Source organism: Enhydra lutris, unplaced genomic scaffold (genome assembly GCF_002288905.1).
Source record: "Enhydra lutris kenyoni isolate GAN:26980312 unplaced genomic scaffold, ASM228890v2 scaffoldscaffold24, whole genome shotgun sequence".
NCBI classification, from domain to species: domain Eukaryota; kingdom Metazoa; phylum Chordata; class Mammalia; order Carnivora; family Mustelidae; genus Enhydra; species Enhydra lutris.
The window spans coordinates 19,103,522-19,245,379 of NW_019154108.1; the positions used below are offsets into that span (position 1 = coordinate 19,103,522).

General features: G+C 46.1%; 4 protein-coding genes across 9 annotated transcripts in view; 3 read left to right on the forward strand and 1 right to left on the reverse strand.

The window, feature by feature from the left end:
- Positions 1 to 21,356, forward strand: part of LOC111150738 (laminin subunit gamma 1) — a 124,061-nt gene extending 102,705 nt beyond the window's left edge. Inside the window, exons 14-28 of the mRNA XM_022508312.1 lie at positions 1,238 to 1,483; positions 1,968 to 2,121; positions 2,734 to 2,876; positions 3,812 to 3,990; positions 5,123 to 5,279; positions 8,987 to 9,192; positions 9,616 to 9,695; positions 11,507 to 11,644; positions 12,176 to 12,320; positions 13,376 to 13,525; positions 13,779 to 13,893; positions 14,896 to 15,095; positions 16,425 to 16,583; positions 19,299 to 19,398; positions 20,999 to 21,356. Of these exons, the coding sequence (XP_022364020.1) occupies positions 1,238 to 1,483; positions 1,968 to 2,121; positions 2,734 to 2,876; positions 3,812 to 3,990; positions 5,123 to 5,279; positions 8,987 to 9,192; positions 9,616 to 9,695; positions 11,507 to 11,644; positions 12,176 to 12,320; positions 13,376 to 13,525; positions 13,779 to 13,893; positions 14,896 to 15,095; positions 16,425 to 16,583; positions 19,299 to 19,398; positions 20,999 to 21,255 (2,429 nt within the window). The 3' untranslated portion in view covers positions 21,256 to 21,356. The remainder of the gene's footprint in view (positions 1 to 1,237; positions 1,484 to 1,967; positions 2,122 to 2,733; positions 2,877 to 3,811; positions 3,991 to 5,122; positions 5,280 to 8,986; positions 9,193 to 9,615; positions 9,696 to 11,506; positions 11,645 to 12,175; positions 12,321 to 13,375; positions 13,526 to 13,778; positions 13,894 to 14,895; positions 15,096 to 16,424; positions 16,584 to 19,298; positions 19,399 to 20,998) is intronic.
- Positions 21,357 to 22,940: 1,584 nt separating this feature from the next.
- LOC111150739 lies at positions 22,941 to 24,001 on the forward strand. Its single transcript, XM_022508314.1, has one exon. It carries the CDS (start codon positions 22,999 to 23,001, stop codon positions 23,437 to 23,439), a length of 441 nt encoding a protein of 146 aa, XP_022364022.1. The 5' UTR covers positions 22,941 to 22,998; the 3' UTR covers positions 23,440 to 24,001.
- A 25,926-nt stretch (positions 24,002 to 49,927) lies between these two features.
- On the forward strand, positions 49,928 to 113,139 carry LOC111150870 (laminin subunit gamma 2). Of its 4 annotated transcripts, none has more exons than XM_022508527.1 (26): positions 49,928 to 50,075; positions 55,822 to 55,964; positions 56,076 to 56,147; positions 56,761 to 56,971; positions 74,701 to 74,889; positions 83,652 to 83,787; positions 87,091 to 87,189; positions 89,841 to 89,977; positions 90,967 to 91,089; positions 91,918 to 92,107; positions 93,155 to 93,267; positions 94,251 to 94,469; positions 95,090 to 95,272; positions 96,438 to 96,683; positions 98,775 to 98,920; positions 99,980 to 100,136; positions 100,399 to 100,604; positions 101,681 to 101,760; positions 102,859 to 103,005; positions 103,702 to 103,846; positions 104,558 to 104,707; positions 105,255 to 105,369; positions 106,563 to 106,762; positions 108,452 to 108,610; positions 108,703 to 108,802; positions 111,876 to 113,139. In XM_022508527.1, exons 4-26 carry the CDS (start codon positions 56,893 to 56,895, stop codon positions 112,127 to 112,129), a joined length of 3,573 nt encoding a protein of 1,190 aa, XP_022364235.1. In that variant the 5' UTR covers positions 49,928 to 50,075; positions 55,822 to 55,964; positions 56,076 to 56,147; positions 56,761 to 56,892; the 3' UTR covers positions 112,130 to 113,139. The 4 variants fall into 4 exon arrangements, with proteins under 4 accessions (XP_022364235.1, XP_022364234.1, XP_022364236.1 ...); XM_022508526.1 differs by having other exon boundaries at positions 55,825 to 55,964; XM_022508528.1 differs by lacking the exon at positions 56,076 to 56,147 and having other exon boundaries at positions 55,825 to 55,964.
- Positions 113,140 to 116,664: 3,525 nt separating this feature from the next.
- Positions 116,665 to 141,858, reverse strand: part of LOC111150726 (nicotinamide nucleotide adenylyltransferase 2) — a 192,718-nt gene continuing 167,524 nt past the window's right edge. For all 3 annotated transcript variants that reach the window (XM_022508290.1, XM_022508288.1, XM_022508291.1), the window contains 5 exons: positions 140,814 to 140,858; positions 136,595 to 136,671; positions 124,023 to 124,124; positions 123,796 to 123,863; positions 116,665 to 120,720 (listed from right to left, as the gene is read on the reverse strand). In XM_022508290.1, the coding sequence (XP_022363998.1) occupies positions 120,618 to 120,720; positions 123,796 to 123,863; positions 124,023 to 124,124; positions 136,595 to 136,671; positions 140,814 to 140,858 (395 nt within the window). In that variant the 3' untranslated portion in view covers positions 116,665 to 120,617. The remainder of the gene's footprint in view (positions 120,721 to 123,795; positions 123,864 to 124,022; positions 124,125 to 136,594; positions 136,672 to 140,813; positions 140,859 to 141,858) is intronic.

Here is a 141,858-nt window from a genome sequence, read left to right on the forward strand (position 1 = left end):
TCCGTTGTCATCCCAGGTATCTCTTCTCTACAGAGCTTTCTCTAACCACCCAGTGAAGTAGCCCTTAACCCCGTCACTATGTCATGTTGCTCTGTTTTGTTTAATTTGTTATGATTATCCTCATCCAAAATAATCTTTTTATTTAGGTATCCGTGGATTGCTTTCCCCCAACTATAGTGTAAACTTCGACAAGAGATCTTGTCTACCTTGTTCACCACATCATCCCGACAATTGAGAACAGCATTTATGTGTAAGAGATGCTCAGCGAATGTTCATTAAATGAGCAAATGAGCAAACTTTTATTTCTCCAGAAGCTTAAGTTAATTCATTCCCTGTCAGCTACAAAGATATTAAGATTCCAGCTTGAGGGGCGCCTGGGTGGCTCAGCAGGTTAAAGCCTCTGCCTTCGGCTCAGGTCATGGTCTCAGGGTCCTGGGATCGAGCCCCGCATCAGGCTCTCTGCTCGGTGGGGAGCCTGCTTCCCCCTCTCTCTCTGCCTGCCTCTCTGCCTACTTGTAATCTCTGTCTGTCAAATAAATAAAATCTTAAAAAAAAAAAGATTCCACCTTGAGCTAATAATGATGGGAAAGTAGAAAAGGAAGGAGGAGGAGCAGTGAGTATGCTGGAAAGAGTCCTGGATTCTAGCTGTTTGATTGTGGGCAAGTTACTTAATCTCTCTGATCCCTTTGCTATAATAGAAGCTGGAGGCAAATGGCAGTCTCTGAGTTCTCTTCTAAGATACTCTGATTCTGTACTAGTTGGCAGAGCTCAACGAAGGATTAGCCCATGTCTTGTCTTTTTTAGGGAGTTGTCCTGCTTGCTCTGTTGTATAGGAAAGTGATGGTACTGAGGGGCACTTCATCTCTTTTAATATCATAAACCAAAACAAACATATGAATGCGCTGTCCCTTGGGCCTGAGCCCGACTCATTTACAAAGCACTTTGAATGCACGATGATAGCTAGTCCTCAGGACAGGTGAAGTGCAGTAGGCAGAGCAGGTGCTGTCTTTCTGATGGCAAAATGGTGATGTGCCCAGAGGCACTCCACTGGTCTGGCACCAAGCCAGGACTGCAGCCCCGGTCCGCTGCTCTCCTGGGCTGGTGCCCTGTCCACTGTGTCATGTTGTCCCCCACCTGATGGTTCACCTGCGCACTTGGTAACCAGACTGCTTGTGCGCAGTAGCACCAGGAACGTCTGAGGCCTTTCTTGCATAACAGCAGATTGTCTCATGTGCAGGTAAAAGGTGCGAGCTCTGTGACGACGGCTACTTTGGAGACCCTCTGGGGAGAAACGGCCCTGTGAGGCTTTGCCGCCTCTGTCAGTGCAATGACAACATCGACCCCAATGCCGTTGGCAATTGCAATCGCTTGACAGGAGAGTGCCTGAAATGCATCTATAACACCGCTGGCTTCTACTGTGACCGCTGCAAAGATGGGTTTTTTGGAAATCCCCTGGCTCCCAACCCAGCAGACAAATGCAAAGGTAATCTAGCCATCGGCCAGGTTCTGTTACAGTCGTACTCATTTATTCTGAGAATTCATCTTGCGGTTGGTTTAGATATTTACGGATGCTTGGTCTAAGGCAGCACTGTTCAGCAGAAACGTAGTATCAACCTCTCGTATAATTGAAGTTTTCTTGTAAACACATCAAAATAAAGAGAAACAGATGAAGTTGTCTTTAAATCCTGTATTTTATTTACTCTACCATAATATCATTTCAATGAGTCATCCACTAAAAACTATGGAGAGCCACGTTCTGTGTCCTGCGTACCAGCTCATCAGAATCCAGCGTGTGTTTCCCATTCACAGCCCCTCTCGAGACCGGCCACGTCGCAAGCCCTCGGTAGCCATGGGCGACTCGTGGCTGCTGCGCTGATCAGCTGAAATCAGAACAATCTGTGCTGCTTACATTTTAGTATTTCTGTCGGGTGACTTGCATCTCTTGCTGTCTCCGTCTCTCCCCCCAGCCTGTGCGTGCAATCGCTACGGAACCGCGTCGCAGCAGGGCGGCTGCAGCCCCGTCACGGGCCAGTGCGAGTGTCTGCCCCACGTGACCGGCCGGGACTGTGGCGCCTGCGAGCCCGGCTTCTACAACCTGCAGAGCGGGCGCGGCTGTGAGAGGTGAGACGCCGGCTGCCGTTGCGGGAAGGACGCTGTGCTTTTTTTTTGTTGTTTTTTTTTTCCATTGTGAGAGATGGGTTTTTATGAGTTACCCGTAACGGTAGCCTCGATTTTGTTCAGGAATTATTTGAGTGCCTCACTTGAGAGGCAGTACTGGACAGTGGTACTGGAGCTACTGGGAGGGCGGAGTGGAGTGAAGCTGCCCTAGAGGTGTCAGAGTCACCCAGGCGACCTTTCAGACATGACACCTTCTGAGGCGCTGTCTGAGATGCTCAGGGTCAGGCTCTCGGGGGCCTGCAGCCTGGGAGTTTCTATTTTCAAAGTTCCTGGTCAGCCCCGAGGGGGTGCCAGGTTGGAGAGCCCCTTTGTAATGGTTTTAGGAGTGGACTAACCCTGTTTGTGGGTGAGGTTAGAAAGAGAGGTTCTGAGTAGAACTCATGGAAATTGCTCGAACCTCGGGTGCTTAATGACCCTTACCATTTTGTTTTAATAGCCCTTTAGATTCTGTTTTCTGGTACAAATCACATCAGTTCTGCACTGAGCGGGGGTGGGAGGAAGGTTTGCTTAGAGTCTGTTTTTCTCACGGGAGAAACATCACGTGTTCATTTGCAGGTGCGACTGCCATGCATTGGGTTCCACCAATGGACAGTGTGACGTCCGCACCGGCCAGTGCGAGTGCCAGCCCGGCATCGCAGGCCAGCACTGTGAGCGCTGCGAGCTCAACCACTTCGGCTTTGGGCCCGAAGGCTGCAAACGTAAGGAGCTGGGAGCGTAGAGCTCTGAGTCTTTCCTGATTCCAGTTAGGACCATGGACGTCGACAGTCAGGGCTGTACCTAAGTCCTCACAGAGGCTTGAGGCTGTGAAAAGCCTCCTTTCCTGAAGCCGGGGCTTGAGAGCTTCTCTCGTTCCTTGGCAGGCACCTTACTTACATCTTCTTGTGTCCCATTTCTGATTCTTTTTCCAGTCTTTTGTCTTCCCAAGGAAGGTCTTCCTTTGATCACCGGGCTTTCCCACTGTGCTTCACAAAAAGCACATTCTTAGAGCAGATAATGAGACAGGGAGACTCTGCTCACAGCTCACTTGTTGGCTGGCTTACCAGTCGCTTCCCACCCTTGGGGCCCTCTTGGTGCGCTTGCATCTACACATCTGCTTCTCCTTGGCGTAAACACTTGCCTGGAATGAAGCCTCGGAACCGTTTGGTGTTTTGCTTTCTGAATTCCTTCATTTCTCCTGTGGAATGTAGCATAAATCATTGACCCAGTTCCGAGAACAAAGCGAGTAAACAAACTATAAAATAATGCAAAATACATATTAGCATTTGGGTTTTCTAGTTCCTTAATGAGAGAAATATTAAACAGCAGAGACATGGAGGTAGAGAAGAATTCTTGAAATGCATGAAATGGCACCGATGAGTTTAATAGTCTAATGTCTGTAAGTACTCAGTGACGGGAAATGTGTCCCTTCCGAGGGATGCTGCACTTTGTACTTTAAAACTCGTTTTGCTTAAAAATTTCTGTTCTCTCTACTGAGCGACTTAACCATTTGAATTCTCGTAATTTGACCTGTTTTTCAAAAACATACCTACGTATGATGAGAGTACCATCAGCTTACTCATGTCAATCTGAGTTAAAAGACAATGCATTCTCCCTTCCTTTCTCTATCATAGACTCTTTTTACTTTATTCTGCAGCCTGTGACTGTCATCCCGAGGGATCTCTTTCACTCCAGTGCAAAGACAATGGTCGCTGTGAATGTAAACAGGGTTTTGTGGGAAATCGCTGTGACCAGTGTGAAGAGAACTATTTCTACAATCGGTCTTGGCCTGGCTGCCAGGAGTGTCCAGCCTGTTACCGGCTGGTAAAGGATAAGGTAAGCTGTCAACAGGGCAGTTGCTCGTTCATTCATTCATCATTCATTCATTCATTCATTCAGTAGACCTTGAATGGGTGCTTCCTGTGTACTGAGCACTAGAGAACAAAGGATGAATAAGATTGGCATGGCCCCTGTCCTGAAAGACTTATGTTCCAGTTGGGAGACAAATAATAAAAATTAAATAAAGAAATAGTAACTAAGATAAGCGCCAGAAAGAACACAAACAGAGAATAACTGGGAGAACGACTTTATATAAGTCCTCTCTGAGGACATTTATTTAAGGTGAGATCTTAAGAATAAGAAGGAACAAGCCTAATGAGAAGTGATGGGTAGGCTGTTTCAGGCAGAGGGAATGTGGGGTACAAGGACCTCAAAGGTGGAGGGTGTCTGGAGCCTCCTGAGTGAGGAGGGAGTGGTTTGTGATAAGACCAGAGAGGTTGGTAAGACAGCTCATGTCACACCATGTCAACCACAGGAAGGGATGTAGATTTTATTCCATATCCAGCAGGAATGCACAGAGCAGTTTTAAGCTAGGAAATCCAGTTTATATTTTAAGAAGAATGCTCTGACTGTTATGTGAAGAATGATGGTTAGGAGTAGGGCAAAAGGGCAAGCCTGGATTGAACTGGGTAAGTATGTGTGTTTGGGGGGCAGGGTATTAGAGGGGGGCAAGGATAGAGAAAGAGAATCACCAAGGATGCATCTTGGGTTTTTTGCTTAAGGTACATGGAGGCATTGTTTATTGAAATGGAGATGACTCAGGGGAAGAAGATTTAAGAGAAGAAAGTCAAGAGTATAGTTTTGGATGTTGAGTTGAGATACCCATCAGAGCTGAGTGGAGGTATCAGGAGAGCAATCTAAAATGCAAGGGAGAAGTGAGAACTGGAGAATCCTCAACAGGTAGTGTTTCATGTCAAAGGAATGGGCTTGATAGTTTTTCTCTTGAAGCCAGAGAAATTAAAACTACCCATGTTACCTGTTTAAAAGTAGATAACATGTGGAGTGTATAGACCTACGTATTTATAGGGTGAGCGCCCCTTTGATGATCATTCCTGCGGGAAGTACCGCTGAGTTCTTCAGGAATATTTGCATGTGCTGCCTTTCCCTTTTCTACCTTGATTATGTTCAGGTCGCTGATCATCGAGTGAAACTCCAGGAATTAGAGAATCTCATAGCAAACCTTGGAACTGGGGAAGAGGCGGTGACAGATCAAGCCTTTGAGGACAGACTGAAGGAAGCAGAGAGAGAAGTTATGGACCTCCTTCGAGAGGCCCAGGATGTCAAAGGTATACATGTTAACCAGTAGGTAACTCCTGCCAGATGGCCCAGTCTTTAGACATGGCTCCTAGTTCAAGGTTATTTAGTATGGCTTTATAAAATTCTTCCTCAATTTTTAAACTATTTGTAGAATCTGAATTTTTTTAAAACAATATGTGAAAATACAAGAACTTGTTTTAAGATACAGTAAGCAAAAATAATTCTCCCAACACATCAGAAACTATTAAATGCTGAAATTCCAGGTGTTAAATCTGTTCCATTACAAAGTGTTTTCAAACAGTTTTTAAAAATCAAGAAAGGTATGTGTTTTGGGCGTGCGTTATTTTAGTTGAAAATTTGAAGTTGGATTCTTCTGTCAGTCTACTGAGTGAGAATTTATCTTCTACACTGCTTTATTTCCTTAGAAAGGACCCTCATAAGGAAAAATTGTAGTCTTCAAGTCAATACTAAATACATAACACCTGGTATTTATGAAAGATTAGAAGTTAGTGCCTACTTATGAAATTTTCTGTTTAATAAGTGAACAGATGTGCTAGTAACATCATGTAAAAGCATATATTTTATATTATGTGCCTATTTAATGTCCTTTGAAATTATGTTGCTCCCCCATATATTATCCGATGAGACTGATGATAAGCAGAGGGATTGGCTTAAGATTTAGAAAACAGTTTATTTTAAAATACCTTATTAACTTCAAAGGAACTTGAATTTGTAAAACTTTGCAAGTAGGAAAAAGTTATTTTAAATTATTTACTTGTTTTTGAATCACTTTTTTAAAATCACTTTTTTTAAAAGATATATTTGTTTATTTGAGAGCGAGTGACCAAGAGCCAGCGAACAGGGGGAGGGGCAGAGGGGGAGAGAGAAAGAGAATCTCCAGCAGACTCCCTGCCGAGTGCAGAGGCTGATGAGGGGCTCGATCATGACCCAGATCATGACCTGAACCAGTCGAGTTGGATACAACCAATGGAGCCACACTTAAATATTTTTTTTTTTTTAAGATTTTATTTATTTATTTGACAGAGAAAGATCACAAGTAGGCAGAGAGGCAGTCGGGGGGTGGGGGGGAAACAGGCTCCCCGCTGAGCAAAGAGCCCAATGTGGGGCTCGATCCCAGGACCCTGAGATCATGACCTGAGCCGAAGGCAGCAGCTTAACCCACTGAGCCACTCAGGTGCCCCTAATATTTTATTTTTATTACTTACTCTGAATTAAGCTTTTTTTCCTAAATTTGGACAAATCCTTTTCTACACTTATGAGTGCCTACCAGGCATTGTGCTGAACACCAATAATGAAAAGATAAATAATACTGTGCTCCTTCTAGCGAAGTACTTGCTATCTGGCTGAGGTCACTTTTGGGGGGGGTGGGGCTTTCCATCACCGAGATGAAAGTGTTCACAGACACTCACAGCAAATGTTCATTAACATTAGGATACTTGGGACCACAATGACTGACCTTTTTATTGAGTTTATGAATCTACCCATTTGGAGTTAGGTCTTCCTGTCAGAGTATAGTCAACAAAAATTAAGTATATTCCTTATTTCTTATTGTAGATATCCCTAATATTTATATAATTTTGGTTTTATAAAATTATTGAAGTAAAGAAGGGAGTAATGAGATGCATCTGGTTTTGGCCAGTTTGTTTAATTTTTATATGAGCGTCCAGAAATTGTTTTCTAAGGTAAATTTTTAGAAAATGAAAAATAAAATGAGAGGTTAATAGTTCATGTTAACTTCAGTTATGTGTTTGTTTTTTTGTGTTGTTGTTAACATTTTAAGTATTAAACATAGATTAAGAAGAATTTAAATGTTTCCTGTTCTGTATAAACACTAGTGGTTTTTTTAGGATGTTCATTTGTTGACAAAAACTTGCGACACACATTTTTCCATTAATGTATTCTCTTGTAATAACAAATTCACGTGTGTCCTGCCATATACATTGAAGCATTGAATATGGGGTTATCTTTAAGTGCTGCTGAGTCCATCTGAGAGCTGGGGTCCAGCACACAGCTCTGGTGCCCACACCAGGAGCACACGGGAACAGTCCAGAGGCCGGAAAGGGAGGTCAGCCAGCACCATTCCACATCTTGGCCAGCCCCAGCTACATCTAGCCTCCTCCGGCCATAATGACCATTTGCTTTCCTCTACCCAGGCAGGTGATTCCATTGGACAGAAGCTTTCACGAAAGCCATGAATGTCATACCTCCCCTTGAGCCACTTGAAAGGCAGGAACATAACAGGATGCTGCTTCTCCTAGCTCGGGGAGCCACCATAGTGAGATGAGGGTTAAAGTCTTCTCCCACTAAGACTTGATTCGTGGAGCTCCTGGCTGACCTTTCTCACTTGGGTTCAAACTAGCCAAGAATAAGAATATCTCCACAATGATTTATCCTTTCAAACTACCCCTGAGTACTTATTTGTAGTTTAAACTTGTGTTTATTCTACAGCTTTAAAAGGAGATTATATGATGCAATTAGGTTTTGCAATTTGAAGTCATTCAAAGTGATCCTACCAGTTAGGTTATCTGTTCTCTTTTCAGTTCCTGATGTTTCTCTAAAAAGCTGGCCAGAGAGATTGGTATCTGTTACATTCCTGAAGGTCTAAAGGAAAGGGTCTTTTATAATTGCAGTGGCTGCTTATGCTTCCTGACTCTAAATGATTTTCTACGATTTCAACATTTTTTGGTCTTTTGTTATTTTCTTAAAAATCTTTAGATTATCAAAAGAATTGTCTGATCATTCAAGCAAGGCCACTGTGTACAGTTAGGCGAGTTTCACACTGCACCAACTTAGCACGTGTATTTGGTGGCCCTGCTTATCAGATGCTAGTTCCCAAACCTGTATTCAACTTTATTGATCTTAACTTTGACCTCTCATCTTTCTCACATTCCTTGAAAACTTTAAATGCCAATTCTGAGCATTTTGCTGAAATAAGAACTGATCAGTTTTGGATAGGACTTCATGGTTCTTGTATATTCATATACCCTCATGACATGTGAGAATTTTAACGATCACAGAACCATATTTACACGGGTATACATTTATCTTTTTATTTTTTTATTAAGACCCTGGTATGAGATTTAAGCTGAATGGGCACAATCAATAAAGAACAATTTGAAGAACTATTCAAAAGCAGAACTCTGTACAAAAGAAATTACCTGCCTCTGCCAGGGGGTTGGACGGGACAGCAAGAATCTGTATTTAGTTTAAAATACAAAATGAATTTAATTCGCCTTCACTTTTATTTGCCTTCACTTTAATTTGCCTTTACTTCAACATTGGTTTGAACCTAGCTTTTTCCCTAGTTTAGTAAAATGTCCAGCTGTCAGGGCTGATAATGCTTTCAGTAACATTGTATTTTTATGATTAAATCTGGCATGTGCTGGAACATCAAAGCTTTCCTTCCTCAGACATTTCTTGAGTGTCTCCTCTTTGCCAGTCACCGTGTAAGACTGGGGATGTAGTGATGAGTAAGGAAGAGAAGCTCATAGTCCAGTGGGACAGACAGGCACACAACTGGAGGCAGTACGATAAATTCAACAGTGGGGGTACTATTGGGCACAGTGAGGACTAACCAGTTCTGCTGATGGGCTTAGGGAAAGCTTATCAGAAAGATCTGTGTTCGGAAAAATAAAGTCGTGCCTCGGATTTCATGTGAAATAGGTACCCCCCGCTTCAGATCATTTATGGATTTTCTTCTGCACTGCCATTGCAGATGTGGACCAGAATTTGATGGACCGCCTCCAGAGAGTGAATAACACCTTATCCAGCCAAATTAGCCGTTTACAGAACATCCGCAATACCATTGAAGAGACTGGAAACCTGGCTGAGCAAGCCCGTGCCAGGGTGGAGAGCACAGAGCAGCTGATTGAAATCGCGACCCAAGAACTTGAGAAAGCAAAGATTGCTGTTGCCAATGTGGTGAGTGGGAAGGTCTGAGGCTGGGGCACAGGAGTCCCCTGGTAATTTGTAGCAAGTCTTACTGTCAACTGAATGGTTCAGCGAAACTGATTCTTTGTGTCTTTTTGGCTCTAAGCATGGAGCCAGAAAGCCACGTTGCTCAAAGTTGTCATTAAATAGTTTATCATGAACGGGATAAAAACCAAAGAACATCTGGGTCCTTTCTCTAGCTTTGTTCCTTCTATGGCACTAGTCAATTTAAACTTCCGTTCTCCTTTGGTGAAAATAGAAATCATAATCTGTAGTCAAGGATGCTGATCTTAATGAAAAATCTTTGAATTAATTGAGACATCCTTTTTACTAATAGAAATTTGGTTTTGACACTTGCTTTATTAAATTTAAATAGTTCAGTCCTTTAAGATTAGTGCTTCTTTTCCAATTCAGTCAATCACTCAGCCGGAGTCTACAGGGGACCCAAACAACATGACTCTTTTGGCAGAAGAGGCACGAAAGCTTGCTGAACGGTAAGCTCCAGATCCCTGTGTCTTAATGGTTAAATTATAACTGTCCTTACAGTGTGGACGTGTTGTCCCCTCCTTCACCCACAGACACTTTTCACATAACCCACTTTTGCAAAGTTGGCTCTTTTCTGGAATGTTATTGGCTGTGTGTACTCTTGCCTCTCCTTTGAAATTAGAATATTGACTTTGAATATTTGAACATGATGCTTTGGAGGGAAATTATATTTACACATCTCAAAGAAAACTATAACATTTTTAGATTTTTTAATTTCAAAACCTTAAAGTGATAACTAAGAAGCACAGTTGAATTTAGTTATTTTTTTAGTTTTTAAAATTAATTTTTAACAAAAACATTTAACTCCCAGATTTTAATAGAGAACACTTACTAACCCATAGTACCTTTGGAAAATCAGCCCAAGAAAACAGACCATTTCACTCTTCCTTTTTTTTGAGACTTTTTTAAATTATTAAGTTTAAGATAGTTCCTTAGGAAAAACTCTGAAGTTGTAGGAGAGTATGAAATTGAAAAAAAATTGTTGAAGTAGTTGCTAGAATGTAGACTTCATGAAGGGCAGGTGTTTTTGTGTGTCTCATTCACTGCTAAAGTTCCGATACCTAAAACGACGTCTGGGACATAGTAAGTACGCAGTCACTGTTTGTTGAATGAATTGCAGAGCAGCTAGTAGACCTCATGGGTAAGCCCGACATTAGAATTTTAGCCTCATTATTCAGAGCAATTACTTTGGCTTCTTGCTTTAACCGTGTGCTCTCTTTCTGTTCTTTGTAAATGTAAATGTGTTAGCTGTGTCATTTATTTCATAGAACATTGATGATTTCATAGCTGGATCTTCTGATTAAAAGAAGATAGCTGAAAACATATGGAGAATTCCCAAGGAAATTAGGTCTTGAAAATAAAATTATTCTGGTGTCTTTCATACAGGAATTTTGAAAGAAACCTTAGCCTACCAAAAAGGAATGGCCATATATGGGAGTGTGACACTGTAATATGAAGTTTTAGAGCTCTACTATGAAGTTTTAGCCGTTCCACAGCTGAAATCTGCATTATTTGGCTGGATTCCCTGTTGACATGTTGCTTTCCACTTGGTGTTGGGTTACTTTTCCTTGCCAGTAATTGGGTTCCATACGAGAAGTCTGAGCAGTTGGAGGCTGTTTCAAGACTATGTAGTAACTGAACCAGAGTAGGGATCAAACATTAGGTCTGGGACTCTGTTTAAGTCTAGATGAGTTCTTGCCAGCATACATGGTTTCACAGATCAATTATTCTTTTTTTTTTTTTTTAAGATTTTATTTATTTATTTGACAGAGAGAGATTACAAGTAGACAGAGAGGCAGGCAGAGAGAGAGAGAGAGAGAGAGAGAGAGAGAGGGAAGCAGGCTCCCTGCTGAGCAGAGAGCCCGATGCGGGACTCGATCCCAGGACCCTGAGATCATGACCTGAGCCGAAGGCAGCAGCTTAACCCACTGAGCCACCCAGGCGCCCCCAGATCAATTATTCTTAAAGGATTTTATTTAGAAGCAATTTTTGGAAGAAATGTAGACATTTGCCCCTATAAACTTTATAGGAAAATGTCATTTGGAAAATACCATTTTCTCAGATTGTAGAATGCTGTTGTAAACTTAGCCCCACTGAAATGGTTGCAGAGTTCCCAATTTATAAGAATTTTTCAATATTTATAGGGCTCTGTCCATATTAGTAAATGTATATATAACAAGGTGAGCATTACCTGAATTCTGCTTTTTTCCCTATTAAGTCATTCTGTTTCACAGTTTATTTTTTCTTTTACATTATACAGCCATAAACAAGAAGCCGATGACATCGTACGTGTGGCGAAGACAGCTAATGATACATCAACTGAGGCCTATAATCTGCTTCTGAGAACGCTGGCGGGAGAAAACCAAACAGCACTTGAGATTGAAGAACTTAATAGAAAGTGAGTGTTGTTTCAAAGTGGCTTATGGCCCTTCAGTTGTGCTTGCAAGTAGAACCAGTTCGATGAAAAATTAAATGCCGATGGATTCAGAGAGCATATCCGTGCAGGAAGATCTCTTTTGTTAATGTTACTTTTGAAACGGTGCAGTGGTTGGAGCAGGGGCTGTAGAGCCGCAGAGGTTTTATTTGTTCCAATTTCTGTAACCACAGAGAAAGGTAACAAGACTAGCTGTGATACTTAAATTTCTGCATCAAGGAAAAAAGAAGAAAGTATCCTAGAGTCCGTAGAGAAAATATACTTGAGCTACAAGTATTTAAAAGGTGTCCAAAAAAAGAAAGAGGTGGTAAAAACCATGTGGTATAAATAGAAGTGAACAGATGAAATCTAAAGTTAAGCTGTGTTGGTATTAAATAATAGCATTTTCTTTGACGTTTCGGAAATTCTGTTGCAGGGATCTGAACCCGAATGAGTGTGGTTAAGGTTAAGATGCCAAAAGCAACTAAGTTTTTCGTTAAATCTTTTGCTCCTTAGGTATGAACAAGCAAAGAACATGTCACAGGATCTGGAGAAGCAAGCTGCCCGGGTACACGAGGAGGCCAAAAGGGCTGGAGATAAGGCGGTGGAGATCTATGCCAGCGTTGCCCAGCTGACACCCGTGGACTCGGAAGCCCTGGAGGTATGGGCTGGATGACCTGCATGCACAGGGGTTGGCTGCCACTGCCGTCACCCATCCAGAGCACGCGGCCTCAGCCTCCCCCGCCCACACACACACCCCATACCCCCCTACATCCCCAGTCTGGGTAAGAGCTATTCTGACTGCCCTACCACTGTCACTGTCCCAGACCTCCTCTGTCCTCCAGCTGACTCACTGATAGTGTCAAGTTCTGCCTCAGGTATGTTCACTTACTGAGGTCAAGAATCCCGTGATTATAGAGATAGCAAGGACTACTTCAGTGATAGGAATAATCACTCCTAAGTCTTTAATATAAATCCAAATTATTATATATTTGTGTTTATTAGAACAGAGTACACCCAGACCCTTACGCCCAGGCACACTTTGGTTGAGGACAAGAGAGAAATAAAAGAAAGTGGTTTAAATGAAAGAACTACATCAGGATGCTATTAGGCAGCTAAAGAATCACTAGGGGTTATGGTAGGATTTTATTACATCTGTACTCGACTCCTGAATCCTCATTCCAGGCCCTGTATAAATGCTCGATTTTTCACATTGAATTTGAAATTTAATAGTTTACTTTTTATGTTGGAGGCATTGACGTGGTTTTCTTACCGTCAGGCTTGCGTTCGTTCTCTTCAGACAAGTACATACAGTCTGATCTCGCATGTTTGAAGTTTGAGAACAAGCAAAACTAATTGGTGATAAAAGCCAGACCAGGGGCAGCTGCATTGTTGAAAAGATAGGTGTGGAAATTAACTGGAAAGAGATACAAGGGAATTCCCTGGGGTGGAAATATCCTGTGTCTTGTTTGGGGTGTTGGTTACACAGGTCAATATATTTGTCAAAACTCCTCTCACTAAGTGCTCTGCATTTTACTGTGTGTAGAGTATACGTCAATTAAAAAAAAAAAAAAAAAAAGTCCATAAAATCTTGACCTGTGCTGTTCTTTTAAAGATATCTCTGAGTGTTAAGCGTTAAACACAGTTACTAAGCCTACCTTTTCATCAGGGTCATTGTTTTGTCTACAAGGTCACAACCTTACTTGCTTTTTACAGAGTGAGGCAAATAAAATCAAGAAGGAAGCGGAGGATCTAGACCGTCTAATTGACCAGAAATTAAAAGATTATGAGGACCTCAGAGAGGACATGAGAGGGAAGGAACTTGAAGTCAAGAAGCTTCTGGAGAAAGGAAAGACTGAACAGCAGGTTGGTCTGATTTGCAGGCGGCTTCATCCCTTGAGGCCAGCTCTGGAACTGTGCCAGCGTGAGCTGTGTCCGTGACGTGACCCGGCACAGGGGCCGCCAGCCCTCAGGAATTCAGGGACAGAACTTGTGTGGGGAGCCCTGGCCCAGCTGCCCCGTGCTGGCAGGTGGCAAGGTGGGAGGTGCCTGGTCTGGTAGGAGGAAGAAGGGAGTCACCTTGGAGGGTGTGTCCTCTGATCCTGCCATGTGTTTGCAGACTGCGGACCAGCTCCTAGCCCGGGCAGATGCCGCCAAGGCTCTTGCAGAAGAAGCTGCTAAAAAGGGACGAAATACGTTACAAGAAGCCAATGACATCCTCAACAACCTGAAGGGTATGAAAGACTCACAGAGTAGCGTCAGTTTCTATGTTTTCTTCACTGAGGCGATTTCCTTTTTTTTTTTTTTTTTTTTTTTAATTTTTACCATGAGATTCTCAAAATATACACCATATGAAAGGGGAGAGTATAACAGATCCCCTAAATCTATCATCCAATTCAACAGTGAATGATTTTTACTACATTAACTCATTAACTTCATCCCCCAACCTCCACCCTACTTTTTTTTATACTGAGGGATTTCAAAGAAATATCCAAGAGCTCGTGTCATTTTACCCCTTTGTACCTCAGTATGAAAATAAAACCAAAAACAAGGAAATTTTCTGATATTAGAATAACTCGTGTTATCAAGATATGCCTGTTTAGCTGGTTCGTGTTGGTAAACGGAGATTATTTTTAATTTTCTCTTTGTGCCTTCTGTCCTCATCCAAAAGAAAAAAGAAATGTGCTCAATTCACTGGCAGGTCCTGGACTTGTCTCTGCTAAAATGGCCCGTAGGGTCTATAAACATGGAAGCTTTCCAAGATAAGGCTATATGGGCTCTGGTTTCAGTGGGATTGGGTGAGGATCCCTGACCCACCTCGTACTTCTGTGACTCCTTGGGGGGAAATTATCTCCCTCTTTAATCTTCAGTTCTCATGTGTAAAAATGATACAGGGCCTGCCTCACAGGCATAGAAAAAAGCTCTTTACTCAGTAGCTAACACATTTAGTGAACACTAAATAAACTGCAGCTTTTAATACTGGTTGCCGTGCAGTAACGGCAGACTTACTGCTTTGCACGAAAATAAACTTCATTCTAGAAACGTGTTCTTCATAGGAATCTATGAAGCTGGGCACTTCGTCGTTTAAGGCCGTCTGTGCTGTTTTTCATTTTTCTCTCCTGACGGTCATTGTTCGTAAAACAGAATCCCGTTGCGGCTCCCTAAAAGGTTCCCTTCTGGCTGGCTGAGGCTGAGAGTCTAGTTCACATGCGTTCCCTGAACTTGCTTTATTTTAGATTTCGATCAACGAGTGAACGATAACAAGACTGCTGCCGAGGAGGCTTTAAGGAGAATCCCTGCCATCAACCAGACGATAATGGAAGCCAACGAAAAGACGAGGGAGGCCCAGCTGGCGCTGGGCAATGCTGCCGCGGACGCCACTGAGGCCAAGAGCAAGGCCCACGAGGCGGAGAGGATCGCCAGCGCCGTCCAGAAGGTGTGCGCTTCGCCCTTCTCCCCAGCAGTCTCTGTCCCTGTGTTTCTCTAGTCCTCTTCTGGTTTCTTTCCAGATCCCTAAAAGCCCTTGCAGGCTTCTTCCTCAACTCCAGTAAGATTATCTTAAACTGTCTTTGTTCATTTTTTACTGGGAAGTTAGAGTAGTTAAGTACGTTGACCGAAGAGGGAGAGTCATTGAAATCATTGGAAGGGCCCTTGAACATTTCTGCTGTTGTCTCAGCGGCAGGGTCTACGTGGTGAGGAGGGGGATGGCTTCATGGGCCCATGGCGTGCCCTGCATGAAAAAATCACACTCTTCTCAAATAAACGCAGTTCTTTGACACGGACAGCTGACTTTTTTTTCAATCTTGTGTAGAGTTCCAGGTCAGTAAAACTCTCAGGCCCCTCTTTCGAGCATATTTTATATCTGAGCCCTACCTTATTTAGCTGCCACTGCTAGGATTCTTTCTACTCATCTCTTTTTTTCCCTTTTTTTTTTAAGGTTTTATTTATTTATTGGAGAGGGAGACAGAGCATGAGTGGGGAAGGGGCAGAGGGAGAAGCAGACTCCCCACTGAGCATGGATTCTGACATAAGGCTCCATCCCAGGACCCTGAGATTGTGACCTCAGCCAAAGTCCTGTGCTTTAACCAGCTGAGCCACCCAAGTGTCGTCCCCTTTCTACGATCATCTTAAGGAATAATTTCTTTAAGCTGGCTTTTTCTTATTTAAAGGAATAAATCTGTTTATTTTATTTAAAGGAGAGATTGGAACAGATTCTCAAAATAATGTGTTTGAGAATCACGTACATTTTTTAGTTTGCTTAGAACAAGTTGGTTTTAGGATTAATTATATTTTATAAAATACTCGTACATCAGGATCACGGTCTTTTTGTATCTTGTGATGAACAGCCAAGTAGAACGAGGCTACTGCATTTGAACTGAAAATGTATCCAAGTCAAAGGGTCTAACCAGTATGATGTGCTGGGAAGTGTACACCATGTAAGTGTTCTATTTGCTAGCCATGTGACCTCAACTAAAAACAGCAGTGATAGAACAAGAAATATTAAGGACAAACAAGAGGAAAGAAATGGAAGTGTTTTATAAAATATAAAGTGCTGTTTTGTTAGGCGGTAACGCTAGCTTTTCTTTCCTTCCTGTTGTTTGGAACCCAAATAAATGGTACTCTAAATCAGCATATAGTGTAATTTCCTGCCCTGTTCTTTCTGGGTTATATTTTCGAACCATTGTACAGATTATAAAAGGTGTGGGAATGTAGCTTAGAAAGAGGAAAGCTTTTCTTCATTAGTAGTTCTTTATTGTGTGCCTAGAACGCTACGAGCACCAAGGCGGAAGCCGAAAGGACTTTTGCAGAAGTTACAGACCTGGATAACGAAGTGAACACTATGTTGAAACAACTACAGGAAGCAGAAAAGGAGCTAAAGAAAAAACAGGAGGACGCTGACCAGGATATGATGATGGCAGGGATGGTAAGCAGTTTGGGCCTGTTTGCTCGTGGGCAGAAAGTGGAGGGTGTCTAATGACAAGGGTCTCTCCGTCTTGTTAAGAAGAGTCTCTTTCATATTGACTTCTGTTTTTCATTGTGTTTTCTGGCCAAGAATCGGGTTCGTAACTTACATAGAAGACAAAGAATTTGGATCTCTTGTGCGGTTATTGCACAATTGTCCTGTCCCAAAGCTTCTCTCCATTAAAAGCAAAACATTCCTTTTTACACATTGAAGTTTTAGGACATTGAAAAGTATGTAGTTGTGTTTTTGGATGGGTGATTCACACATGGTATAAAATCAGAAAGAAATAAAAAGGAATACAATGAGAAGTTAATTTCCTTCCTACTCTTGTTATCCCAGCAACTTACTTTCTCGAGACAAAGACCAGTTTCTTGTGTTTCATTTTTGATGATGACAAAAACATACCAAACTTATATCTAATTTAATTTTTTTTATTTTTTTATTTATTTATTTTTTTTACCTTTTGTGATGATGTATATACATAACACTGTTGGTGACAAAATTGACTGAGGAATGCATGGCCCAAGAAAGAACAAGGGTGTGTTTTTCAGTTGTATGCTCTATTTTTTTTTTTTTTTAAGATTTTATTTATTTATTTGACAGAGAGAGATCACAAGTAGACGGAGAGGCAGGCAGAGAGAGAGAGAGAGAGAGAGAGAGAGAGAGAAGCAGGCTCCCTGCTGAGCAGAGAGCCCGATGCGGGACTCGATCCCAGGACCCTGAGATCATGACCTGAGCCGAAGGCAGCGGCTTAACCCACTGAGCCACCCAGGCGCCCCTGTATGCTCTATTTTGCTTTCAAAGTGGAAACATAACTTTGCAGTTCAGTCTGATTACAGTCACCGTAATGAACTTGTTTAATTGTGCACTAGCAGCCCAAGCAAGGGACCCTTTTCCCACTCTTGTGGAAAAACAGGCCTTTTACTCTGGCTGATTTTCGCCTTGGGACAGGAAGGAGAAATACTAACCCTGTTGATCTAGGTAGAGAAGACTCTAGGAAAGCGGTAACAGGAAGCACCCTCGTGCAAACACTCTATTTTAGTTCACTTTTGGGGTTTTGTTTTGGACGGTCTCAATTTTCTATAGCAAGGGATGGTTCAGAAAGAAATTCCCATATAGGAAAAAATACCCATTTCTCGTATGTGCTGAGGGTCTCTGCATTTCATGTTTGTTTGTTTTTTTTAAGATTTTATTTATTTATTTGACAGAGATCAAGTAGGCAGAGAGGCAGGCGGGGGGCGGGGGGAGCAGGCTCCCTGCTGAGCACAGAGCCCGACGTAGGCCTCGATCCCTGAGATCCTGACCTGAGATCATGACCTGAGCCAAAGGCAGAGGCTTAACTTTCTGAGCCACCCAGGTGCCCCTGCATTTCATTTTTAATATGGTTTTTAATATGGTGGGTTTAGAGCCTGTGGAAAGGAGGAAAAGGCTATGTTCTTGATGAGCTTTGGAAAAGAGGGTATGGATTCCGCTCAGAGGGTGGAAGAGCATCCATCTTTGTTCTTTCTGGTAAATAACTTCTGATGAACACAAAGCAGCCTCACGCACCCTGTCCCATTTGTATGGACGTCAGTCCTAAAGGCATGGCACCGAGCCCGTGTTGTTTGAGTCTGTCACATCACCTTTTTCGTCAAAAGAGTAAAGGCTGATGGTTGTCCTGGAAGAGGAAGCTGGAGCCCGCAGGTTGCACGCGGTAGCATCGCTCTCTGCTGCCCATGGCGAAGTCACTCAGCCTCTCCCAGGATGCGCAGAACAGCCTGTCAGGGCTCAGTGAGACTGGCTGTGACTTCTGTGGAGGTCCAGCGTTCATTGGGGAAGTTTTTTTTTTCCCCTCACACATTTCCTTTTTTTAAAATCTTACATTGTTTCTATCCAAAAATGCTGCAGTGTCTTGAGCCAAAAACTGGGGAAAACAATTCTGTGGTGGGGAGCTCAAAGCCGCTCACTTCTATCCTGAGTGGATTTATTTGTGAGAGCATCTGTTTTCTGATATTCAGACACTTCCTCTTCCATTGTCATTTCCTGTGACTCATACACAGGGTATTTGTTCAGGTTTTATGGAATTTTCCCAAATACATTTACCTTTGGTTGATTTACAAAATGTAAACTATGTATCATCCCGGTTTGTGCGTATGTGAGTATGCACTCACAGGGGGAGGGGTGCTACAGAAGGTGTCCCTTGATTACGAAATTTTGTTGAGAATAGGAATTTCCAATAATCAAGTCTCTAAGAGTGTCCTGAAGGACATGTTTTGGTTCTAAAACGTACTTTTTATGCTTGTCCTTAAAAATCCCTTGTTTCTGCTTGATGAATTTGGTCACGAATCCACTTCCATGTGTTCTTGATTGAGAAAGTGAGAAAAGTAGATGATATTGGCCTTTTTGAAATATACAGTCAGTGTAGGTATGCAGACTACCTACTTGTGGTTGTTCTGTGAATTAACAATAGCAACATTTCACCATGAAGATATACCGAAAGACACCCCCCCCCTCAAAAAAAAAAGCCAAAACAAAAGCAAACCTCATACAATGAGAGACTGTAATTTCACGAGTCAGGAAAGAGGAAGCCTGTGAAAATTGGACTTGCTGGCTGATTGGGGGGAAAAAAATCTCAGGAACTTGAGCACGCACCTTCAGAACTGTTGGCATCTATCATCTGTCCTTTTCCCGGTACAGGCTTCTCAGGCTGCTCAGGAAGCCGAGATCAATGCCAGAAAGGCCAAAAATTCCGTTACCAGCCTCCTCCACCTGATCAATGAGCTCCTGGAGCAGCTGGGTAAGTGGCTGTAGAGTCGTTGTGGGTGGCCTCGGGATTCTTTGTGCTGCTGCTGGGTCTGATACACTCAACACAAAAGCAGACGCTACAACATGACCATTGTGTGAACTGAGTCAGGGCTCAAGGTTGTATTAATTCAGCAAGAACTTACGAGGTCCTTCCATGGCATGTGACCTGAGTCCTGCAATCTGACCACAGTCCAGGGACTCCGAGGTGGCTCACTTGCCGCCGATGTTTAGGATAGAGGAGCGGTGACTGTTCTTAGCTCGTCCTGCTGGCAGGGCGTCTTTCCGGGGTTTGAAGTCAAGGATTTCAGTGGGAGAGTGGGAGAGCACTTTAAACTGGAAATGACTTCCCTGCCTGGAATTCTGCTCATTTGCTCATTAAAAGGAGAATCTGATGAGGTGACAGCTTGTCAAAAAGAGAATAAGCTTGATTTTTTAAGGAAACGCAAGGATGCTGAAATGCTCTTTTAATCCAGTGTGATGGGGAGCAGGCTTTGTCACAAGACAGATTTTGTCGCAGCCTCCATTACAAAGTGGTGACACTCCAGCCCATACAGCTTCACGGCAAGGCATTCTGCTTTAGCCTTGAAGGTTTGGTCAGTGTTTTGTTTGGGGTTTTTTGTTTGGTTGGTTGGTTGGTTTGTTTTGTTTTGTTTGGAGCGTGGGAGAGGGTGTATTTTTTATCTGTCTCAAATATCAAGAATAATCAATTATGTGCTGTCAGATGGGTTTTAAAATGAAAGGAGCTAGAAGATACAGCTTTTTGTGCCAGAAAGAGCTGAATTTCAAAGTTAGTTGGCTTGGGTTGGAGTCTTTATTTCCTAGGCTTGTAAACTGTGCAAACTTGGGCAAATTACTGAACATCTGAGAATCACTGGCGGAATATGGTCTTGTGAGAGTTTAGTCAAGTACAGTATGCATAAAGTCTTGAGCACTGTATGGCCATCTGCTTTCATTAATTATGGAAACAATCCTTTCCAGGAGAACCTCCTTTTCTTGCTAATTTTAAAGCGAAGCTTTTGCTGGAATTGTTTCAACATTTTCATCCCTGGCCATTTTCCATAGGAGGGCTCCAAATAGTGTCTAACTCCTAAAGGCAGGACAGAACTCCCCGGAATTAACTCAGACTCCCTGGAAGCTAAAGAGCCAAGGGCTTAGCATTCTAGCTTGAAGATTTTTATGTTCAGTAGATGGCATTGAAATGACATACAGTTTACATATATGAACATGAAAATGGTATTATGTTACCAGATGACCTTCAGACCCACAGGTGAGGCTTAAGACCTCAAGCACAGCAGCTGTGTATTTAGACAACATTTCACAAAAACTGTTTACTCAGACAAAACATCCAGCCCAGTATCCATTATATGCTCTGACCTGTCCTTGCTAAGTTAGGTCCGCATTTGTACATGCTCTGCATTGTTCATGCCCTTGCGTGACACAAACAGTCTACAAGTCCCCTTTGCAGGCCACCATGGCATAGTGGCAGCTGCTGGCTCCATTTATATGAAAGACTAGTGGAAGTGCTTGCGGAGTGATGTGGTAATTCTTACTGAAAGCATCTGTTTCCTCCTGTGTCCTTTCTGACTCTACAGGGCAGCTGGACACGGTGGACCTGAACAAGCTCAATGAGATCGAAGGCACCTTGAACAAAGCCAAAGATGAAATGAGAGTCAGTGATCTCGACCGGAAAGTGTCTGATCTGGAGAACGAGGCCAGGAAGCAAGAGGCCGCCATCATGGACTATAACAGAGATATCGAGGAGATCATGAAGGACATTCGCAACCTGGAAGACATCAAGAAGACCTTACCGTCTGGCTGCTTCAACACCCCGTCCATTGAAAAGCCCTAGGGCCATCTTTCAGGGCTGGAAGGTAGCACCCCGCAACCGGGGAGCTCTCGTGAGGCCACAGAGTGCCTTAACACAAAGATTACATTTTTTTCAGACCCCCACTTCTCTGCTGCTCTCCACCACTGTCCTTTTGAACCAGGAAAATTCACAAAGCTTAAAGAGAAGCAAGTCAGACATCACGAATCGGGAACAAAGGGTTTTATCTGATAGTCTCTCTTCCACAGAAGGCGCTTCCTTACCCACACTTTCCCTTCTGAGTCGCATGAGGACGTGGCGTCTTACGTTATCATATGGTGGTGTAAACACTTCGTGGGAACCATTGTCTGCCGGGGCTGAGCAAGTAGCCCTCCCTTTTCTCCCTGATACCAACAGAACCTCCTCAGTCTTAGTACTCTTGTTTCTATGAAGGAAAAGTTTGGCTACAAGTAGTAGCGTTGTGATGGCCAGTATATCCAATCTATCGATAAAGAAAGTGCACCTACATCTACTACCCCTCCTCCTTTTACGCAAAAGGAAATAAACATCCTGTGCCAAAGGTATTGGTTACTTAGAATGTCAAGAGCCATCGTCAGTTGTTTTAGCTCTTTTGAGTATAGGACACTGAGCCATCCACGGGTAAGGATGCAATTGTTCCTGACAGTCTCCGGGAGAATGAGGCTGCGGAAGTAGGCGGAACGTCTTCTCATATGTTAATAGTTGACTAGGAAAGATACACTTTTTTCAGATCTTTGGGCAGCTGATAAATCTGGATGGGGCAGCTTGCACTCACCAATAGACATCTTCTGATATTCCTAGCAATGGAATTTATACAGAAGAAATAGGGATATGATAACCACTAAGTTTTGTTTTTGTTTTTGTTTTCCCAAAATCAAACTAATTCCTAGAGTTTTTTTTTTTAGTGTATTGGTCTTGGAACTAGTGCTGGTATCCGGTAGAGCAGTTGGTCCCTAAGATCTTGACAAACCAACAAGAAACAAGCCGCCTTATCCTGGTCTTTCCTAGCAAAGGGATAAAACTGAGATGCAGCTTGTACGGTCAGGATCCCGTATATCCATTTTTCTTCCATTGGGGAGAGATGACACTTTTGACCCTTATCCTCAATTATCTTCTGATGTTCCCATCTTCTAGGATCGCGCTACACACCTAGTCTGCCGACTCCTGGTGGCAAACCCTTGCACTCAGTCTTCCACACAGCTGCCAGCACCATCTAGTTCCTGCACTTTGTGACCCAGACCCACTCGACACCTTCCCTCTCGGTGCAGAGGGAGGCCCCGTAGGTGGAGTTGCCTAGCTGGCTTCTTGGCTTCGGATCCTCAGGTCTGTGGTTCTCTCTCAAGACCACGGCGTGAAGATTCTCCTGCCACACAACCCCTTCCTCCTCCCAACCCACCTTCGAGAAACATATATAGCCTTTAACACTATGCAACTTTGTACTTTGCGTAGCGGGGGGAAAGAAACTATTATCTGACACACTGGTGCTATTAATTATTTCAAATTTATATTTTTGTGTGAATGTTTTTTTTTTGTTTATCATGATTATAGAGTAAGGAATTTATGTAAATATACTTGGTCCTATTTCTAGAATGGCACTGTCTGTTCACTTCTTCACCCCATTCTTCCCCATCACTGGCACAGCGTGTCTGTAGACCTCCTTCCCTTCCATCTGCGGGTCTTCGCTCGGCGTCTGTCCCCCGCACTCGGCCCTTCGCCTCGCGTCCGCGACATGTTCATTTTCTAGCGCGAATGCCGACCCGCTTTCCCTCCACCCACGGCCGCTCCGCGGGGTGCCTCCCACCCTCCTCCCGGGACCCGAAACTGCGGCCTGATGTTCCCAGGCCCGCTCCCGCGCAGGCCGTGGCGGGATGTGAGCGCATTTTGCTGAATGGCATCTCCAGCATCAATGTGGGTCTAACCGGGAAGGAGCTGCAGAGGCCCTTTCCCATGGTGGGAGCTGGACGGGCCCGTTTGAGGGGGGAGTGTGTGACCGCTGAGCGCTCAGAGGGCCTCAGGGATGGTGGACAGACAGGTGGAGTGGGAGCGGCCGAGTGTCCAGGTTCACCCCTTGCCGCCTCCTGGCGTACCAGAGTCGGCTCCAAAGGCTTTGACTTGGGACACCCTGGCTTTCTCTCAGCTGCTTTGCTCAGGCCTCTTCTGTTGCCAGGTTTTCACATCAGCATCTCCTAGCTGGTTCCTCGTGTTAAGTGGCCACCTCCTAACAGAGACATTCTGTTCAAGGTTGCGGGACAAGGACCGTAGATCAACTGCCAGGACAGTTTCCCTCTAGCCCGGGGGTCAGCCTCACACCAGTCAGTCTTAGGCTGCAGTGAAGTTTGGAGTGTTTTGTTTTGTTGCTTTTCTCCTCCATCTGTGTAGTATATTTTTAAACAGAATTTTATTTTTAAAATAAAATCTCTTTATAAGACAATACCTGCATTACACTCCTGCAATATACATTATTTTATTGTATAGTTCTAGTTACCTGTATTTTATGTAATGAAACCGACAGGGTGGCTGCTGCAGAGTGCTGCGTGTCGTGGCGGGGGGCGGGGCGTCCAGCTGTGCCCTGGAATTCTTCCTTGTAACCCCAACAGTGGCCCTTTGGTATGTGCCTTCACTCTAGCTGTTTGCCTTAATCTCTACAGTCTCGCTCTCCAGGGTGGTGAATAAAATGCAACACTTGGCATTTTTTTATGTTAAAAAAAAAAACAACAGTATTTTATTTATAATAAAATCTGAATATTTGTAACCCTTTATATTTGGTGTGGCCTGAGTGTGGTACTGAGGACAGAGGATGTTTTGAAAGGTATGATGAAGAGAAAGCTGCTCATAATACCTTCTTTGGGTGACTTATTTAACACACGCACACACACACACATATATATATATATATTTTTTTTTTTTTTTTTCTTTTCCCTTCTCAGATGGGGCTACTTTGGTATGGTCCAGAGGCAGCCAGACTTTTTTCTGTAAAGAGCTAGACTGTACATACTGTAGGCTTCGCAGGCCCTGTAGTCTCTGTTACACCGACTTCGCTCCTGCAGCACAACAGCCCAGACGATGTGTAAACCAACGAGTGTGGCTGCGGTCCAACACGGCTGTTTACAAAGACGGGCGCGGGCCCGAGGGCTGCCATGTACCCGACCCCTTGGGGTGTGATTAATGCCGGCTTAGTGATACCTGAAGACTATTTTAAAATCACCTGGGCTTCTTCAAGTAGCAGCTGTCTTTCTACCTTTACGCCCATAACATCAGCTAAAGGGGGTCTCTTCAGGTGATGAAAACCACTCTCCGTGTAAGAGAATAGACGTAAGTGACATGCTGAGCCCGCAGGCCCATGAGCTCATCGTGCCTCTCCCCACCCAGAGGGTTAGGGTTAGGGTTAGGCTGGAGTGACCTGAGGCCAGGTGAAGCGTTGCGGATACAGAGACCGCTTCGGTTTCCTCCTCGGTGCTCGGTTCATGGCCATGAGTCCCTGCGGATGACCCGCCACCTTCCTGGTCTTCTAACTCCTTGTGACCATGATGATACCTGGGAAAAACCGGAGCCCCCCTCGATTGGACTTGCTCGGAGAGAGCTTTAGAGGGCACCAGTTCCTAGCTTTCACACATACCCTGTTCTTAAGCCGTCTGTAGGACCTGATTCCCACGCAAAGACATCTTTCTAGTTAAAGTGGTGAGTGAGATTTTAAAAATTTGCTCCTATTCCTTTTGTTAGTTTAGGGTCAGCAGTTTCTCCAAAGTTGGTATCGGCATAATCTGGTTCAAAATATCCCCAAAGGTTTACTCCTTAAAGTAAGTCCCCTGATAAATCTGAATTCACCAGCCCCACATCACCAAGCTCAAAATGGAATGGCTGCAGAAGACTTCTGCACCCAGAAGAACCACCAAGTAGAAAGGCAGATGGTACCTGCTTCGTAGGGGGAGGAAGAACCCATCCCAAGGAAAACTCACATCTCCCCAGGGGACCAGAAACAAGACAGTTGTACATAGCAGGTAATTTTGACTGTTCACACTAAGCAGGGTTAAATGAAGGAGATAATTAATCACTGGACTGAAAAATAAGAAACTTCATAGTCAGTAATCTATCAGAGGCTCCAGAAGCATGGAAACCTGGTTTCAGAAGTTACCAGCTAGAGTGCCTTATATTTGTACTGAGTGCCCCAAGAGGAATAGATCTGCTCTGCACAAATGACATTATAAACAGAAATTAATTATATGTGGGGCGCCTGGGTGGCTCAGTCAGACACTTTTGGCTCAGGTCATGGTCTCAGGGTCCTGGGATTGAGCCCCACTTCAGGCTCCCTGCTCAGTGGGGGGTCTGCTTCTCCCCTCTCCCTCTGCCCCCACCTACTCGTACTCTCTCTCAGCTAGGTGAATAAAATCTTTTCTAAAAAAATTATGATATGCTTAAGAAAAGGAAATATTTAACAGAAGTCAAATATAAAAAGTTCCTGGTTGGGAATTCAAATAAGAGAAACCTCAACATTTCCAATGTTGTTGTAACATGTCTTTTCTTTAACTCTTCTGCCTGCCAATGGTTTTCTTTCTCCTTTCTGTTATAGGAGAGCCTGGGGTCAAGGTGTCCCTTGCTCTGTTGACATTGGTCAGTCCTTCCTTATGTCCACCCACCCCCAACCCCAAGCCTTGTATTGGCTTCTGGCATTGCCACGTCTTTATTGATCAGGTGTCTCTCACCGACCTTTCCCCCCAGCCTCCCTACTACTCCCCAAGATCCAGGTCTGTGTATTTCTGTCCACATACAGGAAGTGGGCCCTGGGTTTTCTAAATGGTCTAAAGGTAAAATCAACCTTTCTCATTTGCCTATTCTCTCATTTCTGCTACTTTTCCCCTGCATGAGCAGAAACGGGGTTTATGGATGCTTGTCAATGCCCTTTGTCCCCTCCTTTCAGTATCATTCTGCTCTCCCAGTACTCCCACCGAAGAAGGGATTTGCAGGAAGATAAGCAAGGGAACAGCGCCCACCACACACAGCCAGCTCTGCCAGTGGCAACCGGCTAACGTGATCCGGGCCGAGAGGCCCTTCGCTTGGCATCCCAGCCTCCGTAGCCACTCCCAGCACTACGTGTGTCAGCCAGTTTCACCCACAGCCCCTCTTGTAGGCATCTCTGTCTCCTGGCCCACGCTATAACATTAGTTCCCTTTCTTTTTCCCTAACTCCTGGGAATGGGCCTGGTAAGTTTCAACAGCTTGGTAAGTGTTTCATCCTGTTTGCATGTGTGCCTCAGAGAGCCTCCTAATGCAGGCCATGCAGGGATTGCTTGTGATGAATTCAGTGCAGTTTGTATCTAGTTCTATAACAAGTTGACCATCAGGCCCTTGATCAAAGACATAACCCTCAGATACAGCATTGTTCCCATGAGTATGGCCATTTCAGGGATCCTCTGTGAAAGGTGCCTGGTCATGTCTTTGAGGACAGCCTATCCTCCCACAATCCTTTTTCACCATGGCTAGTAGCAAAAAATTCTACTTGAACTTCAGATTGTTTCTTTTGAGCTCATGGTGTCTGCACTTGTACTGGGATCCTTCGTCAGGTCAGTAACTAAATGCAATCATCGGGGCGCCTGGGCGGCTCAGCCAGCTAAGCATCTGACTCTTGATTTTGGTTCAGGTCACGATCCCAGGGTCCTGCTGGGATCAAGGCCCCCATGGGGCTCTGCGCTCAGTGCGGAGTCTGCTTGTCCCTCTCCCTCTTCTCCTCCCCAACTCACTTTCTCTCTCTCTAAAATAAAATCTTTTAAAAATAAATAAATTCAATCATCAAATTGTGTGCCATAGCAACTAGTGTTAAGAATTTCTAATGCAGGGGAGACTGGGTGGCCCAGTTGGTTAAGGACCTGCCTTAGGTTCAGGTCATGATCTCAGGGTCCTGGGATCGAGCCCCATGTCAGGCTCCCTGCTTGGTTCTCCCTCTCCCTCTGTGTTGTCGCTCTCTTGCTCTTTCTTAAAAATAAATTAAAAGGGGCGCCTGGGTGGCTCAATGGGTTAAGGCCTCTGCCTTCGGCCCAGGTCATGATCCCAGGGTCCTGGGATCGAGCCCCGCATCAGGCTCTCTGCTCAGCAGGGAGCCTGCTTCCTCCTCTCTCTCTGCCTGCCTCTCTGCCTACTTGTGATTTCTGTCTGTCAAATAAATAAATAAAATCTTTAAAAAAAATAAAATGAAGATTAAGAGATATTTTTAAAAATAAATTAAAAAAAAATATATATATATATATAATTTTTTTTAAAGAAAAGATTTCTACTGCAACTTCTTTCTGAATATTCTGCACTTTGCCTTCCAGGATGTAGAATCCGATTTTCCCACTCTGTCCGTTGACCCCAGCCCTTCTTTGCATGGGCGTTTCCTTCCGCATGAGCATGGTTCCCAAGTTGAGGTTAGTACCAAGTAAGCTCGAGTCCAGCCATGAGCAGAAATGTCTGGGGGAAGATGTGCTGTCCTGGTGTGGATTACATGTTCCTGGGTTGCTGAGCAAGCGTCCAGATAAAGGCTCGGGAGAAGCAACTGTGATTTCAGTGATTACATGTCTACAGGGTCAGAGAAGATTGTGTTGCAACTTGCTCGTTCCTCTTGGCTCAGACAGTCTGCTGTCTGCGCTGTCTCGCTCGGAGTGATACGGAGGCTCAGACCTGGCCAGAGAGATGGGTTTTGCCACACAGATTTCAGACAGGTTGCCCTCCTTACATTTTTGAAGGACTGGGGAGGGACTCACACTATTAAGATATCTTGCACTGTACACTATGTTTTGAAAGATGCCTTCATGATTATTTCCTTTCATTTGCCCTTGATTTGATGAGGGTCTTCATTTGACCAACGAGGAAATGCAACCATGGTTTGCTGCCCCATCACCCTAACCACCGTTTTAGCCTGTTGTTCAATTCTCTCATAACTTTGATCCATTTTCTTTTTAAGAACCTCTCTTAGTACATGTACTTTATAATTAGGTTCTTCAAATCCCTTCTTTGGAGAGATCAAGGCAGGATTTAAATATATTAGTAACTTGCCCCATATTAAGGAACCAGTCAGTGGCAGAATTATTACTTGCAATGCAATTGACTTTCAGCATCTGGGCCTATATGCCCCACACAGCTCACACCCCTCTCTCGTTGCCTGTGGCTTTCCCCTCTCTTTCTCTTCTCTTACTTAGCCTCAGGGATAAGGAGCATAGAGCTGGCTCCCCTAGCTTCCTCTAATGTTAACATCTGATATAACCATGGTACATTTTTCAAAACTAAGAAACTACTCTTGGTAGAAGACTTAACTATGGTCTTTTGCCTGCTTTTAAAGAAGCTTCTTTTTCCAGACTCCATTTTTAAAGTAATACTGAATTTTAAAGCAAAATGAAAAATATTCAGCATTAAATACCCAAGCTGTGGGGCAACAGGAGTGTGGATAGTTGATTTTACTTTCATAATATGATCCAAGACTGCCCGGTGTGTAACATGTTCATAATTAACTGCAAGGAATGTCATTAAACAACTTGCTAAAATGTCCTGAAATTTTCAAAAGAGAATTTTTTAAAGCTCCATCAGAATTAATGTCATTCATAACAATATGCCACAAATTGAAGTATTTATTAGAAAAAGAAAATTTATTTATAAAGATTACATTTAAAATTTTTTATTGCATCATTTCAGACCTAGAAACATTGTAAGGGTAGCATAAAAAGTTCTTCAACACTCTTTCCTCAGGTTCCTCAAATGTTCATATTTTATTACATTTGCTTTTTCTCTGCTCTCACTCGTGCTCTATGTGGAAAGAAAGAACTGTTTTAAGTTGCAGATATGATGCCCTTTTACCCATAAACACGTCAATGTATATTTCCTAAAGACAGGGAACTTTCTTACGTAACTGCAGCACTATTGTCAAAATCAGGATATTACTGGGGCGCCGGGTGGCTCAGTGGATTAAGCCGCTGCCTTCGGCTCAGGTCATGATCCCAGGGTCCTGGGATCGAGCCCCGCATCGGGCTTTCTGCTCAGCATGGAGCCTGCTTCCCCCTCTCTCTCTCTGCCTGACTCTCTGCTACTTGTGATCTCTCTCTCTGTCAAATAAATAAATAAAATCTCTAAAAAAAAAAAAAATCAGGATATTACCATCGATACAATATGATTATCTTATCCACAGCCATTATTCAGACTGCATCATTGTGGTAGGCAGAATAATGGCGCCTCAAAGAAGTCCACATCCTAATCCCCAGAACCGGTGAATGTGTTAGATTGCATGGCAGAGGGGAATTAAGGTTTCTGATGTAATTAAGGTAGTGAATCAGACAATCTTAAAACAGATTCTCCTGGGTTATCTGGGTAAGCCAATAGAATCATAAGGATTCTTATAATTAGAGGAGGGAGGCAGAAAAAGAGGTTGGAGTGATGCAATGAGATGGGGACTCAGCCTACCTTTTGGGGCTTAAAGATGGAGGAGGAGGCAGGAGCCAGGGGATGTGGGCAACCTTGAAAAGGTGCAAGAGGCAAGGGAAGAGATTCTCCCCTCGGGCCTCCAGACAGGGAACACTGCCCTGCTGACGCTCCGAGCTTGAACCCAGGAAGATCCCCATCAGACTTCTAACCTACCGAAATAGAAGACAACAAAACTGCATCATTTTAAGCCACTAAATTTGGGATAATTTGTTGTGCAGCCATAGAAAACTAATACACCATTTGTCCCAGTAACGTCTTTTTAAAAAAGAAAAAATCTGAAACTCTGTGTTCGGTTGTCATGTCTCTTTTATTTCCTTTACTCTGGAGCAGTTCCTGAGTCTTCCTTTGTATTTCCGGATGTTGACTTTAAAAAAAAAAAAATTGTTCTTTTGTAGCATGTTCTTCAGTCTGGTTCCTTTGATGTTTTCTCTTGATTGGATTCAGGTTGTGCACTTTGACAGCGAGATCACTTTGGAAGTGATGCTGAATTCTCTTCAATGCATTCTATTGGGAGGCACAGAAGTCATTGCTGGCGATGTTCACTCTGCCAGCTGATTGCCGTGGTGCGGTCCCCATTTCTCCACTGCAAAGTTACTCTGTAACCCTTTGTGATTAATAAGTATCTTAATAAGGACATACTTTGAGATTCTATAAATATCCTGTTGCTCTTTACACTCTGCCCCACTAGTTTTAGCATCTGTTGGTGAGGCTGCCGGAGGGAGATTTTCTAATTCCATCGTTCTTTCTATATTTATTAGTTGGCATTATACTGAGAGGTAGTTTCTCCTCCCCACTTTTTATGTCAGATCTTCATATTAGATTTATAGATTCCTCTTTTATTTAATGAGTTACAATAGGCTGTTCTCAATATTTATTTTGATCCTTAAATGTCCCTTATTTGGCTGGTCAGAACAGCTCAAAGCTGACCCCTGTGACCTTTTGATAATTTCCCTCATTCTTTGAGCATTATCTTACTTTTGGCCCATCAAGACATTTCAGGCTCATTTTGTCTTTCCTCTGCCATAATCCTGGAACCAGCCACCTCTCCAAGGAGCAAAATCAGGTTTCATTAATTTCCCAAATGCCAAGATCCAACAATGAAAATGGGTCATACAAATTGATGAAAAACTCTCAAGAATGATGCTGAATTTTGAGCAAATTGTTTATTAGGCTACTTGGCTTTGGGGAACATGGCCTATTCTCTCCCATGGACGATTGCCTATTTTATGCATTATTGACAAATATTTTTGGAGCGCTCATTGTTCCTGCAGCCGACCTGGTACCGGTACGCATGCGTTTTATGCTGTGACAAAGGCAATCTTCCCTACTTTGAGAAATCTGTTTAAGTAAGGGAAGCAGCAAAAAACAAAACATAAAAAATAGTAAAAAAAAAAAAAAAAAAGTAGAGGAAGGCATCTCTCTTTAAATAGGAGTATGTGAGCGTGTTGCCTAGGAACATTACCTATTAATGTTAGTACACTGATTTATTCATTAAAGTAAATGAATGCTCAAGACTGTTCTTTTTGCTAAGCCTGTAAAGGACAAATTATATTTGTATGATCTAGATTTGTATATTTGGCTGTGTTGAAGAGAATCTGATGTGGGAGATGGGCTCGGGGACATTGATCCAGATATGAAAATGCAGACAGCAAATTTAGTGATAGACAGTTGAGTGGTTGTGTTTTCCTCCCGTCCATTGCTCTCTGTGTATTGAAGATGTTTTGGAACCCCAGCACTGTAGTCTCTGATCACAGGGAGAACTCTTGCATTCCACATGCTCTGTTTTGTATGTTCCAGTTTTTGATTGATTATGGCGGGCTATCATCTCATAAGACGAATGACATAGCAAATTATTTCATTATTTCAAACTCTCACCGTTTATTGAGGCTCTACAGAAGTGCCCAGTTATTAATCAGAGCCCAAACTAGAAAGATCTTGCCATGTTGAGATCAAAAAGAGTAGTTACAAACTATTGATAGTCAATTGGTATCTTTTTTTTTTTTTTTCAGGTTTAAGTCATCCAACATGGATTTTATTGTATACATCATCTGCCACAAAATATTCTTCCCTGGTTTGATATTTCTTTTGTTCAAAAAATTTTAAAATTAACATATAGTGTATTATTAGCCCCAGGGGTACAGGTCTGTGAATAGTTTACACACTTCACAGCACTCACCATAGCACATACCCTCCCCAGTGTCCATCACCCAACCACCCTCTCAGTCTATCAGTATCTTACTAAATTCTTTTTTTTTTTTTTTTTAAAGATTTTATTTATTTATTTGACAGAGAGATCACAAGCAGGCAGAGAGGCAGGCAGAGAGAGAGGAGGAAGCAGGCTCCCCTAGAGAGCAGAGAGCCCGATGCGGGGCTCGATCCCAGGACTCTGAGATCATGACCCGAGCCGAAGGCAGCGGCTTAACCCACTGAGCCACCCAGGCGCCCCAGTATCTTACTAAATTCTAAGGCATGGCTGGCAAAAACTATTGTGGACTCTTCTGTGCTTTTGTGTTGAGTTTGGTGAGGGTTGAATATGTAATAAAATGAAGCTTGTATTCCCATAGGATTGTGGACTCAGGAGTGCTTCTAGAGCAGCTGTACTCAAAGTGAGGTCCTAGAGCCGGCAACATCTGCCTCGCCTGTTCACTTCTTAGAAATGCACATTCTTGACACGACCTCAGACCTACTGAATCAGAAATTCAGGGGCGGAGGGGAGAGAGGGTAATCTGTGTCTTAACAAGCCCCCTCCGGGGATTCTGATGCTGGCTAGAGAATTAGAGAGTGCTGTGAATTGGTTCTCGGCAATTAGGGCTTATGTGTCTGTGTATTGGACTCCACCAGGCATCATTTTTACGTTCAGCTACCTTTGCTGCGGAGCTCTTTGAGCTGGGAAGAATGTTCAGAATATATGCTAATTACAGTGTTAGAGATGAGCAGTATTAACTCTTTGCTGTGCTTAAAATTTACACCAAGAAACTCTTAAGTATTATATAAACATCAAATTGTTTAATTAATCCAGACTTTCCTCCTATGGAATACCTACTTTTTAAAAAGTAGGTGAAGGGGGTGCCTGGGTGGTTCAGTTGGTTGAGCATCTGCCTTTGGCTCGGGTCATGATCTCGGGATCCTGGGATCGAGGCCCACATCGGGCTCCCTGCTCAGCACAGAGTCTGCTTCTCCCTCTTCGTCTGTCCCTCCTCCAGCTCATGCTCTTTCTCTTTCTGCCTCTCTCTCTCCTCCTCTCTAATAAATAAACAGACAAACAAACAAATAAATAAATATTAAAAGGTGAAGGCTGACAGATCTATTTAAAAAATTTAATGTTAAGTATTTTTGTTTCCAATCAATTTCTGCACTTTTCACAAGATCTTCTAAATAATAATTTCTATCCACTAGATGTGAACAGGCCAAAAGATCATGGGAAAGAATAAACTTTTTATGATTCATAATTATCATCTAATGCTATGAATTTGGCAAGCTTGTTCTGAACGTTTCCATAAGCATGAAATAAAAGAGAGCCAAGTCATTTAACGTGAGAGATGTGTTTGAAATTAGAATAAGCAACAAATATACCTAAAGACATCAGAAGAAGTTCAATTTAAACCTCAGGCCCTACTGAGTGGCCACAATTCATAGACAAGCTAGCTGTGTGCCTTTAGCTAAGTCTCTCAATCTTGCCTATTTTTCCTATAAATGGGGCTGTCACAGCCCTACAGAATTGTTCAAGTCAATGGGTACTTATGTAAAAGAATACAACATTTAGCATAATCAGGTAAACTAAGCTTTTGTGTGTCTGGAAGTTTGTACAACTTGGGGTCTTCTTTTATGTTTCTATTTTTTTTTTTGAACTTTTAAAAATTTAAATTCAATTAATTCACATATAATGTGTTACCGGTTTCAGGGGTACAGGTGTGTGATTCATCAGTGTTCTGTAACAGCCCGTGCTCATTACAACACATGCCCTCCCCAACGTCCATCACCCATTCACCCCATCCTCCGACCCCCATCCCCTCCAGCAACCCTCAGTTTGTTTCCCAAGATTAAGAGTCTCTTATGGTTTGTCTCTCGCTCTCTGGTTTCCTCCTGGGGTCTTCTTTTAAAAAATACAGATCGCAAATGCAAAGAGTGAGTGTGGGCCGGAAAGGGGCCCATGAGCTCCATTCCTTCCACATGGGAGGTCCACCTCCAAGCCGTGACTGTATTTATTTTCAGCCAGGGTAAGGCAGGACAGTTGCTTCCTTTATGTCACTGTCATTGGGTGTGTGCATGACTGTACTTCCCCTCCACGGCAGACACCTCAGCGGCCGTCTGGCCAGGAGAACCTGTTTGGTGTGCTCACTGCATGACGACAGCGGGTGCGGCGCTGAGGGGAGTGCCAGGCTCTGCAGAGCGTGCCCAGAGGCTGCAGAATCAGACTTTTGCCAGAGGAAGAAAGAGAGCCCCGAGGCAGGCATTCACTGGAGCGATGGTGAATGGCTCGACTGGGCAGAGCCTTTCAGATCTTCTTCGTTAAACCTCTTAATCTCAAACCCGGCAGAGGCAAAACTCAGTTTGTTTGTTTTTTGTTTTTAAAGATTTTATTTATTTGACAGAGACAGAGATCACAAGTAGGCAGAGAGGCAGGCAGAGAGAGAGGGGGAAGCAGGCTCCCTGCTGAGCAGATAGCCCGATGCGGGGCTCGATCCCAGGACCCTGAGATCATGACCTGAGCCGAAGGCAGAGGCTTAACCCACTGAGCCACCCAGGCGCCCTCAAAACTTAGTTTTTAAAGATGACTTGTTAAAATAGAATTTCAACCACGTCTGTTCTCAGGAAATTGCGCACGAGAGACAGTCTTGTGGACTGGAGTCATTTTGAGATGCCTTGTGGCCCAAGCCCGCTCTAAGCAGGCACCGCGCTGAACAGAACATAAACTCGGGACAGCAAAGACACAGACCCTGATGTTTCAGCCAGGACTTGATGCTGTTTGCTTTTTATTAAAATGAAACAGACAGTAATGACAACAAAAACACTGCTATTTCAATGCATTGAAAGAGCTGAATTCTTTTTTTTTTTTTAATTCTAGTTAACACAGAGTGTTCTATTAAGTACTTATCAGGATAAGTGTATTCTCACTCCCCTTCACCTGTTTTGCAGTCCCTGCCAAAAGATGTGAACTCTTTCTCGAAAAAAAATTATTTATTTTTTAAATAATCTCTATACCCAACATGGGTCTTGAACTTACAACCCTAAGACCAAGCGTCACATGCTCTACCAGCTAGGCCAGCCAGGCTCTCCGAAGAGCTGAACTCTTCAGCTTACCCTTCTGTGTCTGTACTTCCGGAGCCTGTCAGCTGGTGCAGAGGAACACTGTCCTCTATTTAGGGAGTCCATTTCACTGGGGACTCTGGGGAAACCTGTGGATTTTTGCTCTCTTAAGTGGCACATTGAAGAATATTCAGACCGGAAAACACTGAATAAAGGACTAGAAGACTTCAATGAGTTACTTTAATCAAAGGAAAATGATTTCTGATAGTTATTTAGGACTAAAATAAAACCAAAGCAAGCCTGCCTAGCACACTGAGAGTCCATTCTGTAACTTTCTTAAGGAACCTAGGAGAAAGGCTCACCACCTGTGAATGATTTACACAAATTATCTAGGCCCACGTCAACATCTTCAATAGAGGAACTCTCGTTTTTATTCATATGGGCATCGTTATATTAAGCAAATTTTAATGAGTGTTATTTATTGACTCTTAAGTATCTAAGAAACTTTAGTGACCTTTCTGCACTTGCATACTGAGAACCTCCGTGTGAGGCCCTGCCCAAGGTAGTAGGGATAGGGCAGTGTGAGAAACAACAAAACCCCCTGCTCCTAGGGGACTTATGTTCTAGTTGGGGAGACATAATAATAAACAAAAGATGAATAAAATCTGTAAATATTAGCTAATTGTGTAGTACTTAATATGTTCCAGGTGCGGGTCTAAGAACTTTATAAATGTTATGCCTATAACCTGATGACGTTGGTGCTATTATTATTCCCATTCTGTAGATGAAAAGAAAGCGTAGAGAGATTCTATCTTGACTACTTGCTAAGTAACAAGCCCAGACTCGAACTCAGGCAAACTGACTCGGTCTCAACCACCTGGATCTCAGCCACCACATTATACTGCCTCTATGTGGCACCAGTGTCTGGTGGGGCAGAAAGTTCTACGGAGAAAAACAAAGCAGGGAAGAGGGAAAGAAGGGGTTTAGGGGGTGGGGTGGACCTTGCAATTTGATACAAGATGGTGGAGAAATCCCCACAAATAAGATAGCGTCTGAGTAAACCCAGAACCAAACAGATATCTGGAGAAAGCACATTCTGGGTAGGGACACAAGAGATTGCACAAGTCCCAGAGTGGAACCAGCCATGTGGCTGAGCATGAGTGAGAAGGAGAACAGTGAGGTGATGGGGGGGTGGGGGGAGTGGGACACATCATGTGAGACCCTGACGCCATAACAGACACTTGGGCTTCGACTCAGAAAGAGATGGGGTACCTAGGAGCTTTTGTAATAAGGCAAGGTGAGATCTGAATTATACCATAATAGGAACAGCCTGGCAGTTGTGTTTAGACTAAAGGTGGCCAAAGGCAAAAGGAGGGAGATGAGACAGGAGGCAATCACAATAATCTATGCAAAAGATGAGGGGGTTTGGATTAAGGTGATCACAGTGGAAGTGATGAGAAGTGGTCCAATTCCTATCATGATCTGAAGGTAGAGCGGCAAGATTTGCTGCGAGAAAAAGAGGAGAGTCAAGAATGACTTTATGGTGCTTGGACTGAATGTGCCACTCGTTTTATTTTTTATTCCTTACTCATTTTCAGGCCTTTCCATATAGGGAAGACTGAGGCAGAAGAGGAGGTCTGAGGGCAGAGTATCAGGAGCTCTGGATTACAGCTGGGATGTTAATTACCCAACCAAATGTAGATTTCAATTAGGCCGTTGAACATGATCTTAGGAGTTCAGAGGTGCTGTGCAAGCAGGCTAAAGATAGAAATTTGAAAGTCGGCAGATACACTTAAAGCTATGAGACTAGCTGAGAAAACCAAGGGAGTAAATAGAGACAAAAAAGAGAAGAGGTCTGAGGCCCGAGTGTTGGGTGTCTTCCCCTCCATTAAGAGGGCACTTCTACGTTCCCAAGTAAGAGAGATATACATAATGTCCTGGAAACCAACACAAGTGTTTTAAGGAGAAAGGAATGATCAGTTCTGACCAATGATGCTGACAGATCCCAGAAGACGTAGGCAGAGAATCAGCCGTTGAGTTTTACAACATGGACGTCCTTGTAGACTTCGCATAGGCCATCTCAGTGGAGTAGTGGAGGCGAAGCCCTGATTGCAGTGGTTGGAGAGGTGTCGTGAGATCTAATAGCAGCAGTTTCAAGAGAGACCAGGAGGTGAGAAACTGCGGGGTGCAGGCGTAGACTGCTCTTCTGTTGTCTGTAAGGGAGACATCTCTAAAAGGGAGCAGAGAAAGGGGGCAGAAGCTGAAATGTCACAGTTGAAGGGAGTTTTTGTTTTTTAGGATGAGAAAATTTCAGAAAAGGAAGAAAAAGCAATGATGCAGGGGAGAGAGAGAGTAAAGAATCCTTTTCCAGGGGGTGGAGTGCTCCCCGAGTAGGACAAGGAATGAGCCCTCCTGTGGGTCGTAGGTGGGGTACATACCAGCAGGGAAGGTGGAAAGGAGAGGTCGTTGGATGTGGCAGTGATAGTATGTGGGAGAGCTGCTCTGCCAAGTGCTTCTATTTTCTGAGTCTTAGGAAATAGGTCATTGGCAGAGAGTGACATGAGGGAGAAGGTGTGAGAGGATTGAAGAAAGGGGAAGGTATGAAATAGTCTTCAAGGAGAATTAGGAGAATTGGTGGACTAGGGAAATGAGGTCTGATGACTCAGAAGCCCTTTGATGTTAATGAGCATGAATTCAATCTGTGGTGGTACCTTAAGCCTGGGATTCTAATGGGACCCTGAGGGAGGGAGGTGGGAAGAGGGTGGGAAGCGCCGGGATAGCAAGGAGGGTAGGACAAACACAAAGATGGTAGGTTCCATGGATTGTAGGAGCTGAGGTATTACTGAAGTTGTGACACTGGACAGACTGAGCTTCCCAAACCAGAGGTGGTGATTAGAAATCCGGGGGAGGGAGGGCTTGAAGTTCTGGAAGTCATGCAATTACTTGGAAAGGCGAGATCTAGATGTGATCGCAGGAGTGAGTGGCAGAGTAGGGTGTGTTCTACTAAAGAGTGTATTTGGTTAAGCCGTCACACTTTTCTCACATTTTCAACCGTGTTGCAGTTGAAGCCACCTCAGTAAATTGTCCAAAACTTTATTTGTTTTAGTTTTCAAATGAAATGGAATGAAATCTTTGTTCACTGGCAGCCCACAGGCCATGACTGACCCATGGTGACTCACGGATACCCTGTCTGCAGCCTGCCCACGGGCCCATGTCTAGGACATTCGATGAGACTCCCTGATAGGAAAGGACAGCTTTGTATCCCCGGTAAAGATTAGCATACATACTTGGGGTGGATGAAGTATACTTGAGTAATTTCTGTAAAGCTAATGGTTTAAGAAGGGCTATTTTATTGATTCTAACCAAATAGCAGATTACTGTATTTCCCTTTGTGGTTGCCATGTGCGTTCTGCAAATTGGCCTTCTTCTAAGGACACCCCATGAGGCAAAGAATTTGAAAACCATGTACCCAAAAAACCTACATCAGAACCCTTAATTTGAATGGTCCCCCCCCCCCAGCAACTGAGTTAACTGGGAAAAAAAAAAAAAAGACAAAAACAAAAAAAACTTTAAGAATATAAGCTCAATTATCTCATTGAAAAAAAAATTAAAAAGATGAAGAATTATCCAAAATTTCAAGTGAGGTCAAAGTGTGAGTCAAAATTTGGCTTACACTGTCTGTGTTAACTATAGAGCTGAAGGGTAAAAATAGTAGTTAAGAAAGAACCAGATCCAAACTCTTCAAGAAGGATTGTTCTAGTGGTGCCTGGGTGGTGTTGTCAGTCAGTCAAGCACTGGACTCTCGATTTCGGCTCAGGTCTGTGATCTCAGGGCTGTGGGTTCAAACCCCACGTCCTCCTTCCTCTGCTCTTCTCCCCGGCTCCCAACTTGCTCTCTCTCTCACATAAATAGATAAATAAAATCTTAAAAAAAAAAAAAAATTGTACTAATCATGCATCAGACAATTTGGGTGACACAGAGCAGGCCTCTGACTTGTTAAACGAGGGCATGAATGCCTTAGTCTGGAAAATGAAATGCTATACCTTAGGAAAGTCTGTTAGCAAGGGTTTCATTAGCCAGAAACCATACCCAAACCCCAAATCTTCTTTCCTGAACTTTCTACTTAATCAAGGATTCTCCTTTTGCTGCCTTTATAGGAAGTGGGGGATTAAAGAGGTTCTGAACTGGCCGGGATAATTCATTTTAATAATCTTCATGATGATACATGGGAGCTATTAAAGGGCATTTTTCGTCCGCTCATTTTAATGGTCTGAGATAAACTGAAATGAAATCCTGTCCTTTGGTGCTGGCGAAGGCAGAGCAGAAGAGGATAAGAAAGACAGGACCCAAGAGCTCGGCCACTGGGGGCTGAATGTTTCTACATGCCATGCCATGGGTGGGTTTGCAAAGGGCTTGTCAGAACCCTGGAACAGTGTGACTAGGGTTGTGCCCGGCCTAAGGGGGAGCAAGGAACCCACTCAGCACATTAGAGGCCTCTCTGTCTTGAGGCAAACCTCTGCGAGGGGAGCAAACACTTGCCTATTTCCATAAGCCTATGCTTTGAAAGCAAATTCTGAATTGGTTTCAGAGGAAAAGAATATTCTCTTTAAAAAAAGATATTTTTTTTAATAGCTGAACAGGTTTTGAACATTAAAACGGTTTTTTAATGGCTAAACAGATGTAGAAATATTATGGGCTGATCCAACAGTACTCTTTCCCCATTTTCTTTCAAATGAACAACCCCAGACATCACCTTTTTCGTTTTACAAGAAGTCTTTCTGCAGAAAAGTTCAAGTGGATTTTCAGCTACCCAACCAATTACCTAAATTATCTTAATTCGTAGGCGTGGAATGTATTCTCAAATGGTTTGGTGGTCGTGGTGGTGTGTGTGAGAGAGAGAGAGAGAAGAGAGAGATTTTTAAGAGCATGTTAGTGCTCAATCAATCTAAAGATGTATGTTTTAGGAGAGGCACAGAGCTAGCTTCCTTTCTGAGGAGGGGCAGGATTCATGCCTACAAAAGGAGCCTAATGGCCTGGAACACTAGAAGCACATTCTCAGGACATGCTGAGGTAACCAGTTCAAACTTGCCAAAGGATGCTTTTCCACTTGGCTCACAGCTACTCATTCATATTGGTTTTGACCATCCCACTTGTTTTATTTTTAATTCCCTATTCATTTTCAGGCCCTCCCATATAAGGTTAGCAAGAAATTGCTAATTCCAGAGCTGGCTGGCATTTGTGACACTGAACTAGAAGATTAAGTCAGGTTTTAGAAATCTGTTTTTTCATATTTTCCTCCATGCCCAGATTGACACACTGCAAATATTAATACTTAATTACAGAAAGGGGTAAGTTTTAAACCAATTTGGGGAAAGTTGGCTTTAAATTAATTTTCAGTGGTGCTTGGTAGACACTAAACAACTCTTTCAAGCAAAAATTGGCTTTAAATTAATTTTCAGTGGTGCTTGGTAGACACTAAACAACTCTTTCAAGCAAAAATTAGCCTAGAGGGGGGAAAAAATCTCCCATAGAGAAGAAGTCAAACAACGTATGTAGCTATTCTACCCTCAAGGAGGTGGAGGGTAACTCCCACTCCTTAACTCTGGGCAGCAGGGAGTGACTTCTGAAGAGTACAGTATGGAAAGGGGGTAAAGAGTGACTTTATGGTGGAAAAACCTGGCAAAACTGCCTCAGCCAGGTGACTAAGGTCAATGTCAACAGTGATGTCATGTTGATAGTATGTACCCTTGATAGGATGAAATGAAAATGGCACTTACCTCTGTGGTCTTCCTCCCCAAAACCCATATGCCCAATCTAATCATGAAAAAACATCAGACAAATACCAGTTGAGGGACATTATACAAAAAATGTGACCAGCACTCAAAACTATCAAGGTTATCAAAAAACAGGGACCGTCTGAGAAATTGTCACAGCCAAGAGGAGCCCAAGGAGACATGACAACTAAGTCTAACATGGTGTCCTGGATGGGATCCTGGAATGGGAAAAGGACAGTAGGTAAAAAATAAAAAATAAACTAAGGAAATCTGTAAAACTTAGTTAATACTAATGTATCAATACTGCTTTATTGTGACAAAAACACCATACTAATGTAAGATGTAATCAGAGAAACAGAATATGGGGTATATGGGAATTCTCTGTACTCTATATTTAAGTTTCCTATAAATCTATAGCTTTTCTAAAAATAAAATCTATTAAAAAATTACTTGAATGAAAGGTAAACATGCCTCTCTCACACAGTCTGATGCAAAGTCTCATCACGAATTGGGCAGTCCTGGGCAGTTGGAACCCTGTAAATAGGGACTCCACCGTTCGGACAATGCTGTATAGAGAAGCGTGTTCCCAAGATCCCAGCTTCCCCACTCTGGGTCCTTCCCCCTCATAGAGATAAGCGCTAGTGCTAACCTAGTGCTGTGATAAATATTTAGCTCATTAACCGCCCTTCACCTTCACAGCAGCCAACACTATGAAGTAGGCAGGTGATGTTATTATTATTCTTTTATCCAGTCAGAAAAATGCCTCCTAGACAACAGAAGGCCCAAGATCACCCTCCCTGGGAGGGCGGAGCTGGGATCAAAAAATCCAGACTGTCTGGGCCCCAGGACCAGTGTTCTTGTACCTCTCTCACTGGTGTACTCCTCAATCCCCTTCACACCTTCTTTCCAGGCATTCAGGGGCTCCTACTCTCGTCAACAGGAATTCTCCTTAGTGTGCGAAGGGCCAAATTTATGACGGCCCATGGTATCAGCCTTACTGTGTAGACTCGGTAGAAAGATAATGGAGGCGGGGCAGGTGCCGGGAGCTGGGTGGGAAAGCACCACTCTCTGAAGTAACGCCTGGTTTCTAATTACCGCATTGGCACCGATCCCATACTCACATCCCCAAGGGACTTGCAGTGCTCCTGAATTCCATCCTATAGTCAAGCCCTAAACCAAAGTGTGGTACCCATGTGATATTTTGGAACCAATCCAACCTTCGGGCATTTTCAAGTGGTTTCTCTAATGAGCATCAGTAAACCCACAAGTGTGCCTGAAGCAGGACTTGTGAAGCTGAGCGTACTTTCCCAACCCTGTGTTTCAGAAAGGTTGACTCCCTTTTATTTACAAAATAAGATGAAATTGTATGTGCCAGCCCAAACGAAGAGAAGTGGGCTCTCTTTCATGTTTGAAAAAGATGTACGTAAGACTTTGAGAAAGTAATTTGAAACGGCAGCTTCCCAAACTCTGCCCTTTTCCGTACATTTCCTTAAATGGGTAAAAAGTTCACAATTTAATAAAGACCCTTGGAAAGGCTAGTCGAAGAATAGACCCATTCAGTAACTTCATAAATATAGGGAGCTAAATGTAAAATATTCCATCATGACTTCCTGCTGGAAAAGTCAAAGCTGGTTTAGGTCACTCGGAGGGGAGATAGCTGTTTGTTTTTTTAGTTCATGGTGTGGTGACAAGGCTTCTTTTTTTTCCCTTGGGTTATCTGTTTTCAAATGTTTCAAAGTGGACTTGTTTTGCTCTTATCCTAAGAGAAGTAAACAAGACAAGATCATATATATATGTATAGTCAGAAGGGTCAGATTGTTGTTTTGACAGGAAGACAGGAAATGGCTCACCTGGAAAATCACGATGTGAGCGTGCCCAGGAGTGGCTCTTCCTGTGACTGACCAGGCATCACCAGTTTGAGGGAGATTTCTTCTGGGAGTGCAGCAGGACTCTGGGGAATTCCTCTAACCACTGCCAATGGGTTGAAGTTCTGGCAGAGGGTTTGATGAGTCTGGTTTCACAGAATTAACAAATAATTTGCAGACGATTCAGTAAAACAAAACAAAACAAAACACACTGCCAAGGTTGGAAGACAGATCAATGTAAGGAACTGATCCTAACCAATCTGGAAGAAAAGAATGAGGGTAAGTCAATTACCTCCCAAAACTAAGGCTTTCATTCTGAAGCTGGTGTGTTCGTTTCTTTTTCATCTCTGCTCAGGAAAGAACAGGGAGAAAAAAAATCAACTTAGGTTTACATGTGAGGGACTTATATTGGTCCAGTCGAGTCCAGCTTTTTCTCTTCTGTAGCATCATGATTTAGGGGATTAGAGTCAGCTCCAAAGTGGACTGATGTGATCCCAAGCCAGGGGTTCGCAAACTTTCTCTTAAAAGGCCAGATTGTAAATACTTGAGGATCGACGGACACTATGGTGTCTGTTAGCAACCACAGAACTCTGGTGTGGTGCAGGAGTCGCCATGGATAAAATTGGGGGGAAAGAGTTTGTGTTCTAATAAAACTTCCCAGAAACAGCTGGTGGATAGGATTTGGCCCCCAGCCCTAATTTGCTGACTGCTGGTCTAAGCCAATCAGATTTCCCACCCCTCTTGCCAGTGATTAAGGTACCCAGGCTTAATCCAATCTGCATACACTACTTTCCTGGTGATAGTTAGTGATTGAGAGATAGGCAAAGGGGAAAGGGGAAAGGGAAGGGGAAAGCTTTTAGTTTGAAGTCTGGAGGAGAGGGGTTCGCTCTCTTCCCCCTACTTGAATAAGGAATCATATAGTCCTGATTGTTGCCAGCAACCAGTCTATGACTATGAAGGGACCCAGTCTTCAGGTGAAGTGGACTCAGGATGACGGAAGGGAAAGAACTTGGATCCTTGATGGTATCCCGGGACTACAGGGTGATTTAACCCTGTTTCCCCTCCAACCTTTGGATTTTCCAATTGTGTGAGCTGATAAATTTGCTTATTATAAAGATCACTTTGAGTTGGGGTTTCTGTTACTTGCAGCTGAAAGCATCCTATCTGATGGAAAGTTTTAAAATAAGTTTATGACTTTCAAAGGTTACAAATGCTAAAAAGAGTTAATACCTGTTTCTATAAAATTTCCTTTCCATCATTAAAAATAATGTGAAAAATAGGAAATGAAATAGCTCTTTTTAATTGCCTAGATTGATTAGTGTGGGTCTGCCAGAGGGCAGGAAATGTCATAAATGACACTTAATTTATGGACTATTTGGGTTGGAGGATACTTTCTCTGTGATTCAACCAAGAAGATAGAAGTAAGGGGCACTGAAGACCTGGATGAGGTCACTGAAGACCTTCGCCAAAGACCTTGAACACAAAGTGTCCACTCACACCCTTGGTCTTAAACATGGGTCTCTTCCTTACAGCATCTTCCAGCTCTAATGCACATCGAAAACTGGAATAATGAAGATAACCTAGAACCTTAGGCCTTAATGAAAAGAGTTTATCAAGAACAATAGTAATAAATAACCACCTGTACCATGCAAAAAAAAAGTACTTTTCATAAACAGCATCTTGTTTAGAAGTTTCATATTCCTTATGCCATTCTTATGATAGCTATAGACCATTGTTCTATATTCATTGTAGTCTCTCTTAGTTGTGTGAATGTATAGCTTTGGCGAGTTACCCAATTACTTTTCTAAACAAGGGAACTTAAGTTTTAGGATTGTTTTTCTTCAAAGCAGGTCCAGTCTGTATAGTATTAATGTAGTTAGTCATCTTCCTAACATTGTTGAGGGGTAATTTGGATTAGATAATGTTTCTCATCACATTAATATTTAAACTGAGCTACAGAAAGGTAAAAAGGTAAGTGAATTCAGTGCTGCAAAACTAAGTACTAATCACACATTACTCATTCGTTAAAAAAAGATATTACTGAGGGCATACTGAGAGCCATGCAGTGAGGGTTCAAGACCTTGTTATAGCATAGAGCGAAGGCTGTTCTGGAGCTAACGTTATGGAAGGAGAGACAGATAGTAAGGATGAGTGTATGATGTGGGGTGGAGAGAAGGGGTAAGACACACAAAGCAGAGTCAGGCAGAGATGCCAAGTGGGCAAACGTGGGAGGTGGCATCTGATCGTGGTCATTTTCTTTTCTTTCTTTTTTTCCTAGTATTTTATATATTTATTTGTATGTGAGAGAGAAAGCACAAGTAGGGGGAGCAGCAGGCAGAGGCAGAGGGAGAAGCAGGCTCCTTGATGAGCAAGGAGCCCGTCATGGGACCCAATTTGAAGACCCTAGAATCATGACCTGAGTCAAGGGCAGACAATCAATGGACTGAGCCACCCTGGCGCCCCTGGTCATGGTCATTTTCACCCTCAGGTGGGACTGGCTCCAAGATGGAGCATGCTTCCTTGTTTGAGAAACAGTGGAGGGCTGGTGTGATGGGAGCTGAGACTGATGGGAGCATCGTGTATGACCATAGAGGCCCCATATGGACACTGGGTTTATTCTGAGAAAGATGGCAATTTTTGAGTGTCACAAACCTGCATATTGCCCTACAAACCTAAGTATCGCTGGCAATACCAAGACAGCAAAACTGATGAATCCCTACTCTTTATTAAGCTAATGTAGAGTTGGAACACGTAGTTGAATGGCCATTGATGACACAGAAACAAGGGATTAATTCATTGTTCTTTTCCAGTACAATGGAACAGTACAGCTTGCTGTAGCACTCCACGATCATATCTTTCATTTGGTCCCATCTGCCTAAGGAAGCGTGTTTCTGTAACCCCAGTCTTATCCTTTCCACACAGATTACATAAAGTGGAGTCATATGACTCATGAAGTGCCTACCACCGTGTCTGGCTCAGAGGAGAGGCTCAAAGAAATCCATTGAACAAGTAAGCAAAAGAATGAGCGCAGCAACATATTGTGATAAAGGATTCTCTTTAAAAATTATCTCAATAAAATAAAGTCATCAGACTGTAATATGAAGAGGTTAGTCTAGGGTCACTGGAAAGACAGATTACAAGCACTTCTTTCCTCTTTCTTGTGTCATATTGTTTTCTTTAAAAAGATCTAAGCATAAAATCAAAATCTGCATTGCAATGACAGTTTTTGAGGATAAATTCTATTTGTAGGTGATTACAACACCTGAAGATTTCAAGCGTGTTCTGGGAAAGCAATTTAAAATACTTTTTTTTTTTTTTGGACACTTAACAAATGCTCACTACTTTGCTTCTCATAAATGCCCTTCAAATATAGCAATGTGAATAAGTAGGAAAATGAGAAAAAACACAAAACAAAAAAAGGGAAACTTCCCAAATTTTTGGCACAAGGTGAAATTTAAAGTCAGAGCAAGGAACTGATATCCTATTTCTGGGCATCCAGTTTATGAGATTTTTATTAATATAAAAATGGTATTTGCCAATAGCAATGCAGGGTCAGAAAATGTTAGATAACACATAAGATAAGATACATGCTGGGTAAAAATGTAATAGCAAAACAAAAAATTATTAAGAGTCTGCCTTCAAAAAAATGTTTTCCCATCGGAAGTAATTTTATCTACTCACTAACTTAGTTACAAGTGACCACTGTGAAGGAGGTGCTTAGTGAGATGTCCATTTAAAAAGGAGAGTTGGGGCGCCTGGGTGGTTCAGTTGGTTAAGCATCTGCCTTTGGCTCATGATCCCGGGGTCATGATCCCGGGGTCCTGGGATCTAGCCCTGCATTGGGGAGTCTGTTTCTCCCTCTCCCTCTGCTGCTTCCCCTGTTGGTGCTCTCTCTATTTGACACACTTTATTTATGTGTGTCAAATAAGTAAATAAAATTTAAAAATAAAATTTAAAAATAAAATAAAATAAGAAAGACAGAGAAGGCCTTGGACCTGGGCTACCCAACATGATAGCCCTAGGCTCATGTGGCTATTTACACTTAAATAAAATAAAATTAATTAAATTTTTCACTCCTCATTCACACTAACCACATTTCAGAGGCTCAATAGACCCACGTGGTTAGTGGCTATCCCATTAGGAAGCACAAATATAGAACGTCTCCATCACTGTAGATATTGCCACTGGGTAGCGTTGCCTTAGGAAGCACAGACAAGGGAGTCACGCTGATAAAATTTTTAGTTAAGGTGGGAGGTGGGCAGGCAAGGTACTCTGGAAAGGGAATAACAGATCACACTAGGATGGCTCTCTGGGAGGGTAAATGAGTTTATTTATTTTTTAAAGATTTTATTTATTTACTTGATAGAGAGCACAAGTAGGCAGAGAGGCAGGCAGAGAGCCTGATGCGGGGCTCGATTCCAGGACCCTGAGACCATGACCTGAGCCGAAGGCAGAGACTTAACCCGCTTAGCCACCCAGCCGCCCCGGTAAATGGGCTTAAAGACGAGAGACGCATTAGTAGTTTTTGTGGATGTTCAAGAAAGTTACTGAAGTTCCATACCAGGGATTATTTTAAAGTTTCATTACCTTAGAACCAGAGGTAATATTTTGTTATGCATAGAGAACTTGCTTAGGAGAGAAGAACGGGTAGGGGAAAACATGCTAAGAGTAATAGCCTGCAAAGATTGGTGCGGTAAGCAGTGTTTTCCAAAATGATTGTAAATTACCTGGAGAACATAATACATGGTTTAATCTTCCAGAAGGAATTTCGCTGAGGTTTGTGCTAAATGTCAAATCAGTGCAGCAAAAAGAAACATTCTGGAAAAGTTCTCAAGAACTGGAGTAAGCAGAAAGGTAAAATGTGAAGTTCAGTGAAAACTGGTGTTAATTATTATATTTAAGGAAAAAATAATCCAAATTAGAATAACTAAATGTTGGGGCACCTGGGTGGCGCTGTCAGTCGGACGTCCAAGTCTTGGTTTGGGCTCAGATCGTGATCTCAGGATTGTGGGATTGAGCCCAGCATCAGGCTCTGTGCTCAGCATGGAGCCTGCTTGAGTTTCTCTCTCTCTTTCCTTTTGCCTCTCCCCACCCTCTTCATGCTCACTCTCTCCAATAAATAAATCTTAAAAAAAAAAAAAAACAATAAAAAAGAATAACTAAATGATGGTATCTGAATTACCAGCCTCATATCAAGGACAAAATCAAGAAGTCATGTAGACTCATCCTTTTGTTCTCTTTTACTGCTGATGGCTAAAAGGAGCCCCTCTTGGCAAACAAAGTAAGGAAAAGATTTCCTTCCTCTGGATGAATGCAGACAAGTGTGCATGGCTTGGCAAACAGGGCTCTTTGAAGGATTTCAGTCTCTACTTTTCCTGACCCCTGTGCACCTCCTCTCCTGGGTATCTCTGGGCTGGGCAGCAAGGTGCCCAGCACAGGGCTCCCCACCCCAAACCATATGCTACCAGTGTGCAAGCTGGGCCACTTCCAAATGGAAGAAGTTTTATAACCTGGTCTCTCTTGGTCAAGACGTACATGGGGAAGCTTGGAAACATTCTAAGGAAAGCAACCAAAATCATCACCAGGGTGGGATACTAGGTGAGTCTAAAAATGGATATTTCTGCTAGAAAGGCAAAGGGACATATAGATCAGGCTTATAAAGTCATAAGGGATTGGGGAATGGTTGAAAGCTACTCTTGTTTAGCAAATCCTATAGTATTAGAACCAGGGACAATTAAGAGGTCTTTTTAAGAAAATAAAGGAATGTCTGTCTTCTATAGCAGTTTAAAAACTTTTAGAAAATACAGCTATTTAAAAAAAAACAGTTGGCTAGTGTTATGGATAAAAATTCCATAATGTGTTAATAAGAAAATCTGAGGATATTTTGGATTGTTTTCCTAAACATTTTTTTTTAAAGATTTACTTTTATTGGACAGAGAGAGAGAAACCACAAGTAGGCAGAGAGGCAGGCAGAGAGAGAGGGGGAAGCAGGCTCCCCGCTGAGCAGAGAGACTGATGTGGGGCTCGATCCCAGGACCCTGAGATCATGACCTGGGCCAAAGGCAGAGGCCCAACCCACTGAGCCACCCAGGAGTCCCTGTTTTCCTAAACATTTAAGTTAGTGTCGTGGAAGCAACCCGTTTTCTGTGAGATACAGCTTGGTTCTGGGCAAGGAGACGGTGACTAGAATCAGCACGGCACTTGGTATGTTTTCACTACTTTGGTTCTGTCCGTGGTTCAGCGGGAAAATCAACATTGTGCTTGACTGGTTCTGAAAGGAAGCTCATTAAATTAATTTTTATTAGTATAAATTTATAAAGTTAAGAATTCTTCAGAAAATTTCAAGAGGAAAGAAGCAGTCTGAGGATCACACTGGGACAGTGACTTCCAGGACGGGTTTTGTATCAGGCCCTGAAGGGTCAGAAGATTTAGAATTGCCCTTTTCTTAGAAAATACTGAATATGAGATTAAAACCTAACAAGCAAACCGACCAACAAAAGTCCCAAAATTTTACTCAAAAGCCTTTTTATGAAGTTGTTCATTTTAATTCCAGTATAGTTAACACACAGTATATTAGTGCCAATATACGATGTAGTGATTCAACAATTCTATTCAAAAGATTTTTCTGTCTAGAGCTCAAGTAATATATATTCATGTCTGTGCACGTGTGTGTAGAATTTTTAATGTGTGTAGAATTTTTAATGTAGGCACAATCCATGTTAAGTTTACCAAAGGCACATAAAAGGTATCTGTTGCTACGTAAACAATTCTGCTGTCAAACCAAGTAGCCATCCTCTGTTCTGGTTGAGATTTTCTAAATTACTTCCAAAGGTTTCATGAATAGAGGACCCCAAGATAAGACAGCAGCAAAGGCATTAGCAGCCTTGGCAATTAAAGTTTGTTTTGCTGAGTATTCATATAATAAACAGCAGAACATCGAAACAATTGTCTAAATAATTCAGTGTATTATATATACTATATAAAGTCTATTCACCTAACATGGACGGATAATTGAGGGAAGTGTGTCATTTTGGTTTAAGTTCTCAGCATCGGTGCATTAATTCTCCTCCTGGATCTAAGCAGACATATTGAGGCTGTGGGAAATTTTTAGGCTAGTGGGGAGTGTCTCTGGACTTCTCAGTGAGTATTGGTAGCTCTCTCCATGACTGCCATGGCCTGATGGTTCCACCTTGTAACCAAAGTCGGATCCAATCCACAGGCTTCCTGCAGAAGACCCACCCAGGAATGTTTGGGGATTTCTGTGTAACCTGGAGAGAACCGCTAAATTCCGGAGCTCTTTCAGATTGTTCAGACTCAGACGAGGCCGAAAATAATTTCCAATTATTCTGAGGAGTTTAAGGACTAAGTTACTTAGTAAGAGAGATCTTCTACTGGATTAAAGTATCAGACCAAGAGGAAAGCATCAAGACCTGGCTGGATGATACAAAAGGATGTTGCGTAAGACTCTGAAGTCATTGTCCACTGATGAATTACAAAAGGTAATGGGATCAGGAAAACGCACCCTAATAAACCTGTCTGGCTGAGCTGCAGGAGAGGAGTCCCTTAGAATATAGTATATGTTATAAGATGAGGCATTTTATTTTTTCTTAAAGATCCAACTCACTTTTATTTTTTTTAAATGGAGAAGTGTGTGTTTATTCAGTGAGAGGTTTAATTTGTTTTTATCTTGTAGCTGAATAATTACTCTAAAGAGCAGTATTGGCAAGGATTGTGAGGGAACTTGAGTAACCTCGGAATGAGGATAATAATAGCACCTGCAGCAGAGGGTGGTGGTGACGAATGAGTTCCCTGCCCCCTGCAAGGCTCCCTGCGTGGAGCTGGGCACGTGCTGTATGTCCAATACAACCTCCCTGCCGGTGTCCTGGTTGTCAAAATTATTATTATGGGTTTTTATTTTTTAAAGATTTGTTTATTTATTTGAGAGAGAGAGAGAGAGAGAGAACAGGAGGAGGGGGAGAGGTAGAGAGAGAGAAACTCAAGCAGACTCCCCGCTGAGCATGGAACCCAGTGCGGGGCTCCATGCCATGACCTTGAGATCACGACCTGAGCCTAAATCAAGAGGCAGTCACTTAACCAACTGCACCCCCCAGGCGCCCCACATCAGATGTTTAAAATGTGTCCAGAGTTTCCTATCTAAAGACAAAGAATTCGACCCTATATGCTATAGGGTTTTTCAGACTTTGTAATTTAAGTTATTCAAGGTGGAAAAGTTCCAGGTTGAAATTAAGGGAAGCATGCTTAGAAAATCTGTCTCATGGACTCATTTCTTCCTTTGGGATGGCATATGGGTGAGGATCTCTGATCTCAGGGTGGCCGCCTCTCCCTTCCAGCCTCTCTGTCATGCCCACAGCCCTGGACCCCCACCAGTGCAATCCAGGGGAGAACTTTCCCTGTGTGGACTCCTTCACCTCTCATTCAACCCCAGATATCTGTAGGTCAAGGGTTAGTGTGGCCAAGGAACCGTAGGCAGCGCATTTACTCTTAAGAATTAGACATTTCGGGGCACCTGGGTGGCTCAGTGGGTTAAGCCGCTGCCTTCGGCTCAGGTCATGATCTCAGGGTCCTGGGATCGAGCCCCGCATCGGGCTCTCTGCTCAGCAGGGAGCCTGCTTCCTCCTCTCTCTCTGCCTGCCTCTCTGCCTGCTTGTGATCTCTGTCAAATAAATAAATAAAATCTTTAAAAAAAAAAAAAAGAATTAGACATTTCACAGTTGGGTGGGTGACCACATTTCAGACTAAGGGAACACAGCAGCTGGCACCCCCCTAAGTGTACCGAAGTTCCCAGAATCTTTCACCCTGTCATTTCCTCTGTGTTCCGAGCATGTGTCCCCCTTCTCTCTGCTCTTCCCCATCTGTCGTATTGGTAAACAAAGGCTAGATTAGAATGTTTCCATCTTCAATAACTACACCCAAAAAAGAGACCCATGAAATCATGCTTTGTGTGGAGCTGTTCATTTCCTACGGCATTCCCTGCCTAGGTGTACCACCAGGCAGCCACAGGAAAAAAAGACCATCTGCCCTTAAAAATGAAAAGACATTCCTTGGGCTATGGCCTGGCTTCTCCTGCTCCCTGAGAGCGAGCTGTGGGAATGCTATATATGTTTCTGCATAAAATGGAAGCCTGCCACTTCAGCCGGAGTGCTTGCTTCAGAGAACATTGTTTTCTGGAGTCTGGCCAACCTTCGAGAATTTACCCAGATGGCCCAGGAAACACTGAACTACTTCCATTTATGGACATTTTCCTTTAGCAATTAAGAACAAAGGGGAGTTGTTTTTTTAAGGGTTTTCCCCCTTTGATTGCTGTATTTTACATTTAAAAATTTATCTGCACATGCTGACATCATGAGAACTTTCTGGGAAGACACGGGGTAGGGAATCGAGTCCCACAGTCCGGTCTGTTGCCGGCATGTGAACAGCTAGTGCTTCAGTTTTATCATAAGTGAGTTTGAAAGTGGGTGACGTGCCAGACATTCCTTCGGAAAGTGAGCTAAGGTAATGATGGAACTCAAGGCAAAAATCAACATGTCACTTGCAATTCTATTTGGGAGGTTGGGGGTGGAGAGATGACGGTTCCATGGAGGGATTTACAGAGCACTGTACAAAGAAAAGTCCCCTGGGTGATGACTGAGCTGCAGATAAAACAATGGACCTGGGGACTTCCAGGGCCTCAGCCTTCCCAGCCACGCCCCCAGGAAGTGGCCCAGCACCTTCTCCAAGCTCTGCATCTGGAGGCTTCTGGATGGATGGGCCCTTTGTTGGGGGGGCGGCGGGGGGGCTGTGGGCAGAGGTGGCGAGATAAGGACAATCCAAGTGCTCACTTCCTAGAACAAAAGTCCAGCTGGGGGTTGAAATTTGTGCCCCCCAAGTAAACATTTCATTTTACCTCTTACGAAAGGTAAGAGATGCCCCAACCAGACAGGTTTCCAGCAAGAGGGGTCCCCCTGCACTCTTAGGTGGTGTTTCTGCCTGAAAGCTCTTTAGAGCTTATGAGAACCAGTGGGGTGTTAGGGCTGGGCTCTGCTGCCACTTTGCTGCAACGTGTGCGGATAGTGGTGTGTTTCTAGTCCTGCGTCTGGGTTTGCACATTTGAACTGAATAGCATCTCACTTATCATATCGATTTTTTTGAGATTTTCTATTTTTTTATACCAGTTTTATTGAGGTGTAATTTATACACAGTCAGATTTGCTTATTTTAAGTGTACAGGTCGATTGCTTTTTAAAAAATTCGTTGGCTTTTGACCATTATTGTATATCAGAATATTTCTTCCATCCCCCACAATGAGCCTCAGACCCCATTGTGGTCGGTCCCCTGCCCCTGCCAACCACTGGTACGTTATTTCCTGGCAGTTTTACCTTTTCTAGGATTTCATATAAATGGAACTATTTAGAATTTGGTCCTTTGTTGTCTGGCTTCATTCACATAGCACAATGCCTTGAGACTCATCTGTGTTCTGTATGTGTCAGCAGTTCTTTCTTTCTTTCTTTTTTTTTTTTTTTTTTTTTTACGATTTTAGTTATTTATTTGACAGAGGGAGAGAGATCACAAGTAGGCAGAGAGGCAGGGGGAAGCAGGCTCCCTGCTGAGCAGAGAGCCCAATGCAGGGCTCCAGGGCTCGATCCCAGGAACCTGAAATCATGACGCGAGCCGAAGGCAGTGGCTTAACCCACTGAGCCACCCAGGCGCCCCAGCAGTTCTTTCTTTTTTTATTGCTGAGTAGTACTTAATGATTTTTGTCTGGATTTGGAAAAGAACAATTTATTTGGGTCACATGGTAAAGCAAATAGACTTTCACTAACCTTTTCGAAAAGCATGTGTTCACTGAAATTAATCAGAAGAATTCTTTAAACCCATCTTACCCTTCCATTTTCCCTGAAATATAAGATCTTCCTACCCCATATTTAAAATGAAGTTCTAAATGCAAAAATCTTAAAACATTAGGCAGGAAGATCTGAAGGTGAAGGAAATTTCAAGATATGTAGCAAAAATACAGATTAATTAACAACTCCCAAGTAAATGTTGGCAATCAGGATAGGAACCTGGATTAGACCAAGAGTTTCATGGAATTTTGAAATTATTATTGAGTTGTCACGTAGTAGAAGGATTGAAGCAAAATCCCCCATCTTTCTCATATGGTATTTGTTAGTAATTATAATAAGGAAAAACCCATGGTGCTTGGTGACAACAATAGCAAGAACAACTATTAATATTATTATAGCTAACTCGTATAGTGCGTATTATAGGTTTGGTACTTCCCCTGAGTACTAGATAGGTCATTGATGCATTTAATTTTCCTAGCATCCCTACAGGGTAACTGTTCTATCCTTACTTCCATTTTATAGATGAAGAAATTGAGGCTTAGAGAAAACTAAATAAACTGCCTTGATGAGAGGGCAAGCCAGGATCTGGCTCAGGGAATTCAAGAACCTTCAAGAAGCTTGACTCTTGGCTGGTAGAGCACTATAGAAAAATCCTCAAATTGGCAAAGGGGGTTGGTATTGTCCTTGAGCAAGGTAGAAGAGTAAGCCAGAGCTGGTTTCTCCAGCCTGAGCCAGACAGGTTGTTGAGAGGTGTGGAGAGACCCAGAGTAAGGTAATGAGAAGGGGAAGGAAAGGAGAAACACTGATGTGTAGCATTCCCATAAAAGAGGCTGCTGGTTGGCCTGGTGCCCCGGGCCCTGCTGCCTATTTTCTACCCCAGGTCCAGGTGACCTCTGGGGGGCCTTTCAGAGCTCACATGGTAGGAATATCCAAAATGCTCGTTCAGAGTCATTGTGACTTGGCTCTATCGATGTGGACCAAGAGTCCACAATTTGGTTGCGTTGTTGTGGATGTTGATGAAAAACCACAGGCTGCAAAATTGAATTCATTTAGTATTGTGAATTTGTCTTTTTATGGGGCTTTTTCATCTGACCTATAATGTCTGGATCGATATTCCCGAGTTTTGAATCTTAGTTACCGCTTGCTAAGCAGTGCAGCTTTGAGCACGTTACTTGACCATTCCATGTTTCTCTTTTCTCATCTTTGGAACAGGAAATTAATAGTACACCTATCCCATAGCATTGTTTCAAAGATAAACATTTTGTTATGTATAAAGGATTTACAACAGCAGTTACAAATAGTAGGTCTATATATGTGATCGCTTTTATTCCTATCACCATCCAAAAATGATGGCAGGTGAAAAATATAGTATTTGTGTATCTATATAATAAGCTATAATAAGCTGCACTAAAATGAAGTTTACATTCAAGACTTTATTTTGCAGGGATCTGTTCCTTGCTCTTGCAGGATTCTGCAGGACTGCACAGCACTGATGGGTAGACGTGCAAGGCTCAGGGACCCAGAGACATGACTTCAGCCTTTACAATCACAATTACAGCCTCCACAACTCTGCTAGTTACCAGATGGGGAAATTATAAATACCTGGTTTCCAGGAACTGAAACTGTAGCAGTAATTGAGTTTCGAGAGAGAAGAATTTTTATGTTATTTGTTTAAATCCTAAACAGAGTAGAAGAGAAGAGTGGAACCTTGGGATGAGAAAAATTGGAGTTTCCTTTCTAGTCCTCGTTTTTGTTGTTGCTGGAGATTTTAGAGTAGACGGTAGCCAGTTTGCAGTAAACTCCCCCCCCACCCCCAACCACCCTGCAGTCCTTTGGTGCTGTATTCAGATCCTCATTATTCCTGAACACCTAGTTCATGGTCCACGTTTTGTAGAAAACCCTCCCTAGCTATCCCAGCCAGCCCAAGTTCTCATTTACATGTATAAGCTGAAATCCTTACACCTTTTGATACATAATCATATACTATGTTGTCTTGTTTCTTGCCTTTTATTATCATCTATGGAACTTCTAGAGAACATTCATTCCTTCAGTCAGTGAACAGCAATTTTTTAAAAAATATTTTATTTATTTATTTGACAGACAGAGATCACAAGTAGGCAGAGAGGCAGGCAGAGAGAGGGGGGGGGAAGCAGGCTCCCCGCTGAGCAGACAGCCCGACATGGGGCTTGATCCCAGGACCCTGGGACCATGACCTGAGCCGAAGGCAGAGGCTTTAACCCACTGAGCCACCCAGGCACCCCAGTGAACAGCAAATTATTGGGAGTCTTTGCAGACCTTGACGATGAAAAGTAGGAGAGGTGTTGTTTTGGACAGATTGAGCATATGTACTGAGTACGTATAAACCTCTGGTGATTTTTATTTAGTTAGTTAATTCATTTCTCCAGTAGGAACCAAAGCCTTCTGACAGAGGCCTCCGCATTTGGCCACCAGCCTCCTTAGGGATGAAGACGATGTAGGATACAGCAAGTTTTGGTTTCCTGGATATCACTCCCTTCACTTAGCACAATGGACTTGGATGACACTCAAGGTGAGCCGTGTCAAACGTTTTCTGTGGGCCACAGAGGGCTGTCTGAGAAGAACGCTCGGAAATGTAAAAGGAATATGAAATCTGGGTCCTCCTTTTTACTCTACTCAACAGAACATGTCCTGAGCACTGACCTGGCGCCAGCGACCGCACCTCGCCTTGGTAGGGAGGCCAACCAATGAGCAGGTGACTTCGTGAGTTGCAGGCCCAGGTGATCAGGAAGTTAGGGGGGGTCCCAGGAGAGGAGCCCCCCCCCCTGCCTCGTGCAGCCTGGTGATGGGGAAGGAAGGAAAGACGTGTTAGCAGAGCAGGTGGGGTGGGGGAGGGCGCTGTACTTCCCAGAGGGGCGAAGGGCAGGCCAGAGGGTGGCGAGCTCCCTGTTACGACACCCCACCGGCCTGTTCTCCTCGCAGCCTTTCCGACCAGAGCTGATCAGGGCTGCTGACTGGTTTTCCGAGTTGGCGCACCTGCGGCTGGGGCTCCCAGTTCGCGAAAGGGGCCGGCTGCCGCCCCCCCACCTCTGCGAATCGGGCCGCGGACCACCCCGGGAGAGAAGGAGGGCTGTGGGGAAGCGGCACATTCCTCCGGGCAGGATCCCCGGGCCGGGCCGCAGGCTCCGCACCACACCCTTGGCCCGGGCCAGGTGTGCCACCTTCCTGCGGCGCGAGGGGGGGAGCCCGGCGGCTGCGGCGAGCGCCTGTGCGCCCGGTGTGTGCGGTGTGTGTCTGCCTCCAGAGGGCTGGGTCCTCCTTATTCACAGGTGAGTCACACCCTGAAACACAGGCTCTCTTCCTGTCAGGACTGAGTCAGGTAGAAGAGTCGATAAAACCACCTGATCAAGAGAAGGGAAGGCAGAGCGGAGCGCAGAGTGCGGACTCCCGGCGGCGCGTGCGGCGACCCCTCCGCGGCGGACGGACGGCGCGGCCCGGCCATGCCCGCGCTCTGGCTCAGCGGCTGCCTCTGCCTGGCGCTCCTCCTGCCCGCAGTCCGGGCCACCTCCCGGAGGGAAGGTGAGTCGGCTTCCCCCTCCCCGGGAGCAAAGCTTGCAGTCCCGGGCGGTGACTGGCCTTGCTCTGCAGACTCTGATGGCTGAGCGCACCTCTGAGGATTCCCTCTGTGTTCCAGAACTTCTTGGAAGCTCCCTCCTCCTTCCACATCTGGGGCTTCTCGCCAGATCGGGTTTAACATAAGACTAAGATTATATACGGCTGTCTGAGTTTCAAATGGGAGGCCAGTAGGCTGTGCCAAGCCAGGATTTTCCTTCCTTTTAAAAATGCACCTTCTTGATTGCGTTTTGGGTCAGTGGGCCCCTGTTTGATCAGGAATATCAGTAATATGTTGGCATATAAGTTATTTTCCTATAGTGTGTTTTCGTGGGTGGGATTTGGGTGGGAATGTTTTCTGTGACAATGAACACCACAAAGATCCTTCTGGAACTCCTGGTTCGTCTTTGGGAGGGAAACTGAGTCTTCGAAGTCTTGGCCATGCTTTACTTCTGCATAATGTTACTTCTGAGGGTATGCTCACACGATATTCATTCAACAGGCATTTATTGGGCACCTGTGTCATAGATCATTTGATCTTAGCTCGGCTGTCATGTCGTGAGAAGTTCAAATCACTCATGTAAACAAAACTTGCTGAGAACCTAGCAACCGTTTGCTATAGGTGTGTGTCAGCTATGACAACACCTAACGGGTGTTTTCCTTGTCACTTAGTTTTACCGCTAATATCTGCTTGTCTCATTACCCTGAACTTTCATATTTATATTGATTGCTTCCTGCACCTAATGGCATTTCAGTACTCATTGCAATAGGTCTAAGAGTCATTTTCACACATGTGAATGTGTGAACATGAGACAGTGTTCACGTAGACACAGAATTATCTTGGACTTTCCCTAAATAGCTGGCCTGAAATATGTTTGAATGGCATGGATAGTTCAGCATGTGTTTGAATGCACTGATACAGTCCCTACACGCCCCCCTCCCCGGAATTAACCTCCAACCCATCATCCCTGACTACCCTGTTAAAGGTAATTTATGAAAATGGTCACGTGGTTAGGTTGCCTGAGAGTTAACCAATCGAGAACCATCAGTAAGGAGAGTCTGCTCCTAAAAGTAAGGGGAGTCTCCAAATATTAGAATTCAAAGAGACTACTTATGGATCAACTACTATATCCCTTGGCTTAAAATGCGAGAACACAGAAACGGATCTGCACAAAGCCACACACCAGCTATTGGCAGAGGTCCATCTTGCACTTGATCCGGGGGTTGTGAGGCTGGAGCTTCTGGGACCACATTGTAAAAGCAATAAGGGAGTTAGTACATATATTTTACATAATGGGTAATTATTGAAGCAATTTTCCCATTGGCTATAGTTGAGTATAGGTATGTTGCATTAGTATTAGATAACGGAAATAAATAGGTAGGTTGGATCAATTATTTAATGAATCCAGACTCAGGAGGGCAGAGCTTGGACTCGTACTTCTCCAGGATAGACAAGCTCTGAGTATTCCATCGAGACCAGTAAGTCAGAAGCTGTGTTCAGTCTCATTTCTAGACTTTCCCCTTCCTTGGAGATGAACTGCTTGAGATATTAGGCTCCTTCCTCAAAGGGCTTCATAGAGCACCCACGCTCTTCTGTTTAGAGCACCCATGCTCTTCTGTTCACGGGATGCTAGGAGGCAGCATAAGCTGGACTGAAGTTTGGGACTTGCTGCTTCCCAAAGTGACTGCCCCTGGCACCTTGTGGGCTGCACCGATGAGAGCCTAAAGCAATGACATTGCTTCCCAGTTGTTCTCTCGAAGGTGAAATTCTGGTGGTAGATATCATCAGCGAGACTTGCAGGGCAGGTCTCAGCTAAAGCACAGGCTTTAGAGTCAGCCTGACCTGGCTTCAAATTTTGGCTGACCCACTTACTCGTTTCTTCTTAGTAATCATTCAGGCTCCTCAGCTTCTTGGAATCATCTTCTTTGCCTGTTACCTGGGAGCCGTTGTACTGAGCAGCCTTGCAGAGTTGTTGAAAGGATGAGGAATTATTGTAAAGTGCCTTAAAAATGCCTGGAACCACATTTCTTTAAAAAGTCTGAAGCCAACAGTGAGGGTAGAAATAGTGAACTTGGATCTGCAGAGAGCACTAAGCAAGAAAAGGACTTCCCTTCAGGAGCTCACTGCTGGTGTGATAGATTGTGGCACTTAGTTCCATTGATCTGGATCATGGTTCATATAGATCCCATGACTGGATAAGGGGCAAGAATTAGATAGGAATGAGACTAGAAATATAGCCAAGAACCTGGTTGAGGAGCCTTATGTGCCTGGCGATGCAGTGAGGGTAGTGCCCCAGAGGTCAAGAAGAGTTGTGGATGGTTTATAACCAGGGGTGGGCATAGTCAGATGGTCAGATTCGTGTCTTAGAAATATCACTCCATCTTAGAAAATGGAGTTGAGCTAGGAGAGGGCCGCAGGTGGCCATTGCAATAATCCAGTGAGAGGTGATGAAGGCTTTCATTGTGGTGGCGGAAACAGCAAAGTGGAAACATGACAGGACATTTAGAAGGTAACATTGAAAGAATCTGGTGATCCGATGAGCATAGGTTAAGGATACAAGTAAGGGGAAATCATGAGAAATAAAGAAGAGTCCAGGGCGTGTGTGAGGCTTCAGGTGAGTATGGCTGGTTACACAGTGGATGCCACGAAAGGAAATGAGAACTGTAAGGGGAAGACCAGTTTGGGGAGCAAGATTGGGTCTTGGATGAAGAGGAAGGAGTGAGTTCCTGTGGGCATCTGTTGAATCAGAGACACAACTGGAGATGCCCCACAGTCTTGGAGAAGTACTGGAGCCATGATTTTGAAGTTTAGAACAGTTTGAAATATAAAATGAGGAGCCCGAGGGTGGAAAGCAAAGCCCTGACAACAAATGAGATTACCGGGACATCGAGCTAAGAGAAACCTCAACACTTACCAAGGAGATGAAACGACAGTGAAGGACAATAGGGAGGCATGAGCCTGGAGGTTAGAGGAGAACATTATCGAAGAGGAGTGTTTGGCTGGTCCAAGGAAGAGCTGCAACAATGTAGGTATAATAAATGGTATTTAGATATAAAAATGTGAATACACAAGGAATGAGGACTAAAATGATACTGATGGGTTCAGCCATCAGGTGAGTTTTGAAGCAATCATTCTAGAATGATGAGCTCAGTCTCCAGGATGATTACAGAACACGAATCTGGATTTCTCCCATGGCCTGACATGGGAAGAGAGGTGCTGTAGATAGTGGAAGGGACCCCTGGAAAGGTTTAGACTCTCTCATGGATTCTGTTACTTAAACTTGGGGAAATGGTAGAGCATCATGCAAACATGTGCAGGTCTGGGTTCAAAGCCTAGCTCTGTCATTTCCCATTTGTGGAGTTTAGGCAAGCTCCTTCCCCTGCTACGCAAGTTCCTGATCTCTAAGATGAGGAAAATAAATTTGTGATCATTACCTATAAGGCATTTTGCATAGTGCCTAGGAAGCACTTGCTATGTGTTCAATATTATTGATATAACTAATTGTCTTGCCGGTGCTGAATGTCAATATATTGCCTTCTGAGTTTTAAGGGGTAAAATTTTTGAAGAGATTCCTTTCATTAGCCCAAGAAAGGTGATGAGGAGCCCTTCTGCTCAGGCTGAAATGAATCCCAGGTTTTACCCAATGAAACAAATAGAATTCCTGACAAGGACCCCAAGCAGATTGGAATTCCAAAATTAGATTTTATAGCATTTCTTGTGCTTGCCTTTTGTCAACCGCCAAATCATGTCACATATAGATTCATCAAGTCAATTGCTCTCAAGATCATACCCAGATATGAAAGGATCCCTACAGAAGCTGGTCTCTCACTTCTCACTAGGGGAATCTCCCCATCTCCCACCAAAAGCAGAGTTTGGCCAACCGTATTATGAAAACATTTAGCTGTGTAGATGCAGTGGTCACATGTCCTTTTATGCTTAATTTGGCATATTAATTCACAAACCCACTTAAAGTCACATAGTTTATAAAATAATAACTTACAAGCATTAATTTGTAAATCTACATTTCATGAACTAACTACATTCAGACTCCACCTGTAGCATCGAATGCAATTTGAATACAATTTCTTCTTTACTTCGGACCCGGTGGCTTGAGATACAGCTTGATTTGAGTCTGCTTTTGATGCTGTCTCTGGAAAGTATACCATTTTCAAAATGTCCAAAAGATTTAACATTATCCTTCGATGCACACTGAAATCTTCACAGCTTAATCATCGTGAAAGATTTACTTGTGACAAATTTAGGTACTCGCCATTGTGAGATAATGAATAAGTCTGAGAATTGTGTTCAACAGCCTGACCTCTTTCTTACTGATAAGTATCCACAACATCGATAGATGTCGTGTCAAATTAGTGTGTCTTCCCCAAATAATATTTTAACAATAAAAGCAATTCAGAAAGTGCCCCATACTAGGAGAGATTTTGAAAAGACTTAAATGTGACCTTTCCCCAGAAAAATAAAAACCTCCACCTTATTATATTCAAGTATGTGTAATAAATCGGGAGTACAGAGCTGGGTTGGAGTATATGCTGTAAATTCCTATGAAGGTTTAAATTCTGGTGTCCTGAGCTGGGGGCAGCCATTGGCTTAGCTCCACTGGTCCAAGGTGTTGAGGAAGAATGTTGGTTTGTGATCCATGTTGATGGGAAAGTCAGGAGCATGAAATTAAGTTGTTGAGGCAATCTTGGGAATACTTTTCCCGCATAAGTTCTTAGTGGTTCAACTATGTAGACTTCTTTATTTTCCTAAAGAAATTTCCAACGACAAGTCTTGAATCATCTGTTACAGACCCATGTAGAAATAGGAGTGCCATAGATTGTGGAAGACTCTAATTTAGTCACAAATTAGGCCTAGCGGATTACTGCATCATGACTGGGCTGTGTTCTAGTAGGATAACCCCCAGGTATGTGATATAATATTTGAATCATATCCAAAGCCCAAAGCTATAAGTCTTCTCTGTTTCCGTGGGTGACTGTATGTCTGTTTATCTGCCTCCCCAACAAACATGTGCTTCCTTATGTCCCAATTCTGAATGAAGAAGAGCATGGTGCTTCCTCCAGCACTGATCAATGGAGGGGCTCAAGTCTTTCCCTTCTGCTGTGTCAGAGGAGAGATGCAGATTACCTGGCTGAAGGCATATGCATCCTGACCTCCTTTGGCTGGTTGACCACTTCCAGAATTCCAGCTGCTGCTTTTCCAGATTTTTTTTTTTTAAGATTTTTTATTTATTTATTTGACAGACAGAGATCACAAGCAGGCAGAGAGGCAGGCAGAGAGAAGGGGAAGCAGGCTCCCTGCTGAGCAGAGACCCCCCCCCCCCCAATGTGGGGCTCGATCCCAGGACCCTGGGATCACAACCTCAGCCGAAGGCAGAGGCTTTAACCCACTGAGCCACCCAGGTGCCCTCCAGATTTTATTTGTATTCATTGTTGTCAATATTCACCTGCTAGAAAAAATTAAATTGCTGCCCAGTCACTTCCCACACCAATGTAAACGTTGGAAAAGTTACTCCTCTTTAACTGCACGTAAGTGGGACATTTTTTACACACTTCCCCACTTTTTTCTCTCCCTGCAGCATCATGGTCCTAAATAAGAGTGGTCCTTTGAGGTTCTTGACACAAGCCTCTCATTTTGTAGGTGAGGGGACATGGCAGCCGGGCTCCAGGTGAAGGAACGGTGCAGATTCTCCCAGTGAGTTATCGTAGAGCTGGGCTCCAACATGTGTCATCCTCCTTTGTAGACGGGCCAACTGAGACAACAGAACAGTGATTGCCTTGGCCAGAGCCACGCACTTAATAGTGGGACCAGGTTTCAGTTGCTAGTTTAATGTTCTTTAACAAAACAGCTTCTTAGCTTATTTCTAATTCTTATTAAACTTTTTCATTTAAGTTAATTTCTGGAATTGATGGAATCTTTTTTTTAAGATTTTATTTATTTATTTGACAGAGATCACAAGTAGGCAGAGAGGCAGGCAGAGAGAGAGAAGGGGGAAAGCAGGCTCCCCGCTGAGCAGAGAGCCCAATGCGGGGCTCGATCCCAGGACCTTGATATCATGACCTGAGCCAAAGGCAGAGGCTTAACCCACTGAACCACCCAGGTACCCCTGGACTTGATGGAATCTTGATCTAAGATGAGAACATCCCTGTCTCTTTGGTAGGGACTTCTGTGTCCCATCTATTCAGGAGTCTCTGTTTGTGTATGTGACTCACGATAGTGGCCTTTCTTTCAAAAATGTCGGGGGACCACAGGTTACAGCCAACCATAAGCTCTGGTTTGTGGGGGCGTTGACAAGAGAACAGATTTTGAATGACTAAGTTTTTTCTCTCTCTCTCTTTTTCTTTTTTTGTTCAACTTTGTTGTCAGATTTTCATGCAGCTTGGAATTGACCAGGGGGCTCAGTTAAAAAATAATAATAATAAAAATAAAAGGACAGTTGAGGGAGAGCGATACTTTGTTCTACTAGTCATTGTTCTCCAATAACTGTCAACATCTTGACTCCATACTTGCGTATTAGTGTCCAGAAGCTATTTTCCTCTCCCTGTTGGAGACCATTGGTCTCTCCATGACGTTTAGGGTCTTTCAAGATCAGAACAGTTCCATGGCTGGAGCACAGACCATGAACACTTTACACTTACTTACTATTTCAAATCATCGCCCATTTTGCTTTTGGTAAAAAGGGATTCTGAATGCTGAAAGATCCTTTCCCATCACAGATAGACCGGTCTACCTTTGCAGCGGCACCGGGTCCAGCAGTAACCCAAAGCTTCCGCTCTTGCCTCATGGGAGAGGGCGGTTCATGGTAGGAGGGGACGTTCACATGCTGAGATCCACGGGCAAAGAGGTGAGGCCACAGCTGACCTGGCGTGGGAGGGGATGGTGGAGGGCAGGGCGTTTGTCCTCCTGAGATGCAAACACATGGCACCTGCTCCCTGGTGGATGCTTCGTGGTCCAGTTTCTTCTTGGCATGTTCGTTACATCTTTTTATGGATAAGTAAACAATGGCTGAGCCCTAAAAGACCCTTTGATTGATTCTTCTGACTCCAAGCAGTACAGTTTTAATCTACAATTTTCAAATGGATTTTCTTTCAGAAAAGAATCTCTAAGGAAGCTGCTACAAATGTGCTCCGTACACATTTTCCCAACGTTGTAAATGTACATGCATTACCATTGCTCTCTTGTCGGACCGAGAGTGATAACGGGGCACAGTAAGCGCACATCCCTGCGTGGGAATATCTTTGTGAGGGGCTGCAGGGTTAACAAAAAACCTGTGGCTAATCTTGTACAAAAATATATTCTTCCTAAAAGCAATGCAAGGTTTAAAGAGGGAGTATTTATTTGGTAACTTTTTTTTTAAAGGAGCCAACAAAATATAAATTTAAATGATTGAAAAACTGTATACTCTGAAAACCAGTTCAATACAAATCAGAATTTCCTTTTTAGCTTTTCTTTACCCAGACTCCTTCTACACAGTTTCCCCTCCGCCTTTGGTCCTCATTGCTTTGTGTCATCTCTAGCTGTCCTGAACACTCTAATTTTCTTTATTTCAGCTGCTCTTAAAAGGACATAGGATACCTTTTTTTGAGTCATGCGGAAAATGCTCAGTGAATACCATGCTCTTTGAAGTTAGTCAAATAGGCTTTCTATATTGACATGCTTTTCTTTATTGATTTCATAAAAATAGAGACTGCTCTTTGTGTGCTCAGAAGGATCTAGGGGTGTTGAATATTTGCATATAGAATCCTTACCGCACATACTCATGGAGTCTCCATACTGTAACTGACACCGGCTGTCTTGGAACAGAGCCCTTACAGGTGCCAGATATAAGAAAATGAAAGACTCTTCTGTTTCTCGTGTCCTAATCTCTTCTTCCCTTTCACCTTTGAACTCATTCAGACCGAGCCATCAGCCTCCTCCTTCACCCTAAAGTCCTTAGCTGGTTAGAGGACAACCTGTGTCCCCAACCTCCCTGTTGGCTGACTTTCTCTCCCTCTCCCTGCTGTCTGCCTGGGCCCTGTTGGGGGGTGTTAGGGGAAGACATCTCCAGATGGGGTCTCCTGGCATAGGCCTTAGCAGGCCGAGTGAGCATCTGTAGTCCACATGGGCTATTTCCAGGTCTAGGTTTTAATATAATGTGCTGTGAACTCTTAGTGAAACTAAAATGACTCCTTTTAAGCTATAATTATTCAAAAGGAAAATGTGGGGATCTGAGTTCCATTGACTCTTGATGACTTTAGACCATTGAGAGTATGGGGACCCCAGGTGGCTCAGTCTGTTAAGCATCTGCCTTCCACTCAGCTCAAGAGTGGAAGTCCTGGGGTCCTGGGATTGAGCTCTGAGCCCCGCCTCAGGCTCTCTGCTTGGCAGGGAGTCTGCTTCTCCCTCTCCTTCTGCCCCTCACTCCCCCCTCCCCCGCTTGTGCTCTCTCTCTCTCAAATAAATAAATCAAATCTTTAAAAAAAAAAAAAAAAGATAGCTGTGAGAAATGTAAGAGAAAAACTGAACTCAGTTTAAAAACTCTTTAGTGAGGGAAGTGCCATTCCAGTTTTAAATTTTAATTAGGACACATGTTGTGACATGCTTTAAAAAGAAAGATGAAGCTGGAAGCAGACATTCACACATTAAACCATAATATTTCAAGATTAGTTTAAATGAAGAAATCTTCAGACTCTCAACCCAACCCGAGAGACATATTAGATCTTGGAAAGAAAAATCTCATGAAGGAGGTTTTAAAACTAGAAAATACTTACAAGCATTTTCATCATCACATGTAAGTGTGATAAAATAAGAATACTCCTCTTGTCATCGTGAGTATCTCAAGTTTGGAAGCTTCGATTTTGGCAGGTAGGATGATAGCTACCAATGCCTTTGGTATCTGCCTAACTGATAGATGTCAGGTGTATCTTGCTTTAGGCTTTGTGAGTAATGCGCAATTTGTGTATTTGGAAAAATAACAAAAAAATACATTAGAATAGATTGCTACTTAAAGCACACTTCCAATAATTGCTTTTGTTCTGAAGATAAACATTTGCCAGGTTTGGGGTTTTTTTAAAAAATGTGAGTGTGTTATTCTCAACATTAATTTTATTCATCACTTTCAGTCTAATGCTATACATTTGGACTTCCCGTTGAGCCTTGTTACAACTGACTTCATGGAGGTGCTGGTCGCTATCTTTGAACGTAAAAAACGTTGTCCATTTACGGGAGGCCAGTTCTTTGACTCAGAGGTAGGGAATAATATTCAATAGGACAAATGAAGGTTGAATTCTTAACGTAATTGCTTTGAACAAGCAAAAGGAAAGATGGCGGTTGCTATGTTAGCCCACATCGCCTCTCCCCACCATGATGCTTTTCCTTTACAAAGCAAGAATTTTAAGAAGCAGAGGAACTGAAGGCATAAAACAAGGTATAAATGAAATGAATGGGAGAGAGATGAAGATGTCCTATGGGGGAGTGTTATATGAAATTAGGCTGGAAAAGTAGGTAGGATTAGACCATGGAAGTCTTTGTAGCAATGTTAAAGGATTCTGGTCTTTATCCTAAAAGTAAAGGAAAGGTACCAGAGAGCTGTAAGCACAGAGGTATTGGCAGAATTTGTATTTGGAAAGGTGTTCTGACTGCTGGATGGAGGCAAGAGAAGTTGTAAGGAATTCAGTTAGGAAGTCTTGTAAGCAAGAAGTGATAGGGGTTTGTGCTAGAGGGCTATTTTGGACATAGACTTGGATGGGCTTGGGCTATGTAGTGGTTTACGTCAATAAAATTTGGTGTTGCATGGACTATGGACAAGTGAGGATAGAGAACCTATAAGGATAGCTTCCAGCCTTTTCACCTGAAGGGATGACAACTATGAGTTTGGTTTTAAACATGTTCTGTGTAAAGAGCTTGCGAGGCCACCATTGGAAATGTGAAGCCCGTGGCTGATCTGAAGTTGAGAATGAAGTCTGGCCCAGGAAGGACCTTGCTGCCCGGTCAGCATCTGTCTCCGTTATCGAAGCCCTTGGCTGGGGGGAGAGTGAGGCGTCCTGGAGGTTCAGGACTGAGCCTGGAGCAACCCCGACATTTAGAGTTAGTGTGAGGACAGGAGCCACAAAGACTTGGGTGGGAATAGGGCACAAGGTCAGAAATGGTCTCACAGTGTTCCAAGGAAGACAATTTCAACAGGGAAGGACAGAAACAGATTAGGCTTCTCCAAAAGGGAACGAGGGGCACAAAATGCTGGCAAGGGCACACACCTTTCCTCTAAGTAAGGAGGAGAATGGAGCGCCATCTCCACAGGCAGCCATGGGGGACTTATTTTACTGTGTGTACCTGAGTCAGCATAAGCGCGTCGAGCAGCAAAGGGAGGCGAGGGCGGCAGAGCTGTGGGTGAGGGCAGTGGGCACGCACTGCCAGGTTCCAACACGATGCCCGGATTCCTAGCCCCTGAGATCGTCTGGCGCAGCGGCCAAGTGCACTGCCTGTCAAGGCTGCCCGACCCCTGCACGCTGATCTCACGGTCTCGGCCGGCCTCACCCTGGCCCCTCTGCCCGCCTCACTCTGGCCTCACTGCCCTTTGAGTCGGCAGGCGCGCAGGCCGGGCGTCAGGGCACCTCCGGGCCCCCGGACCACCACCGGTGTGCAGGCGGTCTGGACCCGGGAGTAGTTCGTCTGGCGTGAGAGCAACCTGAAAGTCTCAGACGCTCTTTCTAACCGATGCTATCACCTTCTTCTCATAATTCCTTCTGTTTCCATCACACCGTGTTTTTATTTATTTTACTTTATTTTATTTTAAGTTGAAACAGCAGTTTCTTAAATTTATGCTGAATGCCATATATGTAGACAATGAAAATTTGATGTATCGTGTTGAGAAAATTTCATATGGGGTCCCTGGACTCCTGCGAGATTTCAGGTGCTTTTTTGGCTTTTCTGAGAGTCCAGCTGCCTGCCTGCCTGCCATGCCCCATCCGTCAGAGTCCCACGCCCTCTGTTAGGGACGGTGGGGATACCCATGTGGGAAAGGCTAGAGAGGAAGTCACTCATGTAGGCAAATAGCGAAGGCACAGGATAGAAAGTGATAAATAAGACCAGGCCGGAGGTGAGGACGGAGTCCTGTGGGCATTCAGAGGAGGGAGAAGCTGTGGAAGGGCCGTCAGCAGGGGCCCTGCGCCACCTCATTAAAGATCTGGAAAAGATCACTGGGTGCATTTAGGGAGGGTGGGAGCAGGTAGCGCTCCTGGCAGAGGAACTGGCAAGCCCGAAGGGAGGAAGGTGGTGCTTTCCAGAATTCCTGCAAGGGTCTGTGTGTTGAAGCCCAGAGAAAGAGAGACAAAGAGGAAGGAAAGTTGGAGAGGTCAGCAGCGCCCAAACTGCAGGGTTTTGAAAGGAGCTTTGGATTTTTAAATTCGTCATTAATTGTTAGAGCACTAAAAAGCACCGTGATTCCCATGAATTATTAGGTCAGGCTGGTGAAAAGCAGAGCATGTTTTTAAGTTTAGAACAATAGAAAGAAGATGTGCTTAGACGCAAATGATCATATTAATGCCAAGTTGCTAAAACTTCTGGTAACTGCCTGTAGTGTTTCCTACGGGAAATTTAAAATGCGGTCTTGATGAATGACCGCCACTGAGGCTGATTAGTCCAAGACCCTAGGAAGTTATTTTCGGTTTCCTTTCATTCTCCGCAGGACGCAGCTTGGAAACAGCCTTTGCCCTGTGCTTCCTGTCTCGACCTGTCGGAGCTGTGTGTTGGAGTGAGGGTGGGAGTGTTGTCAAGTGAGCCCGAGGGGCTCTGCACACCTTGCTCCATTGTTTGCATAGGGCTGTCCGCCTCTGGGATCTGTGTCTGGGGGCGGGAGGTGGGGTGGGGGGTAGATCAGCCTGTGTCTGGCTGCCCTGCCGGCTTCTCTAAGAAGCACTTGAGGGTCCGCGACGGTATGCTATTATAGTTATTATTATAATAAATACTTAAGTGCCAAAGTTAGCAGCAACAGCACAGACACAAAAACCACCCACACGTTACTAGACTGAAAGAAGCATGTGCAAATCTGAGGAAAATGGCTTGGTTTCCCATGTGTGTACACAGGGCTTGAGGTTAACCTGTTGACTCTCATTCCTTTAGCTGTGGAGAGAGCCTTGGCTGACACAGACCAGGATGCAGGGGGAGCTGGAGGGAGGGCACCGAGAGAGATGCAGAGACTCATCAGATGCAGAGATGGCCCTAGCTTAGAAAATCACAGCGCAAAGGAATAGTCAAATAAAACAGTGGATGGGACCTGGCACCTGTGATACCGAGTTCAGTGAAAGAGGGAGAAAAGAGTCCCCATCTTGATTCCGATGCCCTGTAAGGCTTTGGGTCTGTTAGTGACTTGTTTCTGTTTTTTTTTCTGCTGTGGTGATAAGTGAGTGCCGTGTCCCAGACTCGCGCCTGTCCATGGTGAAATGAGGAAAATGTGGATGATGTGACAAGTGTTTGAGAAAGCCCGATATATTTATTAAAAATATACGTATTTAATCTCATATTTGACAAAATAAAACATTGGCATCTCCCTTTTTTGAAATCACGCTGGCTCAGGGAGTCCCGGGATCCAAGCGCCCAGTGCAGCCTCCCTGTCAGGCGGGAAGTGGTGTTTATGAAATGAATGAAATCAGCGCACGTCTCCATGAGCAAGGACAGAAGAAGGAAGGGGAAAAGGAGTAAGAGTTGGCAAAGCAAAAATCTGCCAGTGAGGTGCTTTGGAGAGAAAGGAGATTTGTCAGGAGGGGTGAAGAGCACGCGTAACAAAATGGGAGGGGAATAATTTGATGCATTTGTTAGGTAAATAATTCATAATTTTTAAGAAAAACATCATGTCTAGTAGATAAATGTATAAAGCTCATGAGCAGACCGGCATCAAAATAGAAACAAAATAGTAAACCAGGGGTGCCTCAGTGGCTCAGTCAGTAGAGCGTATGACTCTTGATCTCGGGGTTGTGGGTTCAAGCCCCACATTGGGTGTAGAGATTACTTTTAAAAAATAAAATCTTAAAAAAATAGTAAACCAGGTGATGGCACTTTCAACTTTTCCTTCCTCCTCACTCCCCCCCTCCCCTTGCAACGTCCTTATTTCCTTTCACGGCTTTATGTATTTCTCCTGAACGAATATCACTATCCCAATATTCTGTCTGTATTACTTATATTGTCTACTTTCTTTCCCCCTGGGTCGCATGGAGACTCCATGAGGGCTGGGACATTGATTAGTTTTGTTTACCGCTATATCCCCAGTGCCTGGAACAGTGCCTGGCCCATACTAGGTGCTCCGTACATATTTGCTGAGTGAATGGACCCTTGATAAATGCTTCCCAGGCAAATGGAGAAATATCCAAGACCCCCATCTTTTTACTCCCATCACTTGTCTTTGTGTCAAGATTCCCTGATGGAAACTAGACAGCCTATTTATGAAATTTGGGAGGATAGCAAATAGATCATAAACTAAAAATGGGAAGAAAATTCTAGACATAAAATTGAACAAGGCTAAATATAAAAGAAGGAAAATATAATAAACATTTTAAGAATTTCTTCCTGTGTGAAAATGTAGCCAAAGTTTATATTTAGGTCTAGTAAATAAAACATTGTATCATAAGGTACCAAGAAGGGTTGTTTTCTGGACTGAGTCTCTGTGGAGAAAAGCATCCTTTCGAGGAATAGGGAAGAGAGTGATTGCCAGACATTAGTATTCGTACTTTTAAGACAGGTCCAGACATGTGGGGACACATGGAGTCCTTTCAATGGTAGAAACACACCTAGGGGTTTCCTGAAGTTCAAGAGAACAATCATTCATTTGTTCATTGAAGAGATATCAAATAGGGCACCTGGGTGGCTCTGTCGGTAAGCGTCTGCCTTCGGCTCAAGTCATGATCCCCAGGTCCTGGGATCGAGTTCCGCATCGGATTCCCTGCTCAGCCGGAAGCCTGCTTCTCTCTTTCCTTCTGGCCCTCCCCACCCTTCATGCTTTCTTTCTTTCTCTCTCTCAGATAAATAAATAAAACCTTAAAAAAAAAAAAAACCCTAACAATAATAATAACAAAAAGCATTAGATACCCACTATGACCAGGCCACTGTGCCATAGACAAGGGCCCCATTTCTCCTTTTTGTAAAGCATGACAGTGTTTTCTGCTTGTTAGAAGAGCAGAGTCAAGTGCAAAGGTTTGCCCTTGGACACAGCCTTATTTCAAGCAGAAATTAAAAAAAATTTTTTGGCCCTATTTTAAAAAATCAATAGATGTCATATACAAAGCCAGATTTCTGTCTTCTTTAGAAACCGACGTGGATGTGCCGACCACAGTGGGCAGCACCTTCCCGTGGCTGCGGCAGGCGGCTTCCCCGCAAGCCCTTCTGGCAGAGTCCCCACTGCTCCCCACATCCTCGCCCCCAGCTTCGCGATGCCCTTCTGTAGCCGCTGTGCCGGGGCCCCTGGCTAGGCAGAAATCGGTCACAGAGTAAAAAGGACCAGGTCCAAGCTGTAGGAGCCCCATTTTATCGAGCTGATGGCAAGAATATTCTGGAATTTAAAATAAAAAGATTCTTTTTCCCCCCAGCAGTGGCGTGAACAATAATTCATTTTAGGGAAGTGAGTCTGAATTCGGGAGATGATTTGAGAGAGATCATGCTTCAGGGGCAACAGGGATAAAAGGGCTCACCCCATTGCAAAAGGAGCAAACTGTCTGCTCTCCTTGCCCGGGTATGAATGTTCCGAAAAGTAAGTATTAAACAAAGTGTAGTTCTGCTAAGTGCTGAGCTCGGTGGAAACCTCAAAGCCCTGCAGGTGAGCCTGGGGTGTGTCCTCACAAAGGGCTCACATTATACAACCCCAGGAGGCCCATACACTCCCGGACACATGGCCTCGGCATCCCCAACTCCAGTCAGCACAACCCTGGGCTTTCACGGAAACTCAGATGACAGAGGAGGGAGACTCAGCCATGGGCGAGTTCCAGATTGGCGCTGTGGCTGCTGAGGTCCCTGGCTGGAAGTGTCCTGCCCCTCCGCAGAAGGCTGGGGGTTTGAAGGAAGAACACAGGTTGTCTGTTTCTTTGTTTGTTTGGTTTTCAGAGTAGAGCCTGAAAGGAGAAAGGACAGAAGGGCAGGAGGTAGTAAAAGCTAGATGATAACCAGGTTGTCTATTTTTAAAATATTTCATGAGCTCTCCTTATCCAGTTAACTCTTACCTGCAAAGAGTTTGGTCTGGGTGAAGAGAGGCACAACGCAGATGTCATGATTGCTTGGAGATTGCCCTCAAAAGGCATCCAGGGCAGGAAAGGGCACTGGCATGCTGTGCCATCCAGCTGGGTAACCTCCCAAGGGTCGTTGGCTCCTGGATTTAGCTCCTGTACGTGCCTAACAATGTACTCAGTGATTTCACAGCTCGTGACAGCTGTGTGGCACATCTGTTCGGGATCCAAAGTCAGTTACACAAGCATTCGTTGGGAAAGATTCATCTTGGCACCAGTTCGGCAAAAGAGACCTGGGAGTCTGAATTGAATGCAAACTTAGCGTGCCGTAAGTTTAATAAATGTTAAATTGCATCCCTGGAATTATAGTATCCAGTGGTGTTGCAAGCTGAGGTGTTCAAACCACACTTGGAGTACTGTCATACATTCTGGCCGTTTCAAGAAAGGCAGTGGAAATGAGAGTATGTTCCCTGGAGGACAGTCAAGAAGAATCTAGAAATCATGACACAGGAAGTGGCTGAAAGATCTGGGGGTGAGAGGTCTCCAGTGTAACCAGAAAGAGAGAAGGTTAAAGAGGGAGATGCTGTCACTGTCTTTAGACGGTCAAAGGTTTGGCTGCTCCTGTGCTTATAAAACAATGTCTGAAATAAAATAAGTAAATGGAGAGGAGAGTAGGGGTGTGTGTGTGTGTGTGTGTGTGTGCACACGCGTGCATGTGTGTATGTGTTTTCTCCACGGAAGAACAGGAACACATAGTAAAAATTACAGGGAGGGAGACAGATTTAAAAATTTTTAAAAATTTATAATTTATAACAAATTAATTTATAATAACCAGTGCTGTTTGTGGAGGGACAGGATTTGAGTAGGGGCTGAAGAGGCCTGTATGAGGGGTTTCTAGAAGGAATGCCTCCATGCCAGTGGTAACCAGATTCTTGAGAAGCAGGGGTAGAACGGGAAGGTGAGGGCTTTGTGGTTGGACAGACCTGGGAGCAAATGATATGGTTGCTATTTAGCTGTGTGACTTGAAGCAAGATACCCATTCTTTCTGAGCATTAGTTCTTCCTCCAGTCAACGGGGATAGTAAAGTTTGAAGTAAAGTGTTGTAAAGATAGTAAAGTGTTGAAGTGTTACGGATGTGTGTGAAATGCTAGAAATAGAGTGGGCTCTGCAGACATGTTAGTTCCCTTTCCCCAGATGGGAGAGAGTGTGTAGGAAACGTGTGTGGTAAGGAAGTCGCTTAGGAAGCTCATGGGTTTACTTCATCATCCCTGGGCCTTCAGAGTCTGGCGAGGCCCACACAGGACAGCTGCTCAGGACGCCTTGTTGGCCAGTTTGTCGACTTTTTATCGGTGCTCTGGGTAAGTTGTGGCCATAGGCAGTTCTAGAAACAGACTACCATTGAGGCCACACGGCCAACGGAGACAATGTGCCTGGTGAAAAGAAAGTGGGTTTTGGCATCAGACACAGGTTCAAACCCCAGCTCTCCACTGGGTCAAATTACTTAACTTTTCTCAACAGCATTTCTCCTCGGAGGCAGCACCGGTCTCGTCACTCAGTTGTGTGAGTGAAGCAGCAGATATGAAGGACCGGATGTTCTTTGCTCAGTGAGATCCTCTCACCAATGAGGGAGGCAGACAATGCCTTCCGCATTTATGAGAGAGAAGTAAAGAGATTCAGAGAGGTGAAGGGATTTGCCCAAGAAAACAGCAGAACTGGTATTCACTAGATCCAATTCTTTTAACCTCAAGACTTAACATCTTTCTCTTCTCAGCTGTGACTGAAATATTTTTTGAGGGTCTGCCCTGCGACAAGAACGATGCTGAGTATTTCCACCAGTTACCTCATTGGCTTTTAGGTCCCCCATGGAGATGTCACTCCAGGAGTGTCTCTAGAACATCAATGGGGTGAACTCTTAGACGCTTGGGAAAATGTATTATTCATGAAACTGTGGTTCTCTTTGACACCTGGCTCTGGGAGGGCCACCCAAGGCACAGTGAGGGGCAGCTCTGAGAGATACCTGCCCGGACACTCATCTTAGCTTCTCAGCCTTGACCATCCCTGGAGGGACAGATGACACCATCAGCCGTTTTCGACCGTTGTGCCGGGGTGCTCACGCTGGCGGGCCTCAGGTCTTCTTTAGCCCGTAGACTTGTTCTAGGGGGTTGCACAGGGTTTTAAGTAAAAATGAACACCTTGCAAATAGGTAAATCAGGAATTTTTACATAAAAATACATCATGTGAGATTGTTGGTGTCTCTTAAGGAATGGGACCGTCGGGCCACCCAGAAGGCACGTTCTCTCTGACAGAAACCTCCCCCCTAATCCCAGTGGATCTCCTGCTTCCTTGAGGTGGGGCAAGGACTCTCGCAGTCCTCATTCAGCCCATGTCATCCTTAGCTTACTCCAAGTTGTTTAGTACGCCGTGCATGATTTATAGTAATAATAATAATATCGTCTCCGAGCTTTTTACCAGCGATGTCCCCCCCTTCCTGCCCCCAGTGTGTGATTGCAATGGCAAGTCCGGGCAGTGCGTGTTTGATCCCGAGCTCCACAGACAGACAGGGAACGGATTCCGCTGCCTCAACTGCAGGGACCACACGGATGGCCCTCGCTGCGAACGGTGCAAGGACGGCTTCTACCGGCAGAGGGAGAGGGACCGCTGCTTGCCCTGCAACTGTCACAGCAAAGGTAAGCGTGCGACGTCATGGCTGTGCCAAGAGGGTATGACACTAAGTGGAAAAAGTCAGACCAGGAAAGACAAGTACCGTGTCATTTTGCTCGTAAATGGAACGACGACAAAAACAAAACCCCATGAATGAATAAACATACAAAAAGCAGAATCGGGGCGCCTGGCTGACTCAGCCAGAAGAGCATGTGACTCTTGATCCTGGGGTCATGAGTTTGAGCCCCGTGTTGGGTGTGGAGATTACTTAAATAAATAAGTAAACTTTTTTTTTTTTAAGATTTTATTTATTTATTGGAGAGAGAGACAGCGAGAGCAGGAACACAAGCAGGGGGAGTGGGAGAGGGAGAAACAGGCTTCCCGCTGAGCAGGGAGCCCGATGCAGGACTCGATTCCAGGACCTTGGGATCATGACCTGAGCCTTAGACTGAGCTACCCAGGCGTCCCCAATAAATAAGCTTCTAAAAAAAGCAGAATCAGACCTATAAATACAGAGAACAAATGGACCCTCGCTGGAAGGGAGAGGCATTGGGGGGGGGGTGAGCGACATGGGCAAAGGCGAGTGGGAGATACAGGCTTCCAGTTATGAAATGAGTGAATCACGGGGAATAGAGTCATTGATAGCGTCGTAGGGTGACAGACGGCAGCTACACTTGAGGGGGCACAGCATAACCTATAGGGATGTCGCATCACATGTTGTACACCTGCAGCTAATGTAACATTGTGTGTTGACTATACTAAAAAGAAAAAAATTGGGGGAAAAGGACGATGAAGGGACAGGGGGAGGATGGGAAGGGGGGAGGAAGGGAGAAGCCAGCAGGGCAAGAGAATGGTGTTCAACATCCAGAACAACAGAGAATCTGCTAGACACTGGTGGTGGTGGTGTCTTACTGATTTCAAGCAGAAAAGACTGTTTTTCTTGAGTCTGGGTTGTAGGAACCAGCTGGAGTCTTTAGGACTTGTTGGCTTGAGTTCTAGTCATGAGAGGGACATGGTTACTTTTCCTGGCAGGTGACAGTTTGACCTAGGGACAAAGGAAGCTTGTCAGCTTCCAGTGATAGTTCCCCTTTTCTGCAACTATGCCTTTGACCAACCTCTCAAAAAATAAGGGATAGAAATATCTGTTTCTGGTGCTATGCTAGGTGCTAACAATATAAGGAGGTACTGGTCCAAGAGACAGCCCGATTCATGGGCAGATTAAAGTCTTTCCCAGGGTTGTTAAGAGAAAAAAGAATCAATAAAGAGGAGGCACCTACAGGATGACTGGTTAATGCAGGGCTCTTTTTTTGTAGTGTTTTGGTTTTGTTTTTCAGGTATGTCACCCAGTCTTACGTTCACAAACTAGTCACACACAACTGTGGGAATTCGTACGCACACAGGTGGCACGCGTTGTGCTGTGTTCATCATGGACAGTAAAGACAAGTTAGTGCACATAAAGAGGGAGACAAATAGTTTTTAAATAAGCTGAGTTTTTTTTTTTTTTAAACTACCTTATTTGTGTATTCTCTTTCTTGGCAGTATGTTTCTCCTCTTTGTTAGAAAGTGTTTAATGGCGTAATACGATAAATATTAATCCACTTAAAGAGCGTAGCCAAAGCACGTGGCCATGACTCAGCATAGCCCCGTGGAACAAATTCACAGCTGCGCTGAAAGCATGTAGAGATGGGCAGGTTTGGTCCAGCCATGGGCTGCTGGTTGAGGGTGTTGGAGAGCCTGGGGAGGACCCCACGGCGATAGAGATGCAAATCCCCGCAAGCACTTCCAGATTCACCAGGTGCTGTTACAATGTGGTTTGAGTCAGATTGGCTCAGCTTTATGGCACAGAGTCAGCATCCAGAAATCTTTCGGATTTAGCAGGTGTCCCTGTGAATTGAAGAACTTCATAAAGAAAAATCAAAAGGCAGGGGCACCTGGGTGGCTCAGTGGGTTAAAGCCTCTGCCTTCGGCTCAGGTCATGATCCCAGGGTCCTGGGATCGAGCCCCACATCGGGCTCTCTGCTCTGCAGGAGCCTGCTTCCTCCTCTCTCTCTCTGCCTGCCTCTCTGCCTACTTGTGATCTCGGTCTGTCAAATAAATAAATAAAATCTTTAAAAAAAAATAAAATAAAAAAATAAAAAGAAAAATCAAAAGGCAAATGACTCCATCTCATTGGGCTTTCTGTCCTCATGAAGAGCCCATATCCTGGTAGGTTATATACAGCCTCACTGTGAGTCACTGGACTTGGGTCATCCCGGCAAAATGATCAGTGAGAATGTAATGAGCAATTTAACTGGCTTAGCTGGAAAGCCTGGCCCCAAGACAAGGTTATTAGTCTTAGAGCAGACAAGGAGCCTGCGGCTTAGCAGAGAGATGGGAATGAAGGATTTGACACACCGTCCCTTCTTCACTGTGTTGTCCTTGGCTCGCCCAGCACCCATGAGCCTGGTTTCTTCTTTTCTTTCAGGCCATAGACATCCCAGGCTCCGTATGAACAGCTTGGTCGGGAGTGGTGGAGCCCAGCAATGATTTCCAGCTTATGAAATAATAGCTAATACGCATGACTCGCTTCCTCTGTGCCAGGCACTTTTCTCGATGCTTTCGGCCAGGAATGAACCTTCACAAATCACCATGTGAAGGGGATGCTACTCTGAGTTCCGTTGTACCAATGGAGGTAGCAGAGAGTAAGCGAGGGAGAAGGAACCTGTCGAAGGCTGTAGAGCTCGGTGCCAGCCCCAGGTGCCCTGACAGCCAAGGTCATGACACGGAGACTAGTGGTGGGTTTGGGAGCCAGACAGTCTTTTCAAGCCTGGGCACTTCCACTACTGCTTCTGTGTCACTCTGGGCATGTCCCTTCGCCTCTTGCTGTCCCAGGGTCCCCATCGATAAAAGGGTCCCCATCCCCATGCTCTTTATATCACGAGTGAGCTTGGTCAAGCACATGGTGGACAACTCAGTAAATTGTAGTTGATGGAGTTGTTTTTCTTATTAGGACAGAGGTCAGTATCGCAATTTCCTGGAACACCGGCCTTTAAAAAAAAAAATCACATTCCAGTTTAGAAGGAAGCCTGTAGAGGCCATATCTTTGGTCTGAAACTGTTTGTTAACATTTTATTTTTTTTATTAATATCCTGAAATTGGCAGTGAATTTTTCAAAAAATTTTTTTAAAGAGTGGGGGAATGGAGCCCTGGAGGAGTGGGTGGATGGCCTCCCGTCGTCACAACGAGCCACACCTCCAGTTTTAACAAGAAGTCACCGCAAGGGCTGAAGTTGTAATCCCAGGTTCTGGGGGAGGACTGTTCCCTCTTATTCCTTCTATCTGAAGGAAAAAAGCATCAGAATGGTGCCTTTTTATCCCCAACAGCAGACAATTAGATGTCCAGGAAAAACTTCACAGTTATTATTTCCTAAGATCCGGCTAATGCTTTCTGTTTTCCCAGAATATTTCCATATACTATGTCTTCTTCAATACTCATAGCAACTTGACAACCTGTACGTGTTAACACGCCGCCCACCATTCTAGAGACGGAGAAAGTAAAGCTGAGCCCGAGCTCCCAGGCTGAGTGGCATGTCAGTGACAGAGACTGTCCCCACCGTGTGCCGTCCCCCACTAGACGCTGGCTGCCCAGATTACTAGCCAGTGGCTCAAGTTTAATTCCCCATGTGCCTTCTCAGTCTCCCAATCAGCCGGGAGATACTTGTCACTTTCAAGGGAATCTATTGTATATACAGTCTCAAATGCAGAAGATCACATCTTACCAAAAAATGCAGTCAGTCCTTGTGTGGTGAGTGAAGCCAATAGCAGTAATAATCCCGAACATGGTCACAGATTCTGGATTTCACATCAGTTTCTCATAGATCTAGCAGCCAGGCTTATTTTGAGAGGATGACTTTGTGGGTTCAGCAGCAGGGCTGAGTTTGCTTTAACTCTTACAAGCACATGTGTAAGCCCTGAGAACCTTTTGCAAATATTTTGAAATTCACTGTGTGTACTTGTGTGGTTTTTTTCCTCCCAGGACACCTGCCTTCTTGAGACCTCTACGGACATCAATGATAATTGGGCTTGTTCTCTTAATTTTATTGTTATTTTTTACATATCTACGACTCGCGACAGTGAATTACTCAAACTATAACATTTGGGTTGCTATTTAAAACATTCTTAAATAATAACTTGCCATTATTAAATATAATTTTACATTTATATTATATAATATTTTTATAAAAATATAATAATAATATTATGTTAAAATACAAGTGTAGATGTGTATTTAAAGGGTTCCCAAAAGGATGGACCCTCTTTTTGTTTTAATTTTTATTTATTTTATATTAATTTTATTTAGGTATTTGAGAGAGAGGCAGAGAGAGAGAGGGAGGAGGGGGAGGGGTAGAGGAGGAAGGAGAAGGACAAGGGGACTCCGCGCTGAGCACAGACCCTGATGCAGGGCTCGATCTCAAAACCCTGAGATTATGACCTGAGCCGAAACCGAAAGTCTTGGACGCTTAACCATCTGAGCCACCCAGGTGCCCCTGATTTTTAAATAGTACTCATTGTAGCACACCTTCCTGAGCCTTCAGATGCCCATAGACCGTATCTGTAGAACCCCTGAAAGAGCTTATTAGGACACAAAACCGACACAGGGAGCTGTTTTCTGTTCTCTCAGCCCAGTTGTCCACAATCCCTAAGAGTAGCTGATGAAGTAGGAGATGGGACACGTGTTTTTATTTCAATGAGAGAGTTTGAAAACCCAGTGCCATTACTTTGGACGTTTTGGAATGTGACACAAAGTGGTCATGCTCGTTGCAAGGACTGGTGCACGTCTCCACGTTTACTTTGCAAGGTTTGAAGGAGGCCGGCGGTCCCAGTGCAAACTACATTCTTTGAACGCCCGTGACGTGTGAGACACTTAACGAGGCACTTTATATATCTTAGTCCAAAGCATTGCAACAGCTCTATAAGGCATAGGTGGTTACCGTCCCTTAGAAGAACTGATGAGTAAGGCGTTTGCCCAAGGACACGCAGCTAAGTGGAAGAGCTGGTTTTGAAGGGAGATTTGTTGGATTTCAAAGTCTGGGCTCTTTTTTTTTTTTTTTTTAAGATTTTATTTATTTATTTGACACAGAGAGAGCGAGCGTAAGTAGGCAGAGCAGCAGGCAGACAGAGAAGCAGGCTCTCTGCTGAGCAGGGAGCCCGATGCGGGGGTCAGTCCCAGGACCCTTGGGATCATGACCTGAGCTGAAGGCAGATGCTTAACCGACTGAGCCACCCAGGTGCCCCAAAGTCTGGGCTCTTTGACCCTCCAGCTTTTAGAGCAGAATTCTCTAGATAATGTCCTGTAGAACACAGTGTTCCTCAAGATAATAATAGATGTGGCCTATAAGAATGTCAAATAATGTTTAGAAATATGGGCATTAAAATTTAAACAAGCTCCGTGTGTGCTGAAGTTGCTATTACGTTGTAAATCTCAGAGGGATCAAGTGAGCGTCATTTCCCAAACTTCTCTCGACACACAACACCTATTTTCATGAGGTGATTTTTGATTTCTCTCAATAAGCTGTTTCGCAGGGTAACCATTTTGGTCTATGTGGGCCAAACCCAAGGCAAAGTACAATCTTTTCCATTTTCTAAGAAGGATTCATTTCTGAAAAACGGTAGGGAGAATTTTCTTCAGTTGAAAGTGTAATTTCCATTCATTGGAATGGGGAAAAAATGGATTTCTGAGTCCCAGATAGAACCCATTTGTGTTAAAAAAAAAAAAGAAAGAAAGAAAAAAACCAACAACAAGTGAATTGATTTAAAGAGAGAAGTCTTCTGTTGAATGTTACTTATCAGAGTGTAATTCAGAACATTTCCTTCTTGGCTCTGTTGGCTGCTGACGCATACAGGGCAGGAGCGTGGAGGTCTGCGCACACCAGCCCTGGGAGGCCTCTGTTCACGCTCATCTCATCAAATACTCTCTTGCCTTAGGTCCTGCAACTCCCACCCTCATCCTCCCTCAATTCTCAGAACTCTGCTCCCTTGGCTTCCAGTGTCCTGAGACTTCTTTCTGCTTTGATTATGAAAAGCCCCTTGATCCGTGGGGTTCCATCTGTGTCTGAGGCTCCTCCTGTCCTCGCTCTGTCTGCCCCCCAGGGTGGTCTTACGCCTGCTCTCGCTTCCTACTTGGCTGGAGACTCCTAGATCTTCACCCCCAGCCTCTATCTTGAGCTCCAGGTGAAACATTTCCACCTTAATACGCCACCAGAAACTCAAGTTCACAATGTCCAGAACGAAACTCGTGATCTTCCCTTGATGCTTCAACCTGAGATCTTGCTCCTTCTTTCCCCTTCTCTATGGTATAGCCTCACTTTTGTCTCGTGGTGCACATTGGGACATTGGTGTCCTCGTGTGATCCCTACCCCCTCGTCGTCGTCTAGTTCCTAGGAGGGGAAGGCTGATCGTTCTGCCTCCACGTGGCTCTCTCGGCGATTCCCTCCTGCCCTTGTCACCCAGACGCTCTAGTCCAGGTCATCCTGTTCACAGCGGGATGCCTTTCCCAAGGAATGCTGTTCCCTTCCTGGAGGCAACCTGCAGATTTTCCTCGAGATGCCTTTCCGAACTGTGGGTCTACAGTTCCTGAGCCTCTGATCCTTCCCTGTTACCCACAGATGATCTGCCATTCTTCTTTCAGCTCTTATCTCACTAGGAGCTAGCATTTCCTCACATGTATCCAGACTGCCGAACTCAGGGTCTCACGCGTGATCGATGCTCAAAAAATGTAGTGTATACCATTATCACCGAGGGCCCCTTCAAGCCTTGCGAAGCTGACATGGCGTCTGTCACCGGCTCTGTTAATGTAGCTAATGTAGTTCAGGTTCCACATGTGGCAAAAAGCCTTTATATTGGCACAGAGCCAGTATCTTTATTGATGGAATCGTATCTACTAGTGAGTCAAAAATTCACAGAATAGGGGCACCTGGGTGGCTCAGTGGGTTAAGCCTCTGCCTTCAGCTCAGGTCATGATCCCAGGGTCCTGGGATTGAGTCCCACATCGGGTTCTCTGCTCAGCAGGGAGCCTGCTTCCTCCTCTCTCTCTCTCTGCCTGCCTCTCTGCCTTCTTGTGATCGCTGTCTGTCAAATAAATAAATAAAATCTTAAAAAAAAAACTGTGCTTAGTGGTCTACTAATGTTACAGTAAATTTCTCAGTATTGTCTATGTCCAAACATAAATTAGTAAGCTCTGCCTCACTTAAAAAAAAAAAAAATTCACAGAATAATTGATCAGAAAGAAAGGAGCAACTGGCTAGCGTTCTCTTGGCTTTATCGATGCTGGGTGGCCTGCTTGTCACAGTTGGTTGCCATACGTGGATTATTTGATAATTCTGCCAGCACAGGGAGACTGTGACGCGGGTGAGGCACCCCTCTCACCACCTTTCTGCTCATTTTTTGCTCCCCTGCCTCCCCCGACTCTTTCCCAACAACCCTGACCTCTTTCTTGGCACATGTGCATTCCTGCAACAGATTTCTGGGCATCCTCTTTGCGTTGGGTTCCGCACTGGGGCCTTGGGGCCAGAGCAGGGACCGCAAGCTGAGGTCATCGTGAGTCAGCAGGACTGCAAGAGCAGTGGGACAGCTATTTGAGATATGGGAGTTCGAGGAGATTTCCCTAGAGAAGTCATATTAAATCAGGACCTGACCGCTGAAGTTGGGCCAATGAGGGGGAAGTTCTGGGGAAAGAGCCTTCCAGGCCGGGGGAGCAGCAAGTGCAGTTGCCCGAAGGAGAGAAGCGGCCTGACACATTCTACAGACAGGCTGGGGGAGCGGGGAGCTGGAACAGAGTGCAGGAGAGCAGGCCACGTGGTAGGAGAGGTCGAGTTCTGTGCACCACGATACAGAGTGCGTTTTCTTCTGCTTGTAGTGGGGAGCCACCAGAGAGAGAAACAGCTGAGCAATGTGGTCTGAATTCCACTGTTCAAGCAGCACGGAAGGAGGGAAGGGAGGCGAGGATGGAGGCAGGGAAGAGAGGGGGAGGCAGGGTCCAGGGAGAGAGGACGGACTTGAAGCGGGTCAGGGAAAGGGAGGTAGTCAGACAGAGGAGGCCGGGTTCCGGAGGGGCGCATTTGCTGCCCTGAGCATTTCTGGTCTCTCATCAACTCGCGATCCGAGGGGGCCCGCACACCAGTAAGAGCACGGCTCTACAGAATCAACCACTGGACTAGTGCTCTGTGCAGTACACCGGGTGAGATGTGCGGGGAAGGGGCGATGCCCCGAGGTCGAGAATGTCTGTCACTCCAGGTAGGTAGAGATATTTCCAGTTAGGAGGCCTTCCCATACTAAAAATAAAATAAAATGAAATAAAATAAAATAAAATAAATCACACTGGCTCTTAAAAGATGGCTTTTGGCTGCCAGAAATAAGGGAAGACGTTGGTCGCTGTCTCATACTGTCTTGGAGGAGGCTGATGTGCTCATGCACACGCTGTCCCTCTTCTTGAGGTCTCAGGGATTCCACAAACTTCTTTTTAAAAGCAGTGGTGGACATGCTACTTAATGCTTGCATCGGAGCAGGTAGAGAAGTAGACACGCTTCCAGGAGCACCTTCCGTTTCTCGGCACGCAGACGCCCTGCTCGGCTGTGAGCGCCGGCCCGGGGCTGGATGGTCCTCAGAGACGGGGACAGCTCGCTAGAGGCAGCAGGCGGTGGTTAATCGCTTGGTAGCCACTGAGCTCCCATGGGGTTTCAGCTGCTTCCGAACGCCCTATAAACTAAGGATTTCCTTTTCTTCTTTCCTTCTCCCTACCCCGGGGGTTACAGGTTCTCTGAGCGCTCGCTGCGACAGCTCTGGCCGGTGCAGCTGCAAACCCGGTGTGACAGGAGACAGGTGTGACCGCTGTCTGCCCGGCTTCCACATGCTCACTGACACCGGCTGCACCCGAGACCAAAGGCCACTGTAAGCACCTCCGCCACCACAGCTTCTGCCATGAGGGGTGACAATGACATTATCCGTGGCCACTTACATCACTGAGCACCAGCTGCATGCCAAGCGCTGCTGGAGGACTTGACATGGGCTGTGCCATTTAGTCCTTACAATAAGCCTCAGCGGTTGGGATTAATGTCACACTCATGGGGGAGTCAGAACTGTACACCCGGGGGGTTAAGTTTACCCGATACCACTGGGGAGTGGGGACCTCATATTCAGGCCCCGCGTCTGGGCTCTGAAACCCATGTTGTTCACCCCAGTGATTGCCCCCCTTTAGACGAACAAGGATGGAGGTAAAGCGCCCTCCAGTTTCTCACCTGGGACCCATTTCGACCCAAATGATGTTGGACTAGAAAAACTTTTCTGCACAGTTTTATTTCCCTTTAGTTTGAAGTATTCTCCCCCGCCCTCCTCATGTTCTTTCCCGGAAGAGGGGCGCCTGGGGGGCCCAGTCAGTTAAGCATCTGGCTCTTGATTTCGTCTCAGGTCATGATCTCAGTGTCCTGAGATCGAGCCCCGTGCTGGGCTGGAGCTGAGTGTGAGTCTGCCCGAGAGTCTCTCTCCCTCTCCCTCTGCCCTCCCCCGACTCATGCACATGCTCACTTTCTCTCAAAAAAAAAAAAAAAAAAAAAAAAATTGTTCCTGGAAGAAGACGGGACATACATTATAAATCACATAAGCAGTCTCAGGGGTGCAGAACTGTCAGGGACTGGGTTGGCTTAGGAGAAAGGGAGCTCGGCAGGAGAGCTGTTAGCTACGAGGTACCCTCAGAGGATCACTTCCCGTTGCCCCCTTTGCCAGCCCCTTGCCCACCGTGTTGGCGCCGGCCTGGCTGCCGCTGTCCCACATTCTCTCTCCCTTAGGCCTCTGCACAGATTGCTCTCTTCCAGGCTTCCCTGCCCCCTCTCAGATTGTCCTCAGAGACCCTTCCTTCGGCCACATCTGCCTTTGAAAATGCCTCTAAAACTGAGGCGGACCATGTCACCTCTCTGCTGGCAGCCCTCCAGCAGCTCCCTGTCCTCTCAGAATGAGATGGAGACTTCTTTTGCAGACCAGCAGGGCCTGCAAGGTCCTCTGCCCTCTGTTCCCTCAGCAGTGGGCTTCCGCTGCATTTCCCTTTCCCCCCCGGCCCCCTGCACTTGGCCCCACCAGCCTCCCTTCCCTTCCTCAAAGAAGCCAAGCCAAGGGACCTCAGCCCTGGCCTAGAGCACTCATGCTTCCTACGGGGCCATGGAGAGCCTCACAGCCTCCATCCCTACCTCAGCCACTCCTCACAGGGGCCTTCCCTGGCCAGTCCCCATCCCTCCGAGTTCTGACTGATGTTACTTCACATCTCTTGTCTTCTATGTGTATTTGTTTGTTGGTCTCTCCCACCAGAATGGAAGCCCCTTGTTGGCTTGGCCTTGTTCATACTCTGCATCCCCACTGCCCAGAGTGGGGAGAGGCACGCAGGCAGGCCCCCTGCTTAGTTCCAGCTGGCCTTAGGCTTTGCTGCCCTCATTGTTCATGTTTCTGCCCGGCCTAGAGCCTTGTAGAGATCAGGATCTTATTTCTTAATGTCCTTGGTGCTTAGCAACCAGTAGATGGTGCCTAATGTTTGTCAAAGTGTCCAGATAAGTCGTGTGAAGGGACTAGGGCAGGAGGAGAGCCTCCCAAGTGAAAGAAGAGGGCTGGGAAAGGGATCTTCAGGGAGCCTGACAGGATGGGGCTCTGACTGGATATGAAATATGAGGAGGAAAAGGGAGCCCATCAGGGTTTGGGTAGGATTTGGATGGGGTCAAAGGGCAGTCAGAGGAAGAGCAAACAGGAGGGAGAGCACAGATTTGGTTTTAGACCCAAGAGATAGATGCGAATGACTATGTGCTCATGTGAGTGATACTAGTCATAAGCCAGAACACTAAGAGCTTGTGCCCAGACTAGATAATGGAAATACTGGTGGATTCCTTCTTTGAGAAAGTCCTGCAACCAAATCAACCAAATCAATCAATCAATCAGTTAAACTCAGCAATTCCACTCCTAGGAATATACTCAAGAAATATGAAAACATACATATCTGCATAGAAACATGTACACAAATGCTCCTAGCAGTGTTACTCATAATACCTAAAAAGTGGAAACAACCCAGATGTCTGTCAGCTGTTGAATGGATGAGCAAAATGTCATCTATCCATGTGATAGAATTTTATTCAGCCCTAAGGAGCTGAATTATTGATACTTGGATGAAATATAACATTGGATGAACCTTGAAAACATACTAAGTGAAAGAAGCCAAACCCGAAAGGCCACAGATTGTATGACTCCATTTACAGAAAGTGTTCGGAACAGGCAGCTCTATATAGACACGGCAAGTAGATTAGTGGTTGTTGAGGACGGGGCTTGGGGGAAGGGAGGGTGATCTCTGCGGGCACAGGGTTTCTTTTTGGAGTGATGAAAATGTTCTACAATTGATTGGGATGGTTGAGAATATTTTAAACTCTACTAAATTCTGCTAAATTCTGCTACTCTGAGAATCTGCTAAAAACCAGCAAATTGTACATTTTAAATGGGGGAATTGTTTGGTATGTGAATTGGGTCCTTTTAAATTTTTTTAAATTTTTTTTAAAGATTTGATTGATTTCTTTGAGGGAACAAGCGAGCACGAGCTGGGGGGAGGGGCAAAGGGAGAAGCAGCGTCCCTGCTGAGAGGGGAGCCCAAGGCAGGACTCAGTCCCAGGACCCCGGGATTGTGACCTGAGCTGAAAGCAGATGCTCCATCAACTGAGCCATCCAGGCGTCCCTGAATTGTGTCTTGATAGAAGTGTTACCAAAAGAAAGAACTAAATGAAAATAGCAAGTAGATGGAATCCATCACAAGGAAAGCTGTCTTCACTGAATCAAACAACAGAGAAGCAATGATAAATTAAAAAAAATAAAAAACAAAAACAAAAAACCGGCCACTGAACCAGACAGTCAACCAAACTAAACCAAACCAAACTGAACCGTTTAGTAATGGATTTGGTTCACGTCCTGGTGCAAGCCCCTCTTCTCCTTAGGGGAGGGTAGCAAATGGTTCATGGACTGGCTGTCGCCCTCAGAGGAGCACGAGCCTAGACAAACGAGTCCTTAAAGGGCCGGTGAGAGATGAGCGCGGACAAGGCTAGCTGAGAGGGGCCTCGCTGAAGACGAAGGCTTTGCTCAGGCCGGTGACGTTGGCGCAGGAGCTCTTGATCTTTATGTGGATAGCTGAAAAGCGTTTGGAGACACATCCCTAATTTTCTTTTTCTTCTTTCGCAGAGACTCCAAGTGTGACTGTGACCCAGCTGGTATCTCGGGGCCCTGCGACGAGGGCCGCTGTGTCTGCAAGCCAGCTGTCACCGGAGAGCGCTGTGACAGGTCTGTGTGAACTGTGGCCCTGCAGACACAGCGGCCAGCATGAGAAGTCACTCTCCGAGTGCAGTTGTGGAAAAGGGACACTTAACAAATGTACACCACCTCTGTCCTGTCTTCTGTCCTCAAAAACTTAGCTCTTTAAAAAAAGACAGCTGAGCCCCCAAGTCTCCCTGGACCCCATGCTTTTGCTGTGGGCCCCCTCCCTTTGTCTACAAGGGCGGCAGAGGTGCAGGGCCCCAGGGAGTCCCCTGGCCAGCGGACTCCGAATCCCAGGTGCTCCCATACGGGGTGGCATGCGATAATGAGGTCACATGACTCAGCTTGGCCCCAGGAAAGGCCTGGTCTAATTAAGCATGTTGGGAAAATGCTAGTAAGAGGGAATATGGCCATAAATAACCATCCTGTGTGGCAGAGGAACCGCCCAGGGATGGGACGGTGGTTGCATGCACACGCATGAGCCGGGAGAAGATGCCATGTGGCCCCGAGCCATGTGGGGGCAGGTGGCGCCGTAAACAGCCATCTGGCCTCTAGCGCTGCTTGTGGACGTTCCTTAAGGACACATCGCTCAGACTTCAAGCTCTTCCCGCCTCTGCGATTGCTGGTCCCAGAGGTAAAGGTGTTCTCCTCGTTTCCTTGAAAGTCAGAAAGCAGTCCGTTGGCATCCTGACAACCACTTACCCCTGGGCAGAGAAAACACCAGATACATTCCCAGCGTGTGTTTCTGGGGGGTTCTTGGCTGCTGAGGTGGAGGAGGGGAAACATAGCTTACATGTTGAAAGAGGAATCACTTTCTGGAAAGGTTTTTATTTTCACGATGTCACACAAAAACAGAAAACCACGTAAAACTAAGGTCAGCACCACCCCTTCTAAGAAATAGACCTTCACGAATACTGTGCCATCCCAATGACAACAGCCTCCCTCCTTTTCGAGAAATGACCATCATTCTGGCGTCTGTGTAATCACACCCTTATTTTTCTTCATAATTTAGTGCCTGGTTACATCCCTCAACACTGTCCTTGAGTTTTGCCTGATTTCCCTCAGTTCCTCCCCTACGTTCTTTTTTCATTCCCTCCCCTCCCTTTCTGTGCCCCTCCTCCCTCCTGCTTTGCTTTTTAATCCCTTTTAATCTGCAGGTTTCTTCCAAAGAAACCATCATGATTTTTTTTTAAGCCCTTGCTCTGTAGAGAAAAACAAAACAAAACCAATGTTTATTTATATACAGGTTTTCTCCGAAGCATTTACTGTTTACAGTGAACCTGCTTTTCTGTGATTTTGCCCGATAAGCAGACTCCCGTCATGGGGGACAGTGGATTAGACCACATGATTTAGAGGCAGATGTACCTGGTTTGAAAATCTTGTCTCAGTCACTTATCAGCTCTATGACCTCAAACAAAATTTTTTTTTGAAAGATTTTATTCATTTATTTGACAGACAGAGATCACAAGCAGGCAGAGAGAGAGGAGGAAGCAGGCTCCCTGCTGAGCAGAGAGCCTGATGCGGGGCTTGATCCCAGGACCCTGGGATCATGACCTGAGCCGAAGGCAGAGGCCTTAACCCACTGAGCCACCCAGGCGCCCCTCAAACAAATTTCTTAACCTCTCTCTGGCCTGGGTGTCTTCATCTAAGAAAATGGGAAATTGGGAGACTGGGTGGCTCAGGTGGTTGAGCATCCAACTCTTGATTTTGGCTCAGGTCATGATCTCAGGGTCCTGAAATCGAGCCCCTCCTCAGGCTCTGTGCTGGATTCTCTCTCTCCCTCTCCCCCTCCTCCTGCTCTCTCTCATTCTCTAAAATAAATTAATTTAAAAAGAAAAAAAAAGAAATTTGGAAATAACAATTCCTATCTCCTGGGGTTGTACCAAGGATTAGATTGGAGAACACATATCAAGTGCCTGGCACAGCATCTGTGCTAAGTAAATGATCAGTGAAACTATTATTATTTCACAAAGAAGGGTGTAGTTAACTTGAACGGAGAGAAACAAGTCCTCCCCAGCTTCTCCTCCTTCTCTGTGATCCCAGCATCTGAGACCTGCCTGGTAGCTGTGGTCCTCAGAGAAGCCACTGGCGGGTGGGCACCAGCCTACCTTTTGCTTTTGTAGGGAGCCTCCAGCCATCCTTCTTTGTCACGTGGCCCCCTGTCCCTCTCCCCTCAGAGCAGAGCAGGGCTCTAAGGGGCGGGGACGGTGGGCAGCAGCTGGTGGTGGTGTGCGGGTCAGTACAGCTGAGCAGGGGCTGGGGCTGGGACATTTGCCTTCCCTCTCCTGGCTCCGCCCCCCACTCACTTGCCCCCATTAAACACTTGCTCGAAGACAGGACCACCTCTGCCTTCCCCCGCCCCAACTCTTTTTGTCCTGCTCATGGGACTTTCAGTTCCTCACCAAGGATGGGGAAATCACTAAGGGCCCAGGCCACCGAGTCCATCGTGACCGCACTCTAGCACAGGGACAGAAAGTGAACGTTCGTGCTCTCTCAGTGGGGCTGTGACTGTCCAGCGTGTCTCCGAGCAGGGCTGGTATGTGTAAGCTCGTATTTCCCAGTTCTGGGAATGACAGGGCCAGGTGGGAGAGAAAGTAGGAAAGATCAGTCATCATGTTCTCTCTACGAAACGAGAAGTGACTTCTAACATGGTCCTGATCTCGAAAATGCCGCTGCAGGTGTCTACCGGGTTCCTATCACCTGGATGGGGGAAACCCTGAGGGCTGTACCCAGTGTTTTTGCTACGGGCATTCAGCCAACTGCCGTAGCTCGGGAGACTACAGTGTCCATACAATCACCTCTACTTTCTATCAAGGTAAAGTGTTCTGTTTCTAGAAGTTTGTTTTTAACATTGTATCATGCTTTATGCTTACAGACAGCTTCCTCCTCACCACAGCTTGGCTTGGCGTGGTCTTTAGCAACTCTCTTCTAGCTTTTAATGGGCGTTATTTTGTCTGGGCAAGAAGGGGAGCCTAATGTCTTGAAAAAGTCAGCGGCACACCTGACTCCTACAGGTATATGAGTAACTTAAAAGAATAACTAAAAAGAGACCAGATTTTCATCTCCTTGCACTTCCCATCTCCATGTATTTTAAAACCACAAAAGACTCTTTCATTTGGTTGGGTGGGGGTTATGTGAGTCTTCCTGAAATTCACATTCATTAATAATCCTGCTTTCCGGGGAGCCTGGCTGGTTCAGTCGGTTGAGCGTCTGGCTCTTGGTTTCAGCTCAGGTCGTGATCTCACGGGTCGTGGGATTGACCCCACATCTCTGCTTGAAAGACTCTCACTCTCTGCTCCTCCTCCCACTCACATGTGCCCCCCCTTCTCCCTAAAATAAATAAATGAATCTTTTTAAAAAATACTCTTGCCACATTCATTAAGTGAGTTAATGTATGTGAGATTAGTTGCCAAGCTACAAAATCCTAGATTTTTAAAATCTAGGAGAGTGACATGATTTCAACTTCTAGTTTCTCTTGGAACTGGACCCTCTCCACTCACAAAGGCCAGGCCCTGTTTCTGTAAATAAAAAAGAAGTATGAGCTACAGGCAGATGAAACCATGCTCTCTTATTATGAGAATCAGACTCCTAGAAGTCAGAGCCGCTGTGGAGTGGGAGCCGCCGAAGTCAAGACCCAAGTAGAGAAGGGGCATAGGACATTTTGAGAGCTGCACATCAATGTGGAACTAGTAAGAAAACCCCACTAGCTGTTCACGTCTAGGAATTTTTGGCAATTAAGTCTTGCCTTATTTAGCTCAATAGATAATGAGCTTTGCATGCAGAGGGGTTTTCTTTGTGTTCCAGATGTTGACGGCTGGACGGCTGTCCAAAGAAATGGGTCTCCTGCAAAGCTCCAGTGGTCCCAGCGTCACCGGGATGTGTTCAGCTCAGCACGACGATCAGACCCTGTCTATTTTGTCGCCCCTGGTATGTATGGCGTTTTTCTTATAGAAGCCAAGAAGTCAGGAGAGAAAAACGAAGTTAGCAAATGTGAAAACACCTTACCTGGCATTCAGAAAAGCAGTTTCTCTGGAAGACAGAGCTTTAGCCCTATTGACCGATTCATGATACAATAGAATAGGACCGTGTATCCTCGCAGATGCACCCTGTTTGAGGTTCCTACTTTCATCAAAGGGGAAGTTTCTAGGTTTCCCATCAAGACAAGAAATAAAGACAGAGGTCACTTCTGTGGATCTACTGAGAAGGAGATGGAGAAGCGAAAATAAGGCATTCTCTGTTTTAACCACTTGTATGTCAAAAACAAATGTATTAGTAGTTCATTTCATTAGCTCATATGTGATGTCCAGGTAAGTTGTCCTGTTAACCTTTCCAAATTTCAGTTCTCTCTGCTGCTGACTGGGGTGATAATACCTCCAAGGATTGTTAACATCAAATGTCATGATGTCTGTGAACTAGATGATGTCTGTGAACTAGAAAGCATTATATAACAAATGATACTATTACCAACATACCTGGACCTTTACACGCCCCTGTTGTCGGGGCCATGCTGTGAATCATTGAGTAGAGGGAATTGTCTTTCAACGTGGCCCTTCTAGCATGTCAGTCGCTAACTCTCCTTTGTAGCCAACAGCAATATGGCCACCTCCATGAACTGGTTCTTCTGGAACAGTGGTTGTGGGCCAGGCTGATGACACGGGACTCCAGCAGAAATCACCAACATTAATGCAAACTTGCTAGCTCGTTTTCTTCTCCAGTTTCACACTGATCTCAATCTTTTCAAATTCTCTTTCACAGCCAAATTTCTCGGGAATCAACAGGTGAGCTATGGGCAAACCCTGTCTTTTGACTACCGTGTGGACAGGGGAGGCAGACACCCATCCGCCCATGATGTGATCCTGGAAGGTGCTGGTCTACGGGTCACAGCTCCCTTGATGCCACCGGGCAAGACGCTGCCTTGTGGGATCACCAAGACTTACACGTTCAGGTAAAAAGAGCGACAACAAGTGGGTCAGGTGACTCAAGTCCACTTCCTTTGTTCATGCATTCAATCATTTATTCTTTTCATAAGCTTTTCTGAGCACCTTTCATGTACCAGATGCAGTATCGTGTATAAAAACAGGGCAGGCTAGTGGGAGAAAAAATAAAGAATATTACGGTGTGACTTGTAAATGACAAGATAGACAAGGTGGGCACAGTATTTTGAACACACAGAGGAGGCACAAGTGACCCACATTGCAGTGATCAAGGGAAGCTTCCCAAGAAAATATGACAAGTGGGAAGAGTTTCCTAAGGATGGAAATGGGGGGAGGGGAAGGTTAGCAAAGCAGGGGAAATAATCATGCCTGAGGACATTTTGTACTTTAGGAAATTCTAAGTAGTTAAGCCTGAGCGAAGTGTGGAGTGGGAGAAAGGAAGACAGAAGTGAGGTCAGTGAACTAAAGAAAAGAAGTTAGGTTGTTTCTGGAAGTACTCCAATAAAAAAAAGAACAACTTTTGAAAGACTAGCACAGGGATGGTGATACGATGCGGTAAGAAGTTATAAATGCTGAATTTGGAAGTATTGGACATGTCCAATGTAGAACGTGAAAATGGACTTTTGAAAAGAGTAAGTGAAATTGTGCTCAGTTTAACAAATCACGTAAACAACAAAACCAAAAATTAATGGTAGCTCTCTTGAGGGTCAGAACTCCTTGAACTCGGCCATGTTCCTGGGAGTGAGTTTTGTGTAGCCAGGAATAGAAGGTGGTCTCTGTGGACCTGGACCAGCACTGGATGCCATGACCCCTGGGGCTGGGCTTCTCGCACTGGGACTCCCTCTGTCACTTCCCATGGGGCTCATGCTCCCCGAGCAGTGAGCAGACTCCAAGTTCCAGGCTATGACAGTGCAGTTACCCATCCTTCACCCTGTCTAGGCAGGGCCACGAAGGGGCTTAGCGGTTCCCACCTTCTTGGGCATAATTTATATCATGTATACAAATTATAAAACTTGATAAGAGCTGTATTTTTAAGCTTTGGGCTTTAAATCCTGCAGATTAAATGAACGTCCAAGCAGTAACTGGAGCCCCCAGCTGAGTTACTTCGAGTACCGGAGGTTACTGCGCAACCTCACGGCCCTGCGGATCCGAGCCACTTACGGAGAATATAGTAAGTGACCGAGGGAAATGAATTCCTCTCTTGGGTTTGAGTGTGTGTCAGCTTCCTGAGGCAGTGACAGTCTCCAAACAAGTAGGTAAACTGCTTGATGGTTTTGATGGAGGGTCTCCGATTAGGTCTAAATTCTTACTTCTCTTATTTTCTAAATTCTTATTTTCTAGAAGTTTCTAGAAAGTCTAGAAGTTTCTAAATTCTTATTTTCTAAAGTTGCTTTTCCTCTAAAAAGGGGTTAACACCAACGAAGAGCTAAGAGTCTTGCTAAGAGCCTCCAAATTTAAATGAAGCTGATTATTTGAAGAAGATAATCTACAACAAATGGGCTTGTGCCTTTAGCTAGAAAATGGCATCTACGACTCAGCCCTATAGTCCTTGAGTTGCTGCACCTTGGGGTCTGTACTCAGTGTTACCGTATCCAGACATCACCTGAATTCCGTTAACTCCTTTTGTTGAACTTCACATGGGGGAGGGGGGACACTCTGATCCCAACGGAATTCTGTTCATGGGAGTTCCATGAGCTTTTTAGCACTTACGTGAACAGGAAGCATCGCTCACTGGCGTGCCTAATTTCCACATCACTAACGAAGCAAATCAAGCAGGATGTAGAAAAGGTGCTTATTAATGATTTTATTGAATCTTTCCTTTGAGCCAGGCACATTAGCATGTATGCATGGTCTCATTTTCATTTCACAACCAGCACAGGGGGTCCATACCCCTGTTACTTCTCTTCCACACTTGAGGAAACACCGTGGTAGAAAGTTACGTGACTTGCCCGTTCACACAGCTACCAGAATGGAGCCAGAATTTCAGCCCTGACTTTCTGACACTGCAGCCTGTGCGTCCGTCACGAGGACATAGTGAGCCAAGGCCACCTGCCTTCCTTAGCGAGTTAAGAAAAATAAAAGCCAAAGAGAGGCCCGAGTTTAGATCTGTTGACCTCCCCACTTGCTCCTTCTAATCTGATCTCCATGTGGCAGGCACCGGGTACCTCGACAATGTGACCCTGATCTCAGCCCGCCCCGTCTCCGGAGCCCCTGCGCCCTGGGTCGAACAATGCGTATGTCCCGTTGGCTACAAGGGCCAGTTCTGCCAGGACTGTGCTTCCGGCTACAAAAGAGATTCGGCCAGACTGGGACCTTTCGGCGCCTGTATTCCATGTAACTGCCAGGGGGGAGGAGCCTGCGATCCAGACACAGGTGCGTGAAATGACACCTGGCCCAGGTGGCTGGGGGTGGTCAGGTGACGGGTGTCGCCCGTGGAAGGGACAGAGCCGTGTAAGAAAGACGCTGCCTGAACTCATTTCGGAGATGGGGAAGGATTAGGGAGGTAGGGCTGGAGTCAGAGAAGACGGACATGGTGCTTTATTACACTCAATCCTTTTCATTATGGAAAATGCCACAAGGTTGTGGGAAAGGTACTGGGTTACAGGAAACGGCTGTCATGGTTCAGTGCTGGGGGTGTCGGTGTCAAGTTTCAAGAATTGTCTGGAGAGATCAAAGGCAACGTTAGGGACTGAATGAATGTGGACAAATGGTGTCAGGCCACGGGGACTGGAGGAGCAGTGTTAGGTGATGGGTTGGAAAGGAAGCTAGGTCTGCTGAGCGTGGGAGAGCCACGTAAGGGTCAGGGTCATGGCAGGTTTAGAGTTGGTACTAGGGCAAAGGTGAATGCCAGTGCTCCGACACTTTGGGGAAAGCTTTGGAAAGGAAGGTTCTGGTTACAGGAGCTCTGCCTCCCACGCATCACCCCTGTTACAGGAAGTGGATCATTTTACCCTGCTTTCTTCTCTGCCCTCCCTTCTTCCTCTGCCTCCCAGGAGACTGTTACTCGGGGGATGAAAACCTTGACATCGAGTGCGCCGACTGCCCCATTGGTTTCTACAACGATCCACACGACCCCCGCAGCTGCAAGCCGTGTCCGTGCCACAATGGGTTCAGCTGCTCTGTCATGCCCGAGACAGAGGAGGTGGTGTGCAATAACTGTCCCCAGGGCGTCACTGGTAAGGCCCCCGGCCTGCTGCCTCTGTGGGGACGCCATGAATTCTCATGAATGGCTGCTAGTCCACACAGTCTCTAGGGAATTCTGATTACTCGGGGTCACTGTAGATGCGCTCATTCGAAAGACAGGGATGCACTTGAGAGGTGCATTGAGGAAGGGCAGGGTGTGGCTCGTAGGGGATGTACTAATGGTTAACACTGGTGTAGGTTTGTAATTAGGAGATAAAGTTTTCAGCTAAGGGGCACCTGGGTTGCTCAGTGGGTTAAAGCCTCTGCCTTCGGCTCAGGTCATGATCCCAGGGTCCTGGGATCGAGCCCCACATCGGGCTCTCTGCTCAGCAGGGAGCCTGCTTCTTCCTCTCTCTCTGCCTGCCTCTCTGCCTACTTGTGATCTCTGTCAAATAAATAAATAAATAAATCTTTAAAAAAAAAAAGGTTTTCAGATAAGATACATGGTTTATTTTACCTTATTTTTTAAAAGATTTTATTTATTTGAGGGATAAGCAGAGATAGTGAGAGAGACCTTGAGTAGGAAGGAGAGGGAAAACAGACTCCTGCCAAGCAGGGAGCCTGATGTGGGACTTGATCCAGGACCCTGGGATCAAGACCTGAGCTGAAGGCAGACGCTTCACTGGCTGAGCTACCCAGGCACCCCAAAATATGTGGTTTAACTAAGCTTTACAAAATGATCCAAGGTACAGAAGGGAAACGTAGTGACATTTTAAATGTCACACCTCTCTCTTGGGGCGCCTGGCTGGTTGTCAGTAGGGCATGTGACTCTGGGGCTTGGGATTATGGGTTTGAGCCCCACACTGGGTGTGGAGATTACTTAAAAAAAAAAACAAAAAATTAAAAGAGTCAATGTCACATCTCGCTGCTGGTCAGTCTGAAAAAAGTTAATTCTTCAGCACTAGCCTCAGTGGTACTGCTATAAATCTGACTTTTCCCCGACTGTCTAGTTAACTGATAGGAAGCCTCCTAGTAGGGATACTGTGTTCTAACATCTGGGACCACCGTGCAGCGAAAAGAGCCAAGCCCTTGCCCTGAGCACCTGCCCCTGAGGCTGTTGTTCTGGGGCCCAGGGTGACCGGTGGGTGACCCGTGTCCCCATGCCGGCTCTTGCTGCCCGTGGATGACCACTCAGGCTTGGGCATTTGTTTCTTCCAGGCGCCCGCTGTGAGCTCTGTGCCGATGGCTACTTTGGGGACCCCTTTGGGGAGCGTGGCCCAGTGAGGCCTTGTCAGCCCTGTCAGTGCAACGACAATGTGGACCCCGGGGCCTCCGGGAACTGTGACCGCCTGACCGGCAGGTGTCTCAAGTGCATCCACAACACAGCGGGTGTCCACTGTGACCGGTGCAAAGCAGGCTACTTCGGGGACCCGTTGGCTCCCAACCCAGAGGACAAGTGTCGAGGTAGGAGTGCTTCTCCAGACTGGTTGGACAGGTGGGGGGTGTGCGTGCACGTGCACACGCGTGCACGTACATGTAAGCTTGCTAGCGTGCACACAGGGAAGAACACACCGGTCAGCGAGGCCAGCAGTGGGTGAGAGGAAGCCGCTTTGGTTTCTCCGACCAGCGGGTCCGCGAACGGTCTGGACCTTTCACCTGTCAAAGGCTTTAAGACCCCTGCAGCAGGGTTCCGGAAGACAGAGCTGGAGGATGAGGGGCAGGTTAAAGCTGGGTGGGGGGTAGTGGAAAAGGTCAAGTACATTCCTGAGCGCCAGAGGAGAGGAAATGGAGCCAGGCCCTGCGTCTCCGTCCAGGGCTGGCAGGCAGGGACACTGCCGAGCTCGTTAAGGACAGCCGTGACCGACGTGAGACTGATTCTGAACAAAAGCGGGGGACGGTGGAGGGGTGGGCGCCGTTTAAGAGACCCTCTCAGGAAGTCGGTGTAACTGAGGGAGACGAAGGTACCAGTTCCGAGTCCGACTGACAAGACTCGGCTTCAGAGCCACAGCTGTCCGGGCGCGTTCCTCCGGCTGCTTCACATCAAAGCGCGAATGTGCACATCGGTCCTCCTGCTCGACCCTTCTATCAAGCCTCTGTCCACGTTACATCCCAGAGGCATGTTTAGCTCTAGGCAAGTTCACGTTCAGTTCTAGGGCGCCGGCCTGCCCCACAAACTCATCCTCCAATCACAAAGGTCCCAGACCAGCCCTGGTGCCCAGACCTCCATGGATTGTTTATTATAACAGAGCCCGAGGGGGCCTCTGGGCACCCAGACAGGAGGGCTCCTGGTTCCCCAGGAGGTCCGCAGGGAGCCAGCATCTCCCACTCACCCCAGAATCCCCAGCCCTGGAAATGCCTCAGGACCTCCGTGCAACCTGAGGCTTCCACCCAGGAGCACAAATCCCACCCGCCCTAACCCCAACCTATGGGTTAGCTCCGATGTGCTAGAAAGTGCCCCGTGATAGGAAGAGCCCACATGCTAGGAGCAGTACCGAGTTCCTGTCTAGCTTTTTACCACACCCATCGTATTACACTGGTTATGCCGCTTAATCTCTCCGAGCCTCAGGTTTTTCATAGGGATGAATAATATTTAACTCAAAGTGGTTGCAAATATAAAATAGCATCTGGGAAGGTACACTGTCAAGAGCTCTAGCTCCAAGGTGCTGGTAATGGAGACCTCACTGGCTTTAGACCGTACATTCCTTCACTTCACTATCTGTTGGCAAGCTCCTACCGGGGGCCCCATGTGGGGCTACAGACTGAGGCTGTAAGTCAGTTCCAGCCCCCAGAGAGACTGTATGCTAATAAGGAAGACACACAAGTATATAAGCAATAATGACAGTATACTTCGTCATGTGATCATATCACCGTGTGCCAAGTGTTTTATGAGTGCCGTAGAGCAGCCCAGAGGGTCACTGTAACTCCCTCACCCACTGTACATCCTCAGCTCCTAGAACAGTGTGGCATATGCTAGGTGCGCAATCAATATTAATGCATAAAGGCACTGCTCTTTTTACTGTGTTTCCTATGTCAAAGGCAGCAGAGCAAGAGGAAAAGAGCAATGCCTCTTCCAAGCTCTCATTCTGGCTTGCCATTGGCTTGCTGTGTGACTCGGATAGATTACTCAACCTCTCTGAGCTCATAGTCCTCATCTGTAAAATAAGGGGAGATGACATCCGGCATGTAATAGGCCCAGAGGACATGTTGTTCCCCTTTGGGGCAAAGCTAGAGTGCCTACGGAATATCCAACAGGCTCACAATTTAATGGGAAGAAAAAAAAATAAGTGCCACCAGAAAGCATGGACTGTTGGAAGAGCTCTTTATCCACAGCCACAGCAAACAAACGTCTAGATGATTCCTGAGATCTGTCTGTATTAGAAGTGTGCTCGGAGACACAGACAAGAGATGAATCTAGCACAGTGTGAACTGACAAGGGCAAAGAAGGATTCTTCGCCATTGGGGATTTGAACTTCTTCCCTTTATCTTTGCTACACCTCCAGTTTCTAGAACTAGCTTGATAGGAATGCTTTCTGTTTGTCTGTCTTTTGTCTCTAGCTTGTAACTGCAACCCAGCGGGCTCCGAGCCTGGGGAGTGTAGAAATGATGGCAGCTGTGTTTGCAAGCCGGGATTTGGCGGCCTCAACTGTGAGCACGCGGCACTAACCAGCTGTCCCGCTTGCTATAATCAAGTGAAGACTCAGGTGTGCGTTCTACCCATCCCTCAGCCCCATGAGTAAAATCGTTAGGTGTCTGCTAGGTGCATCCGTCACAAATCTGGGACCCTCCGAGTCTCCCAGGGATGAGGGTGGAGGTTACTATTTCTTTCTTTAAAAATTGCTGTATTAAAAAAAGTTTCCATGCAGTCATAATAATACTACAGGTTTAGGCTCTTATATGCACCATCATCAAGATCCCTTTTGCAGATACTGTCTCATTTAGTTCTCTTGAGGACGCAATTTGTGAGAGACAGTATTCTGATGTCAGTCCCTGAGCAAAGCCTCTACAAATGTTTGCAATTTTTCCATCACGTGGCCATGTGGAACCAAGAGTCCCACCCAGAATTCCCCAGTTCCACCTGGCCACGTGACAGAAAAATTGCAAATGTTTGTGGAGACAGCTCAGTACCCTTTCCACTTATAACATGCCACTTCCTAGCTGGATAATTTTTCAAGAGATTTCTAAAACAAATAAAGAAAAACATAAATACGGAGACAATATGAGGAGTCCAGAAGGTGTCAAGGCTGCTCAAACAAGACTAGCCTCCAGAAATTTCTCATTCACATTCCAGAGAAGAATGAAACTGATGTTGTTGTTAATTGTTCTTTATTAGTTTGCTGGGGTGGAGGGTGGAGGAAGAAAAGGCCCAAACAGAACCCCAAAGGTAGAAAAAACTCAACTTGTTTTTTGTTTTTGTTTTTGTTTTTCTTCATTTATCTCTTTAGCCTGCCCTCTATTGTATTTTCTTCATTCCGCACACTGTTCCAAGTACTATCCCAATACGAACTCGCTTAGTCCAAGTAATAACTATGAGATATTATAATTATCCCCATCTCATGGATAATGAAAGTGACTTGCGTAAGGTCATGCTGACAGCTAATGAGTAGTGGGGCCAGGTTTCAAACTCGGCGAATCTAGGCTCTCGTGCCTTTAACGATTGTCATGTGCCAAGCATCTCTGGGTTTTAAGCTCTTCTCTCCTGAGTTCCTGGTATCAGGCTGTGATCACCCTCTGTTCTGATCCTCTTTCCTGTGTGGTTTCAGATGGACCAGTTTCTGCAGCAGCTCCAGAGACTGGAGGCCCTGGTCTCCAGGGCTCAGGGCGATGGCGGAGCGGTGCCCAGCCCAGAGCTGGAAGGCAGGATGCGACAGGCTGAGCAGGCCTTGCGGGACCTTCTGAGAGAAGCCCAGATCACAGAAGGTGACGAAAGGAATTTATAATCTTCTGTTGGGTATCAGTTCAGGGGTGTCTTTGTCCAGCACTTGCAGAGATCAAAGGACTGTCTCTGACTCTCCTGGGACCCGCGTGATGGCGATAAGAGAGTGGCTGTCTGCATTCGCTGACTGGGTTGTCACCCTTCTGCCATTAGCCAGTCAAAGTCACTCGTCCAACCGTCCCACGTATCAGATTCCCCTGCGCTGGCTCTGAAAGTGCTCATCCTCCTTTTCCTTCTTGGTACCAGGGGCTAGTAAATCTCTCGGTCTCCAGCTGGCCAAGGCAAGGAGCGAAGGGAACACCTACCGGAACCGTCTCAACGACCTCAAGACGGCCGTGGAAAGAATCCGGGCCCTGGGCAGTCAGTATCAGACCCGAGTTCAGGACACACGCAGCCTGCTCACGCAGGTGCACCGGAGCCTGCAGGAGAGCGAGGCTTCCCTGAGAAACACCGTAGGTGTCCCCGGGTTCCGGGTACCGAGGATCACGGCCGTATCGGGGGACCCACCTGCGGTCGCTCACCTTTCTCGGTCTATCCGGTAGAGACTGGACTTCTCTTCCTTGAAACGCCTGTTCCGTCTCTCTCGTACCTGTTTCTCGTGTTCTTGGGTTTTCTGCAATTTCCCATTTTACTGCATTTCTGTTCTTCTTCCCAGCTCATTTCTTGCGAACCGTAACCTCACGTTGGCCCCTTTTCCTCTCCCTCCTGGCTGCGTATCTCCTCGCTTGTCAGCTCCTAGCGGGCAGGATTTGGTTCTGCTCATGTGTGCGTTCTCGGTCCCCGGCATGGTGCGGGGCTGTGACACGCATTTGCTGCGTGAACGAAGAAACAAACACGTGAACAAATGAAACGGGAGGGATGGTGGAAAGAAGGAAGGAATCCAGTGAAGACAGGATTCTGAAAAGGGAAAAAATTGCTGGCAGGCTGATTTTTCTTACTGATGTCATTTGTAGTGTGGTAGCAGGGAGCGATCTGAGTGAGCTCTCGTCTCTTTTTCAGTAAAGAAGCCGATGTCGACAATAATGTGAGTGGGTGGGTAGAAGACAAATAAAGGAGACTGGAAGATAGTCAGATATTATGCTGATGAAATGAAGGATTTAAAGAATTTCCCTTATTACAAAAATAATGTTTGTTGTAGAGAACTTGGAAAATAAATAAAAATTCCCTGGGATCCCGTTATTAGGAAATAACCATCATCAAAACTTGGTCTATATTGTTGACTTTAAATACATATGAAAATACTATTAGTGTGTATGTATTTTTAAATGAATATGTCTATTTACAGAAGCTTTTTAAAATTGGACTTTTACCTTATTCTTTTTTTTAAAGATTTATTTATTTATTTGAGAGGGAGAGAGCTAGCAAGAGGAAGGGCTGAGGGAGAGGGACAGGGAAAGAATCTCAGGCAGATCCCCGCAGACCTGGGAGCCCCGCATGGGCTCAATCTCACAGCCCTGAGATCCTGACCTGAGCTACCTAGGCTCCGGGGCTGAGTGCAAAGCTTTAACCAAGTCTCCTTTTTCCGCAGAACATTCCTCCCCCAGAGCGCTACATGGGGCCAAATGGTTTTAAAAGCCTGGCCCAGGAGGCCACAAGACTGGCAGATAGGTAAGTGGACTGCTGCTTCAGACTATCTCTGCAAGGCCAGACTTGAACAAGACCGTAGGGTATTCAGGACCTAAGCAGCATATCATTACCTCCGGGACCTTTGCAGCCATTTCCTTGCTTTGAAGCCTTTTTTTTTTTTTTTTTTTTTTTAACCTCTTGGCTTTTAGCCTATGTGAGTGGCCACTGGGCATGGTCACTTGGCAAGTGTCTGGGGTGGGGGTGATTTTTTACTTGGATTTTTCTATGACTCACAGTATGGCTCTGCTGTGTGTCAGATGGGATTTTTCGGGCCCTGTGAAATGAATCAGCCTCTGGAAAAGAACGTTCTGCAGCTTTGAGGGACTCCCAGGCTCCCACATGGAGCCTGGGAACAAGTAGCAACCCGTTGTTTGCTAGCCTGTGGGGGCCAAGACTGCAGAGAGGGAACCTCCTCCCCATAACCGGCTCTGCAGGGCCCCAGTGGTAACTGGCAGCTCCCTAGTCCTTGCCTGACTGTAAATCCCACCATGGAGAAGAGGTTGGCTCCCAGCAGGGTGGCAGGCTCTGCTAATCCCACATGGAATTCAGTCAGTGAAAGAGGCTGATTTGTGTTTCGTGGAATACACTGCCTCCTGAGTTTGTTTTTGGTTGCTCTGTTGTTTTTTGTTTTTATCACTTCGTAAGCATTTGGGGGACCTTCATGGACAGGCTCTGTTCCCTCTGGTGGTGGACCCAATGTAGGGTTGCAGCAAAAGTGAAGGGGAGGCTGGGTCCTGGACGAAATAAGACCTTGGGGTTTCTCCCGGCACAAAAGAGCTTATAAATGCAATACTTCTTCCCCCTGAGACTGCTCACACCCGTCTCCCTGCCCCACGCCCCACTCCCCCTGGTTACCCTATAGACCGAAAGATCACGAACTGGGATCTAAGACAAGAGCTCCATCTCCAGAACACCTCCTGCTTCCTGACAGCTCCTCTAATTCCGTCCAGTCTGGGTCAATTCTGTTTGGCCTTTCTTGGCAAACCAGTTCCCTGTACTCCTCTCTCTTCCTTCTGACCAAAGACCTAAAGGAAGCCCTTTGCTAAGAAAACTCAAATTCTTTGTTTTGAATCCTTTCAGCCATGTTGGGTCAGCCAGTGACATGGAGCAGCTGGTCAGGGAAACCCAGGACGACCTCAAACAGGCGCTGTCGCTGGCCCACAACGCCCTGCGGGAAGGAGGCAGAGGCAGCCTGGATGGCTCCGCGGTGCAAGGGCTCATGGGAAAGTATGTTTGACGTGTCCTCGCACGCACCAAGCTAGTCCTCATCTGTCTGCGGAGCACAGGCCATATCTGAGGGGTACCGTGCTTCCTTTAAAGAAAGCAGTCCTGAGGGACGAGAGAACGAGAGTGTTAATCTCGGGGAAGGGACAGGTCTTTATGTCTGGAAGAAGAAAAGACTGAGTAACACTTGGGTTTTGACTGAGAGATTGCAATGCTTGGAGAAGTGGTGGTTGGAGGATGTGAGTAAATCCATCTGACGACATGAAGGATGTGGGAAGAATATATTATCAAGACTTGGGAAACTTGGGCTGAATCCTTCAGACCCAACCTGAATACACTTTAAGGCTTATGTTTAGCTTGTGGAGAGGGACACATGTCTGGCACAAAACTTCATTTGGGTTCTTCTGATAACTGCAGCGACATACTTTTTACCCAACAGGATAAATGCTTTTAGATTTTTTTTTTTTTTATTTGACAGATAGAGATCACAGGTAGGCAGCGAGGCAGGCAGAGAGAGAGAGGAGGAAGCGGGCTCCCCGCCGAGCAGAGAGCCCGATGTGGGGCTCGATCCCAGGACCCCGGGATCATGACCCGAGCCGAAGGCAGAGGCCCAACCCACTGAGCCACCCAGGCGCCTTTTAATAAAAAAAAAAAAAAAAACAGTCGTTCCTCCAAGTTCTCTTTTTGCCTGCCCTGCAGGTTGGAGAAGGCCAAGTCCCTGGCCCAGGGACTGTCGGGGGAGGCCACTCAAACTGACGTTGAAGCAGATAGGTCTTACCAGCACAGTCTTCGCCTTCTCAATGCCGTGTCTCAGCTGGCAGGAGTCAGTGATCAGTCTTTTCAGGTAAGGGCACGTGGTGATGTGCTGGATGGACAGAAAAAGGGCCACGTGCCTGCTTCTCAGGGCGGCGGCGGGGGGGGGGGGGGTTCTTTACTATGGTTCAGTCCTTCAGCTTTTCCTCCACGGGACCCTTTTATGTTAGATTAGGAAGAATATTCTTCTTGTTAACAATTTCCTTGTTCTGAAACTCCATTCTTTGCCTCTGAAAAAGCCTTAGCCCACATCCTGAACCTATTAGTGGATAACAATTTTATATCTCCTCCTTAGTTTTGGGGACTACTGAAACTTGTGGGAAATTATTCAAGCTAAAGCTTGGTATTCACATTTAGGTCCAGACTACAGTACATTTCTATGTACAGCCATTTGGAAGACTTCTGTTCTTAGAAGTTTTACATTGTTTCTGCGGTTCATTTCTTTAACTATTAGAAACTTATTAGATTAAGAAGATGCAGCTTTCTACCCACACAAAAAGCATTCACAGTGATTCCCACAAAAATGTTTCCACGCGTGTATAAACCAACATGTAAAATTTTAAAAGAGAGAGAGAGACGCTTGGGGAAACTACCGTCTGACTATCGATAGGCACATTCTTTCATTTCTGTTAGGTTTTATGTTGGGATTGCTGTTTTCAAACAGTGACACCAGCTCCTAAGAAAGCTGGTGTGGTGACTACTGGGCAGCAAGTCCGACTCCTGCATTTCTTTGGACTTACAGCTAGAAGTGAAGAAGTTCGAACAAAAAACTGGTGCTCTCTCAAGCCTGGTGACTAGGCGTATGGATGAGTTCAAGCATGTGCAAAGCAGTCTGGGAAACTGGGAAGAAGAAACCCAGCAGCTCTTACAGAATGGAAAGAATGGGAGACAGGTATCCTTTTTTTAATTCACTCACTCCACAAACAGGTAGTGGATGCCTGCCATATGAATGAATATGGCAAGAGGCCATCAGTACACAACCACAGAAAAGTCTCTGGAGGGCTCGGTACCACTGCTCGTAGAGGGAGTAACTGAGATGCGGACAGCTTGATCTAATCAGTTCTGGTCCCGCCCACTGAATCCGCCCTCCACCTAGGAATAGGACTCAGGCCTCTGGAGTTCAGTTATGCTCCAGCTTCTTCTATTAGCTTGGCTTTAGGAAGTCTCTAGAGTATAAAATTGTTTGCAAAACTGCACTTGTCCTTGATAGTGGACTAGAGTTTGAGACTGTTCTGTATCCAGGCTGTGCCGTTGGGTTACAGAGTTTGCTCCGTCCCGGATTGTGGGGGGCTTTCCGACAGCACCCCTAGACCGTCTGGGGAATCACAGCACTCTGTTGTCGCGAAGAGAACTGTGTCCGAGTCATTCTGCCGGCCCAAATGCTCTTCCTGAGTGTGTGTTACATTTACTCTAATCTTATTCTGTCTGCCTGTTTACAGACATCAGATCAGCTGCTTTCCCGGGCCAACCTTGCTAAAAGCAGGGCCCAAGAAGCACTAAGTATGGGCAATGCCACTTTTTATGAAGTTGAGAACATCCTGAAAAACCTCCGAGGTAAACATTTCATGGTTCAGGTCGCTTAATATGTTAAAGGAATAACCACAACTTTAATTTATTTTGAATCTCTGTGTATCTCTCGAAATGATAGCTACATTGGGATAGTCACAGACACTTAATAAGTATCTTCCTAAAGAAAGAAGTTGTATTAACATTTGATGTAATGGAACGAATTTAGCTCGATGTCAGGAGGCTTGAGTTCTGATGGAACTTGGCTGGGCCGCATGACGGCTCTGAGCGCACTGTGTGACCTTAGGCCAGTCCCAGGCTTTCCAGACCCTAATGTCTTCTTCTTTAAAGAAAGGAGGTTGAGTTAAAGGATCTCTAAGGTCCTTCACAGATCCAGCATCCTACTACGACACAGACAGTTTTCCTTTTCTCTGGTGGCCTGGTTGGTTCCAACATAGAGTCAATGTGGTTTCTTTGTGGTGAAGATAGCGGAACTCTCACAGCACCTGCATCCCAGGAAATGTGGGTCTGTGCCTTGCAGAGATTTGGTTACAATTTAGGTTTCTTCACTCAAGAACAAAAAAGAAGCATTTCTAAAGTCTTGGGATTTTCTTACAGGAAGGTCTTCCCTACTACCCATTCTGTTCAACCTCCAGCTCTCGACACTGGCACCTTCAGGTTCAAGGCTCTGGCTTGAAACTTTGGGCTTCAAAGAGTTTACCTATTTCTGATCTACTTTGGGGTCTTAGGTGGAGACCCAGGGCAGGCTGATTGTCAGTTTCTCTAAGCAACAACCTAATCATGGCCCTTTCAGTGCCTTCTTTAAGATGCTTTCTGCTAGGTGGCTCAGTCAGCTAAGTGTCTACCTTCAGCTCAGGTCATGATCCCAGGGTGCTTGGATGGAGTCCTGCATCTCCTGCATCAGACTGTCTGCTCAGTGGGGAGGCTGCTTCTCCCTCTGCCTCTGCAGCTCCCCTTGCTTGTGCTCTAGCTCACGCACTCTCTCTCTCTCTCTCCAACAAATAAATAATATATTTATATATATATATATATATATATGTATATATATATATATTAATAAAGGGCAGTAACAGTTAAATCTTCTCACACTCTTGCCCCCAAGCAGTCATAACTCTCTTCCTGGGATTTTTCTTAAAAACTTCAGCCCCATTCAATTTCATTCGTAAGTTTCATAAGTCACTTTTCATCTTCATGGCAACTTTTTCTTGTCTTCATTTCAGAGTTTGACCTGCAGGTCGAAGACAAAAAAGCAGAAGCAGAAGAGGCCATGAAGAGACTCTCCTACATCAGCCAGAGGGTCGAAGATGCCAGTGACAAAACCAAGCAAGCAGAGACAGCCCTGGGCGGTGCCGCCACGGACGCCCAGAGGGCAAAGACCGCAGCCAGGGAGGCGCTGGAGATCACTGACAAGATAGAGCAGGTAAAGAGAAATTGAAATACAGGTTGGCACGAGCAGCCGCAAACGCAAAGGTCATGTGGGAAAGGAGAGAGCTTCGGGCTCATTTTGACGCCTAGACCTCAGAGTCCCGAGGAGTCCCCGGTCCATGGCAACACCAGAGCCACTTACGTGCCCCCTTTTGTGGGTTGATTCACGAGGCTGTCATGGACTGAGAGCGAGGGCCTTCATTTTTAGCTCCCTTTTTGGACCATACCAAGAGAGGAACCATCCAAGATTGGTTTTTTTGGTATCAACTCTTGCATGAATTTCCTAGAGCAACTGTAACAAGGGACCACAGAGGAGACGGCTGGAAACAAGAGAAGTTTGTTCTCTCTCAGCTCTGGAGGCTAGAAGTCAGAAACCAAGATGTCAGCAGAGCCATAGCCCCTCCGAGGCTCTTGGATAGAAACCTTGCCTGCCTCTTCCTAGCTTCTGCTGGTGACGGTCACTCCTTAGTGCTCCTCAGTTTACAGAGGTGTCACTCCAATCTCTGCCTCTGTCATCACAGGGGGGTTTTCTTCCTAGGTATCTCTGACCCCTCTTGTGATGGCACTGGTCATTTTGAATTAGGGGATTAGGGGCCCCCTGGGCTCCAGTATAACCTTATCTTAAGTAATTGAATCTGCAACTTCCTAATCAGGTCATGTTCTGAGGTCCTGGGGTGTAGGACATCAGCATATCCTTTTGAGGACACCATTCAACCCCATAACAACAATCATCAGTGTTGGAGTCCAGATTATGAAATTCTGGAGTCCTGGTTCCCTTATGTCTATTTTCTATGTCTAAGCATGGCGTATTCATTTTATTCCCTTCCACTACATGCCAGCACTGTGCTTGTTGCTGGGAATACGAAGATGGGAAAGACCCAGGCCTTCTCTTCAAGGAACACTCCATGTAATGAGGGAGGTAGACTAGATATCCTGCAACCCCCACGTGAAATGCTACGGTACAGGCTGTGCTTCTCAGCTGGGAGAGAGCTTCATAACTCTCATTTAGGCATGACTTCTAAAATGCTTATGCAACTCTGGAAAGCCCGGAGGGAACTCTTTGTATCTGGACTGTTTGACCTCACTTTTGGACCACGTAGTAATTTGCAAGAATAATTTCTAATTTTAAGTCCCTTGAGGGTAGAGACCAATTTCATGTGGCTCTCTTTATATAGCTTCTGGCACAGAGACACCTGCAATTTGATGTTTAGTAACAGCTTATGGGTGTAAAGGTATTGATAAACTTTGTCCCAATTAAAAGAAAAGCCACAGCTGTAGCCCATTCCTTCTCTGCACCTCGAACTCCACTGTCTCTCAAGGATCCTAGTAAAGTTGCTCAAAAGACTGTGGCAGCAAAGAACTATGACAAGAAATGATGTGAATTTCTCACCCTCTGGGTTTTCCCAAATTGTTTTTATGGCATTCACTTTTTTGATGAGCGTTGACCTGAGAGGAAATCAGCGTCTCACTGCTGACGCTCCTAGTCTCCACAGACATGCCCCCACTTAATTCGTTGGAAGCAGAGCTTGGGCACGGGTGTGTCTCCGAGTCTGACTCTTGTGCGTCTAAATTATTGCATCGGGGTCTGGCTGCAGCTGTTTATTTTTTCGCTCTTTGTCCCTGGGATGTTTTTGTGCCTCACCCCTCGCTCTCCTCCCATCCCTGGCTCCCTTTCTTTTCCCAGGAGATAGGAAGTCTGAACTTGGAAGCCAATGTGACAGCAGATGGAGCCTTGGCCATGGAGAAGGGACTGGCCACTCTGAAGGGCGAGGTGAGGGATGTGGACGGAGAGCTGGCGAGGAAGGAGCAAGAGTTTGACCTGGATACGGACGCGGTACAGATGGTCAGTTCCCATCGTTCTCACGGGAGATTCTTTTAAACCTGCCAACATGAGAGACACCCTTTCAAGACTGCTTTGTATTTCTTTTTCTTTAGGTAATTACAGAAGCCCAAAGAGTTGACAACAGAGCCAAGAATGCTGGAGCTACGATCCAAGACACCCTCAACTCACTGGACAGCATCCTACACTTGATAAGTATGTGGGCTATCTGTAAGCTTCCAGCTGTGTGCTCCAGGGCTGCCCTGGAAGATGATAGAACTAGCCCCACTGAGCAGAAACCATAGGGTACCCGCAAGAGTATCAGAAATTTGCTTTATTTCTGGGCCCAGATGCTTCAGGCACACAACTTTATATTTTCTGGACTCGATTTTACCATCTAAAGATGGGTCACTGAGTACCTATTGCCCTTGGAGGTGAAGGTTTATAGCTCAGAGATCTGGGTGCATTTAGGGAAGGTGCCTTGAAGCACAAAGAGGTTGACCATGTCTTGCCCATCCCACGGCAGACTGTGGAGGAAGTATTCAAACTTCACAGCTCAAGAGAAGACGAGACAGTCAGACAGGCCTGCTAAGGGTTCTGACCTTGTTCCTGAGAAGCTTGTGGGCGGTTGTGGGCAGAGGAGTAACATCATCGCTGTAGACTGCAGAAAGGCCACGAAGTGGAGGGTGGGAGTGAGTGGAGGAGTCTTGGTTAGGCAAAAGGTGGGGCGAGACCACTTGGGAAAGGTCGGAAGGAATGGAGGAGGCAGGTGACAGAGCCTGAGCCCTGAGGCAGTGGGGTGGGGGGTGGGGGTTGAGGGGAGATTCTTCCACAGCCTGTGAAGTCAAGAGTCACTTGCTGGTTCTGCTGTTTGTCCCCAGCCAGCAGTTATACCTTGATACAACCAGTTGTGGGAACTTGACCTGCCTGGTTAGGAGCCCAGAAGAAATGTAAAGGTGGTAGGTACCTGAGATACTGCAAAATTTTCAGACAAAATAGATTTGATGGCACAGGGCGGCCAGAATTCAGATTTACAGAACCCCTCCCCTGGGGGGGGGGGAGAAACGTTATGAGGATTAACATTCTGGATTGGTAAAACTGATGGCAAACCCTCATTTAGCCTGTTTTATCAAGCGTAGACTGCAGCAGATAGGGACCAAGGGATTCAATCACAGATCCCAGCAACATTCTGGAAAAAGCTTGGTTCTACCTTTTAGATTCAGTGGAACCACTTTATTTATTTATTTTTAAGATATTTATTTATTTATTTATTTATTTATTTATTTATTTATTTATTTTGAGAGAGAGAGCACAGCATGCAGGGGTGGGGGGCAGAGGGAGAGGTCAGGAACAGACTCCCTGCCAAGCAGGGAGCCCAACACGGAGCTCCATCCCAGGAGCCTGGAATCAGGGTCTAAGTGAAAGACAGACAGATGCTTAAACGACTGAGCCACTGAGGTGCCCCAGTTGAAGAACTTTTTGGTTTTTTTTAAGATTTTATTTATTTGTTTGATAGAGAGAGACACAGCCAGAGAGGGAACACAAGCAAGGTGAGTGGGAGAGGGAGAAGTAGGCTCCCCGCCGAGCAGGGGCAGGGCTTGAACCCAGGACCCTGGGATCATGACCTGAGCTGACAACTGAGCCCCCAGGTGCCACCCAGCTGAAGGACTTCAAAATCCGATTTTTCTGTGGAGTACCGTGCTCACTCACCTCACCTCGGGAGATAATACTGTCTGTTTTGTTAAACTGATGACTCTGCTTTGTGGTCTAATAAGCCCCAAAGAGTAAAGACCCTCTAAGGGTTAAAAAAAAACAACAATCAAAAAAAAAAAAAAAACCCAACTTCCCAGTGGAGATTTTAGCAGCTTTGTTTCAGTTCTGAAAAAAGTAATGAAACCAATAGGGCCTTTCAAGAGAAGCTGCGAGTGTGGGGAGTGGTTGGTGGGAATTGTTAAACATTTACCGGACATCCGGGGCTCTGCCAGGTGTTCTCTGGTGTAATATCACTTATAGCTTTGAAAGGTCTTTTGAGATGAGTTTTATTTATTTATTTTTTTATTATTATTTTATCTCACGGAGCCATCCACTGAGGCTCAGAGAGGTTGATCGTGTCCCAGGGATCACCTAGTAAACTGTGGAGGTGGGATTCAAAGTGAGATCCTTTCGTGGCCAGTGTTCCTGCCCCTTCTGTGAGCAGCTTGGGCTGCCCCTCCGTGGACATGGTTGTTGTGTTCCCAAACTTCCTCAACTTTCTCGGCATGGCATAGACCCCCACCTGCTGGAATTCCGCCCTGCTCCTTGGAGAAGGACCAGTGCTCTCCCTTTCTGTTATGCTGCTGTTCCTCCTGTTTGCTCCCTGGAGTCCTGGGCCCGTCACCATGTCGTCACCCCAGGCACGATAAAGTCGGGCGGGCCAGTGCGATCACTGCAGCTCAGATGTGGAGGCAACCTGACCTTGAGTTTGAATTGACCAAAGGTCACACAGGCCCTATTCACATCAAACAGGTCTGGCCAGGGGCCCTTCATGCTGACGTTAGTTTTAGATTGTGTGTGGGTGAAACATACCTGTACAAATAGGACTGCATTTCATATGGGAAATAAACGAGCATCTAGCCGGATTCCCACGGACTCAGGCCAGAATGAAGTCTCGTATCATTTCCAAACAGCTGGAATCTATCCTCCAAGTAGCAAAGCATACCTTGGCCTCTAGAAACCCAAAAGCCCAACCAGTCTCTAAAGGTCTTCTCATGGAAAATAGCAAGATATTTCCTAAGGGTAGTTCAGTAAACATAGTTCGGAGTTGGTCTTGATCTCAGGGTGAGCTGTGCTGGGCAGACACCTTGGACGGTGTTCAGTCTTCTGTGACCTTCAGCCTTCATGCTTTCAGAGCATGAACAGTGGGCGCCGATGTGAAAGGAGAAATCCAACCTTCCTGTTTCTTAACTATAGAGCTCAGAGGCTTGAACTGGGCTGTTCGTAGCTTGTAACTAGCTAGCGCTCTCGGAATATTTTCTGTATTATTCCCAATGCAAAATAAGTCTTTTTTTTTTTTTTTAGTTTAAAGTTTTTTATTTTAAGTAAATGCCACACCACCTGTGGGGCTTGAACTCACAACCCTGAGATCAACAGTCACATGCTCCACCGCCTGAGCTAGGCAGATGCCCGTAGAAAAATATGGCATACCGTTTCCTCCAGGCCCACCACTTAAGGGTCTAGAGGGCCCACGCGTGTTCTAGGAGATCTAACCACAGCCCTTCTATGTTAACTCCTTTCTCATGCCCTCAAATAGGTCAGCCTGGCAGTGTGGACGAAGAGAAGCTGACCTTACTGGAGCAGAAGCTCTTCCGGGCCAAGGCCCAGATCAACAGCCAGCTGAGGCCCTTGATGGCGGAGCTGGAAGAGAGAGCCCGTCGGCAGCAGGGCCGCCTCCATGTGCTGGAGATGAGCATAGACGGGATTCTCGCCGACGTGAAGAACCTGGAGAACATCAGAGACAGCCTCCCTCCAGGCTGCTACAACACGCAGGCTCTCGAGCAACAGTGAATCTGCTGTAGAGACTGCTCGCGGAGGCTCTTGGGATACAGAACTCAAGAGCCACCTCCTGTGGCTGGGGTGGGATGGAGACCATTTGAGCACGTTGAATGGGCATGTTCAGGTCCACTGAACCCGACCCCATCCCCGAGAATTTGGCCAGATCAACGTCTTCTTTCACCAGTGTGATACTGCTGGTTTCCGGATGCTGGGCAGTGGGAAGATAGCACTGGGTATGAGACTGGCCAAGGGCCTGGACCCTGAAGGGTGGACTGGATGGAAGGACAAGCCACACGGCCAGGTGTTTGCCTCAAGAGAGTCTCAGACTGAGTCCTGGAGTACGGACCAGTGCTGCTGGGCTCTAGTGGGCTTATTCTTCAGGTAATGTGACCAGAGGAAAATTTGTTTTAACTTTGCCCACCCATACAATTCTTAATGTCTGAGCAGAGAGTGAAGCCCAGTCACACTGTGGCCAGTAAAATACTGTTGACTTATTTAAGTGTCCAGTGCAAGCTTCTTGTTGGCCAGAGTTCCTCCCACTTACCACCCAGTGTGTCAACATGTGTTCCACTTTCAAGCTGGAAGAAGTGAATAGTGATGGAGTGAGAATCTGTAAAGCTAGTCCATTTGGACCAATGGTGCCTGCTTGGGTCCTGCCACCTTTGAGTTCTTCTGGGACCTGGAAGTGACATCCTTTCTCCAATGATGCCATGACTCGTTAGAGACTACATTTTTATTAAAGCATTTCCGACCGCTAAACAAACACTGGGAAGGTACTTACTTTTGGGTTTCAAAGTGATAGAGAAATTCAACTTGGGCACTGAAAGAAGTACAATTATCTAGAAGAGTTACTGGTCCTAATTCAATCCCACTTTTCAAACACTAAAAATTGTATGTGTCTATGTGTTTTATTTTCTCACTCTCTCTCCCTATAGCAGAGAATGTTGCTATTCACACTGGAGCTGGGTAGACTCCATCCTCCTTCCATCCATCCTTCCATCCTTCCTTCCATCCATCCATCCATCCATCCATCCATCCATCCATCCATCCATCCTTCCATCCATCCTTCCATCCTTGCAACATGTATTTATTGAGTACCTGCTGTGTGTCAGGCTGGGGTACAGTGGTGACGTAGTCTCTGCCCTCACAGAGTTGATTGCCTAGTAATGAAGACGAACATTAAAAAACATAAATTTAAACGTACAACTCTTGTTCAATACAAGTGATTTTTATTGCAATAACTCCCTGGTTTGCAACCTCATTTCTCAACAGAACATATGTTGCAAGACACTCCCATGGGGGCAGTTGGGATTTGGCAAAGCCGGGATGGCTCTGGGTTGTGCACACTTCTTCTCATTCCGGCTGTCACTCCTCCCCTTGCCACACCTGATTGCAACAGACTGTTGAGTCATGACAATACCAATGGGAATTGCTGGAAAAAACAGAAATGATTCCATCCCGGGTTGGAAGATGTTGGTGTAGACTCACCTTTGTACTTTCTTGGCTTTTCGTGGTGTGTTTTTGAATAAAGAATAATTCTTAGATGCCTGTGGTCAGTTTCTCATTTGTCAAACTCTAAGGTGGAGGTACCAAAGCAATGGAAACTAAAATGCCGCAGAAACAGCAATGAGTCCTACCTAGAGTTCACATTTTCTGAACGTCTTGTTTTGCCCTTTCCAACCATTAAAGCCTCTATGAGAGTTAATTGGCTGTCTCCTAAGCATGAAGAAGGATTTATTTCTGGAACAACCTGAACAGGGTGGGGTTTTAATTAATATTTTTGTCTTTTTTTCTTTGGCTATGAAATTAAGGTGAAATCAGTAGTTTGTGGTACATTGTCATGTTTTTTAATAAATAAAAATCTAATAAATTAAGATCCTGAATTGGCCATCTAGCCAAGTGGCTGAGGAAAAGATTCCATTCCTGTCCACATTAACCCCACAAATTCTGAGAGGTCTGATCCCTTTGTTTTACCTTCTCTAGAAGTGAATTTATAATACTGTCTTGGCATACTAAATCATATATCCTATAAATCTCTCACCGTAATTAACGACTAGTGTCCAGGAAATATATATTTATTAATTAGGTTAGATTAACTGCTATGTTACATAGACCTAAAAATGTACATCACTCAAACACAATAGACATTTTTCTTGCTCTTGTAATAAATGGGGAGAAGGTTGGTAGGATGACCCTCCACATAGTCATTCCAGAACCCTTCCATTTACAACGTGTGACTTCAAAGGTTGCCCTGGGAAACATTTCCATTCCAATGAGTGAGAAGGGAAAAAGACATAGAAGTGGGAGACACCTGGAAAGTTTTCAGGGGCCAGGCCTGGGAGGGGATGCACGTCACTTTCTTTCACGTTCCATGATCCAGAACCCAGTTTTATGACCACATCTGACTTGCAAGGGGTCTGGGAGATATAGCCTCTTGGTAAGAAGCCATGTCTCAGGGGCAGTTTTACACTTTGAAAGGGGAGAATGCATTAGAATGCGTAACTAGTGATCGGCGTCTGTCTCTGCCAAGTATGAGATTAAGCAGTACATGTTCTAGGGAACTTGGTGTGGGATTCCATTAGTTAATACCATGCAATCATAAAGGGATTCCTCAATGGGATAAATTGTTAAGGAGGTAATAGACTGACTTCCCTGACAAATGGGAGATGATTTCTGAAAAGAGATGGGAATTGGAAAGTGACTCGTGTGACTCCCTTGGTATAGACATGATTCCCTCATTTCTGAGGACCTGACAAATTACCCCTAAGAAGAGAGAAGGGGTGTGTGGCTGAGAGCCTACTCAGGATTTGGCCTCTGTTGCCGGTCTGTCCTGACCCTGTCAAGTTAAGGGAGTTGTCCTCCCTGGTTCTCATCCATATTTCTAATTGGTAGTGAAAACTCTCTTGTACTTCTCCCCTGAGAGCTTTCTGATTAATTGTGCTGGTAAGTCATTATGCCTATTATCATCTACTTTGACTCACAGGGATTTCTGTTTGGGGGGAAGGGTAAGGGATGAAACTGCACATAGGCTATGACTTCTTAGCAGATGTATTTCTGATCTTATCCCAGGATGTGGTTTCTTGTCAGTAGTCTTGGGAGGCCAGAGGAAAGGGGAAGACGATACTCAGTAATGTCTAATGTTTGGAATGAGGCTCAAGGACTGGGATATATTTATCATGTCTTCTTTCAATGTTTTTGCAGGGTTATGGGAGCATTGTGGATTCTTGCTGTGGTTCAGTTTTGCCATCTGGAAAGTAGAGGTTAGATTTTTTTTTTCTGCTTCCTTTACACTATGGGCTACATGGAGCTTCCTAAGAAACTCCAAGACCTGAAGCTTACTTTTATGGGTCATAAGAGAAGAAATGTGTATGTACATGAATATTAATTCATAGTTAGTACATATATTTTATAAGTTAATGTAAGTTGGCAAACTAAACCAGTGTTTATGCCCAATTTTAAACAAGTTTTTAACATTACATACTCTCAGGACAGAGGAAAAAATTGTTTAGGTTTGTGGCCAATATAGCAAACATAAACACAAGTAATCAATTTACAAGGCATATCAAGCATCATTACGGTGGGCCACCAAACCCAGATGGACACGCACGAAGCTAACTAATTCCAATCTTAAACAATAACAACAAAATACATAGTAAGAACCAAAATGATTTTTTTTTAAAGCACAACTAATCTGACAATCAAGTGACTAAGCCCTAAATGAGGGGTCTACAGGGGAATTGCTATTTTTACCATCTGAATCGCGACTGATACTAGCTAACGACAATCACCATTTGGATCTATACCAGCACACAATGCATGTCACAACTACAAATGAGATAAGAACTAATAAAGCAGAACTGAGCAATTAACAAATTATTCTTTTTTTTTTTTGCTTGTTTACACTGTCAAAATGGTGAGTTTAATGATTTTTCTTATTTAGGATCTTTTATACCAAAAGTGAGTTATACAAGTTTAGTTTTTGCAAGTACATTTTTGTTTCATAAAGAATTAATTTCATTAGGGAGCCAAAGCAATCAATAAGAAACAGAAGATTAGATAGGTTCTAAGACTCAATTTTTTTTTCATTGAAAACTCAGGTGCAGTTCACAAGTTTGCTAATTATCCTTCCCTGCCTACAACCCTTGGGTGTGGCTGTATATGCTTTCATATCGCACATGTGGCATCAGATAAGCCAGGCAGAAAATCTGCTCTAAGAACAGTTTTGCAACTGTTGGCTCCCGTCAAGTAAGACTATGGCAAAAAAGGTGACTAATTCTGCAACTCGCAGAGAAGATTCTGGACAAAAACACAAGACTAGTAGCATTGTCTTATTTATTAATGTAATTCAAACATTTTGCTGATAAAACTTTTGTCCATGACTATCCTAGCAACAAAATTTTACTCAAAATATTTCACTATGAAATGGTGTTGCAACTTCAGTGTAGTTTTTATGAATGGAGTGATTTTCATAAAGCAAATCTTACTCTTAAAATGGCAGATTCAGTGACCAAGTGATTTAAAAAAAAAAAAAAAAAGCTTCCCCCTCCCCATGCTAATCCATGAGACCGTTTGGATCAAACTGAGTTTTGGACCTGGGCTAGACTGAAGGGAAAGAGAGTAGCTCATTCCTAAGTACCCAGAACAGGCGAATAGGATACCCCAAACTGACACAACCAAGAAAGGCCGTGAAGAATTACATTCACCCAGCAGCTCTAGGAAGGTGTAGACTGGATGAATCTGACCGAAAGTGTGTGCTCCTTTACCACAGTGCTATTCCTCGGGTGTCCTAATTGCAGGAGCTACAAAATCAGTCCCTGTTTCTATCTTCCCCCATCTCACCTGTCGGCCTTCCTGCAGTAGCCTTGGGAGAGATCCTGAGCTTTTCGTAGTCTATGGATTTAGTTTTGCGTCACTCTTTTGATGAATGGAATATAATAACGTGCTTCTCTCTCTTAGTCCCCTAAAGTGTGTGTTTATGTCAGTTTGGGAGAGGAGATTGGGTTGTTAAAATACAGTCATGTCTTCCTATAATTCTCTGCCTTTTGCTGCAGTTTGATGACTGAGTCTCACTTTCTACTTAATTAGAACAGCGAGTTCTTCTATTTTTTCTGAGAAGCTGAAGCATGAGACCAGAGAATGCTGGGGAAGGTTCGCCACGGGGAGGTGGGAAGAAGAGCGTCTCTAGAAGCTCTAGCTCTGGGTTTCAGGCACTTCAATAAGAGACTTTCCTCCCCTGTTCCTATGTACATTCAAGGAAAATGAAAGCAAGAAGGACCCAGAGACTGCCTGGGGGAGGGGTTGGTGAATGAGGTACCAGGTAGCAGCACAGAGCTCCCCAGAGGGCCACTCCTTGAGGAGAGTCACCGGCACAAAGGGTTTCCCTCCTGCCTGTTCTTACCCATATCAGACACTTTCTGCAGAACGGGAGAGATGTTTTTCACTGGTAGGCAGGAAATGAGGCTCCTGACCCCTCTTAACATGATCATTGCAGCCCATGCCTTTCTCCCCATCTCAGAGCCATCCTAGCCTTGAGTTGGCCTTTGGAGGAAGAAGGGGGACCCCAAAGGGGAAATCCGGGCCTAGAGGGCATCCTCATGGCACCTGGGGCCCTACTTCAGACTCTGAATCTTTCTGGTGCTATCCTTTGCAGGATCACAGCCACAGTGTCCTGCCCTGGACTGAGGGGGCTTCTGACCTCCCCCTAGCAAATGACGAATGGCACAGTTTGGGGAATGGATAATTCTACCCAAAAGGAAATTCACTTTTTCTTGGATTTAAGGAAAGCTATTTTAATACAATCCCTGTGATCCACCAAGGTAAGATCTGCCCCCTTTCATTCCAGACATCCTCTAATGCCCCTGTTCTTTTTCTTCCTGTGCACCGTCCCACCCCACACCAGCCATGCACAGTCAGTCCCACAGGTTCCCTCTCATGGGCTGTGGACTAAAGGAGGCCTGACCACAGAGCCCATAAGAATAATGGGGTGCATCAGACAAAAGATGTTTGGTTTCTCTGTTCTGCTCATGTAGATCCTCATAATAAACCATAGATAAACTTCACATCCTTGAAAATGTTTTCTTTTCTTGGCTTAGGGCTGTTTTGCCCCAAAGACTCTTCTCTTTCTCTCTCTCTTCAGTGTCATCTTGAGCATTTGAGGTCTTTCCTAGCTTCCATAGAGCATCTTTTCTTGGATTCAGAGGGTCACTATTTTGGGATTTCCTCTAAACTGCTGAGATCTCTTGATTTCTGAGCTATAACCTTCCTCCCCATCACATCCCTCATCCCTCGTTCCTCATCCCTCAAGACTGGCATACGCTATGCCATATAGAGGAGCACCTGGGTGAGACACGATTTAAGAGAAAGATGCCTGGTAAAGGCTGAAAAGAGTAGAAACCACACATTACCTGGTCAGTATCATGGGGAACTGGGGGGACAGAGATACCACAGAGATGTGGTACAAAGTCCTAAGGGTCAGGGAAACAGTATCCTTTTGCCAGGCTCTACATTTGCTATATAAACTTGGACCAGTCATTTAATCCAGCGGATCTCTGCTCCCTCATCTTTTAAAGGAGAATGTTGAATCAACTAATCTCTGAAAGTTTTATTATTTTTTTTTTTTTTCATTTAGCTTCCATGGTCCTTAACCAAACACTGAGACCCAAGAATAGGTTCTTCATTCCCTCCTCTGGAGATTATTTCCAAAATCCAAAAGGAATAATACCTTCCTGGATGCTACCTGAACATGTTGTTCTGTTGCATCCAGTTCCTTTCCCTGGAGGCTATGAAGACTGTCACGGACGTGAAATGGGTACTGAAGAATGGTGTCCCTGATGTCAGGTCTCAGCTCACCCCTCCGGGGCCGTAACTGGTACTAGATTTTGATTAAAGCATCCTATTGCTTCATTCCATGAAGACAACCAAAAGCCCAAGAGCCAGGGACTAGATGAAAGAGAGCACAAGAGGATAATTTCCTTTTGGCTCTCAAAACAGGGCATGAGCGAGACCTGAACAACTAGAACAGTCTGTCAGAACGTTTTGCAGGAGCAGCAGAGGAAGGTAAGAAATTAGAAAAAGGATGAAACCATCTAGTGGCTCTTAATGCCCTCTCCCCCATGATCTCTGCTGTGAACCCACTTCCCTGTCAGACATATTTCCTCAGGCAGTGACTGTGGTTCTGGGCTCTGCAGGAGATATGACCAGCTCCAGAAACAAGGCCGAGGTACTGCGTCTCAAGAAGAAACTGACCTTGGGCACCGCCTGGGTCACTGCAGGAAGAGAAGGGGAGAACCATCAATTCCCTTCAGAGCAACAATTCCCTCTCTCTCCTTGGTCATCCTGGACTTGCATCATGACAGAAAAATTTCCCAGCCAAACAGGCAAGAAATAATTCCAATTAGCAAAGATCTCTAGGGTTGAGTGAATTCCTAGCATATTTTATTTTTGAAATGCCTGCATTAGTAGGATTTGGCCTTGAATAGGTGATTCTTCTCAGAGGCAGGAACGTGGCTAGGTAGGACCTCCAAGGGCTTAGTGGTGACCTGAAGGATTCTTGGGAACACTGGGCTGGCAGGGAACCCACTCTGCCATCAGTCACAGCCCAAAAGAGGAACCGGACAGATGCCACCTGGATATAGGGATGGACCGGCTCTGTGTGATCACAGGGGCAGAGCATCAGGACAATGGTCTTCTGAAACTAAGGAAATGGACACAAATTCTTCTGAGAAACCCTACTATTCCCAGACCTGCCTCCCAGGTTTTGGAAACTGAAAGCCTCGGTCCTGAGCCTAGTCAGAAGCTGCTGTGTATGGGGGTGTGTGGGGCATGAGTGGGCACGTGGGGGGTGTCGGGAAGGTGGAGGTGGCTTGGCCTTCTTTACCAGGTGCGGCTCTCACGCTGAGGCTGGCTATGGTGTCCCATCCAAAGGGAAGTTACCACCACAGGAAGGCATCAAGACTACAATCATAAAGAACCACGGACACGGATTTCATCCAAATTCTATGAGGAGTGAACAACAACAACAAGAACAACAAAACAAAACAAAACAAAAAACAAGAGAAGAAAGGAAAAGAAAGAAAAGAAAGAACAAAATAGCCCTTCGTGGTAAAGGGCATGCTGGGAAGGCGAGAGCCAGAGCCGCCTCCCCAGAGCATGCTGGGAGGACGGGCACCGGAGCCGCTCTCTAGAGCATGCTGGGAGACAGACACCAGCACGTCTCCAGGGACTGCACTACCCGCCACTACCACCCCTATTCCCTCACCCACCCCCAACCCGGAGACGAGAGGAGAGTCTGTCCAAAGATGACCGCTGAGTAGGGTGTGCGGTGGTTCACTGCAGGTCCCCCACACTCTGGAGGGTTGAGTCAGCAAGTGGGGGGAACAGTCAAGATGAGGAGATGGAGAAACAGAGAGGCAGGAGAAGAACGGGGGGACTGACAGAGACTGGAGGGGCCAGTGTGTTGCCGGAGGACGAGGGGAGAGTGGAGCGGAGCGCCGGGGGGCTGCTAGCCCGAGGTGTTGATGTACAGCTGGCTCTTGAGAATGTAGTCGATGACCGGCTGGGACAGGTAATCCACCACGTGGCCGTCCCCGTGCTGCAGGGCCAGCCTGGATGAGAAGACACGGGATTCAGAGGACGCCTTCCCTGACAAAGGCGGAAGGACGCGCCTGCCCACTCTCCCAGGGAAGGGGTTTGCCTGACACCCCAGTCTCTGCCTTTGCTTAGGCTCCATGAATGGTTTCCCTCTTGGGACAAAGCTCACCTGCCCCAGAATTCCTCCCCACCCTGGGGACTCCCTACCATCCTGGCTCTGCCATTTCCCAGCAGAGGGACCTTAGGCAAGTTACTTAAGCCCATCGGTTCTTCAGTTTCCTCCTCTGTAAAAATGAGGCAAATATTTGGGCCCACCTCCTTCAGCTATTAAAAGGATTTAAAAAATTGGGGCGCCTGGGTGGCTCAGTGGGTTAAAGCCTCTGCCTTCCTCAGGTCATGATCCCAGGGTTCTGGGATCGAGCCCCGCATCAGGCTCTCTGCAGGGAGCCTGCTTCCTCCTCTCTCTCTCTCTGCCTGCCTCTCTGCCTACTTGTGATCTCTGTCTGTCAAATAAATAAATAAAATATTTAAAAATAAAAAAAATAAAATAAATAAAAATAAAAATAGGGGTGCCTGGGTGGCTCAGTGGGTTAAAGCCTCTGCCTTCAGCTCGGGTCATGATCCCAGGGTCCTGGGATCGAGCCCCACATCGGGGCTCTCTGCTCTGCAGGAAGCCTGCTTCCTCCTCTCTCTCTCTCTCTGCCTGCCTCTCTGCCTACTTGTGATCTCTGTCTGTCAAATAAATAAAAAAAATCTTAAAAAAAAAATAAAAATAAAAATAAAAGGCTTAAAGGAGTCATGCAAAGCCTTTGGAATAGCCCAAGCACACAGCAGGTGTTTGAATGTGTTGACTGTTGTCTTATTCCTTCGTGTTTCTCCGCATCATGGTCTCACAAGGAATCTCCTGATGGACCACTTTTCCCTCCTGGGAGCTCTGACAGAGAAGAAGGTGACCTCCTCTGAGGCAGGGAGGAAGGAGGAAGGCACTACCAGGTACAAAAGGTTTCAGTGAGGCACTTGGTTTCTTCACAGTTGTGTGCACCAGCCTTGGCCAGGCTGCTTCCCATTCTCTGCTCATATGATGGTCTTGGGAATGTCAGGCCCCAAGGAACTATTTGTAAAAACTGTACCTACTCCTCCAGAAATACAGATTCTGAAAGGCAGTGAGCCCTGCCCTGTGAGACCCCCTCAGAGGCTGGCTCACGGCCTCTTTGGTCTGTCCTGATCTTCCAAGCAAGCCAGGTCCCTACGCGCCTCCCTGCATGGTTCACAGGGAGACTACTGGAAAAAGTGGCCTGTATTCTTGGTTCCCAAGTGCCAATCCTAACTTGATCAGAATCCCCCAGAGGGGCGCCTGGGTGGCTCAGTGGGTTAAAGCCTCTGCCTTCGGCTCAGGTCATGATCCTGGGGTGCTGGGATCGAGTCCCACATTGGGCTCTTTGCTCAGCAGGGAGCCTGCTTCCTCCTCTCTCTCTGCCTGCCTCTCTGCCTACTTGTGATCCCTGTCTGTCAAATAAATAAATAAATCTTAAAAAAAAAAAAAAGAATCCCCCAGAAAGCCAATCCCTTGGCTCATCCACCACAGATTCTGATTCAGTGGGACTGAAGGGGACACAGGAATTTGTGTGCTTGTGTAAGTTTGTGGGGTAATTTTATCACGCAGCCATGTTTGGAACCAAATCCTTCCCTTCTCCCCTCGGTGGCCCCTGTCAGTTGGGCTTTAGCTCTCGCCTCACAGTTTGATGCTCCTCTTTGAGTTGTCTACAGAATCACCTTCCAGCGAGGAAGTCCAGCAGACCTTTAAAAATGCTGGGCCCACTTGATTTCTCGGAAATACGTGACAGAGACAAGGCTCTCCATCTTTGCACCCTCTCCCGCCTTGGTTCTTGGGCCAGCGCCGCTGCTGGTCTGACGGCTCCTGAGCCTTCTAAATGCTTCTCTTCTCAGGGACTCTCCCTGGGAGATCAGCCATACTCTTAATGTAGTTTACACTTCTGTGCTCATGGCTTTCAGTTCCATTTCCACTCCCAGACCTCCATATTCATAGATCTCCCCGTTCCACCAGACGTCTCCACTTGGAGTTGGTGGCGGAGACTGTCACCTGGCCCTCAGCATCCATTCTCTGTTCTTCTGTTCAGTAATAGAACCTCCCGAGTTTAAGCTGGGCACATCAAGTCCGTTTGTTGGCCTCCCTTGAAGCAAGGTATGGCTGCACGACTGGGGCTGAGCCCGAGGGCACAGGGGGAACTGATATGTGCAACGCTGAGCCACCTTTTTAAGGACAAAGCTCCTGCCCTTTCCAGCGGCCCCAGCAGCAGCTGTGGACCCACAGATAGAAGCTTCACGTGGAAGAGGTCAGAGATTCAATCTCTTTTGACTTCAGTAAGAGGGAAATAAACACATCTTTTATTGAAACCATGACTATTGGGGCTCTTTTTGTTAGGATAGCTTAGCCTATATGCTCATTCATACAGTATTTCATAAACATCTCGAACTAAAGAGTCTCAAACTAAAAACATCCTCTTCCTCCCACGAACCAGCTAAAACCAGCTAACAACCCCCCTCCCACCCTTAAAAGAAAACGACTGAGGGGGCGTCTGGGTGGCTCAGCTGAATGTCTGACTCTTGATTTTGGCTCAGAGCCCGATCTCAGGGTTGTGAGATCGAGCCCCATGTCGGGCTCTGTGCTGGGTGTGAAGCCTGCTTCAGATTTTCTCTCTCCTGGGGCGCCTGGGGGGCTCAGTTAAGCGTCTGCCTTCGACTCAGGTCATGAGCCCAGGTCCTTGGATTAAGTCCCACATTGGACTAAGGAGCAGGGAGCCTGCTGCTCGCCCTGCTTGGGCTCTCTCTCTGACAAATAAATAAAACCTAAGGGGAAAAAAAGATTCTCTCTCTCTCTCCCTCTGTCCCCCAACTCTTAAAAAAAAAAAAAGTAAATGACTGGGGACAAATACGCGAGGTCCCCAAAGAGGGCTGAATACCAGGCAGCAGGGTCAGCAGACGTACGGGTCCTCTTGAACCGCGGAAAGTTGTATTAACGCTTGTTGGCCCATTTGACCAAGGCCCCTCTGGTTGTGCGTCAAACGTACCTGCTCTTAGTTGAGCTGACGACAGACATGGGATGGTTGATGTCATCCTTCACCACCATAATGTTGTTCTGGGGACAGAGCAGAGGAAGCAGGTTGCCCACCCCTCCCCCTTAAAGTCCTCAGGCGCCCTTCTTCCTCCTGCCCCCTCCCCTCCCCTCCCCTGCAGCAGGCCCCTCGGTGAAGGAGCAGGCCACAGAGCTAGGGCCGCGAGGAGATGAAGAACTCACTTTGTATTTGCGGAGTATTGAGGAGTGATTCATGATTCGGTCTGTGTCCGCTGCGTCCCGGGGCACCACCACGATCCCGAAGTCCCCAACGATCACCTCCATCTGCAAACACAGAGAGCGACCTTTGGTGAGACCATGCCTCCAGCTACTTAGCAGGTGGACTGGTCTGCCCTGTGGAAGGCCACACTCTGGTCCTAAGCTTGCCTGCTCAGCCCTACCAGTCAGCTCTTTCGGGTAACAACCTGTCACCGCGTCAGTGGAATGAGTGGGGACTTCGCCTGCCACCACAGAAGACGGTTCACAGATACCTCTGGACGGAAGGAACAAACGTGCTCCTGCGTGTCTGGGCGAGATCGCCAATTCCTGAGGCTCCGGCTGGTTCCACTGTGCCGAAGAACAAGAATGACACACGGTCCTCATGTGGCAGACACCCTCCCAGGTGACACGGGTCCCGCTGCCCAGCAGGTGTACCCCAGCGCCCAGCCGGCCGCCTGAGGAGGACTGGATGCTCCCCGGCTCAGCCATGTCAGAGCTGCTGGGGACTCAAGAGTGACAAAGAGCAAGGAAGGGCCTGGAACACCCGTGTGCCCACAGGCAGTGACTGGAAGAGGACTATGGGGTCACTTCTGAGATCAGCCTCTGAACCATGTTTGCTGCCCTAATCAGAAATGAAACCTTTTCATAAAGAAAAAATTATTTTTTTCTGGTTATACAGAGAGTACAAGCTTGGGAAATTCAGGGGGAAAAAAATCAATCACGATCATACAATCCAGATAAACTACTCTTAACGTGGTGCGTTCTGTCCACAGTTTCCTTCTCTACAAATAAGCATATATAACTACAAGTGGGTTACACTGAAAAAGTAACCATTTTATCTGTATTTTTTATTTAGCATTTTTTATTAGCACTTATTTAGCATTTTTGTAACAGTCTGATTATTTCATTGTACTATGATATATATATGATATATTAAACCAGTCTTATAGAATGTGTACAGTTACTTCTGATTTTTTGCAAGTATACATAACACTTTGTTGAAGATCTTTATGTATATATATATATATATATATATATATATACATATATATATATAGACATATATATATATATGTCTATATATATATATATATAGACATATATATATATATCTTTTGCCATATCTTTAACTATTTCCTTAGGATAAGAAGTAAAATAATTAGATGAAACGATATACACTGCATGGATTTCAAAGTCTTAAGGCTTATTACCAAGTTGCTTTCTGGAAACTCGTGCCAATTTTTATTTTCAAAAAGCCTGAAAGTTATGGCATTTAATAGACTTGGATCTCTCCCAGGCACATTGCTGTTTAGATCTTGCCAATTAAGGATCCCAGATGGGGAGAGAAGGGAGGGGGAGACAGGTTACTTCTAAGCGGGGAAGCTCATTGTGCAAGACCTGCTCCAGTGGCAAGGGACCCAGGTTTTTCCTCTAATAATTGCCACAAAAACAGACATTAGGGAGCACTGGGGCCCCTTCTTCTGTATCAGACAATTTCGATATGAACAGAATCCCACTTCTCAGCCTCATTCATTGATTCTGTTCGCATACGTCTGTGTGTGCTCAGGCACGTGTACACATGCCCTTGGGTGTTTCCAGCCACCTTTCCCCTACTTCTGCCACTGCTTACAACCGGGGCTAGAGCGGCAGCGGGAGCGTTGCTGTTGCCAACACAGAAAGCTGGTGGAAGGTGCCCTAGGAGGGAAGCTGCGGAGAGAAGTTGGAAGCTACGTAGAGAATATCAGAGTCCCCATCGGATCGTGTCATTTGTTAGGGACACAGCATTACAGCAGCTGTCAGTCGTGCTCGGCTGGGGCAAACCGGCGCCAAGCACTTGTCCTGGAAACCAGGAATGTCAGGGAGAGGCAGGGCCAGGCGCTGGAGGTAGACCCAGCTCCTCCCTCCACAGCTTTGAAGTATTGCGCTGGAACCCACAGCTCAGAAGGTCACCAAGGCACTGGTTCCCGAACCTGGGGGAGTATTAGAATCCCCTGAGGAGCTTTCAACACGCTCAAAGCCCAGCTCACACCCAAGAACAGTGACATGAGAATCTCTGAGAGTGGGACCCAGCAGCAATAGTTTTGTTTTTTGTTTTTTAATTTCCCAGGAGATTCCAGTATGCAACCAGCTTGAGGACCCGGGGTCTAAGCGCTGCTTAAAACTCCAGGGGAAGTGGTGGGGTGCAGAAACAGAAATGAAAAGGGAGAAGAGAGGGGGAAGTGAGAGGGGAGGGAGAAGGAGACGAGGGGAGGGAATCTATCCAAGCTGGTAGACACGAACATTCCTCAACTGCCTGTCTCGCCAGAAGACTCAAGATGCCTGGTGCACGTGGCCTCATGCAGGGTCTGCCTTTGGTTTGATTCCAAGAACTGGGCAGATGTTCCGCAAGCGATGAATGAAATACGGAGGCTAGTTAAAGGGAGCCTTCTCGTTGAAAGCATGCAAACAATGGTTCAGACTGGAGTCCGGCCTCCCCAGGGAAGTCACCCTATGGGTGACATGAGTGCGGCTGCTGCTTCCCACGCAGGAACGAATGATCTGATCATTCAATCAATAACAGTTCCAGGGGGCTCAGTGGGTGGCAAGCAGAGGGAGACCTTGCTGCCTACCTAAGATGTTTTCTTTTTCCAGAAACAGGCGACAGGCTTGCCCCCTGGGAATCGCAGATGGAGCGAGGGGGAGAGGGTCTACGGGACAAGACATAGAGCTTAACCGCATCCGAGCTGCACGTCTGCGGGAGTTTGGGTTGGGGACAGCAGATCTTTTCTGCTCCTTTGCCTAGATCCTAGGACACCGGACTTGATTTCCATGCTAGAAGGTATTTGGGTGTGGGTGTGTGTCTGGGGGTGGGGAGAGATGCCATGTGCTGGAGTTGGTAAGGCGTGCCCTTGGTCCCATAGGTATCCGTCTCACGCAGGGACTTAGCTGTCCTTCCCACTCCCCCCGAAACCCCATCTCCTGTCTTCACCTGGCCCCCAGGAGACCAGTGTCTCCTGGCTTCCTCCTATCTCAGCCTGTGCAATTTTTGCTGTCCTTGTGCTGCTTCTTTCTCATGTCCCTAACCTTGTGCCATCGGAGTCCCCCTCACCCCCCACCCTCAGTCCTTGGACCCCTGGGGTGAGCAGATTCCACGCTGAGCACGGAGCCAGACTCGGGGCTCAATGTTACGTCCCTGAGATCACGGCCTGAGCTGAAACCAAGAGTCAGAACCTTAACTGAACGAGCCATCCAGGCGCCCCTCTGTGAGACCTTAAGCCACCGATCTGTAGCAACAGAAGATGAATTCATGCCCATCACCTCCCACTTAGATCGCCCTGGTCTCCTTGTTTTTCTCTTGCCCTTTTCAGTCTATTCCCAAGAGCCAGACTGATAATATTAAAATAGATTGTGTTACTCCTGGTTCAAAAGTCTTCACTTAAATGTCACCTTCTCAGTGAGACCAAGCTATTTCAAGTTGAGGGGCCGGGCACGCAGACCCATTCGCGATCCACACCTGCACAGCCCCTGCCCCTTCCTGGGTTTTACGCTCCTCCTTAGCCTTCATGTCTGTCCAATACCTTATATATTTTCTTTGTCCAGCCTGACTTTTGTCTGTTTCTCTCTCTGCTATAAAGGTAACCTCCATGAAGGCAGGGAGCTTTGTGTGTTTTGTTCACCACTCTGTCCCCAGGGGACAAGGACCTGGTGGCTCATACATGCTTAATCGGTGCTGTTGACAAAGGAGATCCCTTCCGAGTCTCATCTGGCAGCTGTCGTTGAGGCATTAGCTGATACACTCTCCCTGTCTCGGGACCTGGCGACGAGCCCACAGGACCTCATGGGAGCTCTGGGAGGCCCAAAGACCTTACTCAAAAGATAGACTCTCAGGTCCCATGACGAGTAAGGGGGAAGCTTCCTTTGGCAGGTTCCCAGATTTGATCCAATTGGTGAGTGGAAGCACCTGGGGCAACTTTAAAACCAGCCACAAAAGGAGAGCCCCCAGGCCTCCCCCCGAGGGATTTTGATCCGACATGTCTAGGATGGGCTGGAGCCTCTCTCTTTACAAAGCTCCCTAATCCTTCTGCTGGGCACCAGCCTCTGGGGAATTGTTGCTTTCAATCACATGGGCAGTTGCCTAAGCTGCTAATTCTCTGGCTTGGTTTGGGATGAGGTCAAAATGAGATACTCGTAAGACAAGCCCCTTGGAGGATTCCAGCAAAAACAAGGACAAGGATGTCACCCTGTGCCCTGGGGAGTGGGGGGGTAGGGCACCGGGATGGACATGTGACCCATGTGACCCCGGGGAATAGGGCGTTGGGGTGGACATGTGACCCCGGGAAACAGAGGGTTACTCAGGCTCTCCCTGCCCATAGAGCCTGCAGGAGTGCACCCAGGCCCCTGGGACAGAGCTGTTATTCCGGCATGAGGGGGCCCTCCTCTCCTGCGTGTTCATGAAGAGTTCTCCGCAGGTCCTGCCTCAGAGGTGGGGAGGTAGGTGAGTAGCCAAGGTAGCAAAGCTGTTCCACTTGGTAAGTCCTTTTCCTGATGCTGACCAATATGAACCCATACTGCTCTGCCACAATTAGCGAGATCAGAGTAGAGTTCCCCAACCCCTGCCCCCGCCGCTGCCCAGCATACACTGGCCCTCTCAGTTGAGCTCTGGCAGGTCATGCCTGGGGTGGGGGTCTGTGACATTCATCCTGTTTCAGCTTCCTGCTCACAGGCACCGTGTTTTGATCATATCTTTTCATCCTCTGGTCAAAAGCTCCCCAGGGGAGGCAGGGGTGGGGATGGGAAGAGGAAGAGGGAGGCGGTGGACTCTGCTTCCCCAAATGTGGGGAATCTGAAGGAAGGATATGAGACATGTTGAGGGAGGAAGCAAACTGGCCTTGAGAGAGAGAACACTCATGAGGACCCAGGCGGCAGATCTGGAGGGAACAGGAAGTTATCACCATCTTTCCAGGAGGCTGAATTTCAAGAACTGCACTGTGGGACTTGCAGGATGCTCAGGGCTGGGGATGTCCTGTGCTCTTAGCCAGGTACTTTCCTGGGCACCAGGGACAGAGGGTTGAGCAAGACAGACGCGCTTCCTCTCTTGGATCAATCACTACCCAGGAGGAGGCATTAAACAAATGATTACTTCAAGTGTGTCTGCTGCTATGAAGGGTAAGGGCAGGTTACTATTAAGTAGCTGATACCTTGTTGTGGCTAATGCCTTATACGTAACTGATAAAAGTTTGGGCCACATCTCATGGTGTACTTAAACTCTCTGATGGGCTAAGCTCTTCCAACCAAGGAGGAGATACTCTTTCATCCCACAAACTCTCACGTCGTGTATATGGCAAATGGGGCACTCTCCTGGTGCTACCAAATAAGACAGGCAAACCTAGTGTACTCGTAGCGCTTACCTGCCAGGAGGGAGAGACCATAAACCAAAGTGTAAATAAGAATGCATGTGGGGGGCATCTGGGTGGCTCAGTGGGTTAAGCCTCTGCCTTCAGCTCAGGTCATGATCCCAGGGCCCTGGAATCGAGCCCCGCATCGGGCTCTCTCCTTGGCAGGGAGCCTGCTTCCCTTCCTCTCTCTGCCTGCCTCTCTGCCTACTTGTGATCTCTGTCTGTTGAATAAATAAATAAAATCTTTAAAAAAAAAAAAAGAATGCATGTGGTGGAATTAAGTACAATATTGAATATAAAGCACAATGACCTTCAAGTTGAAACCAAAATGACAAGAAGGGGCCAGGCACAGGGATATCTGGGGTAAGAGCACTCCTAGTTAGGGCACAGCTAGTACAAAGGCCCTGAGGTAGGAAAAACTATTAAAAAACAGAACAGAACAGAACAAAATAGGTAGGACTGAAGCACAGAGAAGTAGGAAAAATGGACGAGGACCGGCTCAAAGATGGGGTTCATTCCAGTTGCGAACGGAAGTCATTAGAGTGTTTTAAACAGAAGGTCTGACTTCCATTGACGGCAGGATCCAATATACACTGATTTACCCAGGCGAGCCTAAGTGGTTAGATCTTCTGTAAGATCATTCTGAAATCGGGATTCAGGATCCTGACCATGTCCCCCCGACCGTGCTCTCTTCTCCAGATGAGGATGTTCGGGAATGGACAAGGGACTATCAGTAAGGAGGGAAACAAACAGGTATTAAGCCATCTGTTATGTGCCAAGCACAGTACTGGGAGCTTTCCTGATTATCACACTTAACCCTTACGACAGTGGTCTTCTGAGATAATGGGCCTCAGTCCTCCCTTCACAGATGGGGAAATCAAGACTCAGTGAGTCAGACTAGCTAGTTAGGGATTTGAACCCACTCTGGTCTGCTTCAAAGATTCTTTCTGCCACATCAAACCCCTTCGAGATCTGTTTCTTCAGATTCACATTTTAGTGACTTGAAACTTTTTTGGTTTGAAAGTATTTTCTTTTTTCTCTAGGTTTATCATGGGCTTCCTCCGTTCATTACTCCACATCGCCCCCTGGAGGATATAATTTTGTCCATGTCCAGCTGGGTTGCAAAACGTGCGAGGAAAGGTGTCCAGCCTGAGCCACACAGTGGGTTAGGGGCTTCTGAAATATGCCCCACGCATTTCAGCAAAAAATCCCCCACCCTTGTTCTGGCTCTGTCCCTTTCTGGAGGGAAAGCAAGGCAAGAGGTTAGTATGACCAGCATTGAGAAAGTGGGAAGGCATTTCCAGAATGGCTCTCGTAATTGCAAATAAATGATCCTTCAAAGGGGTTTCCCAGAGGAAATTACCCCCATTCCCATTTCCAGTTTGGGGGGTGTGGGAAGGCAAGAGATTCCAGACTCAGACAAAAGCTTGAAAACCAAACCAACAGTATCTTTCACATGAGAACCAGAATCTTCCATGATAGGAGTTGAGCCTCCCCTAGAGCCTGTAAATTCGACATTGGTTTTATCAGTGTGGGGGCCTAATCCCCTGGGGTGGAAGTGTCCACTGGGTTTCCTGGCTGGGGCTGGACTGTCTGATAAAAACCATCTGAGCCTGAAAGACCAAATGTTTGTCTTTGCTCTATGAGCCCTGGAGCCCTGGGATTTCTTCTGGAGTGGCTAGTGCCCCAGGCTCTTCCTTTGTTTATTTTCTTTGGTGGTTTTCCCATAGCTGGTAGATGTAGGAAGCAGTTAGCCCATGGCTGGTTGGTTGGAAAGATGTAGGGTACAGCCAATTAGAGCCAGCCTGTGGAATGCTGGGTTTCAAGAAGTACAAAAAGAAAGGAAAAGAAAACACAATTTCCTTACCCGCCCATCTCTGGTGCCTCCTGTTCTGCCTTTAGATTTTCATTCCTTTGGGTTAATTATTGCCCCTTGCTCATTTGAAATGCAAATACCATTTGAAAGCAGCTAATACATTTAATCATTAAACTGGATGACTCTGCCTGTTTGCTGAAAAGTCAAAAGGTTCTCAAATAAAGACCAAGATAAACTATCTACTTCCACCAGCCAGAACCATCTCCGCAGAACCTCTTACTCCCACCATTCCATCTTTCAAAGTCTTCTCTGGAACCGAAAAGCCCATCTTTCCATCCACTTACCCCAACCCTGCCCATTACTCAAAGCCCAGCTCAAGAGCTCCCCTCTTGCAACCTGCTATCAAATATATAAATTTCTCATTCTTCTCACTGTCTTTTATGGATGAGATCTGAAGACTTGTGCCACCTCCACTTTCCCAGGAGTGTGCTAGGGGTTCACTGAGCTAATCCTCGAGCAACATCTAAGTCTTTACTGTCTCTCTCCCCCACTAGAAAGCAAAGTGCACACAGTGGGAAGCTTTGTCTGTTTTGTTCTCCCTGCTCAGTCAGCTCTACAGCAATGTCTCGCACTTGGTAGGTAGTCAACAAATATTTTAAAACCAATAGATGAATAACAGGCAACATTTTTGAGCGCTTATTAGTTTCAGAAACTCTTCTAAACCTTCCACAATTTTATCTGATGCACTATAAAAAACTAATATTAAAGAAAAGATATTTTTAGATTGCAAATGCCTTAAGGACAAACAACGTGCTTATATTCATCCTGGGCTCGAAAACTCAGCAAGTATTAGCTGAAAGATTGACTGAAGGAAAGAATGCTGGAATCAGAATTAATTTGCAAGACTGCCTTCCATTATAATATGATGGACAAAGCTAGCTGACAGTGTAAGAGCCCTAGACCACTGATTTTATCCGTGGGAGGGGAGTGAGTGGAATAGCTTCTGGCTTCAGCAATGTGTGTCCATGGCCGACCCTTTCTCTTCTGGCCTTGGCTTCCCACAGAGATACCTGCTTCGGTGCTGGTGCCAGGATGCCGCACAGCAAAGATCAGGTCCCCTAGGGGAGACCAACTCTAATAAAAACCCAGAGATAGTAAGGGCTGGCCCCTCTCCCCCAACCCCAGTTGCTGATCTCCAAGGCTAGCCCAGAAGCCTGGGTCTTGATTGCTCTCAGGAATCAAGAATGAAAAAACCAACTGCTTGACCACACAAGCAGCTCTTTTGTATCCCCTGGAGAGAATCTTGATGAATATGTATGGAATTTTCTCCCCCTGGAATGTAAGGGGAAGGGTGTGTCATTGGTCAGAGGAGGTCAGAATTCATCATGGGCTAATGGATCTTTGTGCCTAATAGGAAATGCCCAAGGGATGAGTTAGGAGGTGGGGTTGTTCCTTTGGCTGTGGTGTGAGACTTCTGGATGGAGAGCACTGCTTCAGGAGTCCCGACTACAAGACCTAGATGGACTCTGGGGAATTTGTGACCCTGCTGGAGAAAGGGACAGACCAACTCAGCTGCTTCCCAGCCCGCTTTGAGCTTTCTCTACAGAAGGGTGGAGAGACTCCTATTTCTCTCCAGACCTGTCTGAACTAGTATGGCTTTTCTCCTGCCGTCAGAATCCTCAGGATTCTGAAGAACATGGGAGGCTGGGGTGCAGGTCCAGGGGGTGTGACCTTCCCAAGGAGCTTTGCTCTTCTCCCCACCTCCTGTCCCCAGTCTCAGGCAGATGCAGGGGTTTGGGCTCATGGTCACTAAACAGAGGTCTGTGGCCAACAATTATCCCGTGGGCCATCAGGTAATGAAGAAATCTGGGATAGAAATAGGTCTCATATACCTCACCCCTGGTAATCTCATGGTCAGGAACTGAAAACCCTAAAATGGAACCTTTCCAGGCAAACTCCAGATGGTAGAATTTTCTGGTAGGATAAGCAGGACTTACCCTGTACCTAGTCTTTAAAGTCCAACCTTCCTTTTCCAGACCCTGAGATCCACCATCCCCCAACAAGCACAGTGGAATCATCTGCCCAGTCACTAACTAGTTGTCCGCTCCCTACATCCCCCTCTGCTCAGCCCAAACCTATTTCTAGCAGAGAACCAGACCCTTCACCAGACCCTGCTCTCTAATTTGCAGGACAGGAACGATGCAGTCAGTGGCTTTGAACTCACTGAAGAGATTTCACTAGATGTTTACGATGAGAGAAAATAGGAAAGACACCTTTTGAAAAGAAAGAAGAGGTTCCATGTTCTCTGCCTCCCTCCCCCCACCTTATCCCCCCTCCACACACACACACAACTTCCACACTAGGAGGAAGCTAGAGATCGGTGAAAACCACCCCTCTCCTCCCACCCAGGCAGCACCTTAGGGGCAAAACCTCAGAAGAAGACGAGTCCTGGTGATCATGGGTGGGTGGGGCCCAGCGCTGGGCTTCCAGACTTGGCCAGGGGCCCAGCAACACCCCACCACCTCCAAGTGACCACGAATGTCCAGACAGAGACGGCATCTGTGGGGACCCCAATGAACTGATGTTCACGTTCAGGGCCCACAGAAGCCTTCCAGGTTCTGCTAGTCGGTAATACAATAATTGAGACTAACTTAGCGTCAGCCCTGTGGAATAGATTTGGACTTGAATTTTAATTTGATTTAAATAAATCAAAGGTGATATTTCTAGCACACCTCTTTTGTGGGTTGAGATTCACACTCGTTGTGTAAGGAAAGAGATCCTTGATTTTTTTTTTTCCCCCTCTACCTCAGGTGCCATGATTCTAAGGACCCCACAGATTGGCTGTGGGTTAAATCAGGGGCCAGAGCAACTGACTGAGTGGGGATGGGGCAGCAGAGCCCTACCTAGATTTCGGAGAGCCTTTTGGAGTGAGCTTTGAGCCTCTGCTTTACCCAAACCCCTGCTGCCTGTGCTGGGAACTGGAATTCTTACCCCCAGACAGGAGAGTCTGGCCCCCTTGGCGTGCTCCCTGGAGGAGCCAGGCTGGGCACTCTGGGTCTTCAGAGTAACCAACCAAGGGGGAGCACCAATGAGGGTCTCGCTCTCCCTTCACTGTCACAGTCCCAGTAAATCAACAGCTATTGGTTGCTCTAATTTTTTGTCTTAACTTGTGCTGTTATTTCAACACCAGAGCCCAACAGGAAGAGGAGAAACCCGGGGCTCCTCTTCTTGGTCTTCAAAGGTCAGATCTGACAACAGCAAGAGCGGCCATTTTGGCGAGAAGGTGGAGGACCTGAGGTCGGCAATCTAACCGGGAGGAACAGAGAGGGACTGGCCGTGATTCCAGGGCCCCAAATGCTCTAAGTTTCAGGCTCCAGAGAGCCTGGGTGGGCCCCTGAGAGGGGGCTCTAGGGATTCCCTGCTCCTGTGAGTGGTCCTCCAGGCGGCCGCCCCAGGGGCTGACTTCATCCCTCCTGGACTGTCTGGGCCTGTGAGTGGGATGTGTCCCCTCCCCGCCTCCAGCTGCCCCCATCCCCGATTTGCCTAGATTCTTGAAAGAGCTCTGCCAAGATCTGGTACACAACTTTGGCCTTCTTACTGTTTACTTTCACAGCACCGTGTGAAGTAGAGAGGCAAGTAAAGGTTAATTAAACCCTTTCATCCAGAACTGAAAGGAGGTTTAGAATTTCACCTGCAAGAAATGGTCCAGGGGTGGAGGTGAAAGGCCTACACAGCATAATTCACCTCTCGGGAACTCTCCCTCCCCTCCTGGTCCTCCCACAGCATGTTAGCACTCACGCCCTTCACCTAGAATATCTGTGTGTATGTCTATGAGTCTGTTTAGGTAAATTCGCTTATGAACGTTTGTTGTATGTAACTGTGTGTCGGGTACTAGACTGGGCACTTCATATACACCATCTCATTTAATTTCCCCCAAATCCTATGAGGTAGGCACTATTATTACACCCATTTTAGAGATGGGATAAACTGAGGCTCAAAATAGCTTTTGTCATGAGCTGTGTTCGAATAGAGCTGGAATCTGGAATCTGATCCTGAAGGTTCTCTCTCTCTCCAGAAACGTACATACATGTACCTAAAAAAATTTCCTATGTACATGTCTTGCCACCTGATATTTGGGGGAACAGACTGTATTGCCTATTTTTGTAAATGTCAGAATGTGATAGATAACATGCTATAGATTTTTAAAAGCACAACCAAGTTGTACTACGTGATGTTAACAAACTTGTGATAATATTTTGCGATATATACAGATCTCAAATTATTGCAATGTACACCTTAAACGAATACCATGTTACACATCAATTATATCTCAATAAACTGAGGCCCAGACCGTTGATGATTTGTTTGGGGTCTCACAGCAAGTTAATAAAAAAAAGTACTAGGTCTGGAATTACTGCCTTGAGAACCCAACTTGCATAGGGCTGTGGAACTGGGGCGGTGGGTGGGGGGGCCTGGGTGGCTCAGTTGGTTAAGCGTCTGCCTTTGGCTGGTGTCATGATCCCAGGGGCCTGAGATAGAGCCCGCATCAGGCTCCCCGCTCAGCAGGGGGTCTGCTTCTTTCTCTGCCTCTCTCTTGCTCACTCTTTTGCTCAAATAAATAAAAATCTTGTGGGGGAGCTATGGAATTGGGAACTAGCAATGGCTCAGGCTATGCAATGAATGAATTAATGAAAGAGCAAGAATGAACTTACAGACCAAGGGTGAGTAACTTGTGAATGAGCTGGTTTAAGACCACCCCCCCCCAGATGTGGCAACAAAAGATGTCCGCCCAGCTTCTACGTGGTGTAAGTCTAACTTCCTGTTTCTATCCCCAGTCAATTGCTGGACGGATTCTACTGACCTTCTGCCACGAATGCCTCCCCCCCTGACCCCTTTTTTCTTGTTGAGGGAATTCTAGGGTGGTATTTATTACCTCTTCAAAAGGAATCAAAGGAAAACAAACCACAATCTCAAAAGGCCGCTGGGTTTTTTCTTAATCCCTCCCTCCCCTACCCACTGCCTCTGCCCCACACAATCATTCCAAGAACTACTCGGAGAAGGTATCCTCTGACTCAGATTGCTTTCTTCCCTGGGGCCTTCCAGGAGCAAGCCCAAGGGGGAGTGAGTATAAAACTGCAGTCAAAGCCAAAGTTTGGGATCGGTGAGAATTTCTTCCATAATCACGGGGAATGGATTGTCCTCTTGGGAGCTCACAGGATATGGGCCCCTTGGGTTGGGGAGGGGAGGCAGTGGGGGGAGGGGAGAGCAGAGGCCAAACCCAGGTGCCCTCTCCCCATCCTTCCCACGGCACCTGTGTGCGGTGCTGTAGGAGCCTTGCTACTCACATCCGCCTCGTTCCAGAGCCCCGGGATGCAGAAGGATTCCAGCAGGTCACTGCCACACAGCAGCAAGATCCGCAGCTCTGGGGAGGGGGACAGAGTTGGCACAGGGGTGAGTGGAGACCTGGAAAACATTCAACTCTCAGCCTCGCCCCTGATAAATACAGAAGCCACCCATTCCCGGGGCCTCTGGCACCCAGCTCTGCCAGGCTTCCCTGCACCGTGGTGTGCGCAGTGTAGACAACTTTGCCTGGCTGGGTCATCTACAGACCACTCTTATCCCCCTGTGGGAGGACTTTCTCATGCAGGACAGGGCAGGTCTTGGTTTGCCTGGTACTGAGGGTTTCCTGGGACAGAGGTCATTCCCTGCTAAGCCGGGAGGGCTGCTCATCCCAAGAGAGATGGAGCCGGCCATGTGGCTTGTCTAAGGTCTGTAGGGCTCTCTCTCCTGCTCCATATCAAGGTCAAGTGCTAACAGAGCTCGGCTCCTCTGCTGCCGTGCATTATCCAGGCTTTGTTCTTTATCACAAATGCGGACATGATGAAGGGTCTGGGGGGACACAGAGTGTCCCCATGCAGTCACTGAGTTCATTGGATGTCCTTTCTTTACCAGGCCACTGTCCTCAGCAAGGAGCCTGAGCAGCGGAGTTGAGCTCACCCCGCCCCCCTCCCAGGTGCATGTCCTGCTTGTCCTTTGTTTTCCTTCCCTCCCAAAGCCCAGTCTGCATCATCCCAGAGAAGCCCCTTCAAAAAGGACTGACCGACTTACTAAACCGGAGCAGTGGGGGGAAAAAAGGATCCTGGGATTCTCCAAACCACAGGGGGAGGGACACCTGCCAGGTGTGGAGCATCTGGTTCCCAGGCATCTTGGGCCCTCCAGTGAGAGGCTGTGGCTGTGGCTTTGGGCATCTTTTCCAAAATGGGAGGGATGGCCCTGCCCCGAGACCACTTCCAGAGACCACTGCCACCCTGCACCGAGGCTGAGAGGTAGCCGTTAGGTAGGCCTGCCTGAGATGCCACAGTTCGCTTGGGGAACCTGACCAGGATTCAGACGGTGACCTTGTAACCTTGCTGTGGAACTCTCCAGATGGTTCAGAAAAGGAAGGCAACTGGGCTGACGTTAGTGTCAGTATCTGTCCCACCCGTGGCCCATCCTCAGGGAGCCCCGTGGAGCCCTGGGTCCTTTGCTCCTAAATATTCCTGCAGCATCTCCTCTCCCCATGCCATTCTGTAGCCCAAAGATCTGCTCAGGGGCAGGGACCTTAATTTATCTTTCTAGCCCCTGGGCCTAGCAGAATGACCTGCGCACAGTAGGTGCTCGGGACATACTGAGTACGTGAACAACAGACAAGGTGCCTGCAGAGGCCATGCAGGCAAGCAGTCTAAGAGCCTTCTAGGCCATCTGAGATGGCTCTGCTGGGGCCATCATGGCCTTTGTGTTTGCAGTCTGGGGGTCCTGGGGGAAGTGGTGTCTCCCTCCTTCCAAGTCATGCCATGGGACTTCTGGCCCAACTCCCCATGTGCGGGAAGGAACCAATCTCCCTATGGCTGAGAGGAGCCACACTGGGCTCCCTCCTGGGATCCTACGGCTCCCCACCTCCCACCTGGAACCACCCAGGGTTCCAAGTGTCCTCGTTCTGTGGAAAGAGATTGCCTGTAACTCTGTACTGTAACTCAGATTGCCTAAAATTTCGGTAGGTGCCACCATCCAGAGGCTGTGCTGGCCCTTGGATTTCTCTGTGTCGGCAAACCCAGAGGGCAGCTACGGCTCCTGAATTTGACAGTGCCTGGAGACATCTCTGGGTGCTAAGACCAGGGAGAGGGCACGTGCTCCTGGCATCTGGTGCTCGGAGGACAGGAATGCTGGGGGACATCCTACAAGACACATGGCAGCCCCCAAGACACAGAATTGTTTATTTCCAAATGTCAATAGCCCACAGTTGAGAAAGCCTGCTCGATAGCCATGAAAATAACTCTTTTCTATTCCTGAGTCAGGAACTCCCTTTCCCACTTGAATAAAGTGGGTTGTTTTTTTTTTAAGCCAAAGCGCAGAAAGTTAAAAAGTGGGGTGTCCACCTTTTCTTACAGGACCAGAACTGACACATTTGTCACAGCCCAGAGGCCCTAGCAGAGCCTGGGATCCCACGCATGGCCGCTGGAGGGCAGCAGCGATCTCTCCTGGTTTGTTGCAGGAGACTAGGGCAAGCATTTCCAGCTCCCAGAGCTTTTGCTCTATGGCAGCCCCCTAGAGCAGTCAGTGGTTTAAGAACAGGGAAGTGGAGCCATAGGTGCTAGCTGAGCTAGAACACGGCTTTTTCCTTCCTGAAAGGTGCAAGGGGATTTCAAAAAGGGGACTCATGAGCCAGAGGGCCTCCTAGCACACAGTCGGGAAGCAAGGCAGCTTCCTTTCACCTCCTCTGCGCTCTACCTCCTACCCCGGTTCACCACCTTCCAAGGATCCAGGGCCAGGAGGTAGAATCCACACTGTCCCACCACACTCCCCTCCCAGGAAGCCTGGCTCTGTGAAGTCCAGGACCTGGATCCAGGACCTCCGGGGCCATTTCCAGTTCCCACTGCCCTCTGAGGCCACGCCACCTGGACCACACCAGGCCCTGAATCGATCATGATAGCTGCGGCCGCCCAGCTTTCCTTTCTTGGAAAGAAGAGTAAGATGGGGTCAGGCTAGCCCTGCCCCTCACCAGGCGGTGGTGAGATAAGGAACTTGAGGGTGAGATAAGGAACTTGCTGCAAATTGTGCAAACACTCATTAGCTCGGCCTCTCTGTGGGCAGGGAGCTCCCGCAGGTATGGCCTCACACACTGGCCCAGTGAGCCAGGAAGGTAAACAAGGTCACTGCTGAAGCTCGCCACAGTAAATGCTTTCTGGAACAAGGAACGAGAGAAACACACATTGAATACAGTTGCAAGTCTAAAGACTGCTCAGAGCGGGGCTGCTCCGGAGGACCTCCCAGGGAATGCAATTCCTGGCCAGGTGCGGAACTGCAGGAAGTGGGAGTTCAAGGCTTGCTTCTCCTCCCCCTTGGGGCGCTTGGGAGCTGGGGAACCTGGACCCAAATACTTCTGCCCTGTTTTGGGGGAGCAACCAGGAAGCCACGCTGCTGCTTTTTGTGGCTTCAAGACAGTGAAGGGCGGGGAAATAAAGGACATTAAAATACAGGAAAGTAACTCAGAAGCGAGTTTTGAGTACTCAGGATCTTTGTCCTTAATACAGTGTATTAATTGTTGTTTAAAACAACTTAATTTTTAGTATCGGCTACATTTGACAACCAGTTTGCTTACTTCCTGAAAATCTTAGAATGGGTTCTGACAAACCAGTGGGAGTCAACTCAGGTACACCACTGCTCCTCAGATCAGAGGCCAGGACCCAGGGAGGCTCCTTGAATCGATGTCACATGTGCCGGGCCTCCTGGCAGAGGCCCTGGGGCTCCCGGCATAGTCCTATGCTCCCAGGACCACAGCACCCACACCCAGCCCTGGGGATGGCACCTTCGCAGCTGGGACGGCAGACTGGGCGTGTCCACCGGACACCAGGCTGCCCCTCACGCTAGCGTTCCAAGCATGCCAGTTGTCACTGACCCTCCTTGTCACCTGGTACTGCGCCGACTCCAGCTCCATTCTGACAGCCATCTATCCCTTCCTCAGCTTCAGTGTCTCTCACCCACTCTGGAACCTCAGTTTTCTGGTTTGCTCCCCAGGGTTCCATAGGACTAAATTCATTTCCAAGGGTGGGTCACCTCCTTCCCCTCCGACGACTGGCGGGTGGAGCCACCGTCCATCCACCTCCTCCCACAGACCCGGGATGCCTTAGCCTCTGCCCACGGCTGCCGGCTGCAGGGAGGTTGTGGAGGGGCTTTCAGCTTCCTCTCCTCCTTGCCCTCCAGCCCAGAAATAAGGAAGAAGATAAGGAAGACGGGGAAGCTTCTCGGCCTCACACAATGTCTTCGGCCAAAGAAAGGTCTTGGGCTGTGGCAGAAGCTTAACTTCCACGTGTCGGGGATGAGGGAGACGAGGCTCTAACGCGAGCACTGCCAAGCCGGCCGGTCCTACCTCCCGGGAACTGGCTCGGTGGAGATATCGGAGAATCTGCTCTAGTCTGGAGCCGGTGTTCTGGGAGCAGGCCCGGTTGCGAGCACAACCCAGGGTCTCCAAGCCTCTCCCCCCGCCCAATTCTGCCCCCAAGTGTCCCCACTTTTCCGGCCACTTACCGATCTCTTCGTACCGCATCACCGTGCCCAGATTGGCATTCTCATCTAGGGAGGAGAGAGGGAACGGAGAAGCATGAGGAGACGGACTGACTGCCACCTGTGCACGCCGTCGGTCCAGGGGCCTCCTCAGGAGTGTGTGGGGTGGGGTGGAACGCACAGGATAGGGGGGTCATTGCCTCCCTGCACAGAGGGCATCTGAGTAGTGATGGAGAGCAATCCGGCCTACAATGCAGAGGACGCAGCCCCTCGTGCTGCACAGTGGGAATTCACATTTCTGGGCCTTTAAGAATCGCACAGCTTCGCTGGGAAGCCGATCACACACACACACACACACACACACACACACACACACACACACACGCTCCTGCTAAGCACCTTCTGTTTCTGTCTGTATTTGTGGGAGGTAGTCCACAAAAGCAGCGTCCTCTAAACAGAGAGAAACTGCTCTCAGCATCACCAGGAGGCAGCCCCGTCGCCCCAGGCATGGGCGGCCTGGTTCAGAGAACTAGCATCGCTGAGCGCGTTGGGATGGCAGGTACAGCAAGAGCCCGTGAACGACGAGAGAGACAGAGGCTGGGACCTGTGCTCTCGAGTGCTCTTCAGCAGTGCTGGCACAAGGGTTCAAGGTGTGCGCAAAACCATAGACCTGCCACCTTGGTCCCCTGTCTCCTTTCCACCTCTGCTACCCCTCTTAGTTCCTTTTGGAAAACTGGAAATCTCAGAAGTGGCAGAAGTCAGAGCCAAAGCATCAAAGGAATGAGGTCTAGACCTTCAGCAATTCTGCAGATTTGAACTGGGACGCAGCGACTCGGACATTCTCATCCATTGAGTCCTCGAGGGAACAGCCAGAAACAGGGAATTAAGGAAAGAGCATGGGTGTTGGTAGCCTATCAGAGGGGTGCATACACTGCCAGAGCTGGGAGGACCAGAGGAAGGATTCTGGGCCCCTGAAAACTCTTAGGCATGTGACCTCATTCTGCATGTGGGGGCGGGGTGGGAGGGGTGGGGGTGGGGAGTCAGCACAGCAACAAGGTCTAGGCAGCCA

Bases quoted from the DNA above. Each gene is read 5' to 3' on its own strand.
- LOC111150739 (XM_022508314.1), top strand. From the start codon at position 22,999: ATGCCGACCCGCTTTCCCTCCACCCACGGCCGCTCCGCGGGGTGCCTC.
- LOC111150870 (XM_022508527.1), top strand. From the start codon at position 56,893: ATGCCCGCGCTCTGGCTCAGCGGCTGCCTCTGCCTGGCGCTCCTCCTG. The intron at 95,273-96,437 runs GTAAGGCCCCCG...TGTTTCTTCCAG, and splicing joins CTGTCCCCAGGGCGTCACTG to GCGCCCGCTGTGAGCTCTGT. The intron at 104,708-105,254 runs GTATCCTTTTTT...GCCTGTTTACAG, and splicing joins ATGGAAAGAATGGGAGACAG to ACATCAGATCAGCTGCTTTC.